Genomic DNA, 144,179 nt, shown 5'->3' on the forward strand with positions numbered 1-144,179 from the left:
AAAACCCGAAAATCCTCGAAACGGAGATCTATTCCACAAATCACTAAGAGAATCCTTCCTTGATCCTCGTGGTAACGTCGAATTGTCGATTCTAGCAACAAATGACGAAGAAATCTAGAGAGAGAGAGTGGAATTTTAAGTTCTTCTAGAGACTGGGAGAGAATTTAGTTATCTTAGCTTCTAAGCAACAAGAAAGATATTTATAGCACCTTTGACTCGACCAACGTCGTCGACGAGGTGGCGTCTTCGTCAATGAGTCAACAAAGGGAGTTCGTCGACGTAGCGGTGGCCTCATCGATGAGCCTGAGATTTCTAGATTTCCCAAAACCTCTTGGCTTCTCCTCGTCGACGAGCCTCTGCATTTCGTCGACGAACAACAAAAGGGCCTTTGTCGACGAACTCTGCACAATTTTACTGTTTTATCCTTTTCTTACTTATTTATTCCCTATCACACGGATCGGGTTCTTACAGTTGAGAAGATACATCTTGCTAAAATTGAGAGGGTCACCTAACAAAGAGCAAAACCTTGATCAAATGCCAAAAGAGGTGCAACTTAGTGAAACTAACATGCTTATAACCAAAATGACAAGCAGGAAAATTAGTGACTTTTAGTCAGAGATGGCGAAAAAAAAGTGAAGCTTTGAAAATTGGGCTCCTAATAGCCTATAAGCCAACAAAATATAAAACCTTAGCTAACAAAGTTATAATCTAAAAAGCCAATTAAGAATAAAATCTCAATGAAGATGGCCAAAAGAGGTACAATTAAAAACTAACTTGCTCTTCATACCTAATGGGAAAATGAAACGAGATCATTAAAGTTAAGACATGCATGTTAACCTATTCACATTTTGGAGGACTAAAGAAGAAGAGCTAAAGAGGCCAAAGAAGCCTAGGAGGCTCGTTGCCTTGTTCACCTTGAAGATTATAGGCAAAAAGAACCTATATCAATGACATATCTTGCTCAACAAGTAAAATACTACAAAAAAACTTGACTATTAATGACCGACCAACTTAGAGTAATATAATAAGCTTAAGCATTAGAGTCTGACACTAAAAGGAGCACCTTGGTTCCACAAAATTATAATGAGCTTAAGCCTATAAATTTGATACAATATTTTTTATCATTTAAAATGAAATCTAAAGAAGACATGAAGGAAAGAATATTTTCTCTTTCTAATAAAAAAATGTTTACTTTAGCCTTCTGAGTATAGGGTATCTATTGGAGTAAAATAGTCCTTTAATTATATTAAGACCACCTAATCAGAGAACAACTTGCTTGCTCTCCAAAAAAAATCCAACCAACTTTATTTTCCAAGCCCCTCATAAATACTCACATCTTGATTGAGAATAGGTTACACCCTTTCTAAACTCTTAATTAATTAGATTCTATAGCAATAATTAAATACGATGATTTGATTCTAACATCAAAGATGTCTCCCGAAAAGAGAGAAATTAAGTCCTCCTAAACAACATTATCCCCATATTTGCGAGTGATCAACTTACATGAGGTTGGATAAATAATTGCATGATAATGTAAATTATTAATTACGTATTAGCATGGTGAGGGTGTCATACTACATTAATAATTATAATAGTTAACCCCCACCATTGGTGAAGAATGTTAGGAACTTGTGAGCAACCAGATCAAAGTGACACCAAAAATTTAACGTGGTTCGGTCAATATCGACCTACGTCCACAGAGCACACACCAAATATTCACTATTTTGCCAGAAAATTACAATTCTCACTCTATCTCTCCCTCTCTTTCTCCTCTCTGCTCTCTGAGCTTCATCTTCCAATCACTATTTAATTACAATTTAAACATAATCAATCAAAACATTGGAAGTTACAATCATGGGATAAATGGAGATTAATTTCACCGTGTGAGATTAATTGCACCGCGTTCCAATCTCAGCTCTAGCTCCTGGCTGTCTCCTGGCTCCAGCTATAACAATCTCTCACTTGGAGACAGAGACGCCTCCTCAACCAGTATCATGAATAAATGATGTGTTCAAAATATGTCTTCAGGCATGAAGACCAACTGAAGTTGAACACAACTTTAACTTCTCTGCAGTCACCACCTTCCTGTCTGCTCGATTCCTGCGGACTAATCTGATGGCTGTCAGCCTCACAACTAGTGTAAAGATGCCGGTGTAGTCAATCCCTTCCTTCTGTTCAAAGCCTTTGACTACCAACCAAGGCTTGTACCTTCTCGAGTCGTCATGCTCCTCTTCGATTTTGTACACCCACTTGTTGTGAAGACCTTTGGGCAACTTTCACGTTCTGTTGGAGGTGAGGGATTTCATCTCATCCTTCATCGCAAGCTCCCACTTGCTCGTATCTGCCACCTGACATGCTTCATCATAGCATTCGGGCTCTCCTCTATCTGTAGGAAGTAAGTAATCAATATACCTTCTATTTGGTATATAGGACCGAGTATATCTCCTAAGCTCCGAAGCTGGAGTAGGAGACAGTGGTGCAACGATCTACTCCACTAGTTCCTCCACCTAAGGATTCTCGACATTCTGCTGTTGTATCCCGACACATTTTGAGTGGACTAGTTCTAGTCTCTTCTTCTTTGGGGCATGGGTGTTTATTTGGAAACTGACCCTCTTCTGTTTCATGATTATACAATCCTCACACATGTCAATCTGCACTGACTATAGACCACTCGATATACCCTTTGAGTGCATCACCCTGAGTTCCTTCTTGCTCATGTGACCAAGTCGTTGGTGCCAAATGTTGCTGTCGTCATTTCTTACTGCAACTGAAATAGATATGGAGGCATTGGAGGTTAGAAAAAGTGTCCCGCTTTTCTTACCTCGTGCAATCGTTAATACACCCTTTGAAACTTTCCATTCATCTCCAATGAATTTCATCATGTATCCCTCATCTGCCAGCTGACTAACTGAGATCAAATTCTTTCTCAGGTCTGGAATGTACCTGATATCCTTCAGCTTCCATATTGACCCGTTTATATTGATCTTCACAACTCCCTTGCCGGTTACGTAGCAAGGTTAATCATTGCCAAGGTACACCTTACCAAAATTACCCGATGTGTACTCCCCTAGGCAATCTCTGTAGCATGTGGTATGAAATGAGGGTCCGAAGTCTAAGACCCAAGACTCCTGCTTGCTCTCCAAAGAGCAGATCAACATCTCATCATTTTGGAAGCAATATTTGCTTCTGTCGTTGCCCTCATCTCATATTCTTTCTTTTGACTCCTGCACTGGTTCTTGTAATGACCAATTTTTCCATAGTTCCAGCACTGAATAACTTTTGTACTCTGGGAACCTGTGTCCTGAGTACCTCTGGGATTTCCAAATTTAGACCGCCTGGACTTAGATTTGCCGTGGTTGTTTGATCGTCCATGTCTGTTTCTTCTACCTCGACTCTCCATGTTCAAGGCTGAACTCGAAGTGGAGCCATGGTTCAACTGCATTCTTATTTCCTCTATTAAAATCATGCTGGTGACCTCATCGTATACAAGCTTTGATTTTCCTACGGAGTTACTGATGGCAGTAACGACACCATTCCAACTTTTAGACAACTGACTAAGAATTAGTAGGGCCCGAATCTCATTATCAAACATTATTCCGACCGAGGCGAGTTGATCAAACAACTCATTGAAGTTATTCAAATACCTGCTGAAACTTTCACCTACAGGCATGCTCATCGTAAATAGTCTTTTCATGAGATGTACCTTGTTTGCGGTTGAAGGCTGCTCGTACATATTAGAGAGCGCATCCATCAGAGACTTTGTGGATGTTATATGCTTGATATTAACACCACAGATTTCAACAACGTCATTCTGATGGCTCCGACGGCTTTTCGATCAAGCAACTCCCACTTGTCCTCGTTCATGGATGCTGGCTTACCCTTCAATAGTAAGTGCGATTCCTTCCCAAACAAATAATCTTCTATCTGCATCTTCCAGAAACTGAAATTGTTGTCATTGAACATTTCGATTTTTGAGTTATTTTCGTTTGGCATCTCGATTTGCTAATCTAGAGATGGAATTAGCTCAAGTGGATAGTGCAGTTGGATCCGGAACGATCGAAAACCCTAAAAATGGTTCAAGTCCCTCGAAAAACGGACTCAAAATGACTCCGAAAAGCTCAGTCAAAGTTTGGTCAAACATGGTCAAACTTGGTCAACTCTGATCACGTGGCGCTGATGTGGCACTGCTGACGTGGCAGTGGGGTCTGACGTGGCAATGTGGGGCCCACTGATGGCATGACAACTTACGTGGCAGAGGTGGGCCCACCTGCTGGCGTGGCGTTTGACATGGCACCCGGTTAGCTAATGTGGGCACTGGCGTGGCGCTCTGGTTGACTTAGCGATGTTGACGTGGTCGATTCTGTGTGGGCGGATCGGGTCCGGTTCTCAGGTTGATCCGCGTTTGAGTGATCTGCCAAGTCGGGTCAGGGAGTGAACTAGGTCAAGTTGAGGTTGTTCGGGCGGGGAAGACGCGTGCAACGCGTGCAGCACATGAGGGACTGGTCACCGGCGCGTGACGAGTGCGTGGCGAAGCGTCCTGCTCCAACGAGGCACGTGCCGCTTCATCTAGAGTCCGTTCGAACTCAGGTTGGCACGATTCTCTTCGTCTCGGCGAGCTGAATATGTTGGTGGCCCAAAAATGCAGTTTCAATCTACTGGACATAGCTCTGATTTTGGGATCACTTCTGATCTAGCTTTTCTGCTCCAACCGGGCTCTGATACCACTTGTTATGAACCTGTGAGCAACCAGATCAAAGTGACACTAGAAATTTAATATGGTTTGGTCAATATCGACCTACGTCCACGGAGCACACACCAAATATTCACTATTTCGCCAGAAAATTACAATTCTCACTCTCTCTCTCCCTCTTTTCCTCCTTTTTATCCTTTATGCTCTTTAAGCTTTTCACTGTTGTTTTGTCATTCCTCAGCCCTCTATTTATAGAGCTGATCTTCCAATCACTATTTAATTACAATTTAAACATAATCAATCAAAACATGGGAAGTTACAATCATGGGATAAATGGAGATTAATTTCATCGCGTGAGATTAATTGCACCGCGTTCCAATCTCAATTCTAGCTCTTGGTTGTCTCCTGGCTCCAGCTATAACAAAGAGGTGGTTCAAACATTTAAGGACCATTGGGAGAGGCAGCAAGCTAAACCATTCTCTATAAAAATTAACACATTACTAAATAAAATTAATGAGCATTGTTCATTTGTTCCTTGAAGGTACTAATTACTCTTTTTCCAATTAAAATTATACTTTGATATTTAAGTAAAAATAAATAGATCGATGAACTTGTTGTCTAGATAAATTAATTAGTTAGTCAAAATGTCCAAAAGGATCTCAAATACTTCTGTATTATAATAATAATAGTAATAATAATAATATAGTTGCTTAAGAGTGGTCTTGAGATTTCAAGAATTCCAAGGAGATCTTTGAGGTTTGTCAAAAAGATACAAACCTCCCCTTATATTTTGCAAAAAAGACAAGTCTTTTGAGGGTAGATTTGTAACTTTTTGACAAATCTTAGGAAGGTCTAGCTCTTTTTTTAACCTCAGGAAGGTTAATGAGAGTTTTGAAATCTTAGGGGAGGTTCCTATCTTTTGTCAAACCTCAGCGAATGTTAGTATTTTATTTTCTTTCTCACTTCTTTGATAATTAAATATGAAAAAAGTAAATTTCTTAATATTTTTTAAATGTCTTCTACCTAAAATATGTGGGTAGATGGTCAACCAAAAACATTCATTGGTTTTCCATTCGATTTTTTCAACTTGGTTTATTTCTAAGACCGAAATTGAAACCGAAAATTGAATGCTAAGAAGTTAAATATTGAAACCAAAAATAAAAAAAATACAATACCAATTCTTAATTTTTTTAGTAACTTTTGTACACTTTATGTGTGAGCATCATTTTGACTAAAAAATTTTTGTTTTTAAAACTTACATATGATTATCTAATTTTTCAATATGAGACAAATTGAAATAAAATTCATAGTATTTGATAGCTACTTTCACCATTGATCTAGGGACACTTTGTCTTTCATCCTGTAAGTTAGCTGCTTGCTGTGATATTGAGCATTTTTCCTTCATGGCATTAAGAAAAGCAAAGCATCGAGAGAAAGTAGACCATTTCCATATATGTAAATTTTTGATTCAATCGAGTCTTTCTCTAAACCGTTCGAGGTTGACTTGCTGTCATAAGACATGCCTTTACTCAACTTACTATTGCAAATATCCTAACTAAACGAATGAGAGATTCAATAGCATTGCCGTCTTTCCAGAAAGATTTGCAGAGCTAAACCCCTCCTTAATCCTCTCATTTCCATTCTCTTGAGATTATAAAGAAGATTTCATTTAAAATATATGTACATGCATATGACATACCACTTTTTATTGAAAAATATTACATGGAGTAGTGTTTTTTAATTAAAAGACGGCTATCCAACGTTTTTAATTTAGTACAATATTTGATATGCATTGGAAAAAAAATTCAGTTTGAATTATTTGAAAATAATTTATATTTAAAAAATATTAAAATAGGAAAAAGTCCGACAAAACGGAAAACTCGTCGTCAGTGACCTTTTCTATTTGGGAGGGGCAAGCAGCCTAGCGCCTTGCGCTTCTCCTAGCTTTGAGCGACAGGCAACAGAGTAATGGCCTTAACAATTCCAACCCACTCCATACTCAAGTTTCTCCATCCCCAGCACCAAGTCCTGAACACCCACAGAGGGCGTTTTACAGCCGGTACCAAAAGAATTACAAGAACCAGTACGCTATGGGTCTCCTCATCCTTTGTCTTTTCAGCCCATCAAGTTCATCACCATCATTTGCTTAATCCCAAATCGTGCTCTAAACCTGCAGTTCTCACGAAGGTTAGCAGCAATGGTGGTGGGGATGCCGTTGATGCCACCCCTCAACGGTCCGTGGCATCTGTAAGTCCAAACTACTTTGAAGCTCAAATTCAATGGTTTCAATTTGCATCGAGCCCATTTTGACCTTTTTTTTTTTTTTGGCTGTTGGTTTTTGCTCCTACCACCTCTTCAAAGGGGAAAGCTGGGTTCGGGTTATTTGGGTTTATGTTTTGTATTGTTTTCCAGTAACTGTGCTTCGCAGTGATTTTTGATGTGGAGCTATGGATATTGGTCAGTATTGAAATCCTTGATGTGGAGTGGAGTATTTGCTAATCTTAAGCGTTGAAAAGTTGTGCGCTTTGGCATATTTTAGAAGTTATAATTCAGAACGTAGAATTAAACTGGTTGGGACATATTGTTTTTTTCTTGCCCTGCTTCAGTAAGATTAACTAATGAATTTATTATCAACTTCTAAAAAAATCAAATATTCATAAATGATGTTGTAATGTTGTATATGTTGAAGCAATTTTTGTTGGGCTGGTCTTCTTGGTTAGGTATGGGCCCTCCTCGGGCCTGGATATCCTGCAAAGACAAAGAAAGGGGGGTTTACTAGAGCAGGGACTCGGAAAAATCTTCCAATCCTTAGGTTAGTAAGGGTCACTAGAAGGAGGCTTTGGAAGACTAGATATGATGGAGTTTAGAGTACTTATCTTCTCGCTTTCTTCTGATCTCCTGTGGTTACCTGGTGGAGTTCCAATTTCTCCTCTACCATCGTTAGTGGGGTGTTGTGGAAGGCTTGTAGTTGTGGGTGCATTAGGCAGTAGCCTCTGAAGTTTCTGTTATGGTGGGCTTAGTGGTCTGTTTTAATACCACTGAATAGGGCGTACATATGTATCCCTTGTATTTTCCATTATTAGTCTGAAGTTTTCTGTGAGCTAAAGGGGTTTTGAGCTTAGCATCTTGATAGGATCCTGGGGTTATCGTGGAGAAATTGGGGAAATTGAAAGAATGAAAAATATTAAGAGAAATAGGGTTTGATCACTTCAAGTGGATCTGCCTCCAAATTAGCCAATGGTTATGAATTATGTTATTGCTTCATTGCTTGCTTTCATGCCAAAAGCCCCATAGGGGTCACATATATATAGGGTAGAGAAACTGACTCCTATTAGGACTGTAAAATATGGTCTTGAATCCTAACTAATTTGGTAATCCTAACAAACATTAAATAATCCTAACATTAAATAGAATCCTAATTGATTTAGGGCTCATATTAATTAGAAATCCCAATTGATTGGGAATCCTAACTAATAGAAATTAAATAATCGTAACATTAAATAGAGTCCTAGTTGATTTGGGAATCATCTTAAGTAGAAATAATTGATTTGGGAATCCTAACATTCCCGCTTTCTTCAAGTCAACCTTGGCCTCAAGGATGAGCAGCAATAAACTCCGAGAATATCTCCACTTTGTAGTTGCATGTACAATGACCAGCATCTCTTTGTTAGTCATGCCAATGTGGGATGGAGAAAAAGATTTATTGGTAAAAGCAATGGGGTGTCTGTCTTGCATTAAAACTGCACTAATGTCAACTTTTGATGCATCGGACTTGATGATAAACACCTTGTTGTAATCTAGCAAGGCAAGAATTAGTGTGGTGGTCATTGTGTGCTTAAGCCTGACAAAGGCTTGCTCAACTTCCTTACTTCATTTGATTGCATCCTTTTTCAGAAGAGTGGTCCGTGGAGCACTAATCATTCCATAATTGTTGACACAAGTAGTAACCAGTCAACACCAAAAATCCTCACAGCATTTTTATTGTTTGTGGAATACGCCAGTTTGCCATCACTTGTATTTTAGAAGGATTGAAACACCTTCTTGGGAAATAATATTCCCAAGGTATTCCACATGTGGTCGAGCAACACTACATTTAGATTTCTTGACAAACAGATGATGCTCACGAAAAGTGGTGAGTACAAAATGACCTAAATGATCCGACAATAGAGGAATGTAGTGATCATGCATTCGCTGAGATGGCAATCCCCGTGGCTCCTTAAATAGGTCAAATTTTTTTGAAATAAGAGATTCTAGCCTTTCATTTTGCCCATATTGATGTTGTAACTCCTTTGATGCTCGAAGTTGTATTGCTCCTTTTTAAGGAGCTTCTCCATACAATGGCTTGAAATTGTAGTGACATTACTACAACGCTTGCCTTTAAAAGTCACTCTTTGGCCATTCATGGTGAACTTCATAACTAGTTTAGAGAAATTACAAGCTATATCACCTAAAGTGCTTAACCATTCAATGCCCAAAACCACTTCATAGTTTTCTATTGGCAGCAAAAATAAATCAACATACAAACCATGATTTTGCATAGTAAGTTTAACCTTCGGACACTTGCTTTGATATGTCAAGGTCCTTCCATCTGCAACCCTCACATCAGATTTTTCACATTGCTCCACAGGATAGACTAGTCGTTTAACAATTTTAGTGTCCATGAAATTATTAGTGCTACCCATATCAAGTAAGATAGTATTTGGTTGGCGTTTTAGGAAGTCACTAATATTCATGGTTTGAGGATTAGCATAACTAGCTAAAGCATGAATTGAAGAAGTGATAGATTCATCATTATCATCAAATTTTATTCCTTCTTGATTTGAATATGGGGAGTTGTCCTCAATCTCTTCTGCCTCCTCCACTGGTTCAATCATCAAGAGTTGTCCTTTTTTGCAATGGTGCCCTCTTAACACTTTTCATCACAATGCTAGCACAAACCTTTTGTCATTTGCTCTTTAAGTTTCTCTCGAGTCAATCATTTGAAAGGAAGATTGTGAGGAGCAGGTGCTGTGTGGTAGGCTCGCCAAGGCTTGGGTCCTTAATTACTAAAGATAAAATTTATTAAACTTAACTAACCCCAAGTTCAGTAGAACAATGAGTAAGTCGGGTGTTGATCCTCAGGGACTCTAGTGCAGCAGTGTACCAAGTTAACCTAGTTTACTAAGCTTAAATAAGAAGAAAAGATTGGATTTTGGTTTTTCTATTAAACTACGAAAGCAATTAAAATTGAATTAAAGTATTTATGGAAAAACAATTCCCTGGTTATGAATCCACCCTAAGCCTTTAATGAGCAATAACTAGGTTCGGTCATTTATTCCATACCAGGGTGTTTCAAAGATAAGTAATTCACTCGAGTAGCATAGGGTAGCCGGGTTCGCACCAATCGTCCGGAGCACGATCGGGAGAACGGGGTATTCCCTATCTAGCGAATATGAATTCATTTTTAATGTAATCCGTTCAAGTGGCATAGGGTAGCTGGGTTCGCACCAATCGTCCAGAGCACGATTGGGAGAATAGGGTATACCCTATGTAGTGAACACGCTTCCTTTTAAACAACCATACCCTATTATGCACAATTAACTAAATCCTAGCTATGCTGTTCCAGCCTAGGGTTTCATCACAACCAAGAGAATTAAACTAATTAGCTACTCATGGTGCATGAAATTGAAAGTAAAGACAAGGTATTGAAAGAAGAAATTGAAAGCATGACTTGTATTGAAATTCGGAATTGAAATACAAAGCAAGAACAAAACGGAATTGAACTTCCCAACTTGAAATTAAACAAAGCAGTATATTGACAATTGAATTGAAATCTAATCTAAATGGCACTCAACGACACTCAAGGTTAGTCACGGGACCAAAGAGGAACCAAATGGGAACCCTAATCATTTATTCGAAGTTTAATTTTATACCCCGTAGGGTTTACACATAATTGAATTCAAATTAGAAAAGTTTCGCCCAAAATCTTGCGCAACAGATTTCTAAACTCGATAACAGTCGACCTGGTCGCACCTCAAGTTCTCTTGGTCGCGCCATGGTCGAGACATTTTGGAAAGTCTTCAATTGATTCTTTGTTCAGTTGATGGCATCATTGCCCAGGTTGCATGTCCAAGGTCTCTTGGTCACGCCCTAGTCGAAGCATTCTGTGAATCTACTTGTTAACTACACTTTGGAGTCTTTTTGTAACGACCTACTTATCTTAATATATAATAAAACATAATAAATAAAGTAGTCAACCCGAACCCGTGGGTAGCGGGGACACCTGTCATACTCAGTGGAATTTAGGCAGCAGCAAATGTAAATCACAACCATCAACCAATAATTCATAATACCAGAGTCTATTATATTCCCAAAGATACTGTATTTATATATACAATCTCCAAAATATCAAAATAAACCTAGGATCTTATAACAAAAATCTCTTGATCTTAGATAAGAACTTATCCTTCTAGCAGGGAAGCTCAACTCAATCAGCGGCGGCCCTGACCTGTCGGTCTCTCTGGGTTTCCTGAAAATCATTTAATTTTCGGGGTGAGACACTTCTCAGTAAGGGAAAATAAACTAAATATAGCTATGTGGCAACATGAATACTTAGTGATAATATAGATATACAATACAATCTTCATACCAGAAAACATTCATCATTTAATGACTGCAAAAACGTATACTTTCATATTTCTAATACATCATACTAATCATAACTGTTTGGTATAGCTAATAATACTAAAAACATACCCAGAATGAATAGCTAGCTGATGTTATGTATTACCCCCCATGACGGGTTGTGCAATCCGAAGGCGGGACCCGACAATGGTTGGCCGACCACTGCCGAGTAAAAAATGTCTGTAAGTACGATGGACCCACCACACCCTGGTCCGAACTGCCAGGTGGACGTCTACACAATACACTGAAAGCTACATCGACTATCCATCTCCCACCCCCTCGTGGGATGGTTAGCACCAATCTGAACATAGATATCTGATCTATAAGCTATGGTACCGTACTCTTGAATTGAACTAAACTAACATCTGGGTTTTGATAACATATAATACATGATAATATAGCGTTTAACATAAGTAGATTGATAGCATTTTCATAATTTCATAAATACGGTCTCGCACCGAACATTTCATAATTACGGCCTCGCGCTGAACATTTCACAAATACGGCCTCGTACTGAACATTTAATAAATACGACCTCGCACCGAAATCATACGTAAAACACGGCCTCGCACCGGCTATCAATCATGGCCTCACGCCAAATATCTCATACATATCATTCTGAATAATAAATCAATTATCATGTATTTTCAGCATCATTTTGTACTGTAATATTTCATATTCCTGAAAACATGCTTCATTCATAATATTGTCATGTCATAATACTTTTCACGTAAAATAATATTCATGCCACACATTTGTTGTATAAAACCATACTTCATATTCTTAAATCATAATTTCTGCATCTCATACATATGTATACATTTCAACATAATAGCAGTATTTTTCCAAATGTGCATTTCCTTCGTAATATACTGATATAATACATGCTCTTCTGAAAATTAATTTATTGATAAATAATAATAATTTGCATGGAAAATAACTGCTTTAGTTTATTCCTTTACCTGACACTGAAAGAAACCCCCTAAAATTTCCGGTCCTGCACTCGCAAGGTTCCTCGTTCAACTCCTTGAAAACAATTACTCGCAGAACTAAATTTCAATAGTTTCACGTGAATATCATTTCCTATAACTATAGTAAGACTAAATTTGGCATAAAAAGCCTTACCTCAACTCAGGGATGAATTTCGACTAGTTTCCACCAACGATCCGCTCCGACAGATTTGGAGAGAATTTCCCCAGGAGCGTCGTGGTGGCCTCAGATCATCGATTTGGCAAGCAACGGAGCCGAAATCGAAGAGAGAGGATTTCCAAGGCGATACTCACAAACACCTATCACAGTGAATGACAATTAAAATCAAACAAGTAACACAACCATACCATTTCCCATTCAAATATATGACATCATTACAAACATGCTCCTTCTACCAATAACCCTATTATAAAGACAATTCCAAAGCAGATCACCCATACATGCCTCAACAATATATAGCCATCAAGAAATCATAGCCCTCAGACAATAATTCAGCAATTCATATTCATAGTTAATATTATCATATAAGTATTAGTATGAATCAGCATCATCACAAGGCATGTGTAAAGTGAATGACTCATTTCATTCGGATAATCCTAGTAAACCTACAGAAATGGTTGTCTTGACTCGGCCTCGCCGGTATACTTTCAAAAACACTCATGAAAATGGGTTCACTCCCATATGTGAAGAAAAACATGCATGGTCAAACATCTCATACACATCGAAGAACCAACAGAGAAAATGGAGAGAACTAGTCTCAAGAGAATAGAATCCAGCCTAATATCGAGGTGTCGGGTCCTTCACCCTAGTGCCTTCTCACCTACTTGCCACATCCTACCAAGACTACCCTAGATTGATAATTCATAAACTACATGTGAATCCATCCATATGCATCGGAACACCCGAAGAAGCTTGATAATGTGGTGTGTTGTGTCCCTAGCTTGGCCATTCTCTTTCTATTTTTCATTTTTTTCTTTGGAGCAGGTATCTATGTATTCTTCATCATTTTTTTTTCTTTTCTCTACTCATTAGTTTTCTTTTCGTTTTTCATTTTCTTTCATGGCTAGCAAGGACAATCAATGCAACTTATATTGTCTTTGTGCTATCAAAAGAGAAGTAAGCTTAGAAAGAAAGTTCATGAATTATGCTCATCTCTAGGGTGGCTTAATATTCACGTCTTGAGTAGGCTACAAGACCTAGGTTTATATCTCCCCCTAGACATCGCCTCTAGGCTAGCAAATGCAAATAAGGAGACTAGCATACAAAGAATATCCTGAGAAGAATGGTTGAGTTTTGTGAACTCAGAGTTCATGTAAATAACTCTTACAAAAAACGAAAGGCTCAATAAAATCCTCACAAGGTGTCACAGTTGCCACAGTTGTTCTCTCAGTGCTCACAAGGACACCTAAGTGAAACAAATCATGTAAGCATGACTAAGCCTTGTAATCTACTATGTAAATACCAAAACTTATATAACAACATTAAAACTAATGAACAACAATTAACTCTCATCAAGTTGCCAAAAGGAAAACTGGCTACACCTCATGAAACAATGCATGAACAACTCGCTTCATTGTTAGTGATCATAATAAAGTCATTTAATAGATACAACACGGTGTTGTAACAAAAATGCAATATAAAAGTATGTAAAAGGCATAGGTTGTGTTAACATGGATTATTGCATATAATGGTCACTAAAATTTTAAAAATATGTCCTATATGTGCCCCAAATGCAACGTATAGTGCCTTTCTAACCCTGCAACCCCCAACTTAAGACTTCAGTGTCTCCACTGAAGTAAAGATAGAAAACACCTGGAAGGCAGGGGAGGGAAGCACTGCTCGGTGATAAGAGAAGAACAAGTGTACCTACACTAGAACACACTTAGCATAAAATCAGAATACACACAGACAAAAAGATAATCAAATCACAAACTGGGGCTATGCTCAAAGCGATTTTAACACTTTCGATCAGGTCACACCAGATTGGGCTTGGTCAAGCCAATGGTTGACCCCCAACTTAGTGTGGGAAAGATGTTGTCAACTAGGTTGCGCTAGAATGGATGGAAGGTGGTGTGCTGGTTGACCTATTTTGGAAATTGATGGTCACTAGGAACACCTAGTGGCGACCAGGTCGCACCTGGTGTGAGGAATGGTCGTGCGATGGTCGACCTATTCTGTCACATGCCCCTATTGATGGGCCATGGGATGTGGACCAAGTCGCACCTTGGAAAGCCCAGTTGCACCTTGGACTGAGGCACTAACCTAAGACCTACTCTAAGGACTCTAGACTCTTAACATACCCTATAATGTACAACCTAAAGACTCAAGGACTAAAGAAAACAAGAAAAACAAATGGGTTGTCTCCCAGAAGCGCTAAGTTTTTGGTCTTCAGCCAGACGCAATGATTGCTGATATCGAACTCACCTGGGTTCAATAACCGGAATCTCCTCTACTATTCCTTCACTAACCCTTGTCTCACATGTCCAAAGCCTTCTCTCTAGGCTAGAGGCTGAGTCATAAATAACAGAGATATGCTCATACGGGTCCTCTAGACCTAAGAAGGAGGGGTGATCAAGCTGCAGCATAACCTCAAGGGGATCCTTCAAAAGAATCGATGGGGCAACCTCCTCAACACATTCGTCGATCATATCTAGGCTTAAGCTCTCTTAAACTGAATTGTTTGTAGACTGAGTAGGGAAGTAGGTTCACACTCGCTCCTAAATCTAAAAGGGCCCTATCGATAGTGTAATCGCTGGTTACACATGAGATGGTGGTAGCGCCGGGGCCCTTAAGTTTTGGGGGAATGTGACCCAGAAGAATTGAGCTCACATGCTTGGTGAGCTTGACTCTTTTGTTCATATGCACTCGACATTTGCGCTTTTGGGTGCATACGTATTTAAGAAGTTTGGTATAAGCTGACACTTGCACTTGCCTAAATGTGTCCATCATGGACTCTTTATTTGCTTCCTTCTTAGACTTGGAGTATGTCTGAAGAGCTACAGGATATGACACTGCAGGGCAATGCTCCTTCATCTGAGGAGGTGGGGATTATGGGATTACTCACCGAATTGGAGGAGGAGGGGATGCATGGTTCAACACTGGGCTCTACCCTCATCTTCTCCTCACCCTTACCTTGGTCTGACTTTTCTTTGACTTTGTTATCTATCTCCCTGCCACTCCTAAGAATGGTCACGGCTTGAGCTTGCTCATGATAAGATGAATGACTAGCAGCCGGCTCACTCTCTACTCGTATTGGCCTTTTGGGTTGACGAGGGGCCGACTCGGCAACTTACCCTCGTCCTGCTTACTCAAAGATGTAGTTAGTTGGCCCATGGTGGCCTCTAGCTTTGCTATGGACTGAGAGTGGGAATGGAGTAATTGCCGGTCAACCTGACGATCAGCCTCGATACCCTTAAAAGCTTTCAACACCGTCTCCTGGAAAGAATGATCATATTGAGGTTGAGAAGGTGGTGATAGATAAGATGATTGACGGGGTGTAGGCACGAGAGGATTTGGCTGATTGGAATTTTGAAATGGTTGAGGAGGTGGAACATTTGGTGATTGTTGAGGTCTTTGGGTTGGAAAACCTGGAGCTTGTGGCCTCCAGGAGAAGTTAGGATGTCTAATCCACCCAGGATTGTACTTATTGGAGTATGGAACATTGGTCAACATTTCGTACCAATTATGGGTGGATTTAACTTCCTCTTGCACAAACTCAGGTGTGGGAGGCGCATGAGGGCAATTATAGTTGGTATGAGAGGGATCGGAGCATATGGCACACAACTCTGCACATGTCACTGGCTGAGGTAGTTGTCCTAAGGACAAGAATTGATCAAGTTTCTTCACAATGGTGTGCAAAGTGGGTGTGAGGTCATGGCTAGCAGCTAACTCGTAGACTCCCTTTGAATGAGAAGAAAAAGATTGGGAAGGTCTATGAGCAGCAACTATGTGTTGCTGAGAATTCTTGGCAAGGGTCTCAAAGAGAGTCCGCCTCATTCTCATGCTTCGTGAGGGAAGTACTTCCACATGATGCATCGACCATGGATCTATCACATTCAGCTAATCCCTAATAGAAGGTTTGAACTAATTGCCACCTAGGGACTTGGTGATGTGGGCATTTACGCAAAACGTCCCCAAAACGCTCCCACGTCTCAAAAAATTGCTCACCATCTATCTGTGAGAAACTGGTGATAGCCTTCCTAAGCTGGTTAGTCTTCCCAATGGGGAAGTACTTTTTGAGGAATTCGTGCGGCATGACAGCCTAGGTGGTCACTGAGTTTGACTCTAAAGAATTCAACTAATATTTGACTTTGTCCTTCAGAGAGAATAGAAATAGCCTAAGGTAGAGGGCATCATCACCGAAGTTGGGTATACGGATGGTGGAACAAATTTCGAGAAACTCATCAAGATGCTAATATGGATTTTTAGTTGAATTCCTGTAAAAGTTGAGAAGCATTGAGATGGTAGAGGCCTTGATTTTAAATTGCGCCGCCTCTACATCTGGGAATCGGATGCGAGACGGCGAGGTGTATGCATTGGGTGTGAAATAGTTCTTAAGGGGCCGAAGAGGTTGCTCCTCCGCCGCAGGTTGACGGGGAGCAAGAGGTTTCGGATTTTGGTTTTGATTATGGAACGCGGGAACCGGTTGGCATTCGGCCATGACTTTAGGCTTAGAGGACTTGGCTAACTCTGGACTAAAAGTAGATTTCCTAACTTACCTATGGGATCTCTCAATCTCAGGATCTATAGGCACTAATTCGGGATCCAAAGATCGCAAACCCAGCATATAACAATTTAGCACAGAAAATCAAGCCTTCAAATAGCAAACAAAAATAAAAGAAAAGCAAATAAAAAAAAAATCATGTAGTAAACTACACTAAGATTTGGCTCACTACCGTAATTAAGTCCTCGACAACGGCGCCAAAATTTGGTAGGCTTGCCAAGGTTTGGGTCCTTAACTGTCAAAGATAAAATTTATTAAACCTAACTAACCCCAAGTTCAGTAGAACAATGAGTAAGTCAAGCGTCGATCCTCAGGGACTCTAGTGCAGCAGTGTACCAAGTTAACCTAGTTTACTACGCTTGAACAAGAAGAAAAGATTTTATTTTGGTTTTTCTATTAAACTACGAAAGCAATTAAAATTGAATAAAAGTACTTTTGGAAATGCAATTCCCTGGTTATGAATCCACCTTAGGCATTTAATGAGCAATAACTAGGTTCGGTCAATTATTCCATACTAGGGGGTTTCAAAAATAAGTAATTCACTCGAGTAGCGTAGGGTAGCCACGTTCGCCCCAATCGTCCGGAGCACGATCAGGAGAATAGGGTATACCTTATCTAGCGAACATGAATTCATTTTTAACGTAATCCGCTCGAGTGGCATAGGGTAGCTAGGTTCGCACCAATCGTTTGGAGCACGATTGGGAGAACGGGGTATACCCTATACAGTGAACACGGATTCCTTTTAAACAACTATACCCTATTATGCACAAATAACTAAATCCTAGCTATGCTGTTCTAGCCTAGGGTTTCATCACAACCTGAGAATCAAACTAATTAGCTACTCATGGTGCATGAAATTGAAAGTAATGACAAGGTATTGGAAGACGAAATTGAAAGCATGACTTGTATTGAAATTCAGAATTGAAATACAAAGCAACAAAACGGAATTGAACTTCGCAACTTGAAATTAAACAAAGCAGTAAATTGACAATTGAATTGAAATCTAATCTAAATTGCACCCAACAACACTCAAGGTTTGTCACAGGACCAAAGAGGACCAAATGGGAACCCTAATCATCTATTCGAAGTTTAATTTTATACCCCGTAGGGTTTACACACAATTGAATTCAAATCAGGAAAGTTTTGCCCAAAATCTAGCGCAGCAGATTTCTGAACTCAATAACAGTTGACTTGATCACACCTTAAGTTCTCTTGGTCGCGCCCTAGTCGAGACATTCTGGAAAGTCTTCAATTGATTCTTTGTTTAGCTAATGTCATCATCGCCAAGGTCGCACGTCCAAGGTCTCTTGGTCGCGCCCTGGTCAAAGCATTTTGTGAACCTGCTTGTTAACCACACTTTGAAGTCTTCTAGCTGGACCTGGTCGCCCTTTGTGATTGCTTGGTCGCACCACATGGTTGATCAAAGTCATGTTGATTTAGTTGGATCAAAGCCTTGGAGACTTGGTCGTGCACTTGGCTGAGCCTTGTGCTTCCAAGTTGCTTCATTGGCTCCTTGCATTGCTTAACTTCTCAGTTTAAGCTCCAATTTCCTGAAACATGAAACAAACCACGTGTAACTCTGAACAATGATAAGATGGGATATATTACAAAGTAAATGAAGACATCACATAGGTAAATGGGGGCCTAAAATAGCATATTTTAGGAACACATCACTGTGATAGTGTTGCTAACATTCTGCTTTCTAATGATCTTGTTGGAGTGATGTCATTCTTCTCCCAACTTCTTTTCTTCTAACCGTGCAAAAGAAACTGTAACGGTCATAGTTAGCAGCCAACGCACTTTGACCTCACACTGAATGTCAGGTAGGAGACCTTCAATAAAAGTACCGACGAGTTGGCTTTCATTCCATTCTTTAGTCCTATTTGATAGCCGCTCAAATCGTGCCGCTCAAATCGTGTCTAATACTCCAAGATAGTGCTAGTTTGGCATATTTTAGCAAGCTCTCCGTCGATATTCTTATGTCCAATGGGCTCAAATGGGACTAGTAATCTATAAACAAATTCTGCCCATGAAGGCATTCCATAACGAGCTTCAAATCAATCATACCATTGAATTGCATCGCCATCTAGACTAATAGAAGCAATCTTAACTTTAGATATTTTTGGAGTTTGGTAAAAGTGAAAGTATTTCAGCCTTGGAAACCTAACTGGTTGGGTCATCATTGTTCCTCCAAGGAAATTCCACCTTCATACAAAAAGGAACATGATCATGCTCTCCTTGGTATTCTCCTTCATGTATGTACGATTGCTCCCTCTGATTAGCTGATGTAGAGATCTCATCTTCTCTCTCTTTTTGGGAAAATGTAATGAGTAGTTTAGAGAGCAATGCTCGGATCTCTTCAAATTGAGACTTAAACATATTGCTAAGTTCAATCTTTAGTCTAGCTTCCATATGAGACTACTTAATTTTCTGAGGCTATTGAGTATGAGTAAAGATCATGAATTCCAAGATTTTGCTTTTGTTAGCGGGTTAATGACATCCACAAGAACGTTGACTCTGATACCAAATGATAGGACCTTGGGGTTTTTATCATGGAGAAATTGGGAAAATTTAAAGAATGGAAAATATTAAAGGAAATAGGGTTTGATAACTTAGAGGGTATCTGCCCCCAAATTAGCCAAAGGCTATGAATTATGTTATTGCTTCATTGCGTGCGTCCATGACAAAAGCCCTACAGGGGTCACATCTATATAAGGTAGGGAAACTGAATCCTATTAGGACTATAAAATATCCTCTCGAATCCTAATTGATTTGGGAATCCTAAGAAATATTAAATAATCCTAACATTAAGTAGAATCCTATTTGATTTAGGACTCATTAATTAGAAATCATAATTGATTTGGGAATCCTAACTAACAAACGTTAAATAATCCTAACATTAAGTAGAATCCTAATTGATTTGGGAATCATATTAAATAGAAATCTCAATTGATCACATCTTGTTGAGGGGCACACTAGCATTGTAGTTAAAAGCGCGCCCTAGGCGCAAGGCGCAGTGAAGCGAAGAGGCTTGCACCTTAAACCAGGTGAGGCGAGGCGACCTGCAAGAGGCGACGCTAGGTGAGACGAGGCGCACTGGGGCGACTAGCGCAGTGAGTCGCGCCTTGTGAATTTTTAGTCATTTAAAGTAGAGAAATGGTCACAGCCAGACCCGTAGCCCTCATTCGACTCGAATGAACATAGCCCCTAGCCCCTCTCGGCCCTTCGAAGCCCTTCGTGAGTTCGTTTTGCACATTCGAACCAGCAGGAGCCTTCGCGATCCTTCGAACCAGCAACGTGAGCTCGTCTGTGAGCCTTCGAACCAGCCGGAAGCCTTCGTTACTTTGTCTTCGAGCTTCGAACCGGGATCGTGAGTTCGTCTTCGACATTTTAAAGAAGCACGACCCTTCGCGACTATGTTTCCAACCAGCAGGAGCCCTCACGAGTTCTTCTTCTTCTTCTTCTTCTTCTTCCTGCTGCCTGCTTGTTGCGTGCTGCGTGCTGCTGACTGTTGCGTGCTGTGTGCTGCTTCTCTTTTTCTTCTTCTTTATATGTAAGCTTATAAATTAAATATTTTCTTTAATTAATCTAAGCTTATAAATTATAACTAATACATAATATTTATTTATTTTACTGAAATTTACCTACTGTTTTTAAATTTGTAATATTTAGTTTAATTAATGTAAGTTTATAAATTATAACTAATACATAATATTTATTCTTTTTATTGAAATTTGGCTACTTTTTTTCCTCTTCTTCTTTATATGTAATTACTAATTAAACATTTAGTTTAATTAATGCAAGTTTATAAATTATAACTAATACATAATATTTATTCTTTTTACTGAAATTTAGCTACTATTTTTTAATTTGTAATATTTAGTTTAATTAATTTGAGTTTATAAATTATAATTAATACATAATATTTATTTATTTTACTGAAATTTAGCTACTATTTTTTGATTTGTTCTCTTTTCTTTTGATGTTGAACTATGTTGAATTGTTGATGCTTTTGGGCTAAATTTTCAATTTTGTAATTGAATTTTTTGTCATTTTAAATTCTAATATTACTAGATATTCATATGTTCATATATCAATTACCCCAAATAGACATTTTACACCATTTTAATAATTGTGCGCCTCACTTTCATGAGGCGCGCGCCTTCGCCTCTCGCCTCGGCTTCAAAGACCCTTTGCGCCTCGGCTCACCTTGCTCCTCTAACTACCATGCACACCAGTCTTCATGTTCCTTCCTGGCACGTCTTGAGTGAAAGTTGGAGCTCACATCCTTTTAGTGCTGGACTTTGGGGTAATTAGTTACTAGGACACCTGGCCTTGTGTTGGGCTTGGTTTGGGGAAGACTCCCTAGATGCGTGAAACTTGTCGTTATCCAGGCAGTGGCTTTTGGCAGGAAATCCCCTAGAATCCGAGGTCATCCTTCGTGCCTATTGGAATTTTGAGGCCTGTGTGTGGGGGACACATGCTGACGCTTGGATTTCCAACCTTTTTTACTTTCCCATTTGTCACTTGCGGTAGACGTTTATTCCTTTCCTTAAGGTACTTATATCCTGGTTTCCTCTATAAATTTTTTTCTCTAGTTCTCGTCTCAAGCTTCTAATTCTTTATTCTTCTGCTATTGGTGCTTCTTCAATTCATCTTTGGTGACCTTTAGCTTTCCATTTAAGGCTCTCAACTCTTCCCGCCTTTCCATTCTTCAAATGTATGCTTGAGTTTGTTCTTTGTTGTTCTTCCTTTCAACTCTCACCCTCCTAGTGTTCGACAAACCATTTGTGGAGTCCTCTCTCATTCATCCCTTTTGTGTCGTGTTTGTCTATTTCTCTCTATTTAGGTCTTGTTCTTCTTTCTTATGGCAAAACCCAAACAAGATGAGTCTCTGGTGTCTCATCGCCCTTCAATGGGGGCCTCCATTCCTATTGTATCCCCTTGAGGATGCCTCTCAAGCATTTGAGGAGGTTGAGGCCTTCTCTAGAGGAACTTGAGTGCCTTTGTTTGAATTGAGCTCTTTCAGCTTGGATGATCTCCCTTATGTTTCCTGGAGGCACTATATTCCTTCTAAAATTTTACTTCATCTCCTTGAGCTTAATGAGACGGTGTGCTCTACCTAGCTTGGGGGAGATTTGCATTTATGAAGATGCTCTTCAGGCTGGCTGTCGCTTACCTGTGGCCCCACTTTTTTTTGTTGGGGTCTTCAATTTTTATGAGATTTCTCTCTTGTAGCTTCTGCCAAATTCATAAGGGACCCTCTTTCACAATCGTGGGCTTGTTTCGAAGCCTGAAGATATTTTGCTTCTTATTTTCCTGAAAACAACAACTTAACTTCCGAGATTGGTGGTACGTTTGTGCCAACCCCAACAAAAGTTTGTGCCCCACATCATATCTTTTGTCAATGTGTCCTTGAAACGGACTGATGTTGGACAAGTGAGCGAATTTAAATATAGAGAGAAGAAGAAGCGGCAGCTTGCAGGTGTGGGTGCGGGTGGGAGGAAGAAGCTGTGGTAGCCCTGTGGGTGCAGGTTCTGGTGCAGGTGGGAGGAAGAAGCTGCGGAAGCCTGTGGCTGTGGGTGCGGGTGGAAGGGAGGGAGGGGAAACAGCAGTCCTAAATGAAGCTGCAGTCTGAATTCAAATCAAATTAACTGTTCATCAGCCTGCGGTCATCAGTCTGCGGGTGGGAGGGAGGGAGAGAGGGGAAACAACAGTCTGAATTCAAATTTAACTGGAGCTGCAGTTCAAATTCAACTGCAGGTGCTGGTGGGGGTGGGGGGTGGGAAGGAGGGGAAACTGTGGTCTTAACTGAAGCTGCAGTCTGAATTCAAACCAAATTAACTGTTGATCAGCCCACAGGTTGGAGAGAGGGGAAACAGCAGTCTGAATTCAAATCAAATTAACTGTTCATCAGCTTGCACGTCCAGCACTTAAACCACTACTACAACTTACACGTATTTACAAATATGACCCAACTAAACACATAATTATAAAATACTAAGGGAAATCACTAAAATTAGAAAGAGGTCCTCTATACACAGTATTACCTAAACCTCTTAAACCTATGTCTAACAGACATGTGCTGATTGGGCAGCCTAGGGGATGTAGATGGTCCTCCATCATTCTACCCTGGCTGAAAGGAACTTTGCTTTGCAGAGTGGGACTGCAAATATGACTCCAACAAGTCACAAGTGCTGTCACTATCATCATCCTTAGCAAGCCATGCAGCATCAACTTGGGACAACCTCTCCAATGAACCAAGTAGTGACAAAAACCACCATGAGGAGACATCACGAACTCATCATCCAAGATAGACTCCACTGTTTCTTGTGGTTGAGAAGCATAGTGTCATCTTATCCCACTGTCCTGCAGTGGATTTGTCCAAAAGCTCCGAGCATTGCTTCTTGCTAGCAGCCTTCCAAGTCACGAATCGGCTCTTTGCTCTTTAGGAACTTAGCAAATGGGGTACGGCTTTATGGGCTCTTGGACCAATGATTTTGCTTAACTGAGACGGCCTCTAATCGGACATGGGAGTGAGATGTTAGGCCTGTCACTTTATGGCTTACCTGAAACGCTGTGGGATGCTTATCTGGTCTTTGGAGGAAGGAATTCCCTACAAATGGAAAAAAGTCATTTTATACAAAAATGAAAGGGACTCCCAACCATTTATATGTTGGAAAGATTGTTTCTTATTTTGTGCTGAAGCAATTTATAAGGCACAGGCCAGAACAGGTGAAATCAAAGGGCTTTACTTGAATGCTACTGCAGGTATATGTGAAGGAATGTTCTAAAGGGCTGTATTTGCCAAAGAATTGAGAGTTTCTATCATAATGCATGACTACTTGACAGGGGCAATTCCCTGCAAATGCTAGCTTGGCTCATTTTTAGCGAGATAATGGCCTACTTCTTCACATCCTTCGTGCAACGCATGCAGTTATTGATAGACAGAAGAATCATGGTATACACTTTTGTGCACTAGCTAGCCTCACAAACCAAGAGGCTCAAAAGTGCGTTGGCAAGGTTTCAAATCCTCTATGTTAGAAACTGGACCAATGGTCATATGAGTAGGTAAATCAAGTAAATATGCATTAGGTCCAAGTTTCTTAAGGATGAGGAGAGAGCCAATGGCACGAGCATGGAGCTTTTTCTAGGGTAACATTCAGGTCTTATGCGAACCTTGACACTATCACCTATTTTAAACTCTTTAGCTTTACGATGTTGGATGCACATCTGCAACTAATTTAGAATCCATATTACTCATAGCAAGTTTTTTCCTAACCAAAACATGCAACTCATGGATGGGATGAACGAAATACTTAGCAGGCTAAAAAATACGAACATCTGGTGGCAAAGGAACAAGATCAATGGGTACACGGTGTTTATAACCGAATACACAAAAGGACTCTTACCTGTGGACCTGTTCATATAATTATTATAAGCAATGCAACAGTGGGTAGAACCAAGTCCCAATTGCCCCGTTTTTTCTCTCGTAACACACCAAAGTTGGTCACCAAGACTACAATTCACAACCACAGTTTGACCATTAGCTTGGGGGTGGCAAGCAGAAGAAAGTAGCAAGTGAGTCCCACACATTTTCCAAAGTGCCTTCCAAAAGTAGCCAGAGAAATTGATATCCCTGTTAGACACTACGAAGGTCGGCAAACCATGCAATTTGACGACCTCTCTAAAGAACAAATTGGCTACATGAGATGCATAAGAAGTCTTATTTTTTTTTTATCTGAAAATTATAATTAATAGATCAAATGGATATGTACAACTACTCTGGGCATACCCAGGAGATTCTAAGCATATACAACTCAAAAACTACTTTTAGTCATCTATGATTCCAATTACATCAGAACCTGGGCATTCCCAGGGGCTCTAGTATCCAAAATAACTACACTTCAAGTACAAATGAAGGGAAACTTGTCATATACTATTCTAAAAGTGTGAGTTTGAATCATTTTTACAATGGTATCAGGTTGAGAACAGTTCCTTCAAACCTCCTTTTGTTTCGAAAGTGCCATAGCCAGTAGACATTTAGAGCAAAACATGCTCTCTTGGCCACCACCTGCATGCCTGTTCCTTTAACTTCTTTCATCATCCACTTAATGCTAGCTTTGATGGTGGACATCACCCTGGTCTGGCCAAGCCATCCTTTTACATACTCCCAAACAGTTCTCGAAATTCTACATTTGAAGAATAGATGGTTAGCTGTCTCTTTTTCAGCCCCACACATTACACAGGTATCATCCATGTCTTCCATTTTATATCTGTCACAAGTCAGTAGTTTACCCTTAGCAGCCAACCACAGTATGAAGGAGTGCTTCGGGTCACAAGGGTTTTTCCAGATCAGCTTATACCATGGTACCCTGTTCCCTTTATTCCTCCAGAACTGATATGCTTCATAACATTGGAACTTTTGACCCTCATCCCAGTATCCTAACGTCTCCTCTGCTTTCCTATTGTCTCCACGTTGAATAATCAGCCTATTCTTCATCTCAATGAGTCTCTTGAACAGGGGGGAGTCATCATGTTTAGCCGTAGCCTCCCATAGACAGCCACCCCTAAGGTAAACTTGATTCACCCACTTGGACCATAGGGAATCCTTCTTGTCATGGATATGCCATAAGGTTTTAGTGAGCAAAGCAAGGTTCCAGCTTTTCAAATCCATTACCCCCACCTCCCTCCCTTTTCGGTAAGCAAACTTCATTCCATGCAGCTAGAGGTCTTTTCTTTCCACCCCACAGGAAAGCCCTACAGAGCTTTATCACATGGGACAACACAGAACTGGGAATAGGGAAAATCGAAAGCCAAAAACACTGCACCCCTTGCACAACTGAGTTAAGCAGTTCCAACTTACCAGCGTAAGAAAGAGAGTGACCTGGCCAAGAGCTAATTAAATTTCCAATCTTACTTTTGAGAGGAAAAAAGTGCATGGCATTTAATCTCTTGGAAGCAAGAGGAATTCCCAGGTACCGAAATGGAAAGTCCCCCAATGGAAAACCAGTGACGCTTTTGATGGAATTCAGAGCATCTCCATTAACACCAGAACAGTAGAGGTTTGATTTAAGCAGACTAGCTCGCAACCCAGAACAGTCAGCAAACATCTTCAGCCTATCCATAATCGCTTTAACAGAAGAGTAGTCACCCCTAGCAAATAAAATCAGATCATCAGCGAAAGCCAAATGGGATATTTTCAAATCTCCACATTTTGGGTGAAATTTGTAATCAGAGCCACTATCCAAATCCAAGAGAAGCCTTGATAGGTACTCCATGCTGATAACAAACAGAATGGGTGAAAGGGGATCTCCTTGTCTGAGACCCTTCTTGCCAGCAAACAATCCATACAAGCCTCCATTTATCGACAGGGAATAGAGTAGTTGTCACACACTGCATCACCCAGCCCACCATAGTGTAAGGAAAATTCAAATGAACAAGCATACCTGTCAGGAAGTTCCAGGACACTGAGTCATACGCCTTCTTAAGATCAATTTTTAGCATACATCGAGGGAAGATTCTTTTTCGGGCATACTTTCGAACCCGCTCTTGCACAAGGTAGATGTTTTCTATCATAGATCTCTGACTAACAAAAGCAGTTTGAGCTTTGTTTATTATGGCATCCAGACCTGGCTTAATCCTGTTAGCTATGATTTTTGCAATAACTTTATAGACTAGATTGCAACATAAAATGGGTCTGTATTGCTGAACTGAAGTTGTATGTTGTGTCTTAGCAATCAAAGCAATGGATATTCTATTAATCTCCTTCAAAAGTTTTCCATTAATAAAGAATTCCTTAATAGCCAAAGAGAATTCTTTTCCAATGATATTCCATGCCTTCTTGAAAAAACAGGATGTAAATCCATCTGGACCAGGGGCACGATCCTCACCAATTTTAAAAAGTGCTTCTTTTATCTCCTCATCAGTCACTTTTTCAACCATCAACCTAGCTTGAGTCTCACTAAGGATCGGCCCTCTCCTGATCACAAGGGGGTCTACAGGGCTGCACTCTTCCTCAGTCCCAAGGAGCTTCTTATAGAAATCCAAAAACTCATCTGCCACCTGAACTAGAGATCTAGTACTGTCTCCATTCTCCTTAATGATGGATACAATATGGTTCCTAGCTATATGTCTCCTCATGAGAGAGAAAGAAACTAGTGCTCCGATCACTGTTTTTCAAATAGAGACACTTGGCCTATTGTACCAGGAAGCTCCTGTTAGCTTCCTCCAATCTATTAGCTATTTCTTTTTTCTCCACAAGTACTCTCTGCAATTCCTCATCTTCATGGTTGTCATGAAGTCTTTGCTGCAAATCTCTAACCTCCAAGCAAGCTCTCTCAGCCCTAGCTGAGATATGAGAGAAGTGAATGGCATTCAGCTCTTTAAGAGGGCCTTTCAGCATCTGCAATTTTCTTGTCAGTCTGAACAACTTACAGCCCTCAACTCTGCACCTCCAGGATGACTGAACAATACTTAGGAAGTCGTCATGTTTAGATCACATATTAAAAAATTTGAAGGGTCTTCTCCCCAAAGCCACCTCCTCAAACAGATCCACAATACACAATGCATGATCAGAGTGAGTTCCAGGGAGCTGAAACTGAGCATGCACCCCATAGCCTTTATTGATCCACTCATTATTCACTACAGCTCTGTCGAGTTTACACCATGTTCTATTATTTGTCCAAGTGAGGAAGCATCCAGAAGAGTTAACATCAGATAGCCCATTTACTGCAAAGCACTCAATGATGTCTCTGATTTCATAATTTGTGACAGGGTTCCCATTCCTCTTCTCATGCATCTGCATTACACAATTGAAATCTCCCATTAGTAACCAGGGATCTTGGCCACTGAACTGGGATAGGTTCTGCCATAAAGGTCTCCTCGATACTGTTGTATTAAATCCATACACAAAACTTGGACAAAAACTGTTCCTAGAAGACAAGCAAGTAACCTAACAGTGTAATACTTGTGCAGTCTTTCCAATCAAATGCACTCTGGCCTTCTGAGGGTTCCGTATAACTAGTATTCTTCCAGCTGGATGGTCTTCAAAATTGCATACATAGCACCAAGTAGACAATTTCTGCCCCATAAACTTCTTCAACCTTTCCATATCCATTTTTGTTTCAATGATTCCCAAATGTCAATTCTCTTATTTTTAATGAGGCCAAGACCCCCATTCTGTTTTAAGGGTTTATTAAAACCCCTGATATTCCACGTTGCAATCTTCATCTTGTTTTTGAAGGGGGCTTCAACCCCCTACCAAAACTTGGCAAATTGAGCTGTGTACCCTTACCCTTCTTTTTCTTTCTAACTAGAATAAATTCATTCTTCTCCTCCTTTCCTTTATCTTTTTGCTTCATTGTTTCCACCCTAGGAGCTTTTCCTTTATCCACTCCACCCTCCCTTACTTTCTCACCTCTGTCTGTTGCCTTAATTAGCTCATATTATTTATTCTTCTGTCCCCCATCAGATTTCACAACTAATTCCTGATCACATTCAGTCTCATTTTCTGCTACAGGAGAAGGATCAGCTCTCACTGGGACAGCAGATGCATCACAAACATCATCTGAGCCCCCCACCCCTCCCTTGGAGCATGTGTCTCTGATACCATTACCATCAGATTTAGATCTACTTTTTGAATCTTGTTCCATGTCCTCTGAAGGATCATCATTGTCATAGCCTAAAGTACCAACATGCTATACCTAGGCCATTATTTGGACGGCTTCCTTCGCATTGGGGCTCTTTACTGCTACAAAACACTTCCATTTCTCTAATTGTCTCTGCCACTCCAATACCACCCCTTTCCTTCACTTCTTTTTTTATCTGAGGAAGCACTTTAGGCCTATACTTAGGACCCACAGGCTTTTTTGAATCTTCCCTGGGATTACAGAAAACAACTGAGTGACCAATTGCTTTACATTTGGTACAAAACCTTGGTAACCCTTTATAAACCACCTGCTGATCAATTTCAACAACCTCGGGAAGTGAGATCCTCACACTATACTTGATTTCCTTTGCAATGTCTACTTCTACCATTGCTCTGGCATATGAAATTCTGGCCTTCATAGTAGTTAGCTTGCCCATGCATAAAGGTCTTCCAATCTCAGAGCAGATCCTCCCAATTGTAGTCGGATGCCATAACTCAAAAGGGAGGTCTTTTAATTGAACCTAGACAGAGACAACTGTCCTCTATTCTATTCCAAACTGAAAGTATCTAGACATTTTTTTCCAGTTTAAGTGTTCTCCCATACACTGAGTAAGGCCCATTCATAAGAACCTCATTGAGATCACCCTCTTTATGAAACTTGAACACAATCCAACCCTTATCATGTTCTGTTGATTCCACCTTCACTTTCCACGATCTTAACAGATTATTGAAGGCCATCTTCCTAGAGAACTTACCTGTGAAGTATCCCACCAGGTGCTTATTTATAATCCCCTCAGAGCTATACATCTCTTCAGCTGAGAACTTAGGCAAGGGACCACAATAGGCAGGATCCCTGTTGTTTGCAAACAATTCTATCCAAGGGACCTTCTTGTTGTTCCTTATAATCGTATTCCCTTCTAGGTTACCTGGTAGCTCCTGGTTATTCTCCACAGGAGCAACAGAACTGTCCTCTGGACATTGCTCATCTACTGGACATTGGTCATTGTCACGAACGAATGCCCCAACATTACTGGAATCATTTATGCCCATTCCATTTGAATTTGAGGGAATTTCATCTCCCCACAATTTCCTTTTGTCCTTCATCTTCTCACAACTCTTCTCATGTTAACTTTTAGAACTACTGGTCTTAGGTAGACCCTTTTCCTCCATTAGTTCTCCTTTCGATACACATAGACTCGTGCTCTTCTTTAATCCCTGTTGATTACAACACATTCCATCATCATACAGGCATTTGCTATGACTACCTTCGTTCTGGACTTCCTTGACACCCTCCTTTGATATTTCCTTCACCTGATCAACAAGCATGCCCCTTTGCGAACAAGGAGACCCTAGCAATTCCTCCGACGATTTTAGTCCCTTCGAAGATGCATTAACCCTTTGGGAAGCTATTTTTGACAATCTTTCGAATTCAGCCATAATCTCCCCATGCTTCTTTTTAATCCATTGATTCCTTATACCTCCTTTAATTTCAATAAATTTCAGCGCAAGATCTCTCTCTCATCCTTCATCTCCTCATCCCGCGCATCTTTCCTTGTATCTCTAGAAGCATCCCGATGCCCCATTACTGAACTGAAGCTTCAAAATTCAAACCTTCCTGCATAGGCGGGAAAGTGGGAAGACGATATCTAAATTTCAAAACCCAAAAAGAAGCAGAAGATCTGCCTCCAATCGGATTAGATGAGCTTTGTACAGTCCAACAATGAACCGATTTGTCAACAAGCACAACAAATTGTTGGGAACTCCTGAAATCAATCAAGGAAGCAGCCCTCACACCAATCCACGACCATGCACCTTCTAGAGAGAAGGGAGAGATTCTCTCTCTAACATGCCGCTTTTTTCCTAATTTCAATTACGGGATTTTCAAAGAAGTCTTATTACATGGAATGAAATGTGTCGTCTTGGAGAAGCTGTCAACAGCAACAAATATGGAATCATGTCCCCAGGCTGTTTTGGGGAGTCCAAGAGCAAAATCCATGCTTAGGTCTTCCAAAAGTATGTGTGGCAATGGCAGAGGCGGTGTAAATGCCAGTATTGTGTCTCTTAGATTGGATAACTGATAGGTGCGACGCTAAGACACTTTTCTAGCAACATCCCTCTTTAAGGAAGGCCAATAAAACCTATCCTCAGCTAAGGCAATGGTCTATCCCTCTCTAGGTGACTAGCTAACCATTCAACATGCAATTCTCAAACTAAAATATCTATAAAAGAAGTATGGGAAACGCATAACCTAGGACCTCGAAACGGGTATCCCTCACGGATGATGAAATCTAAAAAATTTCTATGGTGGCCCCCACTCACCGCCTAAAAGATTAGCACAAAATTAGGACAAGTGGAGTACTTGTCCTTTTGGTGATCAAACCTAATGACTTTTGACTCTCAAGATATGGGGAATAATTGCTACCCTACTAAGGCCATCGACCACTTTATTCTCAACACTGGAATGATGCTTAAGGATAAAAGTGTACTCGTTGAGGAACTCTACGCAACCAGCATGCTTCGCACTCAACTTTTTCTGTGAGCTCAGATATTGCAAAGCAAGGTGGTTGGAAAGGAGTACAATCTCTTAGGGTAACAAGTAGTATCTCCGATGTTGGAGGCATCTCACTACAACATAAAACTCTTTATCATGTGTGCTATATCTTTGTTTGGCATTAGAGAGTTTTTCACTGAAAAATGCTATAGGATGTCCCTCCTAACTCAAGACCCCACCTATATGTTCCCCAAAGGCTTCTCATGCCATCTCAAAAACTCTACTAATGTTCAGATGCCTAAGTATAGGTGCGTCGATCATCTTTTGTTTGACCTCTATAAAAGCTTTGGCAACTGATGGGGTCCAATGAAACCCTTCTTTCTTTGAACACTTTGTTTTAGGAGCCATGATGGTACCAAAATTCCCTTTGAATCTCCTATAGAAGGCAACAGGGCCATGAAAACTATGAACCTCGGTAATAGTCTTAGGCTTAAGCCACTCTCTAATGGCTCTGATTTTTTTTAGATCAATGGCTATTCCTTACGCAGATTCACAAAACCAAGAAAGGGCACACTAGGTTGTAAGAAGCTGTGCATCTTGAGGTTAGCAAACAACTTAACTTTCCTTAAATTGACAAAGAACTCATGTAGATGTACCAAGTGCTCCTACCTAGTTTTACTATAGACTAGAATATCATCAAAGTAGACCACTAGGAACTTTCCCATGAATGCTTGCAAAACGTGTCATAACACTCACAAAAGTGTTGGGGGCATTGGAAAGTTCAAAGGGCATGACCAACCGCTCAAATAAACCATCTTGGGTCTTAAAATTTCCATTCATCTCCTTGTTTAATTCTAATTTGGTGATATTCACTGTGCAGGTCAATCTTGGAGTTCAAGCTAGAGCCAGGTAACATGTTAAAGCATATCCTTAAGTCTAGGGATAGGGAACCTATACTTGGTAGTGATTTTGTTGATGGCTCTACTATTCGCACACATCCTCCAAGATCTATCCTTTTTTGGAGTTAGAAGAGTTGGTTCAGCACATGGAATAAAACTATGTCTCAAAAGTCCTTGTCAAGGAATTCCCCTACCTGCCAATTCAATTCAACATGCTCTTTAAGGATCATCCTATAATGTGGCAGGTAAAGTAATTGTGAACTTGGAATGAGATCTATGGCATGCTGAATGTCTCATATAGGTGGTAGCTCAATAGGTAACTCATTGAACATGAAAACACTTGATCCTTAGAAGGAATCTTTTGAGCGATGATTGCTAAAATGCACCTGTTTTATTAGCTCATTTGCTCAAATGCCCTATGATCAAGTGAGTGAATTCTACTTTGAACAGGGACTTGATGGGCTACCTTGTTCCTTAACGTAGGATCCTTGCAAGTGGGCTTGGTAAGGGTTAGGATGATATTCTTATCTTTGTGCCTGAGCACACAAGTGTTTTCCAACTTTTCCCTACTATGATTGGTTACATCATGATCAAATAACAATGGTCGCCCTAGCAGGACATGGGTCCACATCCATCGAAAGTACATCACAATAGACCATATCCTTATAATCTCCTATTTGGAAGCACCTCTAAGTCGAAGATTGGCCCTGTTTACCCAATTCACCTGCAAAGGATGAGGGTGTGGCTCTCCTTTAAGGTTCAATCTTCCTAAAGCAACCTTGGAGATCACATTCCTGCTGCTTCCCTCCATCAATAACTAACTTACATGTCTTATCTCCACAATGAATGAAAGTGTGGAAAATAGTGGTCCGTTTCCACTTCTCGCCATCTGCGATAGTGGATAAGACACACCTTACCACACCAACATGGCGGTCATCCTCCTCAAAATCATCAACAATCTCACCCTCATCTCCAGAGTACTTAACATTTACTACTTGATCCTTATAAGTTGGTAGATCATCAGTTTCACGCACTGAAGTTAAGGCTTGTCAGGGACAATGGGTAGCAATATGACCTCTAGTGTGGCAACAATGACACTACACAGATGAGCTACTAGCTTGGGGATTACTTGGACCACTAAAGCGAACAACATGATATCACTCTACTTGCTTCGCAAAACTCTCTCTAGGGGTAGACTGAGGGATGGTAGCCTAGGCTGAGGAAAGGATTTGGAATGATGAGACTCACTCACCTGAGATGAAGATCTACGGGAGTTCTTGAGGTACTTCTCGATGGCAAGAACTTTCTGATAAGCTGCCTCTAAAGACTTTGGAGAGAACAACTCAACATCTCACCTAACATCTTCCTTGGACCATTCACAAACCTAGCCCCAGTGTGAGGTGTGACCTCAACAATATCAGTCCTAAGCATCAGCTCCTCAATTGATCAGTGTAGCTAGCTACGGTAGTGGTCTGCTTATGGTTCAAAAGCTCACCGAACAATTGGCTCTTATAGGAAGGAAGGATGTACTTTTCTTTCAGTCATTGTCTCATTGCTTCCCATCAGGTAATAGGAGGTTCACCCAACCATTCCAGGGTTTGTTGCATAGTTTGCTAATACTTCTTTGTCAATCCCAACTGTTTCATCTTGGCAAACCAAACTTTGTCCTCACCTCGTATAGGTACCAATTAAAGAAATCCTCCATCTTCGATATCCAGTCTAAAGAGGAGCTTGGGTATCATTTCCCATCGTAGGCATGCACATCTACCTTGACCCTTTTTGTAGCATTTCCATGGTCCTCCACTCCCAACCTTGCCTAGGTGAATCTGAAGCATGCCTAGGGTTAGATTGGTACGCTACATCATCAAAACTCCTCTAAGTTTCCTGCCTCAAACCTAGACTCTGGACTGACTTGAGGCTGGAGGTGCTGAATTGGCCTACCGGTCTGTTTTGGAGCCTGAATTGTATTGTTAGGTGCTAGAGGAACCCTTGGAGTAGGGCGTGGTGTAAAATGGTTGCCGGAAAAGGGTGCTCGAATTTCAGGGACACAATTGATATTTTCTAGGAAATTCTCGCAGGGCTACAGTGTTTGAAATTTCTGGAATTTCTGACCTAGAATGGTTGTGTGGTTATCATGGTTTGCTCTGATGCCAATTTGATGTAAGACAAGTGAGAAAATTCAGATAGAGGGAGAAAATTGAGAGAATTAGAAGAAGAAGAAGAACAAGAAGCAGCAGCAGCAGCAGGCCAGCAGAAATGGCAGGTGGAGAAGAGGTGAGAGTCAGAATAGAGGCAGAACAGAACAGAGATGGGAGATAAGAAGAAGAAGAAGGAAGGAGGAGGGGGAAGAAGAAGAAGCAGCTGCAGAACCTGCGGGAGAGAGAGGGAGAGAAACTGCGGTCTGAATTAACTGTGCATCAACTTGCATGTCCAGCACTTAAACCACTACTACAACTAAGAAACACACACACTCACACATATATATACATGGAGAGAGAGAGAAAAGGGGGGGGGGGGAGGGTGGGAGAAACTGTCCATCAACTCACATGTCCAGCACTTAAATTGGAGGGAGGCAGGGAGAAACTGCAGTCTGAATTCAAATCAAATTAACTGTCCATGAACTTGCATGTCCAGCACTTAAACCAGAAGGAGGGAGGGGGGAAACTGCAGTCTGAATTCAAATCAAATTAACTGTCCATCAACATGCATGTCCAGCCTTAAACTGCTACTACAACTAACACTTTTGTACAAATATGACCCAACTAAACACATTAACCTTCCTAAACCTATGCCTAAAATATGCGTGCTGAATGGGTGGCCTAGGGGATGTAGATGGACCTCCATCACGGACCCACTGACATGGATGGCGACTGAGCGAGTGATATGAAAATGTGAGATAATAGGTTTTCAAAAATATTCAACAGAGTTGCGACTAATTTGTTATTTTCCTTGGTGTGGTTAGATCATCTAGTTTCTACTAGTTTTGGTCTTTAAGCTTAACCTAGGTACATGAACCAAATAGTCTTGGTTTGCCTAATCGGAGTAGAGTTGGGGAGTACGGTTATGCGAGGGGAAGACATTGGCACCCATTACACATGTTCCATGAATGGTACTTGATGAGCCTATGATTACCCATTTTTCACTCAATTAAGCCAGACCCTTTACTCTTATATGTTATTTAATTACCGACGTTCAAATATTGAACAACCCCACTGTTGTGGTGACTGCTTTCACCTCGAGAACCTTGAAGGGATGCTATTGCCCCACTTTCAAGTTTTGTCATCGGATTGATTAACAGTTAACATTTTAATGGTAGAAAACACTACCAATTAATTAGAATATAGAGAAATGCAAACAGGAAAGCAAACAAACGAGAAAATATGTAAATTATGCACAGAATACCGTAAATTGTCTAATACAATCACTGAGATAACTCAAAAATTTTGAATTAGATAAAATGCCCTCAGAGTTAAATAGGCGAGGCGTGCATGTGGGAGCCATGTGCTTACTGTTTTCTTGCTGGGTTTGAGGGAGAAGTGACACCTTGACAAGCTGTGTAGGAGGAAGACAGAACAGACCAGACCAGACCAAGGCCCAAAATGATGTGTTTTGTCCTTTGTCACAATTTATTGTTTAAAAGCATTTAAGTGAGACGGTGCCGTTTTGACATAGACAGGCAGGTGTGTGCATGCACTAGCATGAGGGGATGTGCAGCAAGTGCATAAAATGTTCTTTTGACCAATCTTTACCACTCATGACTGGAGGAGCAAGAATGGACCTTCACACAACCATCATTTTGCTTACCTCATCACATTTATTTCATTTTTTTTTTTTCTCAAGTTAGCTTCATGCCCAGTCTCATAGTGAGTGTCATCTGCACCAATGCCTTTGGTTTTTCTTCCTGGTTTTTTGAAAAACTGACACATTCTATAGGCTTCCTTTTTGGGCATTCATTTGATTGATGTCCAGGTTCTCAACACCTGTAGCACTTATAGTGTTCTGGCCCTGTGGATTATGCTGATTTCTGTGACTACTGACTAGCATCTGGGCAGACTGCAGGTTCTGCCTTTTATGTTTTTGTTTGAGGCTGTGGGGCAGTTAGAAACTCCCACCATGGAGCATGCACCAACTTCTTCAACATATTCAGCATCAATTGAGCTTCAACCTTTAAAGCAAGCTGATGAGCATCAGTTACTTTGAAAGGTCGTTTCAAACTTTCTTGATCTTGAATTTCTAGAAGACCATTGACATATAGGCTTACCTTCGGAAATTCTGTTTCAACAAGATTACTCCTTTGTGTCAATTGATGTTCTCTCTTAGAACTTTTCCTATGCTGCTCAAGATTTTGCAGTTTTTGGTAAGTTTGCTGATTGACCTGCTGTCTGAATTGTGCCTTCTCCTTCATTTTATTCCACTTCTTGACCTTCCTTTTGCATGAATTCTTCCTTCTCCTTCATTTAATTCCACTTCTTGAACTTCCTTTTGCCTCTAAGTTCTTGATCATTTTGGTAATGCCTCCATCAAGTAGAAGCAGCTCCTGTCAGTATTGCAGCAAACCAGCTTGACTCTCTGATCTTCCCAAATATTTTTGTACTCAAAGCAAAGTACAGGAAGTTGTCAAGTTCCATGTCACCATCAAATTCTGCAATGTGGATTTGAACACTATATTCTTTAGGGCACGTTTGATTTCTGCATCGTTCAAGATTCCTTGGAATGTGATGTCCATGACATCTCATTCCCATGTTTGTTTGAGCATGGAATTCTAACGTGGTAGGAATATTCACATTCCTAAGAATGAAAAGATTTTTGTAAAACATGGGCATCCTATTCTGTCCCCATGGTTAAGTTTCATGGGAATCCCATTCCCATGAGAACCCTACTTTTTGGACCAAATTCCCTCACAATTTTCGGTGTGTTTGACAACTATGCCCCTATAATGTAGTATTATCACACTATACAAAATAGTAAATTATTAATAAAATTAAAGTAATATTTTTTTTGTGTATAATAATTTAATATAATAGTTAATATTTAGACACTACGTTGTCCTCAATTATTTCAATTAATTGATTGTTAAAGTGTTGAATTTTTTAAATTTATGATTGTTGAAAAATTTAGGGCACGGATTTTATAATGCATTCTTAGTAGGTTTTTGTGTTGAAAATATAATTAGTTCTGGTTACAAATATGTCAAGTGTATAATGGTCACCTTCTTGAAATGCCTACCAGATTATGGGATTCCCATTTTAAACCAAACATTGACATGGGAATCTTGTGTACATTCCTGGGAATCTTACAATGTAAACCAAATAAAAATATTCCCATGAGGCAGGCATCCAGTCCTAGGAATGAGATTCCTGGTACATCATTGTGCTGAACTTGCCTTCTAAGTCTTGGACTACTTGCATTGCTGAAAAACTGATTGCTTTATCTTCAATTTCTCCTACTTGTTCATCATCCTGTCTCCTTCCATTTCCTTGAACATTTGTGTTAATATTGAAGAACAATCTCCGTAACATTTTGAGTTTGCTCTTGGAAAACATGCAACATCATAACAGTTGCATAAGTCTGTTTGACCATGATTTCCTCTTCCATCCCCTAGCAGGAATCTAAAAGTTATCCAAAGAAGAACCAGCTCTAATACCAAGTTGATGCAATGTGCATGGAGGAAAGACACTCTAGATTCTGCTATTAGGATAGTTATGGAGAGATATGGTGGAAAAAAAGAGGTCCCTCATGCGGAAACAGAATGATGTAGGCTATGGAAAGAGCCACTGGCTGAATCCTCAACCCTCCGAATTCTTAGGAAATTCCAAACAAGTTAGAATTGATTAGCAAAATAGAAGGGGAAATTCTGCACAGCCTCTTCAATTTTTTGGGCCAGCACACATCCAAGTAATTGACAACTTTAGCAATAAATGTGCCTAGGAAAATGACTGTTGTTGACTGCAATTGGACCGACTTCTCTAAACTCAAAGACTTCATGAATAACTTTGGAACTAGATTCATAGATGAACTTTGTAAATAATAAACTTGAACTTGGGAAATGTGATTGGATCACACTAATGACACCTAGATAGCAATAATAGATATAATAACTAGTAATATTAGCTATGCTTTACCAATGCAGCAGTGCTGCATTATCGAGCCACTACCAAGGCCTCGGAGTCTACCATTAGCTCCCTCAAAGATGAGCTGGCTGCAGGAAGGGTGCTCTGGTTGGGGCTGAAGAGGCTGGAGCTGTGAAATACTGGGTTTCTACTGCCTTCAAGAAGGTGCTAGAGCGCTGGAGGACCATGGCTGAATGAATGGGTGGATGGTTTCAACCTCTTTGTCCTGAAGGCGTTGCCCTTAGTGTTGATGCTGAAGAAGCTTTTGTCGTCAAAGACGAATTGACTTCCATAGGAGAGAGCCAAGGGGCTTCATGGTTGAGGTTGATACCCTTGCCGGCAAGGGTTCACATATACCCCCTGCATTTTCCATTATCAGTATATATCAAATGACTTGCATTTTTTATTACTGTTTTCTCCTGCAATAGTGACTTGTAGAAATTTGAATTTTTTTGTCTTTGATATGAGAAACTAAAGTGGTTGGGAGTGAGGAACTTGAGATATTGACTACAGAAGGGGGCCTAATGAATACAAATTCATTGACGACTCGCAAAATTTGATGATTATGTAGTACAAAATTGGACATATCACAAGTTTATTTATATATTTGTTTTTTAGTACTGTTCTTGGAATGCATCTTGCATGATACCATCCTGGCTTTTTCATAAATATATGTAATCCTTTCTCTACTTTGTCTTGCTTGGCCTAATACACATCATCCTTTCTCTACTTTGTCTGACTTGGCCTTTTGGTGTGGGATTACTTTGGTTTTTCTGTGTTTAGAGGCGGAGCCTAAGCCCTTCCTACAGCATAGAGCCATTCTAAAGATATAAAATCTGAATTGGAGATACTTGAAACAAGTCCTAAGAAATAGAAATAGGCTATTTTAATGACATTGGAAACAAAGGGGCAAGGGGGCTCATTCATTTTTATTGGACACCCGCCCTGTTTCAATCAGGGTCTTAAATATCGATTTCAACTCAAATTTTGAAGCTTAAAAAATACAGAAGTTTCGATTTCGATTTCAATTTTAAAAAATGGAAATCAGTAGTAAAGTATGAAATACTTTTACGAAACCTTAGAAATGGTTAATAGAAATATTAATGTAAATTTTAGGATTAATATATTATAAGTTAAATACATCTATGTTGTGTATGAGGTGGAAAAGTTGAAATATAATATATGTATTAAACATATTTGTAAGATAATGTGCATTAAACATATTCAGTTAATACAATGAAATTCATAAATCATTTAAATATTATTTACTATACAAATAATGATAATTTAGACATGAATGGTTAAATAAAATGTTGTTGTAACTTGTAAGTTTATATATATATATATATTATTACAAAAGCCCTTGTAATAATAGTTTGTTTTGATAAAAAAAAAAAAAAAAAATCAAAGAGAGAAATTCCACTTCACTCCTAAATCTCTCATTTTAATTCCAAAGAAATTTCATTATGTACTATGTAGTAAAGATTTCGATAAGTTTTGCTAAAATTTTGAGATTTTGATAAATTTCGGATGATTATTTGAGATTTCGATGAAAACATATAAGATAGAAATCAACTGCCATTTTAATTTTGAGGGTGATGGAAATCGAAAATTTCGACAATGTCGTGGAAATTTAAGACCATGGCTTCAATATGTACTGTATATGGTAACTGACCAACTATTTGGAGTATATTGTTGTGTTTATAAAGACGGCAAATTTGACTAGATTTATTTTTGAAGTCAGCTATGCAAGTTGGAGAGTACTTTGCGTTTTGATAATGTTGACTATCCCAAGAGGGGGGGTGAATTGGAAAATTAAAACTTCCTAAGTTGATTTCAATTCCACAAACAGTATTTCCCAACCTAGGGTCTTTCTATGCAATATCCAACTTAGCAAAAATCAAACTGAGCAGAAATGTAAAGCAATTAAAGCAATTTTAGTATTTCTCAACCAAACACTGTAATTAAATTTAAGTGCGGAAATCAAAAGCAGGCACAAGAAATGTTATCAGGGTTTGGCCAATACTACCTACGTCTCTGTTGACCCTATGGGTCATACCCTGTTTTGATTATGACAAATACAGTATTTAATGGTTTAATGAGTTTGTGTGCAGGACCGATCGAACGTATAATATGGTGCACGCACACGACACATGAAGTGAAGACCTGAAGACCTTATTTATGTTGTATTGTAATTTAATCATTCATTTGGGTCTGTAATAGTAATTAGGAGAACATGGTCTGTAATAATTAATGCCTTACCTGCATGGAAGGATCGATAAGCTCAAGACCATAGATGGACTTTAGGGAACACTCTTCGGTCGACCGACACCGGATTTTTTCGGTGTCTTGAAAAAGGCCTAGAAATGACCCTAGGACACTCACTCATGCATATATATGAATGTTCATTTAAATAGAGTGTTTGCATGCTTAAATGGGACAAAAATGCTCTAAATGGGTACTTTTGGTCGACCGTACTTCACAGTACAAATACGCCCGATCGACTGAACCCGGACCAGGTCAACCGTTTGACCACAGTCCGGTCGACCGAACCGTTATAGTTCAAAATCCCCGGTCGACCGAAACCTCCCTTGGTCAAACAATTTGACCATCTGGTCGACCGAGCCAATTTTGTACTCCAACTACCTGGTCGACCGAGGGTCCTCGGGAGATGCCCCAACGGTCTGCTCGACCGAACCATTTAGTTCAAAATCTCCTGGTTGACCAAATCGTGCTAATTTGAAAAATCGCCTATCCCGGTCGACCGACCATTTAGTTCAATTTTCTCCTGGTCGACCGAATCTCAAAAAATTGCCCTTGACACATATATACGGTCGACCGAGCCTTCAGTTCAAAATCCCCCTGGTCGACCGAACCATTTGAGTCCTGGTCGACCGAAATAATTCTGGTTGACCGGACCTCTCGGGTTGCCCCTTAATTTTTACCGTGGTTAATATTTTTAAACGGGGTTAACTTGGTTAAAATATAATAAAACTTTCCTAATAATCCCATATGTGTCCTTAACGGTTATATTTTAAGGGTAGTCTATATATACCCCCTCATTTGGAATAATTAGAAAGAGATTAGCAAATATAATTTGCCAAAATCCTCTCAATCTCAAAAAGCTCATATTTCATATTCAAGCTTTAAACTCCTACTCTTACTCATTTATATTGCAAATACCTCCTTGTAAGAGTATTCTTGTGCTTATCTCACCTAGCTTAAACTCTCTTTTGGTTGTTTTATTTGTGATCTTTATTTCATAGAGAGTAAGCTACAAGTTCTCCTAGGAGGCTTCATAAATAAGTCTTCCATAGGAAAACTTCCTTGGGTTTCTGAGTTTTGTATTTTAATTGCGATACTCAAGAATTCATATTGAGTTTTGGTTGCGAAAAATATTTTACAAATCGTTTTTCAAATATCTCTTGTGATTTATCTTGAGAAAAATATTTTGAGATATTTGCTTGTGTGCTGAAGATCTTTGTTACTATACTATTTGATTGGGAATATCTTCTTAATACAAAGATCAAATAAATATTTTTGCAAACCATCTTTGAATATTTCTTGTGGTTTATATTGAGAAATATTATTTGTTGAGATATTTGAAGTATGCTTGTGATCTTTGTTTGTGCATTGTGATTGAAATATTATTTTGACACAAAGATCATACCATTTACACTCTCACGCACTGATTGTTATATTTGCATAAATATTTGAGAGTAAACACTTAGACTACATCGAGCTTATCAAATCCTATCTTTTGGTAGTGTATTGATTATGTTATGCGTAACTGGGTACATATTTGCTTTACACGAAAGCACAATCACTGTACCATTTGATTGTATTTCAAATCTATTGTATTTCCAGGCACGGGCCTGAAGAGGGAGACTAGCCCTGGAATAGTCCCGGATTGGCTTAGACCCGGTTAGGAAAGCTAGGTGCGTCGTCCTGTTAAGGCGTGTAGGTTGAGGTCAGCCCCGCTAATTGACCTTGTTTAGGTTGAGGTCAGCCCTGTGTTAATTTGACCTGATTGTATACGGTGCCGCTCCCCCCTTAAGTGAGCTATTGGTGGAATCCTCTGGCTTGCGAGCTAGAGGCGGGGACGTAGGCACAGTTGGCCGAACCCCGATAACATATCGTGTGTTTGTTTCCATTTCTGCAGTTTATACTTACAGCACATGTATGTTATGGGCGAATGATGTGTATGACTTAATTTCCACAGTATACTTATCTACGCATTTGAAAATTGTATAGACTGACCCTAGGTTGTGTATATACTGTTGTTGGATAAATTAACCTAGGTGAAAAAGTTGTAAATTCCAATTCACCCCCCCTCTTGGGATTGCACCAAAGCTAACAGTCTTTGCCTTTGCTCGCAAGTCCGAGGATTACCACTATTGCTCACTTAACGGGGGGAGCGGCACCGGTTACAACCAGATCAAATTACACCAGGACTGACCTCAACCTTTACATACTCTCCTTGCGGGGTGGAGAAGGCCCTACCGATCCTTACGGGTTAGATCAACACCCCCTTAGGCCACGCCTGGAATACAACCAACAAATACAAATTTGCGTACAAATAAGGATGCTTCTAATACAAGCAGATTTGTACGATAATTTAGCACAGTATAATCAATGCATTTCAATATGATAAGAACTATAAGCTCTGTGCAAAATATGTGCAATAACACTCAATGTAATGCCAATAAGCAATCAAGAACGAGAGTGTGTTGTCAATCGATCTTTGAAACAATATATATATAAATATATCTCAATCACAAATAGGGTTTCAAAGATTTTGAAGAGTATGATCAAATCTCTCAGTATGATATTCAAAAGTCTAAGGACAAGAGATTTTGCAAAGCAAGCTTGTCAAAAAATTGTTTTCTCCAAGAGTACAATACAAGCTCAAGAGTCTTGCAATAATAGTGCAAAGACTCAAAAGCTCACAAAATTTCCCCCACAAATGAATTTATGGATTAAATCAATGGGGAAAATTTTTGGCTTACTCTCACAAGAAAATCAACACTTAATCAAAACCAAGAGAGTATAAGCTTGTATAGGGAATGTAGGTAATCTCAATATGCTCTCACTCACTAAGATTTTTCAAAGGAATGAGCAAAGGATGAGAGTTTTGGTTTGTATGTGAAGAAAAGGCTCTCAAAAAATTTAGAGGATATTTTCTTAATCAAATCACTAATCTTCTCTTAATTTTTGCAAATGAGCTCATATATATAGGCGTACTCAAAATTTTGACCGTTGGGATATAGTGGGAATTATTAAAAATGTTTTAAACAAGTTTAAGCCAAAATAATCCTGTTTTTCCCTTAATAACTTGTGGTAAAAATAGGTTAACGCGAGAGTTTCGGTCGCCTGATCCATAGAGTCGGTCGCCCGAACAGACATAGATGGAAAAGGTGTTTTTCCAGTTCGAGTGCTCGAGAGAATGTTTCGGGTGGTTGAACCTAAGGCGATTTTCCAAACGCCCAAGGTTCGGTCGCCCGGTTCTAAGTTCAGTCTGCCGAACTTATCATTTCGGTCGCTCGAGGTAAAAATGAACGTGAAGTTTGGGCGGCGCCCGGGGCAAGTGGAAAAATCCTCATTTATGGTTCGGTCGACCGCGTTTAATTCACTTTCGGTTCGGTCGCCCGACCCAAGTCAACTATTTTGACTTTTCTCTTGTTCGGTCGACCGAGGCGTTTTAATGCACATGGTTCGGTCGCCCGAAGCACTTTCAATTTTAAACCAAGTCATATTTTACCCCTGTTATCATATATGTGACTTATAAAAGTAAAGGGGATTTTCCTAAGTGACGTTTAGGGACCTAGGGTCGGTCTACTATCTAGGCATTTTAATTTAGCCTAAAAACTTGGCATTGGTCGACCTTCGATTGACCGAAGTCTTTTCTATGGTCATTGATTTCCCTATGGTCATTTGAGCTTATAGTCCTATCATGCATGCCATGCATTAATTATTATAGACCAAGGAAAATAGAATGAAATACAATACAACTTGAAACAAACAAGAAACTTCATGCTTTGCTCCTTTGTAATATCGTGGATTGCGCCGAATGATGTGCTCGTTTAAGTGCTTCTCGACTTTCATATCTCGTCTGTCATTCGTGCTAAGAAAAGTAAACCTGTTCATACACTGAGTTCACAGATGGTTTGTCATAATCAAAAGAGGAGATGGACTCAAAAAGTCAACAGATAACATGGTCTGAGCTATTGTAACATCTTTTTCCCTAAACCCAGGTCATTGAACTACATTTTTCAACAAATTAAAATTTGAGCAAGCTCTTGAAAAATTTAGCATGATTGCTCTTCTTGTTTGACATTATGTTTTGTTCATTGAGAGTTTTACTTGATGTCAGTTTGTTATCTTTGCTTTGTTCTGTAAAATAATGCATGACAATGCTGGGCATCGTCTTGCCACTTTTGTTTCAGGATGTCAAGGGATTAAATGGTGGTTCCTCTAGTTTTGGTGATGGTGATGTTGCCATGTTTGTTCAGATGCTTGGGCTAGACAATGATCCTCTTGACAGAGAACAGGCAATAATTGCACTATGGAAATATTCTCTAGGAGGAAAGCAATATGTAGACAGCATTATGCAATTTTCAGGCTCCTTAAATCTCATAGTAAACCTTTTGAACTCAGATTCCAGGTCTACATGTGAAGCTGCTGCAGGTCTTCTACAAGTGATATCTTCAGTTAATCTACACAGAGACTCAGTGTTGGAAAGTGGAGCAATAGAAGAGATAACTGGACTGCTAAGTCAATCGTCCTTGGCTGTTCAAGTATGATGACTTTATCTCATCATTAGAATATACCAATATTTGTGGAATGCTATAATATAGTTTGGACTTATTTTGCAGGTAAAGGAGCAAAGTATATGTACATTGCGGAACTTGTCTCTGAATGAGGAGCTTAGAGTGAAAATTGCAAATACTGAACTATTGCCATTACTTGTTAATTCCCTTGATGATGAGGACTTAAAAGTGAAGGAGGCTGCTGGAGGGGTTCTAGCAAATTTGGCATTAAGCCACTCTAATCACAAAATCATGGTCGAAGCAGGTGCTATTCCACAATTGGTGAGACTTCTACTTTTAATCTTGATGATGGAGAGATTTAAATCTTATATTGAACTGTTAATTCACAAGAAGGCAGCAAAGGGGCAGGCTATCACTGACAGGACATTTTAGTTTTATTTTGGCATGGGTAATAAAATGTTGTAGATGTTAAAAGAGTACAGAATAAAATCATAAAAAGAAAGATGGTCTTAGGTCGAGATAATAAATGCCACTAGTGCTTACGCTCCTTAATAGGATTAGCAAAAAACCTTGAAAGATAGTTTTGGGAAGATATGGATAATATCAAGGGATATCAAAGACTCAGAAAATATTCATAGGAGCTGATTTGAATGGACACATTGAAAAAGACAATAAAGGTTATGAGAGGATACATGGAGGACATGGATTTGGAGATAAAAAAAAAAGAGTTTGGTGATCTGATCTTAGACTTCGCCATGTCGTATGATCTTATTACAACGAGTACATGCTTTAAGAAGAGAGAAGGACACTTAATTAGTTTCTAGTGTGGACAAAAAATAATTTTTTTCTTAGCTAGGAGGGAGATTGTTTATCATGTAAAGATTGTAAAGTTATTACAAGTGAAAGTTTAATCACACAACATAGAGTTGTAGTTTTAGATACATGTATTAAAAATTGGAAGAGGAAGGGTAACATAAATCAGTGTAAAAGAAGAAGGTGGTGGAACCTAAAGGGAGAAAATAATAAAATTTAAAGATAAAATTCTCAAAGAGGGTGAATGGGCAATAGGGGGTAGTGTGGAGCGAACACTCTTTGGAGTATGATAGCTAGCTCGAGTAAAAAGATAGTAAAACAGATTTTAGGTCAATCTTGAGGAAGATTCTTGGCTAGTAAAGAAAGTTGGTGGTGAGATCAAGATGTCTAAAAATCTGTAGAGACGATTTGGTATAAGCATGACAAAAAATAAGAAACATAGAAAACTTTGAAAGGAATAAAAAGCAAGAAAAGATGCAAAAAGGCTGTTAGAACATATACATAGTAATTTATATGATAGATTAGATACAAAAGAAGGGGAAAGAGATATATTTAAAATTGCTAAAGCTAGAGAAAGAAAGAGTAAGGACATAGGGATGTAAAATGCATAAAAAATGACGATGATAGTATCTTGGTTAAAGAAGACGTATGAAGGCATAAAAGAAACATAGCAAAGTTACTTTAATTACTTTCATAAGCTATTTAATGAAAAACCAAGTACAAGGCTTAAACTAAGAATTGACAAAGGAGGAAAAAGCCAAAATTTTGGGGTTAATTCACAAAAATTAGAGTTAATGAAGTTAAGTTCGAATTAAAAAAGATGAAATGGAAAAGCTATAGGACCAGATGACATCCTAATTGTAGTTTGGAAATATCTAGGTGATAATGGAATTTTATGGTTTACTAATTTATATAACACAATTATAATAGCTACGAGAACGACAAACAAATGGAGGAACAAAGAGGGTCTCAGAAAATCAATTTGGTTTTATACCTGAGTGATCGACTACAAAAGCTATACATCTTCAAAGAAGATTAATGATAAATTTTAGGGAAAAAAAGAGAGACTTGCATATGTTTATTGACTTAGAAAGTTATGATAGGATATCTAGAAGTTATATAACAAGTCTAGAAAAAAAGGGAGCATGTAGTAGGTATACTAATGTTATTAGGGATATTTATGATAGAGTAATGACTAGTGTTTGGACTTCAGGTGAGAGTATAGGGAATTTCCTATCACAATACATGTACGTCAAAGATCTGCTTTGAGCCTTTATCTTTTTGTGTTGGTGAAAAATGAACTTACTAGGAGTATCCAGAATGGGGTTCCATGGTGTATATTGTTTGTAGATGATATTGTCTTAATTAATGAATCTAGGAGTGGAGTAGAATCTAAGTTAGAATTACTAAAACAAGCTTTAGAATCTAGAGATTTTAGAATAAGTAGAAATTAGGCAAAATATATGTATTGTAATTTTAGTTATGGTAGGAGGAATATAGTAGAAAAGATCAAAATTGATGGTCAATAAATTAATTGCACTACTAGATTTAGATACCTTGGGTCTATTATGCAAGCTAAAGAATAAATTGAAGAAGAGGTTATACATTGAGTTAGAGGTGGGAGGGTAAAATGGGGAAATTCTTTAGGCATGTCGTGTGATCATTGAGTACCCTTAAAATTAAAAGGAAAATTTCATAAGATGGCTAAACAACCAACTATGCTATATGGATCATAATGTTAGGCAATCAAAGAACAACTCATCCCAAAAGTAAAAGTTGTTGAAATGAGAATGCTAAGGTGGGTGAGTGGTATAAAATTAAAATATAAATTAAGGAATGAATATATTTGTAGTAAGTTATGCATAGTACCTATAGAAGATAGGATAAACAAAGCGTAGCTCAAATGGCTTGAGCATTTGCAACATAAGCCAAATGGTGCACCAATGAGGAGTGAGCTCGTTGCTAATAGTGGCAATAGAAGGGGTAGGGGTAGACTAAATAATTTGGAATGAGATAGTAAGGATTTAATAGCCAGTTGGGAAATTTCCACGATCGTGTAAATTGGTGGAAAAGGATTCATGTGGCTGACCCCCTCACTTAAAGGGACTTAAGGCTACGTTTGTTGTTGTTGTAGTTGGTTATAGAATATTGATGATGTGGTGGGGATTGAAGTGAACCTAAGGCTAAAAAAAAAGTGTTCACTTTACCTTCTCTATTTTGGAAATTTTTATCTATTAGGGCTACTTTTTATCCATCCTATTAAAATATCTGATGGCTGACACTCTGTTAAAATAGGTCCAAAACATTATAGATTTTTAAGGCTGGTGTGAACTGGAGTGCCATTTGTGTCATCATTATTCATCACCAGAAACATATTCCTATAATATGCATATTCCTTTTGGAAAATATGGCATCATTTGCTTGCGTAGGCCTCCTCCAAAAACTTCACAAGCAGGTAAGATTAATGTAATTTAGTGACGCATAAGCTTTGAGGAGTGGTAGAATAGAAATGTTTTCTTGGGCTCCAAGTGGAGTCATGATCATAAATTTATTTGGAGTGAGTGTTTTTGGGGGAGGGTTGCAGTTAGAATTCTATGTTATAAATTTAAAGGGTCTGACATTTTTTTCAATGTCAGGGGCCATGGCTTCCCTTCCATTCCCTCCCTCGGCCACTGGCTTCAAGGAGTTTTACTCTTGTTTCCTGTTGTTGCTGCTTTCTGGTGAAGATTTTGATACCCCATAAGTTTTATTCCTCTTTGCTTTTGTATCCTTGTTGAGACAAGGACTTGGTTTGGTTCTAACAGTGTGTATTACAGTCATCTGCCCAGTGTCAAGGACTCAAGGTGTAAAGGAGGATGATTTTAGTTTCCTGAGTTGGTGAGTTGTTTCAAAGTTCTGAATGTGTTAAAACATGTTTTCATTAACCTTTATGCCAGTTTCTTCAGTGTGGAATGCCATTGACAGAATTTGCATCAATGTTTTGGTGCAATTTTGTGTCTAATAGAGGTTATATATGTCTTTTAGTATTATTATTATTGAGTGTGTTAGTATGTTAATTAGTAAGAGTATTATTGTCATTAGAATGTATTATATATAGAGGAAGAGACCTATCTTCTAGTTCATTCATTTTAATCAAATCTTAACATGGTATCAGAGTGTGATCCAACCTAAATCCTATTCCCCTCAGCCATCGTAGGAAAGCACCATTCCCGCAGCTGTTCTTTCTAGATCCCCCTCCATCCCATATTATTTGATAAATGCGACCATATACCCATAAACAGACCCCCCAATAGCCCACTATTGGAATTGGTGTATTCCCAAAAAAGGGGGGGGGGGGGGGATGAATTGGGTATTTAAAAAATTCCTAGGTGAAAATAGAGTCACAACCAATATTTCACACCCGAGGGTCTGTCTACACAAATATCAAGCACTCAACAATATAAAACTGAGCATAAGTTATAATAGATATAACAAGCTCAGTACTTCCCAATCATTCACAATAATAAAATTATAAACATTCAAGTGCAAAAATTAAAGAGCATAGGGAAGAGAGTGACACCAGATATGTTATCGAGGTTCGGCAACTGTGCCTACGTCCCCGCCTCAAGCAAAACCCGCTTAGAGGATTCACTACTTTTGCTCACTTATGGGTGGAGCGACACTGTTTACAACACTCTCTCCTTACTGGGGGAGGGAATACCCCAAGTCACATTCATAGGGTTGACCCCAACCTTTACAACTGATCCTTACAGGTTAGATCACCACCTCCTTAGGCTATGCCTGGAATACAACTGATCCTTACAAGTTAGATCACCACCTCCTCAGGCCATACCTGGAATACAACAGCAAGTAAAAATTTCTTGTACAATACAAGTGTTTCTACACTAAGCAAATTTGTACAACAATTCAATCTATGCACTCTAGTATGATAGGAATTATAGCTCAATAGAGTATTTGGTATTTTATCTCTCAAACAAATATATTGTATGAAATAATGTGAGAGATACTTATGAAAAAGATCCTTGATTCAAAAACATAAAGCACTTCAAGTAAATATCAAGGATGTCAAAGCACAATATAATATCTACCACAAATATTTTCAACAATGAAATATAGGTAGTAATGAAGATTAGCTTCCAAAAATTATTTTTCAATAAACACAGATGAAGCCTTAGAGTCTTGCAATCAATATGCAAAGACACCCAAGCTATGGAAAGTTTTTCCCAAGAAAAATATATGTAGCAATCAAAAAATATGGGAAGAACTTTAAGGTTTACTCTCAAAAGATTTTAAATCGAATGAGTATGTGAGAGTTATGAGTTTTAAAGACAAATGTGAGTGCTAACAATAACAGCCAATCAATCTACCAAATGCAATAATTTGCGAGTGGAGATTGAGAATCAAAGCTCTCTCAAAGGATTTTCACAAGAGAATAAGAATGAGAGCAATATATGCTTGCAAGAGAATGAGTAAGAAAGAATAAAGCTCAAGAATTTTTCAGAGGATTTTGTATTAATCAAATTGCTAATCTTTTGCTAATTAGGGGAAATGAAGGGGTATATATAATTTTTCCCAAAAATATTACCATTAGGGATATGACCAATATTTTGGGAAAGTTTAATTGAAAATTAACTCTGATTAACACGGTTAAAAATGGCTGAACCCGAGAGGTTCGGTCGGCTAAGGTATACCATTGGTCGACCGAACACACAGAGATTTTGTTTTTAATTTAAGGGTTCAGTTGGCTGTGGCTGGTGCCGGTCGGCCAAGCCAAGGCGATTTTCCAAATATTTGTAGGTTCGGTCGCCTGAGGTGTTTTTAAACTAAAAGTTTGGTCAGCTGGGGAAGCTAGGAAAAGTCAATTTAAAGTGTTGGTCGACCGTGGAAGTTTAGTTCAAAAGGTGTTCAGTCGGCTGAGCCAAGTCAAACATTTTGACTTTTTGACTGTTTGGTCGACTGAGGCATTTATAATGCCAAGTGAACAATCGACCAAGGCTCTTGAAAAGTCAAGGTATTTTCTATCTTTGACCTAGTAAGCTTTAATCCTATTTGTATAAGAAAGGCATTTAAGCTTCAGGGATTTTTCATGAAGTGTTTGGGTTCCTAAAGTCAGTCTATGGCCTTTGAGCATTAATTTCTATCATGCATGTAATGCAATTATTACAAACCAATTAAAATATTATAGACCCCAAAAATTAAATGCAATTATAATACAATATAGACAATGTCTTCATTCTCTTTTTGCTCCTCTGATTGCCATGCCATATACTAGTTGAAGTGATCTTTTAGCTCCTCATGGCTTCCAACATATCTTTACCGTCCGTGCATGCTAAATAATAATCCTGTTCACATGCTCAATGCACAGGTATGATACTTTGGATTTGTCATAATCAAAATTGGATAGGGCTCATAGAGTCAACAATCTCCTTCTTTTTGATGATGACAAATACAAAGGCAAAAATGGGTATACCCTAAAAAGACTCCCCCTAAGAATATGCATAATGTTACAATTTTCATTACAGTTCACAACATATCTAGGAAAGAAGACATTTATATAGCAATATGCAATATGCATTAAAATTTGTCATTGAAGCTCATGTGCCAATTGTGCACCCAATTTTGCAAGTATATTTCACCCCCTTTTGGCATTAGCAAAAAGGGCTAAGGAAAAGAATAGGCATTTAAATGAATCCTCAGCGTAGAGAAATTTTATTTTTAACAAAAACATAATTGTTTTGAAGAAAATTTATCAATTTGAGCACAAAAAGAATTATAAAAGTGGCCATTTTAAGATTGATACAATATGGTGAGCATGGTCACTATCTTGAAACTGTATAGGACAAAAAAAATTTGAATTATAAAAGTAAGTCTTATGAAGTCGCATCCTCAATCAACTAGACTGCATGTAAGTATATGATTAGGTAAATTCCATATGCAATAGACAATAAAGCCCTTAAAAATTTAGAACTTCATGACAACAAAGGTTATAGTTCCTAATTCCCCCTTTTGATATCATCAAAACGTACAATGCTTGCAATACAGTAATTTTAATCACTAAGGTTCAATCAAGCTTCATTTTTCTAGTTAAGCATCTAAGATCATTCCACAAAATTACCAGAAAAATCAATCACATATTATCATTTGAGATTTACTATGAGCAACGGAAATCAGTTTGCCTTAAGCATGCATGCCACAGTAAACAATGAATCTAAGTTGAAGATAGGATGAGCATAAGATGAGAGTTTTATAAAATCTCCCCCTTTGGATTTGAATAAAAGTTTAGATGCACAAAGGTGTTGAAATGTGTCAACTGGTGCGAATAACCGGTTTAAAATTCTATTTTCTAATTTTACTGGGTAATACAAAGACATTTTATCCAACCAGAAAAAAAATTTCATGGAACACACATGCATAAAAAAAGTTTATAGTTGAGTCTAGCAAGGTGTTCATATCAGAGCTTGTTATAAATGGGATATGATGTCCATGGATTACAGAAGAGCCTCGCAACTCAAAGAATTAAACACATGATGCAAGTGAGTCCTTTAAATTTGCTTCTTTTCTAAGGAAGGCGCTTATTCTCCCCTAAATATGTGATTACACATGCATTTTCAATCAAGGATGATGATCAATCTTTATTCAATATTATCTCATCCCAAAACAAATTTAAGCATGCATCATGTCATTGTCATTCAAGCACATGGTTTTAATTTTGGGAAAATTAACAAAATTTCGGCAGCATGCCATCTGTAAATAGATTGTTTTCCCATAAAAATTATGCACATAAATTTGATAGATTCAAGCATGCAAGTCATTATAATCTACATCATGTAGATACAATTCAGTTTAAGCATGCGAGAACCTAAATTCACTATCAGCATGCAATTCTCAATACTGCATCAGCCATACAATTGACATTCAATACAAGCATGCATTTTAGTAGACAATCAACAACATATTTAGTATAGCTCAATAATAGTTTGTGCTAAAAATCAACATATAAACTATCCATTAGATAATATGATCATTAAGCATAAATGGATAGAGGAGTTCAGTGCTGTTCTTATGAAGACACATAGAAATAAGATAAGATCATGAGAGCATTAAATATATATATATATATATATATATATATATAATAAAAGTGCTCCCCCTCAGTTATGCATTCTACTTATTTCCATCTTATGCCTTTATCTTCTCTCCATTCTTCAAGTTCTTTAGCCAAGTATTCTAAGATTTTCAATGATTTAAACTTGGCTTTGGATGTATAGGCTGATTGGACCAAAAAGTCATAAGAAATATCTCTTTAAGTGTAATAAGCCAATTTAGCCTCTTTTCTTATGAATATCAATTCGTGAGTGGCTTGCGTTCGAATGACTTTCAATTTCAACTGCATGTGCATAGGGTCCTTGAAATTTATGCATTCATCTAGGTTGTTGCCTAGTGTAATCAACTTAGCCATTTAGCTCATTCTAAGGAAATGAAGCTCCAAATGATTTGAATATTTATTTGAGAGCTCATGAAGGAGTTGTACAACAATACTTTTGAAAATTAATTCACTTTTGAGTTCAGGTGAGTATCAGGAGAAGCAGGACATTATCTAAAATATTTTCATGCTGGTAATCATGTCCAGGCTTGGGCAAAGAGCATTTGGGTAAATGTGAACTTATTAGAACACTGCTCTTTGGTCATTTCTAATTTTCCACTACTGGAAGGTATCCCTACAATATGATAACTATTTTTAGCAAGGATACGAGCCGGTGAACAGATAAAATCTTTTATGTTCACCACTGAGTTTAGGGTTAAGTGATAAATAGTATGATATGGTTCCCTAAAGCTCAATTCTGGGCAATGGACGAATGATGCTTAACTTAAGATATTTATGTTCAAGTATAAGTTAAGCATTAAGATATACTTACCAAGCATAAATGCCTTATCCTGTTGAAAGTGGATTTTACTTGAGCATGCTTATGAGATTTTAATTGAGATATAATGATTTAAGTTCTTCATCGAAGATACTCTGAACAACTTGAAGGAATGATATGAGTTATGGTGAGACTAACGTCCCATTCAAGTAGCTCATTCCTCTTTAGTTCAAGGTTTGCATGCTAATGCCAATATTTTTTAATATTATAACCAATCATTATGATGTATATGCATTAGATTCAGATTGGATATATTACTTGAATTTTTTTATTGGCATGATTTTCTGAAGATCTTAGTATACAAGGATGATGTAAAGTGAATGCATGAACTAAGATTAATATTTTAGACACAGGCCACTCCCTAAGTTTCAAGTCATTACTACCCCCTTTGATTAATCCTTAAGAACTCAAGAAGAATTAAGTGATTATGTTATTCCCATTGGAACCTGTTCTTCCTTTGGTTCTAAGGGATTTGCTTTCTTAACAATCCATACCATTTTTCTATATTTGAGTTTCGATGGGTTAGGACTAGGTGGTTCTTTGACTCTCCAGACCTATTTGGGTTTCACACCTTTTCTTTTAAACAGATAATCAAATTTTATGTGCCCCTTCGTTTTACACAATACGCAGGTGGTGTGAGCATATAGACCAGAGGAGGTACTTGCATAATGTTTAGATTATCTTACAAAGTATCCCATGTATAGGTTCTTTCTTCTCCTATTTTCAACTCCATTAAAACCTATACCTTCCTTATCTAAGGTCATCTTTTGAGAACCTAAAAGCTTATCAAAATTTTCTTTGCCCCTGGTAAATGTATGGATGATCTTAGCTTGGTCCTCAATTTTTCTTTCAAGGCTTTAAGTTTTTAGATCTTTTAAGCCTTTGCAAACACCTTGCAATTTTATAAATTCTTTGATCATCGTGTTTGCTTTATACTCAAGTTCAGATATATGAAGATCCTTTTTATTTTCAACAGAAATTTGGGATCTTGAATCTTTTAGCTCTTTTTCCATCATTGCATTCTTGTTATCTAATCTTATGATTTTCAATTCCTTTTCTTTTACAACAAGAATCTTAGATTCTAGATCTTTCAATAAAGCCTCATTCTTGTTTTTCAAAGCAGTATATCTTTTATTTGTTTTAATAACAAGCTTATGAGTTTTAACATATTCCTTTTGCAGTTCTTCATAAGAAGGCATGCTATCCCTACCACTAGACCCATCATATGATTCACTACCAGAATTATCACAAGATTTATCGCATGAATCAGTACATGAATCATTCAAAGTAGTAGATGAAGAACCATTTACCTCATCGTCGATTAAAGCAATTAGGCTGTGATTTACCACTTCTTGATCATTTGAGCTTGATTCTTCCGGAGTGGTGTTCTCCTTTTCTTTAGCTTTTCCATATTTCTTGTCCAGCTCTTCCCATATATCCTTTGCACTAGAGCATGCCATGACTTCATGAAAGACATTAGTATCTAAAGCATAAAAAAGAATATTCATGGCATCGAAATTTATTTGCATACAATTCATGTCGTTCTCATTCATCTCATTTTCAAACTTCGGAATATCAACATTATTAACAATTTTCATAGGCACTACATTTCCTTGAGCAATTACTCTCCAAGTCCTCCAATTTATTGATTTGATAAAAAGTCATTTTAAGTTTCCAATTGGTGAATTTTCCATAAAACATTGGAGGGCCTGTAAAGAATTTTCCCTCACAAAACAGGGATACACCTACGTGAGCCATTGCGATTTTTACAAAAACGTTTAAATCTATGCAACGAGACTCTGATACCAATTGTTGGAATTGGTGTATTCCCAAGAGAAAAAGGGGGGGGGGGGTTGAATTGGGTATTTAAAAAATTCCCTGGTGAAAATAAAGTCACAACTAGTATTTCACACCCTAGGGCCTTTCTACGCAAATATAAATCACTCAATAATATAAAACTGAGCATAAGTTATAACAGATATAGCAAGCTTAGTACGTCCCAATCATCCACAATAATAAAATTGTAAACATTTAAGTGCAAAAATTAAAGGGCATAAGGAAGAGAGTGACACCTGATATGTTATCGAGATTCGGAAACTGGGCCTACGTCCCTGCCTCAAGCACAACCTGCTTAGAGGATTCACTACCTTTGCTCACTTACGGGTGGAGCTACACCGTTTACAGCACCCTCTCCTTACTAGGCAAGGGAATACCCCAAGTCACATTCACAGGGCTGACACCAACCTTTACAACTAATCCTTATAGGCTAGATCACCACCTCCTCAAGCTACGCCTGGGATACAACTGATCCTTACAAGTTAGATCACCACCTTCTCAAGCCACGCCTGGAATACAACAGCAAGTAAAAATTTCGTGTACAATACAAGTGCTTCTACACTAAGCAAATTAGTACAACAATTCAATCTATGCACTCTAGTATGATAGGAATTATAGCTCAATAGAGTATTTGGTATTTTATCTCTCAAACAAATATATTGTATGAAATAATGTGAGAAATACTTATGAAAAAGATCCTTGATTCAAAAACATAAAGCACTTCAAGTAAATATCAAGGATGTCAAAGAACAATATAATATCTACCACAAATATTTTCAACAATGAAATATAGGTAGTAATGAAGATTAGCTTCTAAAAGTTATTTTTCAATAAACACAAATGAAGCCTTAGAGTCTTGCAATCAATATGCAAAGACACCCAAGCTATAGAAAGTTTTTCCCAAGAAAAATATATGTATCAATCAAAAAATATGGGAAGAACTTTAAGGTTTACTCTCAAAAGATTTTAAAATCGAATGAGTATGTGAGAGTTAGGAGTTTTAAAGACAAATGTGAGTGCTCACAATAACAGCCAATCAATCTACCAATTGCAATAATTTGCAAGTGCAGATTGAGAATCAAAGCTCTCTCAAAGGATTTTTTACAAGAGAATAAGAATGAGAGCAATATATGTATGCAAGAGAATGAGTAAAAAATAATAAATCTCAAGAATTTTTCAGAGGATTTTGTATTAATCAAATTGCTAATCTCTTGCTAATCAGGGGAAATGAAGGGGTATATATAATTTTTCCCAAAAATATTACCTTTAGGGATATGGCCAATATTTTGAAAGAGTTTAATTGGAAATTAACCCTGATTAACACGGTTAAAAATGGCTGAACTCGAGAGGTATGTGTTGGCCTTACAAGGCTTAAAATCTTGTTTTGATGCTAACAAATAAGTGGAACTTAACATATTTGGTTAAGTGATGATTTCAGGGCTCACATATGTGAAAGTAAGGTCAATGTGCTCACAAGGATTAAATGAAGCTTAAAGAATCAAAAGCATGGTTTTAAAGATGATATGTTAAAGCTTGAAGTCAAGATGGAACCAAAGAAGCAAAGCAAGAGAGCCAAAGAAAAGCAAAGTGCTCAAAGCAAAATAAGCATGAAGACTTGAGTGTTTCAAAATGTTAAATGTCCTAGAAGTCTTCATGTAAATGCTTTATATTTTAAATATCTTTGAAATATTGTTGAAGCTTTTTAGGGGATATTTATGGACTTAGAGACCTATTTTAAAACCTCGGAAAATGTTTTATGAAAGATCAAATAAAGAGAGCAAAACTAATTTAAAATTAAAAATGAAAAACCAGAAAGTGGACTGGTCAGCCGACTGACCAGATTACATTGGGTTTACTCAGCCGACTGACAGGAAAACATCAAAGTGAATAACTGCCCAGCCGACTGACAGTTTGCACTGAAATCAGTCAGCCGACTGACATGCCCAACTGACTGACCATTTTTGAACTGTGTCGAGTCAGCCGACTGACATTTATTTGGGTTGAATTCTGAATAGACAGAAAGGTGTCAGCTGCCTGTCCAGCCGACTGACCCTGCGAAAAAACATTACCCAGTCGCCCGTCTAACTGACTGACTCCACGGGATTTCAAATTTTTGAACTTAACGGGAAAATTCTAAAAACTAGTTTTTCAAATGTGAACGTTATTAAAACTTGGAGGACGCTTCAAATAACTTGGGGAACAAGGAAACTAATCCTAAAAAACCTATAAATGCTACCTTAATCCCAAGAAATTAACACACAAGCAAATACATTGCATACTTGCAATAAATCTCTCAATCTCTCTCAAAGTTCTCTATTGCTCATACTCTTGCTGGGGGAAATCATCTGAATTGCTGCTGAAACATCAACCTAAGGTTCTCATACTGAGTTTTCTCAATTACAAAAGAACCCTTGGTTATCTCTACACTTGAGCTTCAATTCTATTTCATATTGGTATTTAAATTATTGAAGCATCTAGTGCTGAAGTTGTACTAACTTGCTCTTTGTGAGAGTATACTTGTACGCAAATTGTATCTTGTGTTTCTTGTAGTTTTTTGACGATTCGAAGGTGTTTGGATCGTTGGCTAAGCGTGAGGATATCGCCTAAAGAGGCGGGCTCTAGCCTAATTGAAGGAGTGATCGAGTGAGGGGATATCACTTGGAGAGGCGGACTCTAGTCTACTGAAGGAGTGTGTAAACGGGCTTGTTCCGCCTGGTAAAGGAACTAGTTTTAGTGAATCCTTTGGTGGTTTGCTAAAAGTGAGGACGTAGGCTGGGTATAAGCCGAACCTCGTAAAAGCTATGGTCTCATTCTCTCTTTCCCTTGCTCTTTATTTTCAGCATATATAAATTGCATGCATGATTTAATTTCTTAATCATATATACTACATAAATTTTGAAATTAAGTAAATTTAAAGTCTAATTTTGATTTGGGTTGCGGAAACCGAAAGGATGTACGTTGGTTAAACCATACTTTGTGGAAACCATAAGGGAGTACGTTAATTGGTTAACACCCAAAGATAAATTAACTAAGAGTTTATTTGAATTTTGGATTTTGGGAAGAGTGTGAATGTTTTGTTGAAAATCATTTTGAGAAAGCTAATTCATTATCAAATGGATTGCATTAATCACAGGGCTTGAATCAAATTTATATCCACAGGGCTTATACAAACAAACAACCATCTTAAGTTCTTACATTACTAAAGTGTTGTATACTTTAATCTTGGTTTGGTTGTTTGCTTTCAAATTGTTTGGTTGATTGACTACTTGAATGATTGAATGTTTGTGTGGTTGTGGATTAAATAAAGAAATAAATTTTTGCTGAAAGTTTGAAGAATCAACAAGAAGTTAAAGAATTAAAAGAGGTTAAGGATTCTTAAAAAGAATTAAAAGAAAATTTTTAAATCCAATTCACCCCCTCTCTTGGGACTACACCTTAGTTTTCAATTGGTATTAGAGAAGGGGTTATAGCAAATCTTAATTAGTAGCTATACAAAGATTTTAATGGCACACTTAGGCGTAGCTCCTTTTGGAGAAGGACAATCCTCAACTAGGCTACCCATCTTTTGTGGTTTAAATTATACATTTTGGAAACAAAGGATGAGAATATATCTTCAAACTATGAATTGGAAAGTTTCGGAGGTTGTCATGGACGGTGACCTTATTCCCCTCAAACTTGTAAATGGAAAACAAGTCCCTTAGGAGAAAAAAGATATGAGTGACTTAGATCACAAAATGCTGCAAATCAATTCTAGTGCTATGAATGCTTTATATTGTGCTCTAGATATGAATGAATTCAATCGGGTTATGGCTTGCAAATCAGCCAAAGAGATTTGGGATAAATTAGAAGTTACTTATGAAGGAACCATTGATGTTAGAGACAATAGAATTGACATGCTAACTAGTGAATACGAAGCTTTCAAAATGAATCCGGATGAAACAATCACTAGCATGTATACAAGGTCACTCATATAATCAATTCTCTCAATGCCTTAGGAAAAACCTACACTACCTATGAAATGATTAGAAAAATTATTAGAGGTCTTCCACCTATATGAGAATCTAAAGTCACTGCAATAACCGAAGGAAGAAATTTGAAAAATACCTCCTTAGATGAATTTATAGGTTCTCTACTCACATATAAAATGTCAATGAATGAAAGGAGTGGAAAATCCAAAGCACAAGAATTTATAGCCTTCAAAGCCGCAAAAGAAAGCTCTAGTAGTGAAGAAGAGATGGATGAAGATGAACTAGCCTATATCTCTAAGAAACTTGCAAAAATCCTTAGAAGGAAGAACAAATTTAAAAGAAGAAATCAAAACTCCGAATCAGATGAAGAAGAAACTAACACAAAGAAATCAAAGAATAAAATCCTCACATGTTATAATTGCAACAAAGCTGGACATATAAAACTGGAGTGTCCATTACTTAAGAAAGATTCTAAAAAGAAAAAGAAAAAGGTTATGAAAGCCACTACTTGGGACAACATGAGTACAAGTAGTTCGGAATGTGAATCAAGTGACCAAGAGGTTGCTTATACTTGCTTCATGGCATGGGATGATGATAAAGAACAATGTTCCTTATCCAAATCGGATAATGAATATGATAGTGATTCATTTAATGAAACCGATGATGAAAGCATGCCATCTTATGAAGAACTTCAAATTGACTTATTCAAGGTGCATAAGATGTTAATTAATGTGACTAAACGATATACTTCATTAAAGAATAAGAATGAAGGTATAATGAAAGAGTTAGAATCCCTTAGAATTGCTGAAAGAGAAAAAGATTTAAGAATCAAGAAAATAGAAAGCAAAAATGAAAAATGATAGAAGATCTTTGATCCTTATCCTCTATGGAATATGAGAAAGACATATATATTTCTGAATTAGAGGATAAAATTAGAAAATTATCTCAAGAATTAGAGAAATCACAAAAGAAGGTTGATGACAAGAAAGATATTGAGATAAATGATCTCAAAAATCAAATTGAAGATAAAGAAAAGATCATTTACAACTTCACAAAAGGAAAGGAAAACTTTAACAAAATGATAGGCTCATAAAGGATGTCCTTAAACAAAGAAGGCATTGGATTTAATGGGGTTGAAAATAACAAAAAAAGGAATCTTTACATGGGATATTTTTCAAAAGCATCCAAAGATTATGCTAGCACATCTTCTAATGCTACACTAACACCATATGCTACCTATGCAAGAAAAATGGTCATATAAAGTTTGAATGTCCATTAAAGAGAAAGGATGTAAGAATTAAACAAGTATGGAGAATAAAAGAAACATCACTTATGAAACCTACTGGACCCAAAAAGATATGGGTACCTAGATAAAAAGCCTTGTATGAGACAAATAAATAACATTGTTGGCTAAAATCATAGGATGATTCATACAAACTTAAATTAAAAAAATAAAAGGGTTTTAAGATTCATAAGGAATCAAAAGAAAGCAAAATCAAAGCTTATTACATGAATACTTTGATTAAAGGAAAAGTTTTTGAACAAAATAAGAAACATTTAAAAATGAGAGGTACTTGAAGACAACTTGAGCAATATTACAAAGCAAATGAAAATGAAATACATGTTGTGCTAATTTGCTATATACTATATGTGTGTATAATCATGACTTGACTAATATTAATAATGTATGGTTCACTATATTGTAAATTTGAGCATGAGAGCATAAGCATGAATTTTGATATGAAGATAAACCATGTATGCTAATGATGAATCGAGTGGATAAATCTGTTTGTTTTGTGATGCTCTTCATATTGGTATCCATGAGCTATGAAAGATATAATATTAGTATTCTTAGAATCCATAAGCTATGAATGATGTGATATTAGCTTTGGTATCTATAAACTAATTTTGGTATCCATGAATATTGTAATTGGTATCAACAATTAAAAAGCTCAATTGGCAAGCATAATTATTTACATAAACATGATATAACATTAATGATGATTAACATGATATTGGTATTTGATAATAGTATCCATGAGAACATACATGATATAAATCAATATTTGAAGCATGGATAATAAACTTAAAAGATAAATTGGTATCAAATCTGAATGTATTAAATTCAGGGGGAGTATTATGACTTATTGTCTATACTATATTTTTTTTATTATTAAATGGTGTCACATTTTAAAAGATTAATTGGTGTCATGGAATAAACAATTGGTATCATGAATTCAATTTGCATGATGAATTTTAAAGTTCTATACTTTTTATGGTTGCTCATAGCCTTAGTATTTACTGTTTTACTTGATATCTTACTCTTTTTGATTGATGTCAAAAGGGAGAGAAATTTTGGGCAAAAATTGAGCATGATATTAAAAATTGAAAGCTTATTGAAATGATATGTTGATATGTCAAAAGGAGGAGAAGTATGTGATATTAATTGATATTGATATTGAAAAATGTGATTTTGATATATGAGCATGATACGTGAAAATATTTTTGAAAAGACCTAGAGATTGCAAATATTGTTAAGATGAGTCTTATTGAAAGGGGGAGTCTTTTTAAGACTTAATCAAATTTTTGCTCTTTGTTTGTCATCATAAAAAATGGGGAGATTGTTGGCCTTACAAGGCTTAAAATCTTGTTTTGATGCTAACAAACAAGTGAAATTTAACATATTTGGTTAAGTGATGATTTTAGGGCTCACATATGTGAAAGCAAGGTCAATGTGCTCTCAAGGATCAAATGAAGCTTAAAGAATCAAAAACATGGTTTTAAAGATGATATGTTAAAGTTTGAAGTCAAGATGGAACCAAAGAAGCAAAGCAAGAGAGTCAAAGAAAAGCAAAGTGCTTAAAGCAAAATAAGCATGAAGACTTAAGTGTTTCAAAATGTCAAATGTCCTAGAAGTCTTTATGTAAGTGCTTCATATTTTAAATATCTTTGAAATATTGTTGAAGCTCTTTAGGGGATATTTATAGACTTAGAGACCTATTTTAAAACCTCGGAAAATGTTTTATGAAAGATCAAATCAAGAGAGCAAAACTAATTTTGAAAAACTGAAAATGAAAAACCAGAAAGTGGACTAGTCAGCCGACTGACGAGATTACACTGGGTTTACTCAGCTGACTGACAGGAAAACATCAGAGTGAATAACTGCCCAGCCGACTGACAGTTTACACTGAAATCAGTCAGCTGACTGACATGCCCAGCCGATTGACCATTTTTGAACTGTGTCGAGCCAGCCGACTGACATTTATTTGGGTTAAATTCTGAACAAAAAGAAAGGTGTCAGCTGCTTGTCCAGCCGACTGACCTTGCGAAAAAACATTACCTAGTCGCCTGTCCTTCTGACTGACTCCACGGGATTTCAAAATTTTGAACTTAACGGGAAAATTCTAAAAACTAGTTTTTCAAATGTGAACGTTATAAAAACTTGGAGGACACTTCAAATAACTTGGGGAACAAGGAAACTAATCCTAAAAAGCCTATAAATACTACCTTAATCCCAAGAAATTAACACACAAGCAAATACACAGCATACTTGCAATAAATCTCTCAATCTCTCTTAAAGTTCTCTATTGCTCATACTCTTGCTTGGGGAAATCATCTGAATTGCTGCTGAAACATCAACCTAAGGTTCTCATACTGAGTTTTTCAATTACAAAAAAACCCTTGGTGATCTCTACACTTGAGTTTCAATTCTATTTCATATTAGTATTTAAATTATTGAAGTACCTAGTGCTGAAGTTGTACTAACTTGCTCTTTGTGAGAGTATACTTGTACACAGATTGTATCTTGTGTTTCTTGTAGTTCTTTGACAATTCCAAGGTGTTTGGATTGTTGGCTAAGCATAGGTGTTAAAATATCAATCCTGAATATCTTTGTAAATAAAATACAAATTAGGAAAGTGGGTAATTATGGGGGATTTGATATTATTCAATAGGAAATTGTTTCCTTGTTTAGAATAGGTAATCGTATTATATATTGGATTGTACAGAAGAACAATATAATTAAGAAAAATATTTTTCAATTGTTTATTCTTTCAATGGGAATATCGCTTAAAGAGGTGGGCTCTAGCCTAATTGAAGGAGTGACTGAGTGAGGGGATATCACTTAGAGAGGCGGGCTCTAGCCTACTGAAGGAGTGTGTAAACGGTGTTGTTCCACCCAGTAAAGGAACTAGTTTTAGTGAATCCTTTGGTGGTTTGTCAAAGGCGAGGACGTAGGCTGAGTATAAGCCGAATCTCGTTAAAGCCATGGTCTCATTCTCTCTTTCCTTTGCTCTTTATTTTCAGCACATATAAATTGCGTGGATGATTTAATTTCTTAATCATATATACTACGTAAATTTGGAAATTAAGTAAACTAAAAGTCTAATTTTGATTTGGGCTGCGGAAACCGAAATGGAGTACGTTGGTTAAACCATACTTTTCGGAAACCATAAGGGAGTACGTTCATTGGTTAACACCCAAAGATAAATTAACTAAGAGTTTATTTGAATTCTTGATTTTGGGAAGAGTGTGAATGTTTTGTTGAAAATCATTTTGAGAAAGCTAATTCTTTATCAAAGGGATTGCATTAACCACAGGGCTTGAATCAAATTTATATCCACAGTGCTTATACAAACAAACAACCATCTTAAGTTCTTACATTACTAAAGTGTTGTATACTTTAATCTTGGTTTGGTTGTTTGCTTTGAAATTGTTTGTTTGATTGACTACTTGAATGATTGAATGTTTGTGTGGTTGTGGATTAAATAAAGAAATAAGTTTTTGTTGAAAGTTTGAAGAATCAACAAGAAGTTAAAGAATTAAAAGAGGTCAAGAATTCTTAAAAGAATTAAAAGAAAATTTTTAAATTCAATTCACCCCCCTCTTAGGACTACACCTTAGTTTTCAGTTTGGTCGGCTGAGGTATACCATCGATCGACCGAACACAGAGATTTTGATTTTAATTTAAGGGTTTGGTTGGCTGTGGCTGGTGCCGGTCGGCCGAGCCAAGGGGATTTTCCAAACATTTGTAGGTTCGGTCCCCTGAGGTGTTTTTAAACTAAAAGTTTGGTTGGCCGGGGAAGCTAGGAAAAGTCAATTTTAAGTGTTGGTCGATCGTGGAAGTTTAGTTCAAAAGGTGTTCAGTCGGCCGAGCCAAGTCAAACATTTTGACTTTTTGACTGTTCGGTCGACTGAGGCGTTTATAACGCCAAGTGAACGATCGACCGAGGCTCTTGAAAAGTCAAGGTATTTTCTATCTTTGACCTAGTAAGCTTTAACCCTATTTGTATAAGAAAGGCATTTAAGCTTCAGGGATTTTTCATGAAGTGTTTGGGTTCCTAAAGTCAGTCTATGACCTTTGAGCATTAATTTCTATCATGTACGTAATGCAATTATTACAGACCAATTAAAATATTACAGATCCCAAAAATTAAATGCAATTATAATACAATATAGACAATGTCTTCATTCTCTTTTGCTCTTTTGATTGCCATGCCATACACTGGTTGAAGTGATCTTTTAGCTCCTCATGGCTTCCAACGTATCTTTACCATCCGTGCGTGCTAAATAATAATCCTGTTCACATGTTCAATGCCCAGGTAAGATACTTTGGATTTGTCATAATCAAAACGGGATAGGACTCATAGAGTCAACACCCACCCCACAAAACCCCATCGCCGGAGGACACCCCATGCACCCTCGTACGCCGGCCAAATACTGGTAGGGCTGACCCCACGCGCCGGCGTGTGAGTGAAGTTCTGGTCACTTTTTCCTTTGCCATGCTCTAATTCCTTCTTTAGGCTATATTATCAAGCTGTTAAGGCCAGTCTTTTGCAAAAAAATTCAAACTTTTTCGACCATGCATGCGCTGTGTGTTCCATTCATTTCTGTTCAGGGTTTGTGAAGGCTTCTTTTTGAGTTTTTCAGGGCCATGGCAGTGTTCGTATGCTCAGTTGTGAGGCTGTGGCAGTGCTATGTTGTTCACCTCATCCGTGGTTGTGTCGGTGCTTCACATAGTTTGTGATTGTCCTGATAATTGTTTGTTCTTCTTGTTTTTGGTGTGGTTGCTGATTTGTGAGTGCTGTGGCAGTGCTATATCTGTCCGTGAGTTGCTCACCTCGTCAGTTGTGTTGGTACTTCACATAGTTTGTGAATCTGTGATTGCCCCGATTATTGATCATTCTTCTTGTTTTTGGTGTGATTGCTCATTTGTCATTGCTGTGGCAGTGCTATATCTGTCCGTGAGTTGTTCACCTTGTCAGTTGTTGTGTCGATGCTTCACATTGTGATTGTTCCAATTAGTTTTGATTGTTCTTCTTGTTTTTTGTGTGATTGCTGATTTGTGAGTGTTGGGATGGAATCTATGAATCCCAAAAATTTGTTTCCTACATCGCTGCCACAAATAACGACTCAAAAGTTGGATGGAAAGAACTGAGTTCAATAGTCTAAAGCTGTTCGGACTTATTTAGTAGGATTAGGGAAATTTGACCACTGGCTCCAATCTGAAACATTGAGCTGTATGCCTCTTTTATGTAAGGAAATAGTCTCTTTGGATGTGTGCACATGTATTTCTTGGATCCATTAAGACTAGTCAATTTACCTTAAATGAACAGGCTGGCTATAATGAATTGGTTGTATTCTTGTGTCGCTGTGGGTGTCAGCAAATGTTTTTTTTTATGTTATGTTTCTCTGGAAGACTCGCAGTGGAATTGATTGGTCCTGTTACATTGAGTTTGGTTCTCTGTTTAGGTTGAATTCTTTGTAACTAGTTTCTGTTGATGTAAAGGGAGGATTTCTTATCCTCCCTGTCCTCTTTTTTTTTTTTTTCCCTCTCTAATTTTATGATATACAAAATAAAATAAAAATGGTTGTAATAATTTTAGGCTTTGGGATTCAATTTACCCATTTTTTTTTTCCCTCTCTACTTTTATGATATACAAAATAAAATAAAATGGTTGTAATAATTTTAGGCTTTGGGATTCAATTTACCCACCATCCAAATTATTTTTATTTAGATTCTGTAAATTTAATATTCAGCTGCCATTGGTTGTGGAGCATGAAAGCATGGATTTGTGCCTAGGAGTGCAGCAAACTTGTGCAGAAGTGCTGTTGGACAACATCCAATCAACTTTCCTTTTTAGGGCTTCCCTTGATGTGGCCATAATTGGTTCTTTGTGACTTCAATATTTTAAGGATAATTGGCTGTTGTCTGTTTCAGGTTGGCCCATTTATACATATGGGTTCTTTTTTATATCAATGTTTTCCATTCAATGCTGAATGGATATTCTGGTTGTTTATTTTATTATTTGTGCGCACAGCTTGAACGTGGCCTGCCATCTGCTCTATTATCCGTGTTTGTGAAAACCTGTCTATTCGTACTATGTTGCCTAAGCTCTAAGGAGAAAAGTGAATATACTGCCAGATTGATGGAGATATCCACCTTAAATTCTTCTTCCTTTCAATGTTCAATATGCATCCAAGAATGGGTGTTTGGGGTTTTCCGTGTTCTGACTATTTGGTTTTTGGTGTTTTGGATTTTGCCCCTTGCAAATTTTTTATGGAATTTACTTATGTCAAAATTACTGGCTGATAGCTACTAATATAACTGTTTCAACTTACTTTGCGTATGGATGCGATTTGTGTTTTCCCATGCCAACTTTTGGATTTGATTTTCTTCTCTTATTCTCTTAAGTTAACAAGCTGATTTTCATTCTCTAAACAGTTTGTTTTCATATATCTGCACCTATTGGTATTTGGTGCCCATTTTCATAATGGATTATGAAGGATATTGCAAATCCCAGCATAACTATTTGATACCTAGATTCAAGCAGTTCTAAGTATAATTGATGTTGGTTGCAGGCAAAGCTGTTAAAGATGGATGTAGAAGGATCTAAAGTCATCAGGAAGGTAGCAAGAAATGCATTATTGGAACTTTCTGAAGATGAATATTATAGAATTCTTATAATAGAGGAAGGTTTGGTTCTGGTTCCTATTATTGGTGCAGCTGCCTATAAGTCTTTCAGACCAGTTTCACATTCATGGCCTTCATTACCTGATGGTACAGAATTTGAAATGAGGTCAAAAGGTCCTTCAAGATATGGTGCCTCAGAGCTACTCCTTGGATTAAATATTGATGGCAATGATGTTAACATAGACAAAACCAAGGTGGAGGCAATAATTGGACAAACTCGGCAACAGTTTCTTGCTCGTATTGGAGCTATAGAATTGGAAGATGGTGAAAAATCACGAACCAAAAGCTCTATTAGTCAGCAGTTTACACTTTTGCCTTGGATGGATGGCATTGCTCGCTTGGTTTTGATTCTTGGACTTGAAGATGAGTCAGCTATTCTAAAAGCTGCAGAATTAATTGCTGATGCATGTATCAATGAACATATTCAGATCGCGTTCAAGGAAGCCGGAGCCATCAAGTATCTAGTTCGGCTTTTAGACCATAAAAATAATGCTGTAAAATTGGCTGCCACTGGTGCTTTGGAGAGGCTGTCCAGGTTATTTATTATTATTTCATGTTTCAGCTCCCTGTTTCTGTGTGGGGTTTCTTGTTCAAGAAAATGCGTCAATTGTCAATGATAAAAATCTTGCTGGAAAATATAAGACAACTAAAACAAAATCATTGTTTGGATGTCAGAAGATTACTCTCTCATGCCATTGTCTTCATTCTGGACCTTAAAATCCTTTCCCTAGAGTTTAGGACAAGTGAAATGTTCATCTCCACTCTTACAGCAAAGACATGAGATTTTTAATATTTTTGTGGTCAAGAGGGAAAAATAAGAGTTCCTGTTTGACTTTGTTATGCTAAATATGTGACCCCTCTCCACTTCTGTAGTTAAGTACTTAAGGCTGATGCCTTTTCATGAGAGAGAGAGAGGAACAACTTGTTCATGTTGGATGCTATTCCTCTTTACTTTGTAGCCAAATAGTTAAGGTCTTCTTATTTTATGTTTAAGGTGATGGAGAGGGAGGGAGAGTAAGAGAGTCAGAGCAAAACGTGTTCTTGTTGTATGCTATTTCTACTCTCTCAACTAGTCCAGCCTCCAAAAGGTTTATTTTATGGTCAAGGTGAGGAAAGAGGAACAACTTATTCATGATGGATTCTATCTTTCTTTATTTCTGTGCACTGGACTGCCCCTTTCTTTTTATATTTTATGTTTAAGGTGGGGGTGGGGGAAGAGGGCCAGAGAGGAAACATGTTCACGTTGAGTGACATATGCTACCCCTAGTGTTTAGAATCGGTGGAACAAGCTTTTCTGGTGTTTGCATTTTCACCGACAACCATCCGTGTCTACAGTGTAACCACTTAAACCAACTCTTCTTGCTATCTTTCTAACAGCACTCCCATGAGAGGGTTTCTTTGATGCGTAATATGCACTAGCCACATGATTTTTGGAATTTACATTTGTGAACTTTGTTTGGAGTTTGTGGTGGCAAAGCCTTGATTCTGTCTTAGACACCCAACACCTATATCTGTCTATTGCCACAATGGTTCAATATTGTATTTGTTGAGCTTTCTGTACAGGTTCAGGTTTTCAAAGAACTATGGTACCGTTAGACTGGAGTTTCATAACAACTTGCTGATTTTTCTCCTGTATTCCTTGATGCAGCAAAGATGGTTACCAGGGAATTGAAGCAGAAAGTGCTATGTATCCTCCTATGAATACTCATAAGCACCTGGAGACCTCTGAAAGTTTGACAGAAAAGGTCTTTTTGTGTTTCTGTTTATCCAGATGTTTATTTTAATTTTATTTGTTGTGCTGCTCTTCAAATAACATGAAACTTGTACATGTTGCAGAATTGAGTCTTTCTTGCTCGGATTCTAGACGATGCAGAATTGAGCCTTTTCTTGCTTGGATTTTAGGCGATGCAGAATTGAGCTGTTCTTGCTCGGTAAGTAAATCAAGTCGATGTTAGTCATTTCTTGCAGCATTAAATCAAGGCCTATAGTTTCTTTTCGCTTACAGAGCAGTTGATTTCTTCTGGTTTTATGATGGTCCAATTAAAAAACAATGAAGGGGGGTTTGGATGCTACACGTAGCTCTAACAGTGCTGAGCGTTTTAGCTGGAAACATGGATGTAATACCTAGATTAGAATTCCCCAAGTTTATTTTGTATAATTTTAAAAATTAATAGACCCGTGGATATATAATAAATTTAAATGTAGTTTAATGTATGCAATTTTTATTGTAGATAACTTTGCAATTAAAAGTTGAAACATCATAGTTTCTTTTGTCTGCATCTCCCATTTTCTCTTAAGATTCAACTTGTCAGTTGAATTCAATTAATACTCCAAATAAGTCACTAAAAATATATTTTTATTACACGTTTAACTAATGTATGCATAAAAACATGAATAAAAAAATAAAAAAGCTAGACAGGTGATAAATATTGAAATGATATCTCTGAAAAAAAAGAGAAAAAAAGAAAAAAATTGCAATTAGATTATATAGGAATTAGTCATGTCCGCTCGATGATTTCTCTGTATATTTTTAGCATTCCATATTCATAAATTTAAAATTCAAATTCATATATCTAGGACCGACTTCAGACTTCTCTACAAATATGTATCAAGAAACCGTCAAAATGTCAACAAGAATAATTTGTATATTAACAAATTAGGTTACGAAGTTAAAAGAATGCACATAACATGTCCAATATGTAATAAATAAATTTAAAAAATATAAAGAGAAACAACAACAACAACAATAAGTCTTAAGTTTCATTAGGGTCGGATTGGTCACATGAATATTAGATTAAGAGCCGCTAAATCTTTTATTACTACCTCATTTGAAGTTATTTTAAGCTCACTCTGCCTTTTTTTAAATGATATAAACAATAACTAACTCCTCATTGGTGCTCTAGTAGGACTGCATTTAAAATGTCCAAATCATCTAAACGACCTCTTAATTATCTTGTTTTCAATCGGTGATATGGCTAAATTATTATGTATATGCTTATTTCTTACTTTATCTTTTAATGTTAAGCCACTCATCTACCTTAACATTTGCATCTCAACAACTTTTATTTTTTTGTACGTGTTTGTTAGTTGGCTAACATTATGAACCATAAAACATAGCTAGCATTATAGCTATCTTATGAAACTTTTTTTTATTATAAATTTTAGGAGTATTTTATGATTATACAACACACTTGACGCACTCCCTCATTTTACCCAACCTACTTTAATTTTATGTATTACATCTTCTACAATTTCCCTCTCAGCTTGTAGAATAAATTCAAGATATCTTAATCTATTAGTGCTATTAATCTTTTGATTTTTAAGTTTAATATTCTCTTTATAGGTATTCCTTATATAGTATTGAAATTATATTTCATAAATTTTATCTTATTCCTACTTATTCTAAACTCTTTAAGCTCTAATCTGACTCTCTAAAGTTCTAGTTTAGATTCCACTCTACTTCTACTATCATCAACCAATATGATATCATCTGTAAACAATATACACTAAGGGCTCTCATTTTGAATATTCCTAATTAGATCATCAATTACTAAAGTAAAAGATAAGGATTCAAAGTAGAACTATATCTATTGTGTTTGGAAAATTTCTAGGTTCTTCTCGTACAATCATAACGTTAATCACTACTCTATCATATATATCCTTAATGACCTTCATATATTTATTGCAAATTATTTTTTTTTTTTGTTCTAAGACCCACCAAAGAGCTTTCCTAGGTACTCTATAATAAGTTTTCTATAAGTGTAATAAAAACCATATGCAAGTACCCCCCTTTTTTTTTCCTTAAACTTTTTTCATTAAACTTATTAAAAGATAAATAACTTCTATTATTGATCTCCTAGGCATAAAATCAAATTGGTTTTTTGAATTCTTCATTTCTAATCTTATTCTATATTCAATTAGCATTTTCCTTAATCTTAATTCTACGATAATTATTACAATTTTGAATATCACATTTGTTTTTGTGCAAAGTACTAATGTACTTTTCCTCCATTCCTTTAACATTTTTTTTTTGGGTTTTTTATAATAGAATTGAATAGATTACTTAATCAAATAATTCCTTTATCCCCTAAACATTTCCAAATTTCAATTTGTATTTTATTTGGTCCTATAGATTTCCCATTTTTCATCTTTTTTAATGCATTCTTAACTTCAAGGACTCTAATTTTGTAAATAAATTTCTTATTTTCAGTTTTCTCCTCATTTGTCACTTTCAAGTTCAATCTTTCATTTTGGTTTTGTTGTAAAATAACGCCTCTTAAACAATGCACGACGGAATAATAATATTGTTGTAAATGATCAAACATACACTTGCAACAATTTAAATGATGAAAAATAGAATACTTCCACAACCATAGCAATATAAAGAAAGTAAAGATAAGAGCAACGACACCATGAATTACGTGGTTCGACTAAACATATATCCACGGGAGCAATCGACAAGAGTTTTACTATGAAAATCAAAGATACACACTACAATGGTATACAATGATTTTCTTTCATTCTCTCACCCTCTCTCTCACTGCAATATACTCAGAATAGTATATTTAATAAACCATGGAGGCTTCCCTCTGAATCCCCAACCGCCACAACGTTCATATTCAAAATTTGAAATTTTCCTCGAAGCCCTGAGAGCACTCGTCAATGAGTGAGGCTAACTTGTCGACGAGTCACTAAATGTCTGAGATTTTTTGGCTTTCGGTATATCCTCATTGACGAGTGTGCCACTTCAACCATATGCTTTTCTTCCTTTGTTTATGAACTTTACCAAGTATAAGAGCCACACACAAATACAACAATATCTATCTTGGCGATTATATGCCCTTTGGGAGAACCTGAAAAACATATCTGATTGCTCCACCTTGACCTTAAAATGTTCGGTTGAGACTGTCTCCTTTCTAGCACTTGGAGACATGCACCAAGTCCAAGCAACGTCGCTTGAACTTGCCGATGACAGTTTCAGTTTCTACCATAAACTCTGATACAGTTGTAGATGCATCACCTGAAGACTTCACCCTAAGCTTTCAACAAGACCTTTCCACAAAACAAAAAAAAAAAAAAAAAAAAAAAAAAAAAAAAAAAAAAAAACTACTGCAAGCCTTATATCACTAAAGTCTCTTACATAGTCTTCAACAAAACTGAAAACTGACGGTTCACTCTTTTGCCTGCTAAAACATCCCATTGCACAATTATAGGGGTACCTTTATCATATCCCGGACATCACAGCCCGTCCTTGGGTATCGTATGGTAGACATTTCATATTGATTCTTCACATAACCCCCTTGAGATAACAAACAAAGTCTCCCTGCTATTCTATCCATAAAGCCACCTTGAGATAACACCAATCTCCCTATAGCTTTGTCCACAAAACCACCATGAGATAACACTAATCTCCCTACAGTTCTGTCCATGTAAATCAGCAAACCAAGACCCATTTGAGCGAACCCAACATATTCATGTTAAAAACTTTCAACAGAGTTCTCAACTGATTAGCCTTAGTTAAAGCCGTTCTAGCCCATAACATGTCATTTACACACAACAGATACATCACTAAACTACATACTATCACCCTTTTCCACACTGGAAGTCTCACTAACTCACACACCTGGTACATATGCAATACATCCATTTTCTCTACCACAACACTTATCCTTTTATTTTTCTCTTTGCCATGCATTGCAACTTGAAAAATAGTAGAAACCTTGTTGCTAGTAGTAATGAATACATAAAACTCCAGAGTGCCAAATTTATACCTAAGTGGTGGTCTGATAATGCACATGGGCCCACCATGATTCTGCTAGTCTCTCGAGTTGAAACTCCCTATAAACTATGTCATCTCTGCCTTGAGTCTGATGCTCCAGCTGCATCACATGTCCATTCATACCGTGATATTGTTGACCCGAGATAGAACTCCTTGCATTTCTGCCCTGAGTCCCTAGCTCCACATGAATAACATGATTATTGTTGTTGCAGTTTTCTGACATTTGTTTCTCTTCCTTTACCTGAGTACGCTGCTCCATGGCTTCATCAACAAAAGCCATGTTCTCAATCACCCCTTTGTTTGCCATAGGATCACCCAACTTGAACCCACCTTTCTTATACCCCTTTAAAAGTGAACGAACATAATGCCAAACCTAGATCCTTCATCACTAGAATAGTGCACTAGTGGACATCCACTCACAATCGAGTAGTCTACCACAAAACTTGTCCACAATTCACCTGCAATCACCCCTTTGTTTGCCATAGGATCACCCAGTTTGAACCCACCTTTCTTATACCGTATAAAAGTGAATTGTCTAAACATAATGCCAAGCCTAGATCCTTCATTACTAGAATAGTGTGTTAGTAGACATCCATTCACAACTAAGTAGTTTACAGCAAAACCTGCTCACAATTCACCTGCACCTTTCCCATCTAGCGATACCTTTGGCGATCGAGCACACAAGAAATGTGCCATACTCACTGAATTCACCAAGAAGTACCCTACAAGCCTTGCATATTATCTGCCTTGCTTACAAAAATCCTTGAACAAAACCTGTGTACTCAGCCCTAATGTTTGGCTTGAGAATCTCTCTTCCCGGTCTGGTTTTCCACCTCAACCATTGCATGAAGTACACCAAGACCCTTTATGATAAACCCAAGAAATACATATGTCTATCCCCTGATGCTATCATCATTCGATTTCCAAGTATCTGAATGCATGTAGTCACCCATATGCTTCAACCGCATATGCTACAAAATTTTTGATTCAGATTCAACAGTTGCAACTCTACATGCAACTGTAACATCCTGCAGTGCATAGATATTTCCCGCTACTTTTTCTCCTTTCATCACTACCGAGTTGCCTTCACACACTTTTATTTCTCCACTTTTAGACTTGTAACAATATCCATTATAGTTTAAAGTACCCAATGAAATAACATTCATACTTAGAACCAATTCATGCTTTACATCACATATGATTCTTACAACACCATCATACATTCTGATTTTGACATTTCCAATAACAAATATTTTGCATGAAATATCATTTTCCATCAAAATACAACCATCATAAAATGACCTGTAGGTGTCAAACCATTTTTTAGGATAAAAGCATCCAGTATCTAAGATCCAAGAATCACCCATGAGGCACTCCAAACCTGATGAAACACATAGCATATCTGTATCACTACATTTTGAATATTCCTCCACCGCACTTCTGATTTTGAAAAACCCTTAGACATATATTAGCATTCTAGTTTTCGCCAAAATAATGCCGGAGAATCCTCATTTATGACGTGATACCACACGTCATTAGCCAAACAAAGTCGAATAAGTGCTCCCAATTCATTCCAAGTCTCCGCAACCATGCTATCTGGTTGAATTTTGTATATAACTTTCACCGTACTTTATTGCACCAAGAGATCCTTCTATGTAGCGGCCATTACAACTTCACTCTGATACCAATTGTTGTGAAATAATGTCTCTTAAATAATGCACAACGGAATAATAATATTATTGTAAAGGATCAAACATACACTTGTAACAATCTAAATGATGAAAAACAAAATACTTCCACAACCATAGCAATATAAAGAAAGTAAAGATAAGAGCAATGACACCAGGAATTACATGGTTTGGCAAAACCTACTTCCACTGGAGCAATCGACAAGAATTTCACTATGAAAATCAAAGATACACACTACAATGGTATATAATGATCTTCTCTCCCTCTCTTACCCTCTCTCTCACTGCAACATACTCAGAATAGTATATTTAATAACCCCATGGAGGCTTCCGTTCGAATTCTTAATCGTCACAACGTTCATATTCAAAATTTGAAATTTTCCTCATAGCCCTAAGAGCACTCATCGACGAGTTATATACTCAGAATAGTATATTTAATAACCCCATGGAGGCTTCCCTTCGAATTCCTAATCGTCACAATGTTCATATTCAAAATTTGAAAATTTCCTCGTAGCCACAAGAGCACTCGTCGACGAGTGAGGCCAACTCGTCGACGAGTTATTGAATGTCTGAGATTTTCTAGCTCTCGGTATCTCCTCGTTGACGAGTGAGGCACACTTGTCTACGAGTCCTTGCTACAGGGCATCAATAACTTCAACCATATGCTTCCCCTCCCCCCCCCCCCTCTTTTTTTATAAACTCCACCAAGTATAAGAGACACACACAAATACAACAAGTTTTTATTAAACAACTTATCAAAATGTCACCTCTCTTTTATGTGTTCTTTTCTAATTAAGACATTATCATTTTCGTCCCTCATACATTTTACGTCACTAAAATCTTTGCATTTTCTTTCTTTAACTCTAGCAAGTTTATAAATGTCATTTCCTCCTTCTTTTGTATCTAGGTTAGTATATAAAGTATCACAGACTCTATGTTTAGCTTCAATAATAGTATTGTTTGTATTTTTTTTGCCTCTTTATATTTTCAAGATTTTATATATATATATATATATATATATATATTTTCATATTTTATACCAATTTCTTTTTATCTTAATGGATTTTTGGACTTCTTAATCCCACCACCAACTCTATTTACTATCCGAGTATCTTCCTTTAGACTCACCTAAAACCTTTTTTGCTATCCTCGCAATAGAATTTGCTATTTTATTCCAAATAATATTTGCATAAACCTTATACCCTATTGTCCAATCACTCTCTTTGTTCATTTTATCTTTAAATTTTACTATTTTATCTTCGTTCAAGTTTCACTATCTAGTTATCTTGTGTTTGATTTATGCTACTTGTAATGACCCCAAAATTGTTACCATTTTTTTTTTTTTATAATATACATAACTTTGATACCCATAATACTATTCACTATAACGTCTTGAACCTCAAGTGGTACCAAGGATACTTGTTCACAAAACATACCACCTATGCAACGAGAAAACATAAAACACTTTAACCTTATTTACAATACCAGAGTTTCGGTATTTTTCAAAATATACTCATACATTTCCCAAAAGGAACCCAATGTCCTGGGGTCATACCCAAAAATACAACTCCCAACTCAAAACTTACCCTATAGCTAGGGCAGTACTAAAGTCTCCTCTATCTCAGAGCTCGTTTCGCACATTTATTTGGATCACCTGAAATGTTTGAAATTCTAAGGTGAGACACCTCTCAGTAAGATGGAATAAATTACAACCAGTGTGTGGCAAATGAGTTTTACTTGAATGAAATAATTATTAAACTAACTATAACTGTGATAACATTTCAATGTAAAACATATTATAACTCACACCTATGCCTTTTAAAATAAACCTTCTATTGAACATACTTTTAATTGTAATAGATAGTTCCTGTTTTCTGTGAAACTATATACATTTATTTATATAACCGTGAAAGCTTCCATGGATGGATAACTGTATACATGAATAACCCCGCATGCTCGGGTTATGTGGCCCGTGGGTGAGACTTAACTCTGACTGGCCTACCAGGCTAAGTCAAACTATAAACCTCTGTAGTATGATTGGCCTCCTTAACCTAGACCTGACTTCCAGGGAGCCTTCGTCTCTCCTCTAGGCACAATCAACTGTCAATTCCACACTTTATCCGAGATGTGTGGTTGCACTATCTCTACTGTATAGCTACGGTATCATGCTCTATAATATGTGCTGTCCATTTAGGATCTGATACTATATAATACTATGTCTGTATATAACTACTTTACCATGATTTTGTATAAACGAAAATAACCATGATTTTGTGTAAAACTGTAAATCATAGCTTTGTAATAACTGTATATCATGGTTCTGTGATAACTATAAATCATGGTTCTGTAAAAGTTGTATATAATCAAGGTTCTATAAAAAAAAAAACTATAATATCATGGTTCGATAACAACTGTATAAAATTATGTATTAAATCTCTGTACTATATCTGATATTTCTCATGCCACACAATTTTAATGAAACTCTTATACTATAATCTATACGGGTAAAACTGTATTTTCCTGCTATATAAAAATAATACATATCATATGTAAAACTTTCCTATAACCCACATTTTCTGAATTATCAAAAATATACAACAGATGTAAAATCCAAATTTCATACTCTAAATTTATATTCTGTAATATATAGTAAATCATATGCGAAAATCCCATAAACACATGTTATACTTTAATTGATTAAATTCTTGAATTTATTTGGCTTAACTTATTCCCCTTACTTAATTATCAAGAGGTTTGCTAAAATTCTATAATCACGCTCGTGGCGTTCAGAACTCAAAAACCCTGAAATTATGTAATCCCAGAATAATATCACATTCACATTTTCCCTAGACCCACAAACTCCATTTAATCAATGAAATATCAAATAATTAACTATTTATTACTCTTACCTCAATTCCTAAGGAAACGCCCGCAGGGACCCTAAACTTGTGCCTGCGGCGTTGACACCAAAACTCTGAAATTTACATTTTTTCAAGATCAATCAACTTTAACCCCACAATTATAATCATTTAAATATCTTTAAACCTATATTCTTCATTTAATAATTCAAATACCAATATTTAACACCCTTACCTCAAATTTGGAGTGGTGCTTGGGATCTTTAAAACATAATTCTGCTTCGCTCAAATTGACGAGGCTCATCGCTAGGCCTAAAATATGGAGTTTGATCGTCGATGGGGTGAGTTTAGAGTGAGAAAATGAAGAGAGAGAGAGAGAGAGAGAGAGAGAGAGAGCTCGCAGCTTCTAGAGGAGAGAGAGAGTTTTTTGAACTTTTTAACAAGAAAATGACATGCAACCCTTATATGCCATTCTGTCCTAGGAAAAAAAAGTCAATGGTTTTCTTAGGCTCCTAGAAAACTTTCGCCGGTTTTGTCTTTAACCAAACTAGTTTCACTGTTTACCCTTTTACCCGGCTGCAGTAACTATATAACCGTTGACGGTTTTCGTAGCACTCTAGAAAACCATCGCCGATTTTCTCCTCACCAAATCGTTTTCCTCTTTTCTTCTATTTTTCTTATCATTTCTATTTTCCGGGTCTCTACATTCTCCCCTCATAAAAATTTTGTCCTCGAAATTTGCTATCTACCATATTTCCAACCTTAAAGAAAACATTGCAATTTTATTAATTACCCTCACCTATGGCGGAGGAATACCATGGTTACAAGAAAGAGTTCTGTGAGATTACAATCATTTAAAGAAAAAGAAATCTCTCGAAAAATCATTTATAACCTAAAACCAAAAATACTAACTATTCTACCTTACACTATACAAGTCAACAATACATACACTGCTATTTATTGTACTCTTAACATCTCATCTCTGATCTCCACTAAACAAATGTGGATAATCCTGATGCATCTTTTCCTCTAATTCCCACGAAACCTCCTCGACTGCGTGGTTGCACCATAATACTTTTACAAGTGGTCTCTTTGTGCTTAACTCCTGTTCCTTTTGATTTAAAATCTGTATAGGCACTTCTTCATAAGACAAGACATCACCAAGCTCCAGTGCCTCATAACTAATTACATGAGAAGGATCCGGAACGTACTTTCTCAACATCGATACACGGAACACGTCATGAATTCTAGATAGAATTGGTGGTAAGACTAACTTATAGGCAACTGGACCCACTCTCTCAAGTATCTCAAATGGTCTAATGTACCTAGGGCTTAGCTTACCCTTCGTCCCGAACCTCATCACCCATTTCATCGGTGCAATTTTCAAAAATACATGATCTCCTATACCAAATTCCAACTCTCGCTGGCGAGTATCTGTATAACTTTTCTACCGACTCTGAGTTGTTCGGATTCTATCTTTGATGAGTTTGATTTTCTCTAACGTTTGCTGAACCATCTCCAACCCAAAAATTTGTCTCTCACTAATTTCATCCCAATATAATGGGGATCAGCACCTCCTTCCATATAACTCCTCATATGGTGCCATCCCAATGGTAGCCTGGTAACTATTATTATAAGCAAATTCGACTAGTGGCTTGTACTGGATCCACTTACCACCAAAATTTAATACATAGACTCGTAACATATCCTCCAGTATTTAAATCGTCCTCTCTATCTGTCCATCGGTCTAAGGATGAAAGGCCGCACTGAATGTCAGCTGTGTACCCATGGCTCTTTGCAAACTTTTCCAAAACTGCGATGTGAACCGTGGGTCTCGGTTAGAGACGATGGAAACAGGCACTCCATATAGTCTCACTATCTCCTGTATATATATCTCTGCCACCTACTCATGGAGTAGCTAACTCTGATGGGAAGAAAGTGGGCAGTCTTTGTTAACCGGTCTACGACTACCCAGATAGCATCCTGACCATGAAGTGCTGGCAGCAATCTTGTAACAAAATCCATAGAAATATGTTCCCACTTCCACTCAGGAAGGTGGAGTAAATGTAATTGTATTGACTTTGGTGTATTCCCAAGAGAGGAGGGGAGGGGGGGATGAATTGAAAATTTAAAAATTTATCACCTAGGTTAAACTATCCAGCAGTAGTATATACACACCCTAGGGTCTGTCTATACAATTCCAAATGCGCAGATAAATATAATGTGTGGAAATTAAATCATGCGCAACATTCATAATATAACATACACGTGTAGTAAATAAATTGCGGAAATGTAAAGTGCATACACGATATGTTATCGGGGTTCGGCCAATACTGTCTACATCCCCACCTCAACTCGCAAGCTAGAGGATTCCACTAATGCTCACTTAACGGGTGGAGCGGCACCAATTACAATCAGGTCAATTAGCACAAGGCTGACCTCAACCTAGAACCACACCTTACCAGGATGGTGCACCTAACTTTCCTAATCGGGTCTAAGCCAATCTAGAACTGTCACGACATTCCGGACCCGCCAGAAACTACTCTAACAATGGTGCAGCTGCGAATGAGGAAAAATGGATGTGTATTTTGAAAAAGATATTTTCGTGGAAAACATAGTGTATGGAGTCACCATTAATCTTTTGAAATGCGGTTAGAACACTTGATTGCTACCCTTTAGGGGTAGAATCGGTCTACGTCACTAAAGTCGGGCTCGGGAGTACGGTTACGTGAGGGGAAGATATTAGCACCCCCTACGCGCCCGTTCTTACGAACGGTACTAGATTAATCGAAAATTATCCTAAAATAAATCTAATAAGCCTTTAAAATTACTCCCTCTCGAAAATCAAAGAAAATGCACAAAATGAATACTATATAGGTATTCCATCAGAACCGGGGCAATCTAATACTCTGAAGAGTCCATACTCTTTGTTGCAATCATCGAGATGGAAAATCGAGAAAATAATTTACGAAAATACACTCCCGGGGTTTTGAAATTTGTAGGATTTTTCTAAGTATGAAGATAGTATTCCAGGAGGTTTTTGAAATTTTGTTCGGGATGGAAATGATTTTTTGGGCCTAATAAATATTTTTGTGATTTTTTTTTCTAAGTGTGAAAACATTTTTTATGATTTTTTTTTATTTTTCAATATTTTTCCCAAACTTCAAAATAGCGTAAATAAAATTAAGACAAAAACCATGGAAGTTAAAGTTTTGAAGATATTTTTGGAAATTTTTTGAGTTTTTTTGAATTTTTGTGGATTTTCTGTGAACTTTCTGGATGTTTAAATAATAATAAACAAGTGAAGTGAAGAAAATCGGCGCGAACCAGTTCGGGGAACGATGGACCAGTCAAACGTTGATTGATTCCGGGGAAAAACTAGTTTAAGGTCTTGGTCGAGACCATATCAACATGTGGTGCCCACGGGGCGCACGTGTTAGTGGGCATTTTAGTGGGTGCATGGAATGTGTGTAAATGTGTATGGGTGTATATTATATGCACAGGTATATGTAAGTGTGGGAATGTATGCATGAATGAAAAATGTGCTCGTGTGAGTGTGTACATGCATGTGCACGCATGTATGTGTGTGAGTGTTAGAATGCATTCACAAATGAAGATGTGCTTGTGTGAGTGTGTACATGCATGTGCGTGCATGTATGTGTGTGATTTTGTAGGAATGAGTGTAAACATGATGTGCATTTGTGTGTGAATTTGTATGAATGAGTGTGGACATGCATGTGCACGTGTGTGTGAATATGTTGTATGCAAACGTGTTTACGCGTGTGAGGGTGTACATGCATGTGCATGCGTGTGTGTGTTTGTATGAATGAGTGTGGACATTCATGAATGAAAGTGTACGTGTGTGGGGATGTATATGCATGTGCATGCATGTGTGGATGGAAATGTACTTGTATGAGTGCGTACATACATGTGTATGTATGAGGGTGTGAGAGCATGAGGGTGAGAGTGCTTGTGAATGAACATGTGTGAGGGAATTATTTTCAAAATGACTTTAATTTTTTTTTAAAGGAATTTTCTCTTATTTTTCTAGATTTTTTGACGTTTTTCCTGAATTTTTATGAGTTATTTGATGTTTAAAAGAGTTAATTTAAAAATTAAAATAAAAGAAAACTAGACCGAACCATTTTAGAGGAGGGGTTGGACCGGTCAGACTTTGACCGGTATGGAGAAAATTGGTTTAAGGCTTGATCAAGACCATCCGGTTTGAAACCGTGCTATGTGTCAGCATTCGAGCGGCTAGGGACTTTCGGAGGGAATCCTTGTTGTGGCTCAATCCTGATCGTCAATAGGAAACTCGGATCGAAGAGCTCTTGGAGAGCCACGACAGGCTGAGCGTGTGAGGGGAAGAGGAGTGCTACGTGTCACCGTCTGCATGGTGGTTCATGAGTCCATCATGACTCCTGACACAGCCAATCTTGATCGTTGATGGATGAAGGGATCGGATGGTCGTGGAGAACGCACGAACGCTTGATGCTGATAGGGTGATGCGAGGTGATCTGGGCCGTTGGCAGAAGCGATGATCCAATGGTAGGTTCAAACGACGTCCACCAGTATTGATTGCTTGGGAAATAGGATGAACACGTTTCTCCAAACAGTTGTAAGGATAGGCGAGCATTTATGAAGGGGGAACTAGCAGCATTTAATGGCTCCTATGCGGGGCGATCTCTACCGTTGGTATGCTGCTAGCTGTCAATATGATAGCTTCTAGGAAATAGAGATTAGGGCCGTTGATGCCCTGCAGGGATCGAATGATGGTGATTCATGCACTTGCGGATTGATGACGCATGTGGATCTCAGTCGTGCCAGGCTTCCTTGATCGAATGGTGGATAATCCAGTGCACATGGATTGGTGACTTGGCGTGATCGTGGCCGTGTTCAGAAGACACACAAAGGATGGCCAGGATTTATTCATACTGGATGGTGAGGATGCAGCCACATGTCAAGATCCGGTGGCTCCAAGGGTCAAGATACTTGAACCCAATTTTTTCGTTTTGTTCATTTTTTCATTTTTCATTTTGAAAGCTTTCTCTCTCTCTCTCTCTCTCTCTCTCTTGCCCTCTCTATTCTTCCTTAGAGTTCTCTCTGAGCTTTCCAAAGCCTTACTCGAAACCCTAAATCTCCATCTCTCTTCTCTCACCCTTTCTGATGCTCTCCCTACTCTTCCTCTCTTTTTTGTAACTCTCCCTATTCTTTGCTTCTCTTTTATGCAACTCTCCCTGCTCTCCGCTTCTCTCACTTTCTCTGTTTCATCCTTAGGTGGCCCGAAAGAGAAACGTGGCTCGGTCGTTGCTACTGATAGTACCTAGTCTATCAAAATCTAAAGGGTCTAAGCCCATATTCGTTGGTTTGCCCTTTCGAGGATGGTCACCTTGGTTAGCTGATACTGTTCAAAATGCAAGATGAGTATTTTCTTTCCCTCCTTATTTTTCTTGTTTTTTTGGTGGGATTCAGTTCTGCTTGTGATCAATGGTGTTGGCTATTGTACAAATCTGTGTGTGGGTCTGTTCAAGTTAGGGTTTCAGGATTAGAGTTTGGTGAGTTCAAAGACGAGTTACTCTCGTCTCGGCCTGGGTGAGTTAGTGGGTGAGTGAAACCGGGGTCGACTCATGCCCGGGTGAGTGTGCATGTGTTGACTGCACGAACTCGGGTGAGCTTAGTAAGGTACATTGGGCGAGTGATTGGCACGTGTTCAGGTCACGTGTTGACCTTAGGACTTATGACAATGGGCTCGAGGGACTTGGGCCTGAGTTTGATTTAGAAGAATGGGCTTGAGTCACAAAACGGGCTGACCTGTTTCTGTTTTTCAAAAACAGAGCCCGCGTTTTTTAAAATGGGGCCGGCCCAATTTGAATTTTAAAACAGGGCTTGGTTTCTTTAAAATGGGGCCGACCCAATTTGAATTTTAAAACAGGGCCTGGGTTTCTTTAAAATGGGGCCAGCCTAATTGAGTTTTAAAATTTAGAAATGGGCTTGGGTCATTTTTTAAAAGAGTCATTGGGCCTGGATTTTAAAACAAAGCTCGGGTCTTGGGATTTTCAAAAACGGGCTTGAGGGTTAGAATTTTAAAATAGGTCGAGGGTATTTTAAAAACGAGCCAAGGGTTGAATTGAAAATAGGGACCCAGGAGTGTGAGAGTTAAGTTGGCCTCTGATTTTTTTGAAAATAGGCTCGGGTTTCAGTTTTTAAAACAAAGTGGGCTGGTTGAATTTTGAGAATCGGCTGGGCTTGGGTTCTGTTGGAGAAGGTGGGCCTTGACTTCGAACTTAGACCCAGACCTAGGTTTTAAAATGTGGGGAGTGGGCTCGGGTATTGATCGTGGTTCGAAATGGACTCGAACCCGGATTTGAATCCAGATCAAAGGGGCATCAAAGAAAAAAAACCCGAGTTCAGGTTCAGGTTTAACCTGAGTTCACTTTCAAATGAGAACCAGAACACTAAAAGGGTACCTGCACTTCATAGTTCACACATAACACAATTTAAGATGTAATCATTTACGCATGTGTGTTACCTCAGATCTTTCCCCTCCTCGGTTTTCTTCTCCAGTGGGTGTGCTTGTCTGGTGTCTGGTTATGATTGTCCTGGTATATTGAACCTTTTGCAGTTTGCTCGGCTTTTTTGAATGGTTGCTTTACTTCTGTGATGCAAAGCTTTTCTTTGCTCTGCACCGTATAGTGCAGAGCTTCTCTTCACTGATCCTTCCTTTGGTCTCTTCTATAGCTCTCTTTCTGATCCTCCTTGGCTCTGTAAACTGTCTGAACTCCTGAATTGCTATGAATTGTTGTACACGATGAAATGCTCACAATTTCTCTCAATTCTAGTAGAGTCTCTCTGATTTTTCCTCTGTTTTTATTTTCTCCTAATTTTTCGCAGAGTTTTTCTATGCCCTTCGGGGGTCCTTTATAGTGGTGGGAGCCTTCCTATTTATTGGGAGGCTCTAGGATGATTCTGGCGCCAATTCTTCCTTAGCAATTCCCCACCAACGACCTGTGTCAGGGAATAATTTCCCTTAACAAACTTGCACATGTGACTCTCCCCTCTCTTTTTGATTTCTAATTTTCATTCTTCCTGTGCGCAGATGAGTTGCTCTGGTGGACCCCCCCGATTTGCCGGCTTTTTAGGGGCTTCCTGCTAGCAACACCAAACTTGTGGGTAAGGTATCTTTATTTTTATTTTCTCTTTGTATTTCTCCTTTTTCTTTCGCTAACTAATTTTACTTGGCTTTACTCTTTTGTGCAGGTGGGTAATCCAGGTGCCATGCTGGGACTTGCGGGGATTTTGGGGCTTCCAGGTGGCATATTGAGACTGGCGGGCATGGCATCCACTTTTTTTTCTTTTTTATTTTATTTTATTTTATTTTTATGTTTTGTAATTTTCCTTTTCCTTTTTTATTTTTCTTCTGTATTGTGACGTGTGTACCCCTAGTTTGTATGCATTTATTTTCTTACCTTTCTGTGTCTTGCAACTTTATTTTACCTTGCACACTTGCCCTTTTGCATGTCTTCATCCCTACACGTGTATGTGCACACATGCACTCCCAACTAGCCGATGCTCCCTTAGGTTACGAATCCCAATGTTGACCAATTTTGACCGAGCACATTGATCGATTTTGACCAATTGAATTGGTCAACTTTGACCAAGCAATTCGACTAATTTTGACCAAGTAAGTTGACCAAAAAAAAAAAAAACAGATATAACCTTGGAAACTTGAATAAGACCAGTTTGAAATTAAGACCCAATTTTGGAAACTTGATCCCTACCTTGAAAATTCCCGGACTCCTGGAAATTGAAATTAAAATCAAACCTTTGAGGACAAGATCCAACTTATTATAGACAATGGTGATTTTGGAATCAAGGGTTTAGGTTCGATCAAATATGGGAATTCTGCACTAGGTTTTTTAAACTAAAAACTCCATTTATGAAGAAACACTTGACTTTAACATAAAAGTGGCATGCTCGTTCATTATGAGCACTCTTAAATAATTTTTGGATTTTGGATTTTTAAAATTACAATCATAAAGGGAAACCTGGATTCAACATTTTTAGAAAGTTATGGGGACTCAACTAAAGAAAATATATTTTGTAATCAAACAAGTTAGGGGTGCGCAACTTTCGGGTTCCCAAGACTCGAAACCTCATACCACTATAGGGATCCTATGCAACAATCATAATTTATTTTGTAACTAAAAATAATTAATTAAAATTACCATAAACAAATCCTAACAATTAGCTTAAAAACCTAAAACTTGGACTCGACATTTACAAGACTCAACTCTAAATCATATTTTTGACTTTTAAGAGACTTGAGTGCAATCAGAAGGACTTGATTGAAGGACTTAGGTCTTAATTCCAAAACTTGGGGTCATCCGGGGCTCAAAGTCAACTCTTGTTTCATTGGGTTTCCTTGGGGTAGCTTGGTTAAAATTGGGGTGTCGACAACTGCCCCTCTTTGTAGGCTTCGTTGCGTCAATGTAACAATAGGATCTCTTCAACGTTATTTGAAGCAATAAGTCTGAAAAGGTAAAAGACACCTATTTTAAATAGGTTGCTGACTCGTTTCGTGCTTCTGGGTCAATTAGGTGTTGTTTCCTACCAGAGAGGGAAAAAATGCAATGAAAATGAGGGAGCGTTTTTATTTTTATTTTTTATTTATTTATGAAATTAAGGGTTAGCGGGGGTTAGTGATCAGTGTCAGATGTAGGGGTTCAAACTAGAGAGATGTCATGTGTCGGATATTAGAATCTGAGTTATGAGGGTACGACAACCCAAACTTTTGTGTCGGTTTGCTGCGGACGTGGAGAATCCGAGTCATGGGGGTACGATGACCTATACCTCTGTGTCGGTTTGCTGTGGAAGTGGAGAATCTGAGCCGTGGGGGTACGATGACAAAAACCTCTGTGTTGGTTTGCTGCGGATGTGGACAATCCGAGCCATGAGGGTACGATGATCCAAACTTCTATGTCAGTCTGGTGCGCATGTGAAGAATCCGAGCCGTGGGGGTACGATGACCCAAAACTCTGTGTCGGTTTGCTGCATACGTCGAGAATCTAAGCCGTGGGGGTACTGTAATAACCTAATAAATTAATCAGGGCTTCTTCGACGAACACAAGGGTTTCGTCGACGAAGGTTCATGAGGATCTCGTCAACAAAGGCATGTCTTGTTGATGAGAAGATAATGAGAGAGAGTTTGTGGCCGTCTAAAACTCGTCGACGAGGGGTCCAGGTTCTTCGATGAACTTTCTACATGACTCGTCGACGAGATGACGTGTCTCGTCGACGAATCTGGGGCTATAAGTAGTTGAAACCTGAATTTTTGACAGAATTTCAGCGTAGGAATTTCTTTCTCTCTCTCTAAAACGTTCCCCTCCCTTTCTCTCTTTGATCTCGGCTCCGTTCTTACCGGATCAAAGTTCTGAGGTCACCACGATGCTCTTGGTGAAGTTCTCTGCAAGTTTGCCGGAGTTGATGGTTGATGGAAGTGATTTGAATTTCATCCCAATTTTAGGGTAAGACATTTTATCTAGTAATAGCCTTTCCCACAGTTATAAGAAATGTAGTATGCAAAGAAATACTGATGTTTGGTTCTAAGGGATGTTATTTTCAGGGTGTTGAGCGGGGAACCCTGCGGGTATAAAGTCAAGATACAATAGAGACTTTTCTGAATTTAGGTAAGGGAAATATGCTATGCTAGGGCATTTTTAGAATGTTTATCAGCAGAATATGTATGTATATTTACAAGCATGATGATCAGTCTATTTTCTAGAATATCATGAGTATTATTATTTCAGTAAAATTATAAATATGAAGCATGAGGTTTTGATTAATTAAATGTGTGGCATGAGTTTATTACTGTATAGTATGTTGATTATACAATTTTACAGATATTCAGATATACAATTTATCAGTAGAAAATGAGACTTATAGTATTTCTCAGAATAACATGATTTCTAAACCATAACACTCAGACAGAGATTACAGTTATTACAGAAAAATATTACAGATATTACAGACAGATATTACAGATATTACAGACAGAGATTAAAGATATTACAGTTAGATATTACAGATATTACATATATTTCAGAAAGATATTATAGATATATCAGTAAGATATTCCAGATATTACAGATTAGATTTATAGTGTTATGGTTGTTTTGAAATCATGTTAAAAGCAGCAAGATAAATATATATTTATATTGTATACAATATTACACGATATCAAATCCATGTGGAAATTACAGACAGATAAATACAGCAAAGCACGGTACTGTTGCTATTACAGATAGAGTGCAACTACATTACTCAACTAGTATGTGGATTTCGTCTAACTGTGTTAGGAGAGATTGCAGTCTCCCTAGCGAGCTGGGTTGAGGTGGTCAGTTAGATGATGATAGATATGGAGATTGCCCGGAGAGATTGAAGTGGGCCTAATTGGCGGATGTTAGAGACAGATTGACTTGCTTGGTAGGTTAACCGAGTAAGTCTAGCCTATGGACCGCACAACCCTATAATGAGGGGTTATATCATGATATACAGAATCTCAGGGTACAACAGAAATTCCTATGTACAGATATATCACACAGCAGCAGCTTATATTATCTTATTAGTAGTATGTATAGAGAGCAAACTCAGAAATATAGTTGTACTTTAAATTACATTACATATATATTCTATACAGTTCATTAGCTTTCTCAGATTACAGTATCAGTATTATTTCCATATTTAAAATGTCTAACTCAGCCGCCACACACTAATAATAGCATATTTCCTCTTATTGAGCGTTGACTCATCCTAGTGACTTACTATTTTTCAAGAAATCTAACTAGGTGAGTAGATCAGGCTTGCAGGTAGAGATTGTTTACGCTGCCACACTGGAAGGGGAGGTATTTTTATGATATCAGTGGTTTGGGGTAGATTCCAGATTTTAGCGATGTAACTGGGTATTCTTGTAATCTTGGCATACATTTTGAGGCTTATAGTTTTCTGGTATTGTATTTAGCAGTTCCCAGTTTTTGTATATCACTGCATAGGTTTGTATGACATTCAGAGCTTCTTCTATGCTCCTTTGAGCCTGAGATATATTCAGTAGTATTTCAAACAGATGATATTTATGATATATAGAAAAATGTTAAATAAATAGCAGGTCATTACAGTTTGGTATTAGAGTCTAGGTTGCTAGGTTTTGTAGACTCTAGAATGCAGCAGATACAATACCAGAATATAGGAAAAGAATTTGAGGATTTGTTATATGGTCTGAATACAGGATTTTCGTGGTGGTTTCTGTATTTTTCTTGGGGTGACGATTTTAGGAAAGCCATAGTAAACTATTGACGAGTCGTGTGTTTAGGTTGCAGGATTGGATGTTGGGCCAGGAACATGGGTGATAGTTAATAGAGAATTTGAGGTTTTAGTTGAATGAAATAAATAGATTTGTACGAGAGATAGGATTTTGAAATGGTGTTTTATGTAATTTTCAGGATGGATCCAAGGAGCAGTGGTACTAATGCAGGAGGTGATAGGCTAGGACCCTCCAGTATGGGAGGTGGATATATAGATGTCGTATTACGTAGCGTCACTCAGAAGGTGATGGCTGAGATGGCTAGGAGCGAAGGAGAGCGTGGCTGCACGATCGAGCAGTTTATGCGGATGAAGCCTCCTTCTTTTGCTTGAGGACTTGACCCGATTATAGCTGAGAATTGGGTTCAAGATCTTGAGGAGATTTTAGCAGTGCTGACATGTACAGACGAGCAGAAAGTGGAATTTGCATCGTTTAAACTAATAGGAGAGGCAAAGCGCTGGTGGAGATCAGCGCGTTTGATTGAGGAGTAGAGGATGGATTCAGTTCCAGGATCATGAAGTCGGTTCAAGGAGTTATTCTTCAAGCAATATTTCCTTGCTATCGTTCAAAGCATGAAGGCAGCAGAATTCCTGCATTTGGCTCAGGGGCAGATGACGGTGTCTCGGTATGCTGCATGATTTATCGAATTATCCCATTTTCCCCACACTTAGCACCGGATGAAGAAAAGAAAGCAAGGAAGTTTGAAGAAGGCCCGAGGTAGAATTTATTTGAGCAAGTCATTGTCTTTCGGGCTCTGATGTTCGCGGAGGTAGTGGATAGAGCTGCTATTATTGAGAGTGGTATGCAGAGAGGTGTTGCAGCTCAGAGTCAGAGGAAGAGGTTCGCGATTCAGGATCTACAGGCGAGTTCTAGCCAAGGGCCATGGAGAGGAGATCGATATGGAGTAGTCAAGGACGAATGACGACCCGAGGTGGTCCTTAGAGTGGACAGGTTGTTCCTACCTATCCTAGATGTGGCCGTAGACATCCAGGTGAATGAAGGATGAGAGAGGATGTCTGCTACAGATGCGGGAGACCCAGGCACAGATCTTGGTCTTGTTAGGGATTGCCAGCTCAGGCACCAGCTCCCAGACCATATTAAGGTGGTTATCAGGCGCCCTGTGGAGGCCAGCAGAGGAATACTGCACCGGCAAGAGTGTACACGTTGACGCCAAGTGATGTTGATGCAGCTGGAGACGTGGTTAGAGGTACCCTTACTGCTTTCTCATATAAAAATGTTGTTTTATTTGATACAGGTGCCACCTACTCTTTTATTTCATTGGTATGTACAAAATTAACGGGGTATTAGGCACAATTGTTGGATATTGGGTTGGCTGTAACTACGTCGATTGGAATAGTGGTGAGATGTAGGAGGGTACTTAGGGACTTTCGAGTGACTATTTAGGGAAAGATATAACCAGCTGATTTGGTGATATTAGATATGCAGGGGTTTGATATAATTCTGGGTATGGATTGGTTGACAGTTAATCATGCTAGTATTGACTGTCATTTAAAAGAAGTGATTTTCAAACCTCCGGGTGAGCAAGAATACATATTTCTTGGTTCACGGGTTCATTCTTCGCCACAACTTGCATTAGCTATTTAGGTGAGGAAATTGATTTAAGAAGGCTGCCAGGGATTTGTCGTCTATGTAAAAGAATTGCCAAAAGAAGAAATGAAAAAAATTGATATCCCCGTGGTAAGAGAATTTTCAGACATATTTTTAGAAGAATTATCTGGCTTGCCACCAGACCGTGAAGTTGAGTTTACAGTGGATCTTCTACTCGGGTTAGCACCAGTATCTAAAGCTCCTTACCGAATGGCCCCAGTCGAGTTAAAAGAATTAAAAGATTAATTGCAAGAATTGCTGGATAAGGGATTTATCAGGCCCAACGTGTCACCCTGGGGAGCACTAGTTTTATTTGTGAAGAAGAAAGATGGGACTATGAGGATGTGTATAGATTACAGAGAGATAAAGAAAATGACAACTAAGAATAAATATCCTTTTCCCAGGATCGACGATTTGTTTGACCAGCTCCAGGGGACTCAGGTCTAGTCTAAAATCGACCTGTGGTCAGGTTATCATCAGGTGTGAGTGAGGGTAGAAGACGTCTCAAAAACTGTGTTTCGAACGACATATGGGCATTACGAGTTCTTAGTAATGCCATTTGGGTTGACTAACGCACCAGCGGTATTCATGGATTTAATGAATTAAGTGTTCCATCAGTATTTGGATCAGTTTGTAGTTGTATTTATTGATGATATACTGGTCTACTCGAGGATTTTTGAGGAGCACGAGCATCATTTGAGGCTGGTATTGCAAACATTGAGAGAGAGAAAGTTGTATGTAAATTTTAAGAAATGTGAATTTTGGCTGAGGTAGGTTTCTTTTCTCGGCCATGTGATCTTTGAGGCAGGTGTATCTGTTGACCTGAGTAAGATAAAGGTGGTGGTAAATTGGGTAAGGCTTGGAAATGTTCAAGTGGTTAGGAGTTTTCCGGGTTTAGCTGGTTATTATCGGCGCTTTGCGGACGGTTTCTCCAGTTTATCAGGTCCGTTGATGCTACTCACGAGGAAAAATGTAAGATTTGAGTGGACTGATGACTGTGAGCAGAGCTTTCAGGAATTGAAATAGAGGTTGGTTACTGCCCCAGTATTGGCTATCCTATCAAGGGAGGATGGGTTTGTGATATATAGTGATGCTTCCCTGAAGGGACTTGGGTGCGTATTGATGCAGCACGATAGGGTCATTGCATATGCTTCTAGACAACTTAAAGAATATGAAAAGAACTATCCTGTGCATGATTTGGAGTTAGTTGCAGTGGTGTACGCTCTTAAAATCTAGAGGCATTATCTGTATGGTGGAAAGTGTGAAATTTTTATAGACCACAAGAGCTTGAAATATTTCTTTACCCAGAAAGAGTTGAATATAAGGTAAAAAAGATGGCTAGAGCTTATAAAAGATTATGATTGCACAATTAGTTACTACCCAAGGAAAGCGAATGTGGTGGCAGATGCTCTGAGCAGAAAATCAATGGGACCAGCACTAGCAGCCATAGAGATTTAGCACCCAATCTTGATGGATTTGGAGAGGTATGGTATAGAATTAGTAGAAGGTCCTCAGGCGTTTGTTGCTAGCCTGGTTGTACAACCTACACTACAAGAGAAGATAAAGACCGCTCAGGGTGATGACGTAGAATTGGCAGAGGTAATGGTTAGAGTGCGAGATGGTTAGGGAGAGGAGTTCAGCATCTCTGATGACGGAGTTCTGAGATTTTGAACCAGACTGTGTGTGCTGGCAGATGAAGATATCATAAAAACGATCTTAGAAGAAGCTCACAGATCACTATACACAGTCCATCCTAGTAGTACTAAAATGTATAGGGATATGGGAGAGTATTTCTGGTGGAGTGGAATGAAAAGAGAAATTATCGAATTTGTACAGCAGTGTTTGATGTGCTAATAGGTTAAGGCTGAGCACTAGAGACCAGCAGGGCAGTTGCAGCCATTGTTCATCCCAGAGTAGAAATGGGATCACGACTCTATGGATATTGTTACTGGGTTACCACCAGTACGACAGGGATTGAATGTAATTTGGATGATTGTTGATCGTTTGACGAAAACTGCCCATTTCATCCCTATTAAAATAAGCTATTCCATGGACAGATTGGCTGAAATATATGTATAGGAGATAGTTTGCGTCCATGGTGTACCAGTATCTATAGTCTCAGACCGGGATCCTTGGTTCACTTCATGATTTTGGAAAAGTTTCCAGGAGGTTATGGGTACACAGTTAGCATTCAACACCACTTTCCATCGCTAGACAGATGGTCAGACTGAGAGAACAATCCAGACATTAGAAGATATGCTTCGAGCGTGCATGCTAGATTTCAGGGGTAGCTGGACTCAGTTTTTTGCCGCTAGTTGAATTTGCTTATAATAATAGTTATCGGCCTAGCATCGGCATAGTGCCTTACGAGGCATTGTATGGTAGGAGGTGTCATTCCCCTCTCTTCTGGGATGAAGTAGGTGAGAGGTGAGTTTTGGGTCCAGAGATTGTTCAGTAGGCACATGAAAATGTCCGACTAATTAAAGAAAGAATGAGTACCACGTAGAATTGGCAGAAAGGTTATGCAAACACTCGCCACCAAGAATTAGAATTTAACGTGGGAGATCGAGTATTCTTGAAGGTAGCTCCTCTGAGAGGGGTTATGAGGTTTGGAAAGAAGGGCAAGTTGAGCCCTAGGTATATAAGCCCTTTTGAGATACTAGAAAGAGTAGGGTTAGTGGCTTACAGACTAGCTCAGCCGCCAGTTTTATCCAGAATACACAACGTGTTTCATGTTGCTATGTTGAGAAAATACGTCCCAGACTCGTCCCACATAATCATCTATGCAGAAATAGAACTTAAAGATTCATTAACTTATGAAAAAATACCAATATAGATCTTGGGTAGAAAGACACAAGCACTGCGCACTAAAGAAATTCAACTAGTAAAAGTTTTGTGGAAGAATCATGCTATAGAGGAAGCTTCTTAGGAGTTCGAGGAGTAGATAAGACAAAGATACCCGTAGTTGTTGCAAGAGGTTTAATGATAAACAGGTAAAGTATAAGTAGTTAGGTAAAGTTTCTTTTGTAGGTACATGTATTAATTTAGTTAGTAAGTAGTCTTTTAGTTTTATATATGCAATCTCCCAGAACTTAGAATGTAACCATGGTATTCCTCCGCCATAAGTGAGGGTAAGTAATAAAATAAGTAAACCGTTTGCCTCTATGGCATGATAGATTATATGGATGGTATTCAACACAGATAGTAAATTTCGAGGATGAAATTTTATAAGGAAGGGAGAATGTAATAACCCAAGAAATTAATTAAGGCTTCGTTGACGAACACAGGGGTTTCGTCGATGAAGGTTCATGAGGATCTCATCGACGAGGGCATGTCTCGTCGATGAGAAGATACCGAGAGAGAGTTTGTGGCAGTCTGAAACTCGTCGACGAGGGTTGCAGGTTCGTCGACGAACTTTCAAAAGGACTTATCGACGAGATGATGTGTCTCGTCGACGAATCTGGGGCTATAAGTAGTTGAAACCCAGATTTTTGACAGAATTTCAGCGCATGAATTTCTCTCTCTCTCTCTCTCTCTCTCTCTCTCTCTCTCTCTCTCTCTCTCTCTCTCTTTAAAATGTTCCCCTCCCCCTCTCTCTTCCATCCCAACTCTGTTTCTCGCTAGATCAAAGATCTGAGGCCACCACGACACTCTTGGTGAAGTTCTCTGCAAGTATGCCAGAGCTGATCGTTGATGGAAGTGAGTTGAATTTCATCCCAATTTTAGGGTAAGACATTTTATCTAGTATTAGCCTTTCCCACAGTTATGAGAAATGTAGTATGCAAAGAAATACTGATGTTTGGTTATGGGGGATGTTGTTTTTAGGGTAGTGAGCGGGGAACCTTGCGGGTATAAAGCCAGGATACAGTAAATGTAATAACCCCGACCTGCCACGTGGGCTCGGAGTGCTACTTTAGTGACGTTAGTGTACCTGATACCTTATTCATCAAATATAAAACACACATACGCAGCAGTAATAAAATATAAAATCCTCAAATTACATTACTAGAGTTCTAACAATCTTTATACAAAAATACATCCATTTTCACATAATTACATCCCATAAAACTAAACAAAAATGAAATATTTATCTACACGCTACCTACATAAAATTTACACCACTAGCCCGGCTCCTCTAGCCTGCTAGACCCGGTCTCTAGGATTCCCTGAAAAGACAGTTTGTAAAGTAGGGGTGAGGCACAACTCAGTAAGGGAAGGACTAAGTTAATGTCAGTGTGTGGCCAACATGCATTTAGTCTATAGAAAATAACCAGTTCACTAAGCAGATAATCATATTTATGAAAACATTCTTATTTTACACACACACACAATTAACTGAGGATAGGGAAGATTACCCGCCTATACAAGTAGCTTCCCTCTGCTCTAGTACCATTACTGCTACCAGGACACTCACCTTTCTTAGTAAGCTCTCGAGGTTATCTTATTAATTAAATGTATTCACATAAATTAACAGATATGCATATAAGACACTCCCTACGACAAACACACCATTTACTTTTCCTATGGCACGGGTTGTGCGGCTCGAAGGTTGGACTAAGCCTGGGTGATCAGCTCAAACAAAGTCAAAAACAACATCCTCTGCAAACACATCTGCAGGCATCCACAACACAGCTGCAAGTTTGACGCCCTTACTTCAACCTCGCGTAGGCAGTCGGCTGGACCCCCTACACTTCTATCCAGACAGTGTGGGTGCACATGGTCTAACTAGCAACGGTACCGTGCTCACAATACACTGGTCCCCAGAGTTCATAAAGCATATCATGCAATTTAGATAATAGAAATCACCATTTAAAATATCAATTCACATGTATTTCCTATTATTCCAGGTCCCCAACCACAATTACAATCTGACATATAGCCGTCAATTAAAAATCGGTCCTCGACTGTCAAATAATAATCCTGGCCCTTGGCCAGTCAAATAACACCTGGTCATTGGCCGTTAGTTCAAATTGTGGCATTTCATAAACAATTCCAGTATTTTCACAAGCATTTCTAGTATTTCTCAAACAATTCAGTATTTCACAAACAATTCAGTATTTCAAAATCCTAAATCCAGACATACAATAATCCATAAAAATTAAATCATTTGCCACACGATTTTTCACATTTTAACATATCCATATAAACAAACAAGCTTTCTACCGTTCATTTTATTCAAAAATACCAATATCTTAGGTTTGTAAAATCCAATTCGAACGGTTGGTTTTCAAAATAGCCTTTAAATTCCCAAATGAATAAATAAATAAATTTATATAAACATAATAATTAAATTGATTCAAGTTTCAAAAAATTACTAACTTAATTTAATCGCCTTACCTGATTCCTGAAAAAGCCCGATAACACTCCGGCCTACGCCCTAGATGTTCAAAAACCCTTGAGCCCTGAAATTCAAATTTCACCATATTATTCGTCACAATCCCTAGAGTAACTTTTCCTAAAATTTCCCTAGGTTCTGAATACCCTAAATAGCCTAATAAAAACCTAAATTATCAAACTTACCCCTTATTTAGGATTGGTACCCCAGAGCATCAATTCGAAAACTCGCTTTGGTTAGATTGTAGAGAATCTTCCCATGAGTCTCCTGAAAATTTCCATTCGTTAATGGGGCTTATAGTTTAAGATAAATTGAGGTAAGTTTGAGAATTGACCTTACCCCAGGAGATATGCCTACGCCGCTCCCACAATAGATCCGCTCCGGTAGAAATGTCGGTGGCGACAAGTAGAACCTAATGGTATTTTCGAATTTTTGATTGGCCAAATATTGGAGATGAAATTGAGGAGAGTGGGAGAGAGGGGAAATGGAGCTGCGTGAAGGCTCTCTGTTCGCAAAGAGAAAGAGAAAAAAAAAGAAGAAAACTTCCTAAAGGATCTTTGATCCTTTAGGGATAACTTATATATATATACATATATATATATATATATATATAATATTTTATTATTTTATTATATAATTTAATTAATAATAATTAATTAATTTTTAATTTTAATTTTAATTTTAATTTATTTTAATTTTTTAATTTTTTATTTAAATTTTTTTTTTATTTTTTTTATTTTTAGGATCACTACATTCTCCCCTCCTTACAAAAATTTAATCCTCGAAATTTGTTAACTATTACCAATCACATTCTTAATTCACTACCCCTGTCTATAAAAAAGTCGGTAGCCACCCACATAGCGGCCCCGTCCCTCGTTTATTAACTACCCACACTTATGGTGGAGGAATACTGTGGCTACAATACTGCATTTGCGAAATTACAAGAACCATAACAAATTTTCCCAAAGACTATCCATAATTAAAACTATACATAACTAACCACACAACCTAGTCTAATCCTTCTACATACAACTATACCCTTCTCGTCTGGCACTAGCCCTCACTGAACAGTTGTCGGTACTTCTGACTTATTTTCGTTTCAAACTCCTAAGAAGCCTCCTCAACTGCATGATTCCTCCACAAAACCTTCACTAGCGGTATATCTTTGGTACGCAGTTCCTATATTTTTTGATCCAGAATCTGAACTGGTACCTCCTCGTATGGTAGAGTATCCCTGATCTCAAACGACTCATAACTAATTACATGTGAGGGGTCTGGAACGTACCTCCTCAACATGGACACGTGGAACACGTCGAGTATCCTGGACAGTGCTGGGGGTAGTGCTATCTTGTACGCCGCCGAACCAATCCTCTCTAGGATCTCGAACGACCCAATGTATCTAGGGCTGAGCTTGCCCTTCTTTCTATACCTCATCACCCCCTTCATCGGAGCAATCTTCAAGAATATCATATCGCCTACTTCGAATTCTAGCTCTCGTCGGCGAGTATCCGCATAACTCTTCTGCCGACTCTGGGCTGCCTTGATTCTTTCCCTAATAAGTTCAACCTTTGCAGAGGCCTGCTGAACAAGTTTTGGTCCCAAAATTTTCCGCGCACCTACTTCATCCCAGTACAACGAAGATCGGAACCAATGACCATACAAGGCCTCATATGGTGCCATTCCAATGATGGCCTAGTGACTGTTATTGAATGCAAACTCAATCAACGGCAGATATCAGATCCAACTGCCCCTAAAATCTAACACATATGCCCATAGCATATCCTCAAGAATATGAATGGTTCGTTCGGACTGTCCATCCATCTGGGGGTGAAATGCAGTACTAAAAGTGAGTTGAGAACCCAAAGCTCCCTGCAAACTCTTCCAGAAATGGGAAGTGAACCGCAGATTCTGATTTGAAATGATGGACATGAGCACACCATGTATTCTGACTATCTCCTAAATATAGAGTTTTGCCAGCTTATCCATGGAGTAATTGGTTCAAACCAGAATGAAATGGGCAATCTTCGTCAACCACTACCCATATGACATTCTGTCCATGCAACGCTGAAGGCAATCTCAATACAAAGTCCATTGAGATATGCTCCCACTTCCACGTAGGGATGTCCAGTGGTTGAAGTGGTTCCGTTGGCCTTTGGTGTTCTGCCTTCACCTGCTGACATGTCAAGCAATGACCCACAAATTTAGCAATTTCCCTCTTCATGTTATTCCAACAGAACGATTCTCGCAAGTCTTTATACATCTTCATGCTACCTGGGTGAACAGTATAGAGAGAACGGTGAGCTTCCCCTAGAATCGTCCTTTTTATCTCTACGTCATCCGGCACACACAATCGAGTGTGAAATCTGAGAACTCCATCCTTAACAACATTAAAGTTTGTGTGTTGCTCATCCTATATTCGTTCTATTAACTCCATCAACTCTGCATCTTTCAATTGAGCTGTTCTGATTCTCTCTCGTAAAGTCGGTTGAACCACCAAACTAGAAATGAATGCTTGATGATTCCCTTCTACCAATTCTATACCTAACCTCTATAGGTCCATCATGATCTAGTGCGAAGCCATAACTGCTGAGGCTGACGTACCCCTAGATTTTCAACTCAATGCATCGGGTAACAAGTTCGCCTTTCTGGGTGATAGCTAATGGTGTAGTCATAATCCTTTATCAACTTGAGCCATCTGCGCTGCCTCATATTCAACTCCTTCTGGGTGAAGAAGTACTTGAAACTCTTGTGGTCAATAAAGATCTTGCACCTAACACCATAAAGGTAATGTCGCCAGATCTTTAATGCAAACACAACTGCTGCCAACTCCAAGTCGTGCGTAGGATGGTTATTTTCGTACTCTTTCAACAGACGAGATGCATACGCTATGACTTTCCCCTGCTACATTAGAACACAACCAAGTCCCTTCTGCGATGCGTCACTGTAAATTACAAATCCACCATCACCTGATGGAAGGGTCAACACTGGGGCAGTGACTAGACGCTGCTTCAATTCCTGGAAGCTCTGCTCACATTTGTCGGTTTAGTCAAACTTCACATTCTTCCTTGTGAGTCGTGTCAAAGATCCTGATAATCTGGAGAACCCCTCGACAAAACGGAGGTAGTATCTGGACCTAGGAAACTTTTGACTTCTTGTACGTTCTTTGGCCTTACCCAATCGACTACATCCTCTACTTTGCTAAGATCCACTAAAATCCCTTCCTTGGATACTACATGACTTAGAAATGCAACCTGCTCTAGCCCGAATTCACATTTCTAAAGTTTTGCAAATAACTTCTTTTCCCTAAGCACCTAAAGTACTAGTCTCAGATGAGCTTCATGCTCCTAAAGGCTCCTCGAATAGACCAAAATATCATCTATGAACACAATAGAAAACTGGTCTAAGTACTCGTGGAATACCCTATTCATCAGATCAATAAATACCGTTGGAGAATTTGTCAACTCAAATGGTATAACCAAGAACTCGTAATGGTCGTATCGAGTCCGAAAAGTAGTATTTGATACATCATATGATCTAACCTTCACCAGATGATATCTAGATCGCAGATCGATTTTAGAGAAAATCTATGTACCCTGAAGCTGATCAAACAGGTTGTCAATTCGGGGTAATGGATACTTGTTCTTCACCGTTACTTTATTAATCTCCCGGTAGTCGATGCATATCCTCATCGACCCGTCCTTCTTCTTCACAAACAACACCGGTGCACCTCAGGGCGATACACTCGATATGATAAACCCCTGTCTATATGCTCCTGTAGTTGCTCCTTTAACTCCTTTAATTCAGCTGGAGCCATTCTGTATGGGGCTTTGGAGATTGGTGCTGTCCTTAGGATCAACTCAATTGCAAATTCCACCTCACGATTGGGAGGCAACCCCAGTAAATCTTTTGGAAAAACATTAGAGAACTCCCTTATCACTGGGATATCTTCCAACTTGAGCTCCTCCTTCGGCGCTTCCTTCACCATTGCAAGGTAACCCTAGCATCCCCCCAAAAGTAACCTCTTCGCCTGGATAGTAGAAAGGATCCGTGATGCCGAACGCACACACGACCCAACAAATACAAACTCCTGCTCCCTAGGAGGTCTGAAAATCACCTCCTTCCTGCGACAGTCAATGCTCGCGTAGCTGGATGCTAGCCAGCCCATGCCCAAAATAATGTCAAAACCATGCATATCAAGGACTATCAAACTAGAAGGCAGCACTCTCCCTGGAATCTCTACTGGATAATCCTTGATAACCTTACTACATATTAACACTGACCCTGTTGGTGTGCCCACTACTAACTCAGTCTCTAACAGTTGAGCTTCTAACCCACATAATTTAACAAATTCCCGAGACACAAACGAGTGGGTTGCACTTGATTCAATGACACTATCTGACAGTATGTAAATAGGATATAACCCGACTTAGAAATTTCACATTTAACATAATTAATGCAAATATGAAATAATGGAATTGATATAATATATAGGTTCTAATTTAATAATTCATATTCCAATTCTATCACCAAATCATTGAGGTAAAAATCTCCATCCTAACATTAACTTCACACATATACCTACTCATACTAACATTCCAACCCAAATTTCCTGAGTTCAAGTCCCTCAACCTAGAAACGAAACCATCGATGGATTTACCATGGTTTTTTAAAACTCGTGATTGATTCAAAAAATCATAGAAGTCCGTCAATAGATTTTTGCCTCCAAGCTTCCAGACTAAAACCTATCTTAACCTACCCACTCCTATCCCTATTTTATCTCAACCGATACTTTGGTAATTATCAATCCTCAAAGTCTGTAGAATATTACAAACCTAGGCTCTAATACCACCTGTAACGACCCTGACCCGCCACGTGGGCCTGGAGTGCTACTTTAGTGACGTCAGTGTACCTGATACCTTATTCATCAAATATAAAACACACATACGCAGTGGTAATAAAATATAAAATTCTCAAATTACATTACCAAAGTTCTAACTATCTTCATACACAAATACATCCATTTCCACATAATTACATCCCATAAAACTAAACAAAAATAAAATCTTTATCTACACACTACCTACATAAAATTTACACCACTAGCCCGGCTCCTCTAGCCTGTTAGACCCGATCTCTAGGATTCCCTGAAAAGACAGTTTGTAAAGTAGGGGTGAGGCACAACTCACGTAAGGGAAAGACTAAGTTAATGTCAGTGTGTGACCAACATGCATTTAGTATACAGAAAATAACCAGTTCACTAAGCAGATAATCACATTTATGAAAACATTCTTATTTTACACTCACACACACAATTAACCGCGGATAGGGAAGATGACCCACCTATACAAGTAGCTTCCCTCTGCTCTAGTACCATTACTGCTACCAGGACACTCACATTTCTCAGTAAGCCCTTGAAGTTATCTTATTAATTAACTGTATTCACATAAATTAACAGATATCCATATAAGACACTCTATGTGATAAACACGCCATTTACTTTCCTCATGGCACAGGTTGTGCGGCCCGAAGGTTGGGCTAAGCCTGGGTGATCAAACGAAACAAAGTTAAAAACAACATCCTTTGCAAACACATCTGCAGGCATCCACAGCAAAGCTGCAAGTCTGACGCCTTTACTTCAACCTCACGCAGGCAGTTGGCAGGACCCCCTACACTTCTATCCAAACAGTGTGGGTGCACATGGTTTAACTAGCAACAGTACCGTGCTCACAATACACTATTCCCCAGGGTTCTTAAAGCATATCATGCAATTTAGAAAATAGAAACCACAATTTAAAATATCAATTCACATATATTTCTTGTTATTCCAAAAACCTAGTCCTTGGCCACAATTACAATCCGACATATACTCGTTAATTAAAACTCGGTCCTCGACCGTCAAATAATAATCTTGGCCCTTGGCCAATCAGATAACACCCGGACATGGCTGTTAGTTAGAACTCCTGCATTTCATAAACAGTTCTAGTATTTTCACAAGCATTTCCAGTATTTCTCAAACAATTTAGTATTTCACAGACAATTTATGATTTCAAAATTCCAAATCCATATATACAATAATCCATAAAAATTAAATCATTAGCCACACGATTTTTCACATTTTAACATATCTATATAAACAAACAAGCTTTCCACCGTTCATTTTATTCAAAAATACCATACCATATATCCTAAGTTTGTAAAATCCAATTCGAACAGTTGGTTTTCAAAATAGCCTTTAAATTCCCAAATGAATAAATAAATAAATAAATAAATAAATTTATATAAACATAACAATTAAATTGATTCAAGTTTCATAAAATTACTGACTTAACTTAATCCCCTTACCCGATTCCTGAAAATGTCTGATAACACCCCGGCCTACGCCCTAGATGTTCAAAAACCGCTAAGCCTTGAAATTCAAATTTCACCATATTATTCGTCACAATCCCTAGAGTAACTTTCCCTAAAATTTTCGTAAGTTCTGAATACCCTAAATAGCCTACTAAAAGCCTAAATTATCAAACTTACCCCCGATTTAGGATTGGTACCTCAGAGCTCTAATTTGAAAACTCGCTCCTATTAGATTGTAGAGAATCTCCCCATGAGTCTCTTGAAAATTTTCGTTCATTAATATAGTTTAAGGGAAATTGAGGTAAGTTTGAGAATTGGCCTTACCCTAAGAGATATGCCTACGCCGCTCCCATGACAGATCCGCTCCGGTAGAAATGTTGGTGGTGAAGAGCAAAACCCAATGGTATTTTCAGATTTATGATCGGAATTGAGGAGAGTAGGAGAGAGGGGAAACAGAGCTACGTGAAGGCTCTCGGTTCGCAGAGAGAAAGAGAAAAAAAAAAAAAGCTTCTTAAAGGATCTTTGATCCTTCAGGGATAACTTAACACACACACACACACACACACACACACACACACATATATATAATATTGTATTTTAATATTATATTATTATTATATTATATTATTTAATTAATAATTAATAATTAATTAATTTCTTTTAAATTTAAATTTTAATTTAATTTAAATTTTTTAATTTTTATTTTATTTTATTTTTAGGATCACTACAGTAGGAACTTTTCAGAATTTAGGTAAAAGAAATATGCTATACTAGGGCATTTTTAGAATGTTTATCAGCAGAATATGTATGTATTTACAAGCATGATGATCAGTCTATTTTCCAGAATATCATGAGTATTATTATTTCAGTAAAATTACAGATATGAAGCATGAGGTTTTGATTAATCAAATGTGTGGCATGAGTTTATTACAGTATAGTATGTTGATTATACAATTTTACAGATATTCAGATATACAGTTAATCAGTAGAAAATGAGACTTAAAGTATTTCTCAGAATGACATGATTTCTAAACCATAACACTCAGACAAAGATTTCAATTATTAGAGACAGATATTACAGATATTATAGATATTATAGACAGAGATTACAAATATTACTGTTAGATATTATTGATATTATATACAAATATTACATATATTTCATAAGATATTATAGATATATTAGTAAGATTTTCCAGATATTATAGATCAGATTTATAGTGTTATGGTTGTTTTGAAATCATGTTAAAAGCAGCAAGATAAATCTATATTTATATATGTATACAGTATTACACGATATCAGATCCCTGTGAAAATTACAGATAGATAAATACAGTAGAGCATGGTACCGTTGCTATTATAGATAGAGTGCAACCATATTACTCAGTTAGTATGTGGATTCTGTCTAACTATGCCAGGAGAGATTGCAGTCTCCCCGGAGAGCTGGGTTGAGGTGGCCAGTTAGATGATGATAGATATGGAGATTGTCAGGAGAGATTGCAGTGGGCCAAATTGGCGAATGTTAGAGACAGACTGACTTGCCTGGTAGGCCAACCAGAATAAGTCCAGCCTACAGGCCGCACAACCCTATCATGAGGGGTTATATATATATAGAATCCCAGGGTACAGTAGAAGTTCCTATGTACAGATATATCACACAATAGCAGTTTATATTATCTTATTAGTAGTATGTACAGATAGCAAACTTAGAAATATAATTGTACTTTAAATTACATTACATATATATTCTGTACAGTTTATCAGCTTTCTCATATTATAGTATCAGTATTTTTTTTAGTATTTAAAATGTGTAACTCATCCGCCACACAATAGTAATAGCATATTTCCTCTTATTGAGAGTTGACTCATCCCAGTGACTTACTATTTTTCAAGAGATCCAGTTAGGCGAGCAGATCAGGCTCGCGGGTAGAGATTTTTTACATTGTCACACTAGAAGGGTAGATGTTTTTATGACATCAATGGTTTGGGGTAGATTCCATATTTTAGCGAAGTCACTGGGTATTTTTGTAATCTTGGCATACATTTTGAGGCTTATAAATTTCTGGTATTGTATTGAGTAGTTCCCAGTTTTTGTATATCGCTGCATAGGTTTGTGACATTAAGAGCTTCTTCTATGCTCCTTTGAGCCTGAGATATATTCAGTAGTATTTCAGACATATGATATTTATAATATATATAAAAATTTTAAATAAATAGCAGGTCGTTATAGGTACAATGACCCAAACCTTTGTGTCGGTTTGCTTCGGACGTGGAGAATCCGAGTAGTGGGGGTACAATGACCCAAACCTCCGTGTCGGTTTTCTACGGACGTGGAGAACCCAAGTTGTGGGGGTACGATGACCCAAATCTCTGTGTCAGTTTGCTGCGGATGTGGAGAATTCAAGCCGTGGGGGTACGATGACCCAAACCTCTGTGTCGGTTTGCTGTGAACTAGGAGAATCCGAGCCGTGGGGGTACGATGACCAAAACCTCTGTGTTGGTTTGCTATGGACATGGAGAATCCGAGCCGTGGGGATACAAGGAACCAAACCTCTATGTTGGCTTGCTGCGGACATAGAGAATCTGAGCCGTGGGGGTTCGATGACCCAAACCTCTATGTCGGTTTGCTTCGAACGTGGAGAATCTGAGCCGTGGGGGTACGATGACCCAAACCTCTATGTTGATTTTCTTCGTATGTGGAGAATCTGAGCCGTGGGGGTACGATGACCCAAACCTTCATGTCGATTTACTGTGGACATGGAGAATCCGCGCCGTGGGGGTAAGATGAACCAAACCTCTGTGTCGATTTTATGCGGACGTGGAAAATCTGATCCGTGGGGGGGGGGGGGGTACACAGACATCTGTGTTGGTTTGTTGCGGATGTGGAGAATTCGAGCCGTGGGGGTACGACCCAAACCTCTATGTTGGTTTTCTGTGGACATGAAGAATCCGAGTCGTGGTGGTACGATGACCCAAACCTCTGTGTCGGTTTGCTTTGGAGGTGGAGAATCCAAGCCGTGGGGGTACGATGACTCAAAATTCTATGTCGATTTTCTTTGTACGTGGAGAATTTGAGCCGGGAGGGTACGATAACCCAAACCTCTATGTCGGTTTGTTGTGGACGTGGAGAATCCGAACCGTGGGGGTAAGATGACCCAAACCTCTGTGTCAGTTTTCTGCAGACGTGGAGAATCCGAGCTGTGGGGGTATGATGACCCAAACCTCTGTGTTGGTTTGCTTCATACGTGGAGAATCCATGCCGTGGGGGTACGATGGCTCAAACCTCTGTGTCAGTTTTCTTTGGACGTGGATAACCTGAGTTGTGGGTGTACGATGACCCAAACCTTTGTGTCGATTTGCTACGTATGAGGGGAATCCGAGCCGTGGGGGTACGATGACCCAAACCTCTTTGTCGGTTTGCTTCGAACGTGGAGAATTCGAGCCGTGGGGGTACGATGACCCAAACCTCTGTGTCGGTTTGCTTCGAACGTGGAGAATCCGAGTCGTGGGGGTATGATGACCCAAACCTCTATGTTATTTTGCTGCGGACGTGGAGAATTCGAGCTGTGCGGGTACGATGACCCAAACCTTTGTGTCGGTTTGCTGCGGATGTGGAGAATCTGAGCTGTGGGGTACGATGATCCAAACCTCTGTGTCAGTGACTCACTCTAAAAATGAGCAGCTCGATAGCTATCCCAAGTATAGGAGTTTAGTCATGTAATACTTAGCCCAAAGGTCAGATTGTCTCCTCAGGATATGCATTTTAATTCCAAACTCGTGTTATTCCAAAATAAATTAAGAAAATAAAAATTTACAGAACATAGTTCAGATTTAGTTTCCTAGGATTTTTGAGGTTTTTGCAATAGAATTTAAATTCTATCTAAAAATTAAATATGCATGAAATAACTTAAATAAATACCAGATTCAATGTCAGAATAATAAAAGAACTAAACCCTGCAATCATTCAACTAAATAAAAATATCAACTTTAAACGCAAACCCAAGCAAGAGTACATTCTAAATAAAAACACCAACTTTAATAATAAAAATACCCAAAGAAAATAATTAAATCCCTATAAAAACTTTAAATAAGAAGACAAATTGAAATTAACAATAATAATGCTCAAATAAGAATTTAAATGCACGAGAGAGAGAGAGAGAGAGAGAGAGAGAGAGAGAGAGAGAGAGAGAGAGAGAGAGAGAGATTGAAATATAAATTTATCTAGTAAAAAGAAAGTTCTTAAATTAGAAAAACTATTTTTAAAGAAAAATTAATCCAAACTTTGAATAAATTAAAAACTTAACAATAAAATTAATTTTAACAAAATTGAGTTCAAAGAAAGAAAGAGATGAGAGAGTAAGGGAGAAGAGAGAAGAGAGAAGAGAGAGAGAGAGAGAGAGAGAGAGAGAGAGAGAGAGAGAGAGAGAGAGAGAGAGAGAGAGAGATAGCTGAAAATCTGAGAGAGGCTGAGAGTCTTTTGCTGTCCTACGCACCGTCGTCTCTCGGTGGTCCCTTTTCCCCCATAAACTCTCCTCCTCCATAAAATATCCTATTCCCCCTCTAATATTTTGTCCTAGCCGTGTCTCCTTTTGAGATAGGCGCATGGGCCATTTTTTGGTGGCCCAAAACTCATTTTTTCCTTAAGCACTACACATGGCCCAGCACAGCAATTTCACTTTCAAGGCCAATTTTGACCTTGTAAGTAAAAGGATATTTCACAATGAATTGTATATATCTTAGTAAGCTTTCCAATGCCACTTGAATCACACCAATCTGATATCAGATAAAAGCATTATGATTAAAATATCGAAATACAGTCAGGCTGTCTCCTAGCGAATTTCGGACTTGTATTGTTGCCCACTTTTCATTGCATGACACGGATTCATGTGCATGAAACCCACATATTCTTCTCACACGGCACCTGGTTCTCTGTTATTTTTCCTTTAATTTTGAAAATTATCACATTGCATAGCACAAATTCTTCAATTTTTACACGCACACGACTTCAAACAACTGTGTGTATGGCTTGTCATTGGTAGGCATGAGGCTCACAGTCCCGTCTTCGATATTTGGCTTCAAGCACATGACCTTGATTTGAACTCTAGCTCACATACACGCACATACATTTTTAATCTCGACTTTAATGTTCAAAAATTGTCCTGCAATAATAAGTTACCAAAAATTCGTGAATTATCGAGTAATGATCCAAATATTGTAATTCGAGCTCAATGTTAAATTATTGAACATAATTAATCATTTAATTAAAAATATAATCTTTAATGCATGATTTTAAATACCTAATTATGCAATTTAGAGGCGTAATCAGTCGGTTTGCTGCGGACGTGGAGAATCTGAGCTATGGGGGTACGATGACCCAAACCTACATTTCAAAATGTGTTTAAGTGTAGTTTACAATTTTAGGTTTGAAACATAGTTGACTCGCTGGGGGTATCAGTCGGGGACAGATTACCCTGTTGAGGGTGATCAATCAAATGCGAGATCCCGAGATTCTTTTGGAAAATGTCCCCAGGTGTAGGGCTCATAGTTACTCCACTAGAGATGATCAATTGGGAACAAAATCCCGAGGTCTTTTGGACAATGAGCATTCAAGTGTGGGATTTTAAATCCCCAAAAAGTTGCTGCAATGGGGATGATCAATCAGCTGCGAGATCCCGAGATTCTTTGGTTGTCTTTGGATTGTTCGATTTGAAATTTAAAAACCAATGCCTCAATTGGTTACTTAGGTTAGCTCCCCTAGTTTCAAGGTATGTTGATATGTGTGTGAGGTTCACTGCCTCAGGTTCAAAGTCTGTCAATCTGTGTCCGGGGTCAATTGCCCCAATTTCAGATATCAGCAAGACCAGAATGGTTCAGTTAAAGATGCCCAAGGATTATTCAAAAACTTGTTTCACAAGATGAGTATGAATGAATGCTTTTTGTGGCTATGTGTATGCATGTTGCTAATTTGTGATGCTAGAATGTAGGGATATGTTGCTATATGTGCATGATGCATGTTTCATGACATGAATGCATGATGCTACCTAAAATGCGAATGTCTTTCTCTAATGCCTGAAATGCATGAGGGTGCATGACTTTTCTTTTTCCAATGCGCCTGTAATATGCCATCCAATCCCTGATCTTGGTCATGCAAGAACTGCCCCAATTTCATTTATCTTTTCACTTTTGACTTCTATTATGCCATGAAAGCTCCTGAATTTGCTCCAATGGAACTCAAGAACTGCCCTAGTTCTGAGCCTCGACCACTAATCTTGGCTATGTTTTCATCTTATACTTTGATATGAAGGCATTGGAATTAGTTCAGGTAAAACTCAACCTAAAATCAATCCCAATTACCATTGTTTGTCATTGGTCTTGGCTTCAAATTTGGCTCTATCATGAGGGCACCAGAATTGGCTCTACTGGCACTTAACACAGAGTTTGCCTTTTTTGCATTTGTCTGTTTGCTAGCCTTGGCTCTATTTTTAAACTCCAAACTGTCGCTGATCCAGATCACGTTTCAAATTCCAAAAGGCGCTCAAAATCTATCCTAGTGTTTACTTGCCACTGATCCTGGTCATCTTTCAGGTTCAACTAGTACTTAAAGTTTGTCCCAGTGTTTACTTGCCATTAATCCTGGTCATCTTTTAGGTTCAACAGGTGCTCAAAGTCTACCCCAGTGCTTACTTGCCGCTAATTCTGGCTATGTTTTCGACATAAGAACTGCCCCTATTTTACTGGTTTTGGCCATACTCGTAACAGGCACTTGAAGTCTGCCTCAATATTTGCTTGCCTGAGGCTGATCTTGGTCGTTTTTCCATTATCAGCAAGGACCCTCTGTGATTATCTTTCTTAATGTTTAGAATCAATTTGGAATTCAAATGAAATGTAATCAGATGTTCCATTTTCATTAGATGGAAGGCTCAGTCCTATGTGTCTTACTATGCTTGGTATACAAGAAACAAATTTACTAGTACTGCGGACTTAAGGAGTCACTTGAATAGGCAAACATATTTCTTATTTTTCCTACTTTTTATGTATTGGCTTCCCAAACAAAAATTCCCCATTGCTTCAATAATGAGGAATTCTTTCTTACTTGTACTATAACTAGTGCCTTAATGGGTAGTCTAATTAATATTCCAATCTCAGGGTGGTCTTTAAGATACGGGACGAAATGTAGGCTGGGGATTTAGGTTTCAATAAGAATAAGAAAACTAAGGCTCAAAAATCCCATCCCATAACAAAAATTCTGCCCCAGTTTGGGGCGCCAAATTTGCAAAGTGTTGACCGAACTTGCCATTTGAACAAGCTGCTTACGTACCTTTTCAAAATTAGGTCATCACGTAGTTCAGACTCAAACATTGAGTCTAACAAATCATTTGAGACAACAATGTATACCAATCAGGTCAAGACTTTCGTTTGGACCATAATGTAGGTTGGGGGTATTGGTTGAAGAAGAAAGAGATGTATAAGGCTCAAGACTTTTAAACTTATCAAGGGGCAACTTGGTCAAAGATCACATATGAAATATGTAACAACCTGCTTAATTTTCTATATAGTTAATCACATTAACCATCCTGATACCACTAATTAGTAATATAATAAAAATCAACCCGAACCTGTGGGTAGCGGGGATACACCTGTCATACATAGCAGAAACCTAAGCAGCAGTAAAAATAAATTACATAAAAATCTCCAAACCATAGAGTACATAATACTAGAGTTATCTACAATCCACCATAATATTGTATATGTCCATCCTCTAACATCAAAAGATACATCAAGGATTTTCAACAAAAACCTATTGATCCTAGCTAAAAAACTTACCCTCCTAATGGGGTAGTACAACTGTCTAAACGGCGGGCTTGGTCCGCCTATCTTTCTGGGTTCCCTGAAATAGTTTAAGTTGGGGTGAGACACTTCTCAGTAAGGGAAATAAACTAAATACAGCTTTGTGGCAACATGAATATTTAGTGCTATAATAGATATACAGTACATGTCACATACTTGAAAACACTGTAAATAGCACAACTGAGTAAACATATAGTTTCATAATTCTATTAGATCATACTATTCATAAATCATCTGATATAACTAGTAATTCTAAAATTTACCCAGGATGAATATGAAAAATAGGATAGCAACCAAGAAGGGGGGTGAATTGGTTTATTTAGATTAAACTTATTATTTTTCTTTTTATTCTTACTTGTTGTAATTTAAGACTCTAAAAGTGAATTAATCAATTTGCAATTTAAACCAAATCACACCACAAACTTAAAACAAAATACAATCCAATCATATATAAAACTCAACCAATCATTCAAGAATAATTTTTCCCTTTGATAGAAGTCCTGCAGTTGTTTTGCAAAGCCTATTTTGAATGAATTTTTATTGCTTTATCTCTTAACCAAGATTTTTGCAAATTAACCAACGTACTCCTTTTTGGGTTTCCGCAAACAGTTAATAAAAACGTACTTTCTTAAATCAAGAGACTTCCTTGAATATGATGTATAAGCCCTGCAACCTGCACTTGATATACACAGTATATAATGCGGAAAGTAAAGAGATTAAAGAGAAGAAGAACACCGAGATTTACGAGATTCGGCTTATTCCCAGCCTACGTCCTCGCCTTTGGTCAATTCCACTAAGTATGCTCTTTACCGGGCAGAGCAAGCCTTTACAAAAATCCCTTTTTTAGGTAGAGAAACCTCTCAAAGTGAACAATCCTCACTCGGTACAATGATCCAAACAAGCCTTGAACCGTTAGTAATACAAAGAGATTGTTATAATGATTTGTGTACAAAAGAGACTCTTGAAATAGAGTAGAGTTGTACATGTTAGAGCACAATTAATACTTCAATCAAATAAACAATAAGGAAACTATGAAGCTCAAGTGTTTAGAGATCACCAAGAGTTTGTTTTGAATAATCAAAGTCGGAGTATGTATCTTGGCTTTGTTATTTCAGCAGAGTTTCAGAACTTTTCTCCTAAATGGAGTGTGAGCAATAGAAAGCTTTGAGAAATTGAATGCTTTAATTTCAAGAGAGCTAAGTAATTGCTTGGATGATAAAATTCTTGAGTTTAAAGGAGTATTTATAGGCATTCTTGGCTTAGTTTCCTTGTTCCCCAAATATCTTTTGGTGGTCTCCAAGTTTTTTCAACGTTCATATTTTGAAAAACCAATTTTTGAAATTTGCATGTTAAAACCCGTGGAGTCAGTCGGCTGGACAGGCGACTGGGTAGTTCAAAAATCACAAGGTCAGTCGGCTGGACAGGCGACTGGCACCATTCTGTTTCCAAAAAATTATTTCAAGAAATTGTCAGTCGGCTGGCAAAACACAGTTCATTTTGAGTCAGTCGGATGACTATCAGTCGACTAGGTAATTTTGCCTTGGTTAAGTCAGTCGGCTGGGCAGACAAAAGACTGGTTTTTATTTTTGATTTTTCCATTTCAGCTTTACACTTATGATGTGATTTTTCATAAAATATTTCAGGGATTTAAAAATGAGTTTCTTAAGTTCATATTGGTCCCTTAAAGAGCTTCATATTTTTTAAATTGTCACTTGATACGAAGTACTTACATCAAGCTTTTCTTAAACATGATGCTTCAAGTCTTTGATAAGCCTCTTGACTTCAAGTCCCTTTTTATCTTTAAGCTTTTAAGTATTGAGACTTCAAGTCTTCTTCTTTACTGCTTGAAAAGATTTGTTGAATCTCTTGACATGATAAAAAGCACAGCTTGTTCTCTTGATGATACTTTAATCATAGCTTCTTTCTCTTGTGTTGAGATATATATTCCTAAAACAAAATCACTTAACAAGAAAGTTATACCAGTGTCATTTGTTATCATAAAAATAAGATTGAAAAGCCTCATTTGGCCAACAGAATAGCTAGCTGATGTCATATATTTCCCCCTATGGCGAGTTGTGCAGCCCGAAGGTGGGACCCGACAATGGCTGGCCGACCACTACCGAGTAAAAAATATCTGTAAGTACAATGGGCCCACCACACCCTAGTCCGAACTGCCAGGTGGACGTCTACAACTCTACACTAAAAGCCACATCGACTATCCATCTCCCACCCCCTCTACTAGCAGGGGCAGTTAGCACAAGTCTGATTTGAACTGTATAGCTATCGTACCGTGCTCCTGTAATTGATCTAAACTATCATCTGAGTTATGATAATGTATAATACATGATAATATACTGCTTAACATAAATAGATTGATAGCATGTTATGATTTCTATAATAAAGTAAATAAATGCGGCCTTGCGCCAATTACATTCATAATTGCGGCCTTGCGCCGAAAACATTCATAATTACGGCCTTGTGCTGAAAACATACATAATCCACGGTCTTACTCCGGCTATCAATCACGGCCTTGCACCGAACATATCATACATATTAATCTGAATAAATATATTATTTATCATGTATTCTTGAAATCATAAGGTACTATAATACACTGTTTTTCTCGAAATAACTACAAATATGATTTTCCTGTAAACTTGACTTAACATAATACAATTTGAGTAAAATAATATTCATGCCACGCAATACTGATTAAAACCATAATTCTCATTCTAGAATCATATTTCCTGTATAACAGTAATATTTTCCCAAATATGCATTTTTCCCAAAATACTTACATACATAATACAGGCTTCTTGAAAATTAATTTGCTAATAAGTAATATTGATTTTCATGGAAAATAATTGCTTTAGTTTATTCCCTTACCTGACAACTGAAAAGCCCTTATAAAATTTAGTCTTACACCCGTAGGCTTCCCTGTTCAACACCCTGAAAACAACATTTCCTAGAACAAAAGTTCAGTATATCTTCGTGTACTACATTTCTTACCTTGAATTTGGGATGAAATCTAAGGCAGCCCCACCAACGATCCACTCTAGCAGACTTGAAAGGAACTTCCCCAGGAGTGTCGTGGTGGCCTTGGATCGTCAAATCAGCAAGAATCCGACCCAAAAACTTAGAGAGAAGGAGGAAGGGATGAACAGGAGAGAGAAAGAGAGAGAGAGAGAGAGAGAGAGGGAAGGGTTTGTGCGTGAATTCTTGGCTGAAAAATCAAGTTTAGGCTATTTATACACTGGCCTTCATCGACGAGACATGTTACTTCGTTGACGAGGTCAAGAAGGACATTCGTCGACGAATGCTTACTCCTCGTCGATGAAATTCAGAACTAAAATATAGTCTTTCTGTATTTTCTTATCGACGAGACCCTGTTTAAAATCCTTCTTTTCTCTCCTCCTCCTATTATTAAATTACAATAATTATTCGAGTCTCTACAAAGTATGTCCCTTTCTTTTCTTTCTCTTTCCTTCTTTTTCCCTTTTTGCTATGCTTTCTTCTTTCATTGAACAGGAAACTCATGCCTTTTCCTTTTATAAGGGGACATTGACTTTGTTTTCTTTTGAGTCCCCCCCTTTTTTTTTGGATGAAACCTTTTTGAAACTGCCCTAGTGTGGGGTGTGATCTTTTGATAGGTTTACCAAGAGGATTGAACATTTCAGGCTCAACGGGGCTAACAAAGGGTATTTTCTTTTCTCGCTTTTTAGGTAGCGAAAAAAACGGCTTGCCGTCCCTTTAGTGGTGAATTGTTGTTTCGTATGATTTTTTGGACCTTGAAAAAGACCTAACCCAGTTCTATTTTGGGAGATGACTTCTTTGAAGATAGTGGTTTAATACTCAGGCTCAAAGGGTCTAACAAATGATAAATGAGCGTTTGGTTCTTTTTTTAGGGAAAACTGGTTGGCCAAGAATGGCCACCCTTCATTTGATTGTAATATAATCATCATATTTTTAAGGCATTAATCTCATAATGGGGTTTCTAGAAAACTTTAGCTTTGAGGCTTTCACCCGCCCTCTTTTCTTTTTCTCTTTTCCTTTTCTTTTTGTTTGTTATTTTTTATTTTTTATTTTTTATTTTTGTTGTTAACTCCAAGTCCCTTGTTCTGGTAAAATTGCTTCCTGTGTCAGTGAAAAATGAACAACATTTGAAACAAAGACATGGGCTGAGACTGAAATGCATTTCATTCAATTCAAATTTCAAAATGTTAAAAAAAAAATGACAACACTCTCCTATTTCATGATCCCTCCTTTTCATTTTTCAGATTGGCCCTTCGATCCATTGCTCTTAACTGCGTCCTGTGCCGTGGTTAAGTAGTAGATTTTCTGTGTATACTCAACTTTTTGTAATCAAATGCCAAACATCCAGAATCTCTCAGCGACTGTACCTTGTGCTTAAGTATCCAACAGCGGTCAATGGCGTGACCAAGGGTGTTGGAGTTATATGCACACCGGGAATCTGGATCGTACCACTGCGGGAAGGAATGCTGTTCAGCTATTCCGGGGATGATCAAGACGAGCTTTCTTTCGAAGGGAATAGTTCTGAATAGGCCATAGGAATTGGTTCTACTCTATTGGGATCCCCTCCACATTTCTGAAAGTCTGGATGGGTGGATGAAGGCCCAGAAGAAATGATCTGGGGTTTTGTGCTGACATGTGCGGTCTGGTTGATGGTGGGCCCCTATCCGCCATGCTCTTTTGTGTCAAGCACCAACCATCCGACATCTCTTAGCGACTACACCTTATGCTTAAAAGGCCAACATTTCTCAATTGAATGACCTATTGCTCCAGTGTGGTACTCGCATCGAGCGTTTGGGTCATACCACTTTAGGACAGGGGTTGTGACAGGGGTCCCTAGAATAGTTGAGATTAATCTTTTTTCCAACAGTGAAAATAACAGATCTAAATACTTCATCGGGATAGGGTCAATTTTTCATACTTTCCTCTGGACATCTCTATCCTATGTCTGAATATTTGGCTGGGCAGGTACAGGCCCGGAAGAAACAATTAGAGGTTTTGCATGTGCTAGCACTGTTTGGTCAGTGTTAGGTCTGAAGATAACATTATTTCTAGGTGTACAGTGTTGATTCCCTTGATGATATAGCCCCTGGATCCTCTGAGTTTCCTTGCTTTTCTTTCTTCCATCCTTTCTTGGAGGGCTCTGTTCTGATTCGGTGTATCTTGCTTGCTAGGTATTGATTACCCCTTCAATTCTTCCTTCAATGACTACCCAATCAGGACCATTATGGGCGGTGCCTCTAAGGAAATGGACAACACATGTCTTTTCAAGAGGATTGTCACATTGATGAACTATCTTCCCTTTTTCAGTTAAAGAGTGACCTCGTGCTATAGTCTTTTTCCTTTGAAGAGAGTACTCGCTCATCCTCTCCTCCATGCTCTTTGCACCATGGTTGTATTGAGTAATAAAAGCGTGAATCAAATTCTTCCAGGTGCGAACTTTTACTCAGCTACACCATGCTAGAGCCTCCCCTGTCAAACTATTTTGGAAGCAGTAGGCGAGCAAATCATTGTTCTCAGCATGCGCCGCCATTTTTTGGACATACATCTCTAGATGAGCTAAAGGGCTTTCGAACCCGCTGAACTTCTCAAAGTTCGACACTTCAAAACTTGGAGGTAGAATAGAATTTGGCACTAAGCCGGCATTAAAGGCCTCCTCCAAATCGAGATAGGTTGCTTCCTTCATACCATGTCCCTCTATTCCAGTCCTATAGTTCATCTCCGAATTAGGGGTTTGATCCCTATCCATTTCTTTAGTTAGCCCAATTTCTTAGGCATCGGGGTTGACGACTGGAGGTGCATGGTCACCTTTATCTGGCTGGAAACACAGGTCCTGGGTTGTTAAAATGAATGTGCGCAGGCTGGGGCCCAAGCCAACCAATGACTCCATCGATTGTGATGAAGGCTGCTCACGAACGACTTGTTTTGGAGATTGCACAGTTTTGCACGAAGAGGTGGTTATCCCCATTAATTTGACCACCTAGTTCTTAATATCTTGAATTTCTCGATGGATTTTCTCCTGATTCTGCTCAAGAGCCCTCACCCGACTTTCCAACGGATTCCGCATGATCTCTTCTTTCCTTCTAGTGTTGTAAGGGTCTGAATCCTCCCTATCATCTTGTACTTGCACAGTATTCCCCTTGTTTAGTAGCAATTCCAGTATTCTGTTCAACATACTACTTAATTCCTCCTGCCCCTGCTCTATGCCTAGGATCTGGCTTTCTAGTTGTTCAGCAATAACTTTCGCCTTACTTCTGGTTTTGTAAGGGTGGGTAGAGGTGGGCTCAATGTCGAAATTATGGATTTTACTTTGATTAGATAGGAAGTTGAAACATGATTACTGACTCATTGGAGAAGATACATTATGCATGGATGCATGAAATGCAACCTAAATAATCATTCAGCCAGAGTTCCAAAAAAAAAAAATACCCATTAATGAGCCCAGGAATGATCCATTTTCCTCATGGCAAGGTACATTGGGAGATAAAAATTTGATTTCTTCATAAATGAATTGGGATTTTTTGAAATATTGGCCAAGTGATATGAATGCCTAACATGGATGCAGGATGTACACAACACAAAGCATTTTCCAAACATATGTACAAAAAATGCAGATTACAACATGTGGAGAAGGATGTGGCTCCTATCCCAACCCCAAGGTAAGTATGGATATACACAGGGTTCTCTAAGGCTCTACCCTAGGCAAGGGATTTTTGATAAACATGTGTGGGTAGGCTCTAATCCCTATAAACAATAGGTTCCCAGATTGAAACTCCGTCCTCCCTCACAGAGGTCTAGACAAAGTTCGCACTGAGTGGAGTGGTTTGCGGGTTCCCACAGGCCTTGCCACGTGGGAATTGGTACTATTACACCCCTTTCTAATCCTAGCAATGGAAAGCCCGAGTATAGAGCTATGAAAGTGTGTGAATTCAACCTACACCCTCTACCCTATGTTCATCCATCCATTCACATTTAAGCACTTGCTTTATTCAGACAATCATGGAAATAAACAATCTTATGCTCATTCAATCATGGAAGTAATCATATTCTTATTCAATCATGGAAGTATTCACATGCTTATTCACAATACTCACAAGTAAAGTCATGCTTATTTAGTTAATAATGGAAGCAAAACAGTCCCCAACAATGGCATGTTTGAAAAAAGCATTCACAATTAAGTGCATGTTTATATACTCAACAAAACAGTCATGATTAAAGCCAGGTATTCACTCATATAATCCTACTTACCATAATATTCACAAAGTACTTACAATCAAACAATCGTATGAACAACATGTACAAAATGGGAAGGAGTAATCAAGAAGGCTTTTAGATTTGAGATTGAGATAGTTCTCAATTAATTACTCGCTTGACTCTCAAGGATCCCCAGCGAAGTCACCAAGCTGTCGCGATGTCCCGGACCCGCCCGAAACCACTCTAACAATGGTACGACTGCAAACTAGGAAAAATGGATGTGTATTTTGAAAAAAGATATTTTCATGGAAAACATGGTGTATGGAGTCGCCACTAATCTTTTGAAATGCGGTTAGAACACTTGATTGCTACCCCTTAGGGGTAGAATCGGTCTACGTCACCAAAGTTGGGCTTAGGAGTACGGTTATGCGAGGGGAAGGTTAATGCACCCCCTACGCTTCCGTTCTTACGAACGGTACCAGATTAATCGAAAATTATTTCAAAATAAATCTAATAAGCTTTTAAAATCACTCCCTCTCGAAAATCAAAGAAAATGCACAAACCGAATACTACATAGGTATTCCCTCAGAACTAGGGCAAACCAATAGTCCATGCCCTTTGTTGCAATCATCAGGATGAAAAATCGAGAAAATGGTTTACAAAAATACACTCCCGGGGTTTTGAAATCTATAGGATTTTTCTAAGTATAAAGATAGTATTCTAGGAGGTTTTTGGAATCTTGTTTGGGATGGAAATGATTTTTTGGGCCTAATAAACATTTTTGTGATTTTTTTCTAAGTGTGAAAATATTTTTTGTGATTTTTTTTATTTTTCAATATTTTTCATGAACTTCAAAATAGCGCAAATAAAATTAAGACAAAAAACCATGGAAGTCAAAGTTTTGAAGATATTTTTGGAAATTTTCTGAGTTTTTCTGAATTTTTGTGGATTTTTTGTGAGCTTTCGAGATGTTTAAATAATAATAAACAAGTGAAGTGAAGAAAACTAGTGCGAACCGGTTTGGGGAACGATGGACCAGTCAAACGTTGACCAGTTCTGGGGAAAAACCAGTTTAAGGTCTTGTTCAAGACCATATCAACATGTGGTGCCCACGGGGCGCACATGTTAGTGGGCGTTTTAGTGGGTGCATGGAATGTGTGTAAAAGTTTATGGGTGTATATTGTATGCACGGGTATATGTAAGTGTGGGAATGTATGCAAGAATGAAAAATGTGCTTGGGTGAGTGTGTATATGCATATGCATGCATGTATGTGTGTGAGTGTTAGATGGCATTCACGAATGAAGATGTGCTTGTGTGAGTGTGTACATGCATGTGCGTGCACGCATGTGTGTGAGTGAGTGATTTTGTAGGAATGAGTGTAAACATGATGTGCATGAGTGTGTGAATTTGTATGAATGAGTGTGGACATGCATGTGCACGTGTGTATGAATGTGTTGTATGCAAATGTGTTTACGCGTGTGAGGGTGTACATGCATGTGCATGCGTGTGTGTGTGTTTGTATGAATGAGCGTGGACATGCATGAATGAAAGTGCACATGTGTGGGGGTGTACATGCATGTGCATGCATGCATGGATGGAAATGTACTTGTATGAGTGCGTACATACAGGTGTATGTATGAGGGTGTGATAGCATGAGCGTGAGGGTGCTTGTGAATGAACATGTGTGAGGGAATTATTTTCAAAATGACTTTAATTTTTTTTTTTTTGGGATTTTTCTCTAATTTTCTAGATTTTTTGGCATTTTTCCTGAATTTTTATGAGTTATTTGATGTTTAAAGGAGTTTATTTAAAAATTAAAATAAAAAAATTCAGACCGAATTGGTTTAGGGGAGGGGGTGTACTGATCAGACTTTGATCGGTTTGGAGAAAACCGGTTTAAGGCCTGGTCAGGGTCGTCTGCTTTGAAACTGATGTACGTGTCAGCATTCGAGTGGCCAGCGACTTCCGGAGGGGATCCTTGTCATGGCTCAATCCTGGTCGTCAATAGGAATCTCGGATCGAAGAGCTCTCAGAGAGCCACGACAGGCTGAGCATGTGACCCTAGAGGAGTGCTACGTGACGCTGTCTGCATGGTGGTTCAGGAGTCGATCATGACTCCTAACACAGTTGATCCTGATCCTTGATGGATAAAGGGATCGGATGGTTGTGGAGAACTCACAAATGCTTGATGCTAACAGGGTGACGCGGGGTGATTTGGACCGTTGGCAGAATCGATGATCCAACGGTAGGTTCAAACGGTGTCCTCAAGTATTGATTGCTCAGGAAACAAGACAAACACGTGTCGCCAAACAATTAGAAGGACAGGCGAGCATTTATGAGGGGGGAACTACTAGCATTTAATGGCTCCTATGCGGGGCAATCTCTACTGTTGGTATGCTGCCAGGTGTCAATGGTCGGGTAAGGGAGACAAAGGCGCATGATAGCTTCTGGGAAATGGAGATCAGGGTCATTGATGCCCTGCAGGGATTGAACGATGGTGATTCTTGCACTGGCGGATTGATGATGCGGGTGGATCTCGACCGTGCAAGGCTTCCTTAATCGAATGGTGGATAATCTAGTGCACACGGATTGGTGACTTGGCGCGATCATGGCCGTGTTTAGAAGACACAAAAAGGATGGCTAGGATTTATTCATATTGGATGATGAGTGTAACGACCTACTATTTCTTTAATATTTTTTTTTATATTCATATACACAAATATTCTCTGTCTGTAATACTACTGATTATTTCTCAAGCTCAAAGGAGCACTGAAGAAACTCTATGCACCATACATATCTAAGCAACGGTATACAAAAACTGGGAACTACTATATACAATACGAGAAAGCTACCCTGTTCTAAAATATATAGATTTACAATACAAAAATACCCAGTGACGTCACTATAATCTGAAAACTATACCAAAACACTAGTATCTCAAAAATACCTATCCCTTCTTGTATGGCAGTACAAGCTAATCTCTATCCGCGAGCCTGATCTGCTCGCCTAACTGGATCTCTTGAAAAATAATAAGTCACTAGGATGAGTCGACGCTCAGTAAGAGGAAATATGCTATTACTAGTGTGTGGTAGCTGAGTTACACATTTGAAATACTAAAATAATACTAATACTGTAATCTGAGTAAGCTGATAAACTGTACAGAATATATGGAATATAATTTAAAACATAGTTGTGTATCTGAGTTTGTTATCTGAAGGTACTGCTAATATAATAGTATAAACTGCTGTTGTGTGATATATCTGTACATAGGAACTTCTTCTATACCCTCGAATCTGTATATCATGATACATCCCCTCATGATAGGGTTGTGCGGCCCGTAGGCTGGACTTACTCTGGTTGGCCTACCAGGCAAGTCAATCTAAATCTCTAACATCCGCCAATCTATGTAAATCTAGCCTACTGCAATTACTCCAGGCCATCTCTAACCTCTATCATCGTCTAACCAGCTACCTCAACCTAGTATGCTAGGGAGACTGCAATCTCTCCTCGCACAATTAGAAGGAATCCACATACTATCTAAGTCATGTGGTTGCATGTGTCTGAATTAGCAACGGTACCGTGCTCTACTGTATATCTCTGTCCGTAATATCCACAGGGGTCTGAATTTGTGTAATATTGTATACATATATAAATATATAATCTTCTTGCTGCTTTTAATATGATTTCAAAACAACCATAACACTATAAATCTGAGCTGTAATATCTGAAATATCTATTTGAATTATCTGTAATATATATTTAAAATATCTGGAATATCTATCTGTAATAACTGTGATATCTATCTGTAATATCTGTCGGTAATTTCTATAATATTTTTCTGAAATATCTGTCTATAATTTATGTCTGGGTGTTATGGTTTAGAAATCATGTTATTCTGAGAAGTAATGTAAGTCTCATTCATTTGTTATAATCTGTATAATTGAATATCTGTAATACTGTAATATCTACATACTATACTGTAATAAACTCATGCCACACATTTGGGAAATCAAAATCTCATGCTCAATTTCTGTAATTCTGCTGTAAAAATAATATTCATGCTATTCTGGAAAAATAATCTGATCTGCATGCTTATAAATACACATTCATAATCTTCTGAAATATATAACAAAATCTCTAGTATAGCATATTTCCCTTACTTAAACTTTGGAAAACCCCTACTGTACTCTGGCCCTATACCTGCAGGTTTCCCTGTTCAACATCCTAAAAACATCATCCCCCAAAACAAAATATCAGTATTTCATTGTATACTACATTTCCTATAACTATGGGAAAGGTAAAAACTGGATAAAATACATTACCTTGAAATTGAGATGAATTTCAAACCATCTCCACCAACGATCAACTCTGGCAAACTTGCAGAGAACTTCGTCAGGAGCGTCGTGGTGGTCTCAGATCTTCAATCTGGTAAGAAATGGAGCCGAGATCGAAGTGAGAAGGAGAGGAAGACGTTTTAAAGAGAGAAAGAGAGTTTCTCGCGAAATTTCCTGCTGAAAAATTTGAGTTTCAATTATTTATAGGGTCGGCTTCGTCGACGAGACACGTCATCTCATTGACAAGCCTGTACCCTCATCGACGAGTTTTTAGTTTGCCTTAAACCCTCTCTCGGTATCTTCTCGTCGACTAGATGTGTCTTCGTCGACGAGGTCCTCATGTATCCTCATCGACGAATCCCCTTTGTTCGTCGATGAAGCCCTGATTAATTCCTCGGGTTATTACAGTGAGGATGTTGCCAGGTGTCAGGATTCGGTGGCTCCGGGGGTCAGGATACTTAAGCCCTATTTTTTCATTCTGTTCATTTTTTCATTTTGCATTTCGAAAGCTCTCTCTCTCTCTCTCTCTCTCTCTCTTCTCTCTTTTCTCACCCGCTCTGTTCTTCCTTTGAGTTCTCTCTGAGCTTTCTGAAGCATTACTCAAAACCCTAGACCTCCATCTCTCTTCTTTCACCCTTTTTTAGGCTCTCCCTAGTCTTCCTCTCTTTTCTATCACTCTCCCTGTTCTTTGCTTCTCTTTTCTGCAACTATCCCTGCTCTCCGCTTCTCTCACTTTCTCTGTTTTCTCCTCAGGTGGCTCAAAACAGAAACATGGTTCAGTCATTGCTACTGACAGTTCCTAGTGTATCAAAATAGGAAGGATCTGAGCCCATTTTAGTTGGTTCAACCTTTCGAGGATGGTCAGCTAGAATAGCTGATGCTGTTCAAAATGCAAGATGAGTATTTTATTTCCCTCCTTATTTTTCTTGTTTTGTTAGTGGGATTCAGTTCTGATTGTGATCAATGCATTTGACTATTGTTCAAATCTGTGTGTGCGTTTTTTCAAGTTAAGGTTTCAGGATTAGAGTTTGGTGAGTTCGAAGACAAGTTACTCTCGTCTCGGCCTGGGTGAGTTAGTGGGCGAGAAAAACCGGGGTTGACTTGCGTGAGTCAACCCAGGTAAGTGTGCATGTGTTGATCTGGATGAAATTAGGTGAGCTCAGTGAGCTACACTGGGCGAGTGATTAGCACGTGTTCAGGTCACGTGTGGTCCTTAGGACTTATGACAAAGGGCTCGAGGGACTTGGGCCCATGTTTGATTTAGAAGAATGGGCTCGAGTCACAAAATAGGCTAGCCCGTTTCTGTTTTTCAAAAATAGAGCCCGGGTTTTTTAAAATGGGGCTAGCCTAATTTGAATTTTAATACAAGGCCCGAGTTTCTTTAAAATGAGGCTAGCCCAATTTGAATTTTAAAATAGGGTCTGGGTTTCTTTAAAATGGGGCCGACCCAATTGAGTTTTAAAACAGGGCCTGGGTTTCTTTAAAATGGGGTTGGCCCAATTGAGTTTTAAAATTTAGAAATGGGCTTAGGTCATTTTTTAAAAGATTCATTGGGCCTGGATTTTAAAGCAAACCTTGGGTCCTAGGATTTTCAAAAACGAGCTTGAGGGTTAGAATTTTAAAACAGGCTGAGGGTTGAATTGAAACAGGGACCCAAGAGTGTGAAAGTTAAGTGGGCCTCTAAGTTTTTTGAAAATAGGCCCGGGTTTCAGTTTTTTAAAAAAAAGTGGGTGGGTTGAATTTTGAGAATCGGTTGGGCTTGGGTTCTGTTAGAGAAGGTGGGCCTTGACTTTGAACTTAGACCCAAACCCGAGTTTTAAAATATGGGGAGTGGGCTCGGGTATTGATCGTGGTTCGAAATGGACTTGAACCCAAATTTTAATCCGGATCAAGGGGGCATCAAAGAAAAAAACCCGAGTTCAGGTTCAGGTTTAACTTGAGTTCACTTTCAAATGAGAACCAGAACACTGAAAGGGTACCTACACTTCACAGTTCACACACAACACAATTTAAGATGTAATCATTTACACATGTGTTTTATCTCAGATCCTTCCCCTCCTCCGATCTTCTTCTCCAGTGGGTGTGCTTGCCTGGTGTCTGGTTATGATTGTCCTCATATATTGAACCTTTGTTAGTCTGCTCGGCTTCTGTGAATCGTTGCTCTACCGTCTGTGATGTAAAGCTTTTCTCTGCTCTCTGCACCGTATAGTGCAGGGCTTCTCTTTACTGATCCTTCCTTTGGTCTCTTCTACAACTCTCTTTCTGATCCTCCTTGGCTCTGCAAAATGTCTGAACTCCTAAATTGCTATGAATTGTTGTACAGGCTGAAACGCTCACAATTTCTCTCAATTCTAGTAGAGTCTCTTTGATTTTTCCTCTTTTTTTCTTTTATCCTAATTTTTTGCAAAGTATTTCTATGCTCTCTGGGGGTCCTCTACAGGGGTGGGAGCCTTCCTATTTATAGGGAGGCTCTAAGATGATTTTGGCGCCAATTCTTCCTCAACAATTCCCCACCAACGACCTGTGTCAGGGAATAATTTCCCTTAACAAACTTGCATGTGTGACTCTTCCCTCTCTTTTTGTTTTCTGATTTTCATTCTTCCTGTGCACAAATGAGTTGCTCCGGTGGCAGCCCAAGATTTGCGGGCTTTTAGCTGGCAGCACTGGACTTGTGGGTAAGGTATCTTTATTTTTATTTTCTTTTTTTATTTCTCCCTTTTCTTCCGCTAAGTAGTTTTACTTGGCTTTACTCTTCTTCGCAGGTGGGTAACCCAGGTGGCAAGCTGGGACTTGCGAGGATTTTGGGGCTTCTAGGTGGCATATTGAGACTCGCGGGCAAGGCATCCACTTTTTTATTTTTTATTTTTTTTATTTTTATGTTTTGTAATTTCCCCTTTCCTTTTTTCTTTTTCTTCTGTATTGTGACGTGTGTACCCCTAGTTTGTATGCATTTATTTTCTTAACTTTCTGTGTCTTGCAACTTTATTTTACCTTGCACACTTGCCCTTTTGCATGTCTTCATCCCTACACATGTATGTGCACATATGCACTCTTAACTAGCCGATGCTCCCTTAGGTCACGAATCCCAGTGTTGACTAATTTTGACTGAGCACATTGACCGATTTTGACCAATTGAATTGGTCAACTTTGACCAAGCAATTTGACTAATTTTGACCAAGTAAGTTGACCAAACCAAACAGATTTGACCTTAATCTTTGAATAAGACCGATCTGAAATTAAGACCCAATTTTGGAAACTTGATCCCTACCTTGAAAATTCCTAGACCCCTAGAAATTGAAATTAAAATCAAACCTTCGAAGACAAGATCCAACTTATTATAGACAATGGTGATTTTCGAATCAAGGGTTTAGGTTCAATCAAATATGGGAATTCTGCACTAGGTTTTTTAAACTAAAAACTCCATTTATGAAGAAACACTTGACTTTAACATAAAAGTGGCATGCTCGTTCATTATGAGCACTCTTAAATAATTTTTGGATTTTGGATTTTTAAAATTACAATCATAAAGGAAAACCTCGATTCAACATTTTTAGAAAGTTATGGGGGCTCAACTAAAGAAAATATATTTTGTAATCAAACAAGTTAGGGGTGCCCAACTTTCGGGTTCCCAAGACTCAAAACCTAATACCACAGCAGGGATCCTATGCAACAATCAGGATTTATTTTGTAACTAAAAAGAATTAATTAAAATTACCATAAACAAATCCTAACAATTGGATCAAAAACCTAAAACTTGAACTGGACATTTACAAGACTCAACTCTAAATCATATTTTTGACTTTTAAGAGACTTAACCGCAATCAAAAGGACTTGAGTCTTAATTCCAAAACTTGGGGTCATTCGGGGCTCAAAGTCAACTCCTGTTTTGTTGGGTTTCCTTGGGATAGCCTCGTTAAAATTGGGGTGTCAATAGGGACTATTCACTAGGACTAGTCTCACTCTTTAGGCCCACACCTAGAATACAATAGATATAAAAATTTACGTACAAGAAAATGCTTCTTACACAAGAAGATATGTGCCACTACGCACAAGCACTAATCAATGCACCTCAAACAGATAGGAACTATAAGTTCAGTGCAAATATGTGTGCAATAACACTCAAGTTAATGTCACTAAGCAATCAAGTGCAAGTGTGTATTATTAATCGAGCTTTGAAACAATATGTATAAACATATCTCAATCACAAATAGGGTTTCAATGATTTCCAATAGAATGATCAAATATCTCAAAAATGATTTTCAAAAGTATTAAGCATAAGAGACATTTGTAAAACAAGCTTATCAAAAATATTTGCTTCACAACACAAGACAAGCTTAAGAGTCTTACAATCAAAATACCAAGACTCAAAAGCTAGCAAGATTTTCCCTACCCAATAAATTTATGAACTAAATCTATAGGGAAAAATCTTTGACTTAACTCTCTTTTAAAAAATCAACAATCAACACAACATAGAAAGTTTAAGTAGAGTAGGATCTCTCAAGATACTCTCACTCAAAAAGAATTTTCAATAGAATGATCAATAGAAAAGTATTTGGCTTAGTATGGGAAAATAGAGCTCTCAAAATTTCAGAGGAAATTTTAGCTAATAAAATCTCTAATCCCCACTAATTTTTTCAAATGAAGGTATATATATAGATTTCAACAAAAATATAACTGTTAGGACACAAAGGGTATTATTAAATTTGTTTAATGAATTTTAAAACCAATTTACCTTTAATTAACCTGAGTTACCACGGTTAAAAATAAAGCAACTCGAGAGTTTCGATCGCTCAGACTCTAGGTTTGGTCGCCCGAACACTCACAATAGAAAAAGACAATTTTGAAGTTCGGGTGTCCGGTGAGAACTTCAGGTGGCCGAACTAAGGCAATTTTCTATCTATCCGAGGTTCGGTCGCCTGGTCTTGAGTTCGGTTTACCGAACTTCAAAGTTCGGTCACCTAAGGTGAAAATGAACTAAGAGTTCGGGCGCCCGTGGACGATGGAAAAGTACATGGTACGAGTTCGATCGATTGAATCCAGGTCAACTTTTTGACTGGTCCACGGTTCGGTCGACCGAAGCAATTTGACTTGCCTAGTTCGGTCACCTGAAGCCTCACTATTTTCATGCCTTTAAGTCCTGTTTTACTTTAATTAATTCCCCTGATATTATATGTGATATTGGGGACAATCTTGCGTGTAAGTGCAAGGACCTAGGGTCATTTCTAAGGTTTTTAGGCATTTTAACTTAGCCTAAAAACTTGGCGTCGGTCAACCGAAGTCTTGTCTAAAGTTTCTTGATTTCCAAGTGATGTGTAGGGACCTAGAGTCGTTCTAAGGCCTTTAAGCTTATTAATTCCTACATGCATGATACGCAATAATTATTACAGACCTTACCTACATTACTATTACAGACCCGAATTAAACATAATATAAATTGCAATGAATAACTATTCTAAGTCTTTGTATTCTTCAAGTATTCATATGCCATCAACTGATCTTTCTAATATGAGTCCTGCACACAAACTTGATAGACATGAAATACCAGAGTATTTGTCATAATCAAAATAGGGTATAACCTATAAGGTCAACAAATTGTCTCACCAGTTTCTGGTGCTCAACTTTTACCTGTTGGCACATCAAACACTGCTCTACATTCTTAGCTATCTTTTTCTTCATATTGCTCCACCAAAAGGATTCTCAAATATCCCTGTACATTTTAGTGCTTCTTGGGTGCACTGTATACAAGGATCGATGCTCCTCCTCCAAGATGGTTCTTTTAATTTTAGTATCTAGAAGTACACACAGTCTGGTACCAAACCTCAGAGCATCATCATCTAAAATAGTAAAATCGGCTACCTGTCCGCTCTGTACTTTATCTCTGATCTTCACTAATTCTGTATTTTGCATCTAAGCGATCTTAATTTTTTCTAGCAAAGTTGGTTGAAGTACCATACTAGCAATAAATTCATGGTGATCTCCCTCTACCAACTATACCCCAAGCCTTTCCAAATCCATTCAAATCTGATGCTACATCACCACTGCTGAGACAGAGGCATTCCCTGATTTTCGATTCAAGGCATTAGCTACCACATTTGCTTTCTCTAGGTGGTAACTGATGGTACAATCGTAATATTTAATTAACTCCAACCATCTCCTCTGCCTCATATTCAACTATTTCTGTGTGAAGAAATATTTCAAGCTCTTATGATCTGTAAAGATCTCATATTTCCAACCATATAGATAATGCCTTCAGATCTTTAAGGTGTACACCACTGCAGCCAACTCTAAATCATGCGTCGGATAATTCTTTTCATATTCCTTGAGTTGCCGAGAAGTGTATTCCATAACCTTTCCTTGTTGCATCAATGCACACCCAAGTCCTCTCAAAGACGCGTCACTGTAGATCACAAAATCTCCATCCCCTAATGGGATGGTCAAAACTAGTGCGGTGACGAGTCGCTGCTTCAACTCCTGAAAGCTCTGTTCACATTCATTGGTCCACTCGAACTTCACATTTTTCCTTGTGAACCATGTTAGAGGACCTGATAATCTAGAAAAACTCTCTACAAGCCCCCGGTAGTATCCCACCAGACCTAAGAAACTTCAGATCTCCTGAACATTTCTTTGTCTCGTCCAATTCATCACTACTTCTATCTTGCTCAGATCTACCGAAATACCATCCCCAGAGATCACATGTCCAAGGAACGTAACTTCCCTCATCCAAAATTCCCATTTCTTAAAATTAGCGTACAACTTTTTTTCTCTCAACACCTGTAACACCATCTTTAGATGATCTTCCTACTCCTCAAAACTCTTTGAATAGACCAGAATATCATCAATGAAAACAACAAAAAATTGATCCAAATACTGGTGGAATAACTTGTTCATTAGGTCCATGAATACTGCTGATGCATTGGTCAATCCGAAGGTCATAACCAAAAACTTGTAGTGGCCATACCTAGTCTGGAAGGCTGTCTTCGGAACATCTTTTGCCTTAATTTTTACCTGATGGTATCCTGACCGAAGATCAATCTTAGAGTAGACCAAGGTTCCTTGGAGCTGATCAAATAAGTCATTAATACAGGGAAGAGGACACTTGTTCTTAATTGTCACTTTATTTATCTCTCTATTGTCGATACACATCCTCATCATCCCATCTTTCTTCTTTACAAATAAAATTGGCGCTCCCTAGGGCGACACACTAGGTAGGATAAATCATTTGTCTAATAATTCTTACAATTGGTCTTTTAGTTCTTTCAGTTTGGCTGAAGTCATTCTATAGGGTGCTTTAGAAATTGGTGCCAACCCTAGAAATAAATCAACTGCAAACTCAATTTCACGATCTGGTGGTAAACCAGGTAACTTCTCTGGAAAAACATATGAAAATTCCCTAACTACTTGAATATCAGCAAGTTTCAATTCTCCCTCTGGTATTTCTTTTATACAAACTATGTACCCCTGGCAACCATACCGGAGTAGTCTCCTTGCTTGTATAGTTGACACCAACTATGGTGAGGCGCACACACAAGACCCCGCAAATCTGAACTCCTAGTCTCTAAGAGGCCTAACTATTACCTCTTTTTTATGACAATTAATATTGGTGTAATTAGTGGCTAGCCAGTCTATATCCAAAATCATGTCAAACCCATGCATATTTAATATCACAAGATTAACCGGTAATACTCTTTTCTGAATGCCCAATGGATACCCTTTAAGCACCTATCGACACCTCACTACTGACCCTGTTGGTGTAGCTACTAACAACTCGGTGTCTAGCATTTAAGTTTCTACCCCATATAATTTAACATATCCCATAGACACGAAAGAATTTGTGTCCCTTGAGTTAAATAAAACAACAATTTTATATGATAAAACAATAATAGTACCTACCACGACATCACCCACAGCCTTAGCATCTCTCGATGTCATCGCATAAACCCTCGTCGGGGTTGTATTCCTCTGCTGGCCTCCCTGGGGTGCTTGGTTATTTCCTTGGAATGGTCCAGGAGTTGGTAAGTTAGCTGGTTGTGCTCAGCAGTTTCTTGCAAAGTGCCCGGGCTGTCCACACCGATAGTAGATATTCTATCCCACACGACGTTCTCCAATATGCCTCCTACCACATTTAGGGCAGATAGGGCAAGTCTTCTCGTCCTGATTTCCATGATTTCCTGTCACTTGCCTCTGACCTTCACCATACCGGTCGCCCCTTCATGGCCCCCTGCTAGTACCTTCCTCAAACTCAAGAGGCATGGGTCTCTTTCTTTGGCTTTGTATCCCAGTACCCCTCTGCCTGCTCGCCTCTGCTACAACAGCTCTATCAACCAATTCTAAAAAGTCCTACTCTTTCAGAACTACCACATGTTCATAGATTTCTTTCCTTAAACCCCTCTCAAACTTCCTCGCCTTCTTAGCCTTGCCTAAGACAATATATGGGGTAAAACGTGAAAGCTCAATAAACTTCGCTGCATATTGCTGGACTATCAAATGCCCCTGCGTCAAATTCAAGAATTCCTCTACCTTAACTTCCTTAAAAGTGGCAGGGAAATATTGGTCAAAAAATACCTCATTGAACCAGCTCCAAGTCATGACTACTGGTACAGATCTCTGATCCTCTAAAAACTTCCCGGTTGTCCACCACCTCTCAGCCTCACCTGTCAACCTATACATGGCATAAAGAACCCTTTGTTCAACATCGTCAGTGTTTTCTTAATTTCCTACATCCAATTTTTGGTAACTACAGGGTCGGCTCCCCCCATAAACGCCAAAGGATTCATGTCAGTAAACTATTGGATTGTACAACCTTGATCAGCTAGTGGGCAGCCCTATTATTAGTATTCTAGGCGTTTTCTGCCATAACTTGTTGTGTTACACTGCGCAGCACCTGGTCAGAGTTACTGCCACCCATATTGGAAGGTCCTGCATCACTACTACCACCGATGTGTGCATTGCTATTTGCGGGGTCCATCATGCAATAACACGAGAATAATTTGAGAATCCTAACTTCATAATACAATCTTACATTGTTGACTTTTTGGTCAAATCCCTGTTTTGATTATGACAAACCACAGTATCTCATTTGTGTGCTTTGAGTATTTGAGCAGTTTTATGTTTTAGTTAGCATAGATGATGATGCAATTTGGAAGCCATAAAGAGCACATAAACGAGCATACCCCGGCGTATTCAATGGAATTGCAAAGGAGCGGCGCATGAAGAATGATTTTTGTTTTAAGTTGTATTTTTATTCATTTCCGATCTATAATAATTATTCAAAGGTCTGTAATAATTAAAGCATGGCGTGCATGGTAGGGAATATAAGCTCAAATACCTTAGACACGGTCAACCAACGCCAAGTTTTTTAAGCTAAATTAAAGAGCCTTGACCTTAGATAGACCCTAGGTCCCTGCACATAACTTTAAACTCAAAACAGGACCTAAAACTTGAAATTAAAAGGGATTTGGGCGACCAAGCAGGCACGTTAAAAATGCCTCGATCGACCGAATGGTTGAAAAGTCAAAAGGTTGACTTGGGTTGGGCGACCGAACCAAATAAAACTGAGTGTCCTCGTCGATTGAACATATAATACTAACTTTTCCACCTTCCCTAGGTGCCCGAACTTCACGTTCAAATTAACCTCGGGCGACCGAATCCTTAAGTTCGGTAGACTGAACTTAGAACTTGGCGACCGAATCTCAAGCAGTTTGGAAATCGCCTTGGTTTAGCCACCTAAAGTTCTCATCGGGCACCCAAACTTCAAAGTTGCACTTTTTATCATGTGTCTGTTCGAGCGACCGAAACTCTCGAGTTGGCCAAATTTTACCACGGGTAATTAAGGGTAAATCAAGGTTATTTCATTAAACATGTTTAAAACAATTTTAAATATTACCCTTATGTCTCCAACGATTATTTTTTTGGGTAGTCCATAAATATGAGCTCATTGGAAAAAATTAAGCTAAGATTATGTAGTTTGATTAAGAAAATATCATCTGAATTTTTGAGAGCTTCTTTTTCATACACAAAGCCAAATACTCATTCTTTGATCATTCTTTTGCAAAACCTATTTGAGTGAGAGTATTTAAAATCATCTTACACTGCTTAAACTCTCATTGTTGTGTTGATTGTTGATTTTCTAAAAGAGAGTTAAGCCAAAAAATTTCCCTATAGATTTAGTTCATAAATTTATTATGTGGGGAGAATCTTGCTAGCTTGTGAGTCTTTGCATTTTGATTGCAATACTCTTAAGCTTGTCTTGTGTTGTGAAGCAAATATTTTTGACAAGCTTGGTTTATAAAATATCTCTATTGCTTAAAGTTTTTTTTTAAATCATTTTGAGATATATGATCTTTCTCTTGAAAATCTTTGAAACTTTATTTGTGATTAATATATTGATATACATTGTTTCAAAGATATTGTTGTAGCACACTCTCACACTTTGATTGCATATTGACAATATCTTGAGAGTAGGTTCACACATCTGCACTAAGCTTATTTCCTATCTACTTAAGGTGCACTGATTATTGCTTGTGTGTATTGGTACATAATCTGCTTGTTTAAAAGCATTTGTATTGTAAAAAAATTTTATCCTCATGGTTGTATTCCAGGCATGGCTTGAAAGGTTTTGATCTAGCCCATAAGGATCAGTAGGGCCTTCTTCACCCCGTAAGGAGAGTTTGTAAATGTTGAGATTAGCCCTGTTATAATTTGACTTGGTAGTATACGGTGCCGCTCCACCCGTTAAGTGAGCATTAGTGGAATCCTCGGGCTTGTGAGTTGAGGCGGGGACGTAGGCAGTATTAGTCGAACCCTGATAACACATTGTGTGTCTACTTTAATTTCCAGCATTTTATATTCCTGCGCATGTATGTTATATTTAATATATTGTGAATGCTGAGCATGATTTAATTTTTGCATTTCATTATCTGCACAATTTGTATATGATTAGAAAGACCCTAGGTTGTGTATTACTGATATCTAGTTAAACCTAGGAAGAAGTTTTTAAGTTTCTAATTCACCCCCCTCTTGGGAATACACCAATTCCAACAATTGGTATTAGAGCCTCGTTATACTAGATTTAAACGTTTTTGCAAAAGATCGCAATGCATTCGGAGAGGGAAAATCACCTACCAGTCCTCCTGTATTTCATGGTGCAAATTTCACCCACTGGAAAATTAGAATGACCATTTTCATAAAATCTATAAATTGGAGGGTCTGACAGGTTATTAATAAAGGAATTTGTATGCCAGTTGTTGAAAATGATAATAGTTTAATGCATGCAAATTCACATGCCATGGATTTATTATATTGTGCTTTAGATTCTCATATTTTTCATGAAATTATGGCATGTAGAAGTGCACAGGAGATCTAGGTTGAGCTAGATAGGAGATATGGAGAGACCCAAGTAAAAGAGATCGCTACTCTGGAAGCTCCAAACTCAAATGATCAGGTAGTGGCAAATCATGGGCAAATAGATTCAGCAGATGAAGAGGTATATGATTCTCACACTATATTTATGGATGATTCGTATGCTGAAAACTGCTTTACATAATATGTTGAATCATCTACTGAATATTGTGATAATACTACTAATGATGCATGCATTGATTCATATAACTGTTATCATAATATATCTTGTGATGAATCATGCAATGAAAATGAAAGCATGCCTTCTTGCAAACAAATAGAAAAGACTTTATTTAAAATGCATAAGTTTCTGGCTAGGATGTCTAAGCAGTATTTTTTTTTTTTTTTTGAAAAACGAAAGTAAAAGGTTGGTAAAGCAATTAGAAAATTTAAAAGAGTATCATGACATCTTTGAAAATAAAAAGGTTAAGAAGATATTGAAAATTTTCTGCCTAAAAGGAGAAATGGAAGATAATTCTAGTGTAGCATCCAAGGCCACAAATAAAAAGAATTTTCATAATGAATCCTTAGGAATCAAAAAGAAAAATCATTTCAAAAGGCGTTCGGGATTGATACATAAATCCCATTGTCATTCATCTGCCTCATTTTGTAAAAATAGAACAATCAAGCAAAATCTTTCACACCTATACAAAATTTGCTTGTGTTGTAAGATGATGTGGTACATTCGGTTTACTTGCCCATCTAGAAGTGCCAGAGGCATGGACTGAGAAATGTTGTGGGCAATTTTGAAGACAAACCTCTCAGGATCTAAGGAAAAATGGATTCCAATTGGAATCACATAATCATTTAATTCATCCTTTGCTCTTGGGTTGAAAGAGAGTGTTTACTAAAGGCTTAGGAAGTGGTTTGGGTTTAAAATGTAAAAAACTTAGTATATGTCCACTATTCAAAATTTTACATACTAAGAATCTTGAAAAATTAAGCCAATACAAAAATTCAAGCAAAATATCCAATATAAATTTAATACATATATATCATAATGATTGGTGAAAATGTGAAAACTTTGGGTATAGCTTACTAAATTAAAATTCACTTCCAAATGGACAAAAGCATCCTTGCTTGGTATAAAATTCTTAATGCTTAATCTATGCTTGAATGTACATTTCTTAAGTTAAGCATACATTGTTCATTGCACAAACTTGTGGTTTTGGGAATTCATCTCACACTATATATCATTTAAACCTAAACCCATCCTTGAACTTAAAAGTCATCATTCTCAATCAAATTAGAGATAACCTGGAAGGGATTCAAACTGTTCATTGAATTATAATAATAATAAAATCTTCTTAAGCTCTAAATATAAAAATCCTCTAATCTTGTTTCATCATCTCCTCCATAGGACTCCTTACCAAACCACAATCATATTCAGTAAGGTTTCTGTAACGTCCCTCAATTTATCAATATAGAATATCACATAATAAATGAAATAGTCAACCCGAACCCGTGGGTAACGAGGACACCTGTCATACACAGCGGAAAACCTAGTAGCAATAAACATAAAAAATCCATACATCCATCCATAAAACATAATACTAGAGTTTTCTATTAACATCAAAATACTATTCATATGTACAATCTCCAAAAAGTCAAAATAACACTAGGACTATGCAACAAAAATCTCCTAGTCCTAGCTCAAGGCTTACCCTTCTAGTAGGGAAGCACCAATCACGTAACGGCGGCCCTGACCCACCAGTCTCTCTGGGTTTCCTGAAAAATATATTAATGTTGGGGGTGAGACACTTCTCAGTAAGGGAAAGTAAACTAAATATAGCTATGTGGCAACATGAATATTTAAAGTGCTTATACATATACAATACATTTCATAACTCTGGAAATAATCATAATATCATGCTGGATAATCATGTATTTTCATATTCGTTAATAAATCATAACATACATAAACATCTGTTATAACTCATAATACTGAAAATCAACCCAGGATGAATAGCTAGCTAATGTCATGTATTACCCCCCATGACGGGTTGTGCAGCCCGAAGGCGGGACCCGACAATGGCTGGCCGGCCACTGCCGAATCAAAATTTTTCTGTAAGTACGATGTGCCCACCACACCTTAGTCCGGACTACTAGGTGGACATCCATACTCTACCGAAAGCCACATCGACTATCCATCTCCCATCCCCTCGTGGAATGGTTAGTACTAATACAGCCTCGTGCCAAATCTGATCTACCCATAGCTACGGTACCGAGCTCCTGGTCTGAACTAAACTAACATCCTGGTCGTGATAACATATAATACATGATCATACATAACATCATTACGACCTTGTGCCGAAAACATAGATACGGCCTCGCGCCGAAATCATACGTATGGCCTCGTGCCAAAATCATAGTAAATATGGCCTCGCGCCAATAATACCAATACGGCCTCGTGCTAATAACATAAACACATGACCTCATGCCAAAATCATATAAATACGGCCTCGTGCCGATAACATAAATATGGCATCGCGCCAAATACATTTCAGGTATTTACATTTGAAAATAACTCATTTATCATATATTCGTCAACTCAATATAACATAACCCATCTTTCCAAAATACCTGAAGGTGTATTTTACTCTTAAAAACATTCATATCATATCTCATTTTACGTAAAATAATATTCACGCCACACATGCTCTATTAAAAGTCATACTTCATATTTTGAAATCATGATTTTCTGACATCTCATACATACATATACTTTTTAAGCATCATAGCAGTATTTTCCCAATCGTACATTTCATTCATAATAAACGAATATATCATATGTTTTTCTGAAAATAAATCTACTCATAATCAATAATAGTTTGCATGGAAAAGAACTACTTTAGTTTACTCCCATACCTGACTACTGAGAAAGCCCCCTAAAATCTTAGCCTAACTCCCGTAGGATTCCCTACTCAATACCCTAAAAGTCAAAACTCCCAGTATTAAACATCAGTATTTTCATGTGTACGTTAATTTCTATAACTACCATGAAGTCTAATTTGGCTTAAAAAGCCTTACCTCAACTCTGGGATGATTTCCAACCTCGTTTCCCCAACGATCTGCTCCGGCAAACTTGTAGGGAACTTCGTCAGTAGTGTCGTGGTAGCCTCAGATCTTCGATCCAGTGTAAACCAGCCCAAAATCGTAGAGAGAGAGTGAGAGAGCTGAAGAGGAGAGAGAGATTTCTTAAAAAAATGAGATATTTCCCAGATTTCCATATTTATAAAGCAGCGAGATTTGTCGACGAGGTCGGGCTCGTCGACGAGTCCTTCACAAATTTCATCGACGAGGCCCTGTATTCGTCGACGAAATTCAGGCTGTCTCAGAACCCCTCTCGGTATTTTCTCTTCGACGAAGCCTTGTGTTCGTCAACGAATTCTCTTAAGCCTTCGTCGACCTTCTTTATTTTATTTTCTATGGCCTCTTTCTGTTTCTGTTTCTATTTCTCCCCTCTCTTATTACTCAAATTTCCATTTTAAATTCGGTTCGTTACAGTTTCTCTCATTCCTTGTCTCGCATCCTTGCTCATAATCATAATCATATCTAAAGAATACATTCCATTCCCCAAAGAGTTGTATTCATAAATTCATACACTTCTAGATGCTCTTTGCTCAAACATGGACATGATTACTAAGCACAAAAATATTTTGGAAAATGTCCACTCATTCTAAATACTCGTCTAAAGTTAATGATTTTAATTGTGAAGAGTATTTACTCTTCTTTGCTTCACAAGCTCTCAAACATTAAATCAAATCCATTAAAGCTTCATATCCTTCGTGTTAAGTTGAATGGCCAAGTTGGTTGCAGTAGGTCTTAATCTAGATGAATGCATATATTTCAAGGAGACCTATGCACATGAGACTAACATTAGAAGCCATTTGAACCTTTGCCTATCACACATTTTGAAACTCATAACAATAGAGGCAATATTGGCATAGTTCACTTAAAGAAATATCTATTGTGAATTTTTTGGTCCTCTAAGACAAAAGCATTTGAAACCAAGATATAATCATTGACAACTTAAAACACTTGGCTAAAGAACTTGAATAATGAGAAAAGGTATAAAATGATTAAGTGCATAACTCAGGGGGAGCATCTTTCTTTGATTGCTATATTAACTAAACTGCTCTCATAATCATATTACATGTTTGTATGCCTTTATAAATAGTGCTAAAAGTTGTTGTCCATGATATACTAATTAGTTAAATATATTTGATGGATAGCTTATTTTTATATGAACCATTGATTACTACTGGATTGCATGCTTGTATTGAAAGCCTCCTGCATGGCGGATGCAGTGGATGTGAACTGCATGCTGGTAGTGGAATTTAGGTTGTTGTGTGCTTTATATGAATATTTTGTTGAGAATAGCCATCTATCAGGTACATGTTTTATGGAAAAATGCCCTATATACAAACGACATGCTGCCGAAATTTCGACAGGATTTTCCCTAAAATAAAACCTTGTACAAAGATGATTATGATGAAATAAATGTTAAAATATTTTTTGAAAGGGTGAGTGAATACTAATTGAATATTAAATTTCATCCTTACATAATCATCGAACATTTAGGGGAGCTCAGCTCCATCCCTAGGAAAATAGCTTAATGGATTCATATGCATCATGTTTTACTTTTTGAATATTGAGGCTCTTCTAAGAACCCTGAACATCATATCTTGCTTTTAAAGCTCTATGTTTTGATATGCATTATTCTCATTTATGTGATTTATTTCATGCCTTAATATATATATATATATATATATATATATATATATATATATATTCTCTGATGCTTGTGTGACCTATAGGGATGATTATACTGATCGAATGGTAAAATGAATAAATCTTAATCCAGTATACTCTTTTTAAATGACTTAAAAATGATTGCTTATACTTCTTGCCATACTTAATGAAATTAATCTTTATTTAGTATAAGCAGTTCACCGTATCTAAGTTAGAATTCAAATCGATAGGGGGAGCATCCAAAAATTAAAATGCCAGTCATATTGTGCTCACAAATGTTTGCTTAGATCAGTTCTTGAATTCATTGGTTTATGTGTAAAAGTGATGTTTTTAATGAAAATCATAATTAGATATATATTGCTTAGCCACAATAGTTCTTCTTTGCCATATGATCTTGCATGTGATTGTTAAATTCTTAAGATCTATATGGTTGTCCTATTCTGGTTGTTTTATGAAGTGTGCTTAAATGTTTAACCAGAATAATGTTGTTTGCTTGCATGATCTTTAAATTTTTTTTGGCAAGTAACCCCCCAGTACCTTTTGATAAATCTCTAAGGGGGAAATTTTTTTTTGGAAAGAAATTCTTTCAAATTAAAAATCCTTTATGTCTTGCCTTATTAATATTCATATATATATATATATATTGAAATGCATAACTGGTTCTGTGACTACACATGGAAATGCATGCGAACTAGTTAGACTTTGTATGTGCTTAAACCAACTATTTGCTATCATATGTTGTGTGCTTTAAACTCAATCTTTCACGGGTCTTATGATATGTTTCATTTGCAATGGTTTGTGTATATTTATGGTCTAACCTTGTTTACCATGTCATTTCAATTCTTAATGACCAATTATACTATTTTTGAATACTCAATTGCTGTATTTTTCAGAAACAATTATATTTTTTTTTCTTTTACATGCCCTTTTGTTGATAACAAAAGGGGGAGATGTGTTATAAGAGCAAAATTAGTTCTTTCTCCCTGAATCTGTTATTCAAAATGACAAATGATAACTAAACTTTAATGCAAAACTTGAATCATTGTGAAGTCTTCATGCTTGTTGGTGAACTTTATTGAATTTCATTTTGTATTTGTGCATATTGTTAGGGGGAGCCTTGTCAGGAGAACCTATATTTTGATCATGTGTTTGTCATGATAAAAAAAGGGGACATTATTGACTTTTTGGTCAGATCCCTATTTTGATTATGACAAACCACAGTATCTCATCTGTGTGCTTTGAGTATTTGATCAGGTTTATGTTTTAGTTAGCATATATGGTGATGCAATTTGGAAGCCATAAAGAGGACCTCAACGAGCATACCCCATCATATTCCATGGAATTGCAAAGGAGCAGCGCATGAAGAATGATTTTTTTTTTTAAGTTGTATTTTTATTCATTTTGGGCCTATAATAATTATTCAAAGGTCTGTAATAATTAATGCATGACATGCATGGTAGGGACTATAAGCTCAAAGACCTTAGACATAGTCGATCGACACCAGGTTTTTAAGACTAAATTAAAGAGCCTTGACCTTAGATAGACCCTAGGTCCCTGCACGTAATTTTAAACTCAAAATAGGACCTAAAATTTAAAATTAAAAGGGATTCAAGCAACCGAACTAGGCACGTTGAAAATGCATCAATCAACCGAATGGTTGAAAAGTCAAAAGGTTGACTTGGGTCGAGTGACCGAACTAAATTGAACTAAGTGTACTCGGTCGACCGAACATATAATACTGAATTTTCCACCTTCCCCGGGAGCCCGAACTTCACGTTCAAATTAACATTGGGCGACCGAATCCTCAAGTTCGATAAATTGTACTTAGAACCAAGTGACTGAACCTCAAGTAGTTTGGAAAATTGCCTTGGTTCAACCACCCGAAGTTCTCACCGGGCACCCGAACTTCAAAATTGCACTTTTTGTTGTGTCTGTTCGGGCGACCGAACCCAAGGTTCAAGCGACCGAAACTTTGGGGTTGGCCAAATTTTACCGCGGGTAATTAAGGGTAAATTAGGGTTATTTTTATTAAACATGTTTAAAAAAATTTTAAATATTACCCTTATGTCCCCAACCGTTATTTTTTTGGGTATGTCTATAAATATGAGCTCATTTGAAAAATTAAGCTAATATTAGGGAGTTTGATTAAGAAAATATCCTCTGAATTTTTGAGAGCTCCTTCTTCATACTCAAAGCCAAATACTCATTCTTTGATCTTTTTTTCGCAAAACCTATTTTAGTGAGAGTATTTTAAATCATCATACACTGCTTAAACTCTCATTGTCGTGTTGATTGTTGATTTTCTAAAAGAGAGTTAAGTCAAAAAAATTTCCCATAGATTGTGTTCATAAATTTATTGTGTGGGGAAAATCTTGCTAGCTTGTGAGTCTTTGCATTTTGATTGCAAAACTCTTAAGCTTGTCTTGTGTTGTGAAGCAAATGTTTTTGACAAGCTTGGTTTATAAAATATCTCTTGTGCTTAAAGTTTTTTTAAAATCATTTTGAGATATTTGATCTTTCTCTTGAAAATATTTGAAACTTTATTTTTGATTGATATATTGATATACATTGTTTCAAAGATATTATTGTAGCACACTCTCACACTTTAATTGCATATTGACAATATCTTGAGAGTAGGTTCACACATCTGCACTGAGCTTATAGTTCCTATTTGTTTGAGGTGAACTGATTATTTCTTGTGTGTATTGGTACATAATCTGGTTGTTTAGAAGCATTTGTATTGTACAAAAATTTTATCCGTATTGTTGTATTCCAAGCGTGGCCTGAGGGGGTTTGATCTAGCCCGTAAGGATTTTAAGGGCCTTCTTCGCCTCATAACAAGAGTTTGTTAAGGTTGAGGTCAGCCCTGCTGTAAATTGACCTAGTAGTATATGGCGCCGCTCCACCCGTTAAGTGAGAATTAGTGGAATCCTCGGACTTGCAAGCTGAGGTAGGGACGTAAGCAGTATTGGTCGAACCCCGATAACATATTGTGTGTCTACTTTAATTTCCAGCACTTTATATTCCTGCACATGTATGTTATATTTAATATATTATAAATGTTGTGCATGATTTAATTTCTACATTTCATTATCTGCGCAATTGGTATATGATTAGAAAGACCCTAGGTTGTGTATTACTGATATCTGGTTAAACCTAGGAAGAAGTTTTTAAATTTCTGATTCATCCCCCCCCCCTCTTGGGAATATGTTGACCTTATAGGTCACACCCGGTTTTGATAATGACAAATACTCCTATATTTACTGAACATCTAGTTTTTGTGCAGGTTCATATTAGCATATCATTAATGGCACGTGAAAGCTCAAAGCTTGAAGACAAATTCATGCTCTTGATTGTAATATTTTTGTAATAAAATTTGTCTATAATAGTAATTAGGGTATTCGGTTTGTAATAAGCACACACATTATATGCATGGTTTATTTTGTAAGCTCAAACCAGATACAAACCAAAAATGACCATAGAAAGACCTTAGGGTATTCCCTTGGTCGACCGACACCAGACTTTTTCAGTGTCTTCAAATTGGACCTTAAGTGACCCTAGGACACACACATTTACACATATGTTTGTTAGGCTCTTGAATAAGGCTTGTATGTTTCGAAACGGGACCGAAATGCACACATGGTACACTTTCGGTCGACCAGCCAAGTCAGTTCATTTTGGCCTGGTCGACCAAAACCTCCCTAGGTCAAAGTTTGACCATCTAGTCGACCGAACCAAGTAGTTCAAAAAGCCCTGGTTGACCGAAACCTCCCTGGGTCAAAAGTTTGACCACCTGGTCGACCTAACCAGGTTGTTCAAAGAGACCTAGTCGACCGAAACCCTCCTTGGTCAACATTTGACCATCTGGTCGACCGAACACTTTTGTTCTCCAACTACCTGGTCGACCGGAGGGTCCTCGGGAGAATTCCCAGCGGTCTGGTCGACCGAACCAGCCAGTTCAAAATGGCCTGGTCGACCGAACCTCGGAAAATTGGAAAATCACCCTCTCCTGGTCGACCGAGCCTTTAGTTCAAAACTCCCCTAGTCGACCGAACCATATGAAACTTGGTCAACTAAAACATTTCTGGTCGACTAGACCTCTCCGGTTGCCCTGATTTTTTACCGCAGTTAATATTTTTTTAAATAGGGCTAAATTGGTTAAAATGTCATTAAACTTTTTCAACAATCCCTAATAGGTCCCCAACGGTCAAAATTTTTAGTATGTCTATATATACTCCTTCATTTGGGAGAATTAAGAATTGATTAGCAAAAACCAAAAATCAAATTTCTCTCTCAAGCTAAATACTTCTTATTGCTCATACTATCTCCAAATTCACTCAAACTTACCTGCTTCATCTCAGTATCATTTGTAAGTGTATTTGAGTGTTATTGGTTTGAGGTTTTACTCTCTCATTCTTTGATTGCTTGAATCGATTTTCTTGATAGCATTACCTAAGTATTCTTAAGGGGCTTTTCTCATAAGCCTATCCTAAGAACACTTTGCTGAACTTCTAAGTATTGCATTCTCATTGCAATATCTTAGGAAGTTTGTATTTGCTTTTTGGCTTGCAAAAAATATTTTCAAACGTACTCAAATATCTTGTGGTATTCATATCAATATATTTGTGAAAAGATATTTGTGTGTGTTATATTAATTTTTGTGGCAATATCCATTCAAGTCTACATCATTTTCTGAAATACAAAGATTACATATATCTTGCAAACCAAGCATATACACTATTCACGTGATTGACATATTCTGCTATTTGAGATATTTGAACATTGCATGATATCTTTGTTTGAGCTTCTTGATTGAGAACATCTAGAAATACAAAGATTGCTGGTTGACACTCTCACGTACATATAACACTAATAAAAAATATATTTGAGAGTTGAACTACTTAGACCACACTGAGCTTACATTATTAAATCATCTGTGGTGTATGTGATATTGTGCACATTTGTGGTACAAATTTGCTTTACGTGAAAGTACCCATACATTGTACCTTTTGATTGTATATCTGAGAGATTCCAGGCGTGGCCTGAGGGGGCGATAATCCAGCCTGGTAAGGATTGGTAAAGGTTGAGTTCAGCCCTGTGCTAATTGACCTGGTTAAGGTTGAGGTCAGCCCTGTGATAATTTGACTTGGTTTGTATAGGTGTCGCTCCACCCGTTTAAGTGAGCAAGTTATTGTGATAATCCTTGTGCTGGTTAGCCAAGGTGGGGACGTAGGCAGTTGGCCGAACCTCGATAACGTATCTGTGTGTCATTCTTATCTTTACTGCTTTTTGGTGCTTGTGTAATTGATTAAACTGCTTTATTTAATTTCTGATATTACTTGCACTAGATTGACCATAAGATTGTGAACATACTGCTGTTAGGAGGAATACCTAGGGGATAGTTTTTAAAAATACCAATTCACCCCCCCTCTTGGGATCACGGTAAAGCTAATAGAATACACTAATTCCAACATACATTAATCTAACTAAAAATCATAACATATCTTTATACCACTTATCCACTAATTTAAGGCTCAATCTTACCATTCGGAGACAACATCGTCGATAGTTTACCATGGCTTTCCTGAAATAATCACCCCAATAAAATCACAGAGACCACCCTGAAGTTCCTATCTCCAAACTGCGAGACAAAACCCTAAATTCCCATATTAATCCCTCACATTGACTTTACCAAAATACCAGTCCATCCTCTTCCTATCCTCATCAAAATCTATTCCTATACTTTGGTATTGCTTTCCATTGTACACTAAAGTCTACAGAACCTAACAACCTAGGCTCTGATACCAAACTTGTAACGACCCCAAAATTGTTACCATTTTTTTTTACAATATACTATTACTCTGATACCCATAATACTATTCACTATAACGTCTCGGACCTTAAGTGGTACGGAGGATACCTGTTCATAAAACATACCATCTATGCAGTTGGAAAACATAAAACACTTTAACCTTATTTACAATACTAGAGTTTCAGTATTCCCAAAAATATACACATACATCTCCCAAAAGGAACTCAATGTCCTGGGGGCATACCCAAAAATACAACTCCCAACTCAGAACTTACTCTGTAGCTAGGGCAGTACTAAAGTCCCCTCTATCTAGGAGCTCGCTTCGCACGTCTATCTAGA

The 144,179-nt window shown here is 37.9% G+C and overlaps 1 protein-coding gene, 1 long non-coding RNA gene and 1 other non-coding gene across 6 annotated transcripts; all 3 read left to right on the forward strand.

Annotated features, from left to right (window-relative positions):
- The first annotated feature begins 6,550 nt into the window (after nucleotides 1-6,550).
- On the forward strand, nucleotides 6,551-69,776 carry LOC131152663 (uncharacterized). Of its 4 annotated transcripts, XR_009136079.1 has the most exons (8): nucleotides 6,572-6,773; nucleotides 6,867-6,937; nucleotides 44,663-45,013; nucleotides 45,092-45,307; nucleotides 67,386-68,032; nucleotides 69,146-69,242; nucleotides 69,334-69,428; nucleotides 69,503-69,776. XR_009136079.1 is itself a non-coding variant. In XM_058104453.1 (7 exons), the coding sequence occupies exons 1-7, from the start codon at nucleotides 6,659-6,661 to the stop codon at nucleotides 69,337-69,339; spliced, it is 1,503 nt and encodes a 500-aa protein (XP_057960436.1). In that variant the 5' UTR covers nucleotides 6,551-6,658; the 3' UTR covers nucleotides 69,340-69,776. The 4 variants fall into 4 exon arrangements, 2 of the variants coding, with proteins under 2 accessions (XP_057960436.1, XP_057960435.1); XM_058104453.1 differs by having other exon boundaries at nucleotides 6,551-6,773; nucleotides 69,334-69,776; XR_009136078.1 differs by having other exon boundaries at nucleotides 6,572-6,937.
- LOC131154750 (small nucleolar RNA R71) lies at nucleotides 16,444-16,549 on the forward strand. The gene has a single exon (XR_009136659.1). It is a non-coding gene; the product is annotated as a small nucleolar RNA R71 (small nucleolar RNA).
- Nucleotides 69,777-83,249: 13,473 nt separating the features above from the next.
- LOC131152665 (uncharacterized) lies at nucleotides 83,250-85,289 on the forward strand. The gene is made up of 2 exons (XR_009136080.1): nucleotides 83,250-84,992; nucleotides 85,080-85,289. It is a non-coding gene; the product is annotated as an uncharacterized LOC131152665 (long non-coding RNA).
- Nucleotides 85,290-144,179: the final 58,890 nt, after the last annotated feature.

The sequence above is a fragment of the Malania oleifera genome, chromosome 4 (genome assembly GCF_029873635.1).
Source record: "Malania oleifera isolate guangnan ecotype guangnan chromosome 4, ASM2987363v1, whole genome shotgun sequence".
NCBI lineage: Eukaryota > Viridiplantae > Streptophyta > Magnoliopsida > Santalales > Ximeniaceae > Malania > Malania oleifera.

Coding starts and splice junctions, on each gene's coding strand:
- LOC131152663 (XM_058104452.1), top strand. CDS start 6,659: ATGGCCTTAACAATTCCAACCCACTCCATACTCAAGTTTCTCCATCCC. Junction 45,014..45,091: donor AATCGTCCTTGGCTGTTCAA/GTATGATGACTT, acceptor CTTATTTTGCAG/GTAAAGGAGCAAAGTATATG. Junction 68,033..69,145: donor GCTTTGGAGAGGCTGTCCAG/GTTATTTATTAT, acceptor TCCTTGATGCAG/CAAAGATGGTTACCAGGGAA.